This window comes from Caenorhabditis remanei, chromosome IV (assembly GCF_010183535.1).
Source record: "Caenorhabditis remanei strain PX506 chromosome IV, whole genome shotgun sequence".
Classification (NCBI taxonomy): domain Eukaryota; kingdom Metazoa; phylum Nematoda; class Chromadorea; order Rhabditida; family Rhabditidae; genus Caenorhabditis; species Caenorhabditis remanei.
The window spans coordinates 18,316,831-18,457,285 of record NC_071331.1 but is presented as its reverse complement, the minus strand read 5'-3'; the positions used below and the strand labels follow the sequence as shown (position 1 = coordinate 18,457,285).

General features: G+C 38.7%; 29 protein-coding genes across 29 annotated transcripts; 10 read left to right on the top strand and 19 right to left on the bottom strand.

Moving 5' to 3' along the window:
* Positions 1-8,082: 8,082 nt before the first annotated feature.
* GCK72_015102 (uncharacterized protein) lies at positions 8,083-11,231 on the bottom strand (the record flags this gene model as incomplete). The annotated part of the gene is made up of 12 exons (XM_053730631.1): positions 8,083-8,166; positions 8,221-8,347; positions 8,398-8,753; positions 8,800-8,901; positions 9,089-9,145; positions 9,521-9,721; positions 9,811-9,903; positions 10,158-10,338; positions 10,582-10,675; positions 10,729-10,898; positions 10,982-11,092; positions 11,200-11,231. The coding sequence occupies 12 exons, from the start codon at positions 11,229-11,231 to the stop codon at positions 8,083-8,085; spliced, it is 1,608 nt and encodes a 535-aa protein (XP_053585403.1).
* A 22,766-nt stretch (positions 11,232-33,997) lies between these two features.
* On the top strand, positions 33,998-34,799 carry GCK72_015101 (uncharacterized protein; the record flags this gene model as incomplete). Its single annotated transcript, XM_003088460.2, has 5 exons — positions 33,998-34,139; positions 34,192-34,301; positions 34,351-34,444; positions 34,496-34,596; positions 34,671-34,799. 5 exons carry the CDS (start codon positions 33,998-34,000, stop codon positions 34,797-34,799), a joined length of 576 nt encoding a protein of 191 aa, XP_003088508.2.
* Positions 34,800-35,361: 562 nt separating this feature from the next.
* On the top strand, positions 35,362-37,202 carry GCK72_015100 (uncharacterized protein; the record flags this gene model as incomplete). Its single annotated transcript, XM_053730630.1, has 6 exons — positions 35,362-35,529; positions 35,588-35,789; positions 35,833-36,062; positions 36,111-36,257; positions 36,303-36,432; positions 37,003-37,202. The coding sequence occupies 6 exons, from the start codon at positions 35,362-35,364 to the stop codon at positions 37,200-37,202; spliced, it is 1,077 nt and encodes a 358-aa protein (XP_053585402.1).
* A 125-nt stretch (positions 37,203-37,327) lies between these two features.
* Positions 37,328-38,207, bottom strand: GCK72_015099 (uncharacterized protein; the record flags this gene model as incomplete). Its single annotated transcript, XM_053730629.1, has 5 exons — positions 37,328-37,450; positions 37,528-37,644; positions 37,690-37,913; positions 38,010-38,077; positions 38,125-38,207. 5 exons carry the CDS (start codon positions 38,205-38,207, stop codon positions 37,328-37,330), a joined length of 615 nt encoding a protein of 204 aa, XP_053585401.1.
* A 1,148-nt stretch (positions 38,208-39,355) lies between these two features.
* GCK72_015098 (uncharacterized protein) lies at positions 39,356-40,814 on the bottom strand (the record flags this gene model as incomplete). Its single annotated transcript, XM_003108570.2, has 6 exons — positions 39,356-39,558; positions 39,762-39,891; positions 39,938-40,084; positions 40,127-40,353; positions 40,398-40,599; positions 40,647-40,814. The coding sequence occupies 6 exons, from the start codon at positions 40,812-40,814 to the stop codon at positions 39,356-39,358; spliced, it is 1,077 nt and encodes a 358-aa protein (XP_003108618.2).
* On the top strand, positions 40,058-42,127 carry GCK72_015097 (uncharacterized protein; the record flags this gene model as incomplete). Its single annotated transcript, XM_053730628.1, has 3 exons — positions 40,058-40,243; positions 41,268-41,439; positions 41,889-42,127. 3 exons carry the CDS (start codon positions 40,058-40,060, stop codon positions 42,125-42,127), a joined length of 597 nt encoding a protein of 198 aa, XP_053585400.1.
* On the bottom strand, positions 41,263-42,441 carry GCK72_015096 (uncharacterized protein; the record flags this gene model as incomplete). Its single annotated transcript, XM_003108475.2, has 2 exons — positions 41,263-42,216; positions 42,298-42,441. The coding sequence occupies 2 exons, from the start codon at positions 42,439-42,441 to the stop codon at positions 41,263-41,265; spliced, it is 1,098 nt and encodes a 365-aa protein (XP_003108523.2).
* A 742-nt stretch (positions 42,442-43,183) lies between these two features.
* On the bottom strand, positions 43,184-48,851 carry GCK72_015095 (uncharacterized protein; the record flags this gene model as incomplete). Its single annotated transcript, XM_053730627.1, has 8 exons — positions 43,184-43,290; positions 43,343-43,792; positions 43,854-43,976; positions 44,022-44,181; positions 44,231-44,457; positions 44,505-44,566; positions 44,616-44,697; positions 48,803-48,851. 8 exons carry the CDS (start codon positions 48,849-48,851, stop codon positions 43,184-43,186), a joined length of 1,260 nt encoding a protein of 419 aa, XP_053585399.1.
* On the top strand, positions 48,095-50,631 carry GCK72_015094 (uncharacterized protein; the record flags this gene model as incomplete). The annotated part of the gene is made up of 11 exons (XM_003108388.2): positions 48,095-48,225; positions 48,275-48,539; positions 48,583-48,721; positions 48,770-48,856; positions 48,912-49,322; positions 49,371-49,595; positions 49,638-49,747; positions 49,796-49,922; positions 49,971-50,082; positions 50,134-50,344; positions 50,389-50,631. The coding sequence occupies 11 exons, from the start codon at positions 48,095-48,097 to the stop codon at positions 50,629-50,631; spliced, it is 2,061 nt and encodes a 686-aa protein (XP_003108436.2).
* A 60-nt stretch (positions 50,632-50,691) lies between these two features.
* Positions 50,692-51,288, bottom strand: GCK72_015093 (uncharacterized protein; the record flags this gene model as incomplete). Its single annotated transcript, XM_053730626.1, has 3 exons — positions 50,692-50,937; positions 50,990-51,200; positions 51,248-51,288. The coding sequence occupies 3 exons, from the start codon at positions 51,286-51,288 to the stop codon at positions 50,692-50,694; spliced, it is 498 nt and encodes a 165-aa protein (XP_053585398.1).
* A 110-nt stretch (positions 51,289-51,398) lies between these two features.
* GCK72_015092 (uncharacterized protein) lies at positions 51,399-53,271 on the bottom strand (the record flags this gene model as incomplete). The annotated part of the gene is made up of 8 exons (XM_053730625.1): positions 51,399-51,530; positions 51,576-51,688; positions 51,734-51,958; positions 52,008-52,174; positions 52,224-52,461; positions 52,639-52,777; positions 52,826-53,090; positions 53,141-53,271. The coding sequence occupies 8 exons, from the start codon at positions 53,269-53,271 to the stop codon at positions 51,399-51,401; spliced, it is 1,410 nt and encodes a 469-aa protein (XP_053585397.1).
* A 3,126-nt stretch (positions 53,272-56,397) lies between these two features.
* On the bottom strand, positions 56,398-56,835 carry GCK72_015091 (uncharacterized protein; the record flags this gene model as incomplete). Its single annotated transcript, XM_053730624.1, has 2 exons — positions 56,398-56,649; positions 56,695-56,835. The coding sequence occupies 2 exons, from the start codon at positions 56,833-56,835 to the stop codon at positions 56,398-56,400; spliced, it is 393 nt and encodes a 130-aa protein (XP_053585396.1).
* A 107-nt stretch (positions 56,836-56,942) lies between these two features.
* Positions 56,943-58,952, bottom strand: GCK72_015090 (uncharacterized protein; the record flags this gene model as incomplete). Its single annotated transcript, XM_053730623.1, has 8 exons — positions 56,943-57,058; positions 57,105-57,231; positions 57,277-57,389; positions 57,437-57,661; positions 57,707-57,873; positions 57,922-58,091; positions 58,511-58,775; positions 58,822-58,952. The coding sequence occupies 8 exons, from the start codon at positions 58,950-58,952 to the stop codon at positions 56,943-56,945; spliced, it is 1,314 nt and encodes a 437-aa protein (XP_053585395.1).
* A 393-nt stretch (positions 58,953-59,345) lies between these two features.
* Positions 59,346-62,935, bottom strand: GCK72_015089 (uncharacterized protein; the record flags this gene model as incomplete). Its single annotated transcript, XM_053730622.1, has 9 exons — positions 59,346-59,488; positions 59,532-59,699; positions 59,748-60,015; positions 60,066-60,169; positions 60,219-61,026; positions 61,070-61,261; positions 61,310-61,501; positions 61,634-61,780; positions 62,864-62,935. 9 exons carry the CDS (start codon positions 62,933-62,935, stop codon positions 59,346-59,348), a joined length of 2,094 nt encoding a protein of 697 aa, XP_053585394.1.
* A 619-nt stretch (positions 62,936-63,554) lies between these two features.
* On the bottom strand, positions 63,555-64,419 carry GCK72_015088 (uncharacterized protein; the record flags this gene model as incomplete). The annotated part of the gene is made up of 4 exons (XM_053730621.1): positions 63,555-63,864; positions 63,913-64,061; positions 64,110-64,241; positions 64,294-64,419. 4 exons carry the CDS (start codon positions 64,417-64,419, stop codon positions 63,555-63,557), a joined length of 717 nt encoding a protein of 238 aa, XP_053585393.1.
* A 231-nt stretch (positions 64,420-64,650) lies between these two features.
* GCK72_015087 (uncharacterized protein) lies at positions 64,651-65,738 on the top strand (the record flags this gene model as incomplete). Its single annotated transcript, XM_003108599.2, has 6 exons — positions 64,651-64,708; positions 64,761-64,868; positions 64,913-65,315; positions 65,362-65,467; positions 65,521-65,603; positions 65,654-65,738. 6 exons carry the CDS (start codon positions 64,651-64,653, stop codon positions 65,736-65,738), a joined length of 843 nt encoding a protein of 280 aa, XP_003108647.2.
* A 693-nt stretch (positions 65,739-66,431) lies between these two features.
* On the bottom strand, positions 66,432-68,002 carry GCK72_015086 (uncharacterized protein; the record flags this gene model as incomplete). Its single annotated transcript, XM_003089196.2, has 5 exons — positions 66,432-66,542; positions 66,588-66,766; positions 66,813-67,084; positions 67,135-67,226; positions 67,943-68,002. The coding sequence occupies 5 exons, from the start codon at positions 68,000-68,002 to the stop codon at positions 66,432-66,434; spliced, it is 714 nt and encodes a 237-aa protein (XP_003089244.2).
* Positions 68,003-71,208: 3,206 nt separating this feature from the next.
* Positions 71,209-73,647, top strand: GCK72_015085 (uncharacterized protein; the record flags this gene model as incomplete). The annotated part of the gene is made up of 10 exons (XM_053730620.1): positions 71,209-71,304; positions 71,357-71,440; positions 71,946-72,192; positions 72,457-72,574; positions 72,618-72,741; positions 72,785-72,891; positions 73,001-73,097; positions 73,152-73,422; positions 73,465-73,524; positions 73,571-73,647. The coding sequence occupies 10 exons, from the start codon at positions 71,209-71,211 to the stop codon at positions 73,645-73,647; spliced, it is 1,281 nt and encodes a 426-aa protein (XP_053585392.1).
* On the bottom strand, positions 72,687-74,427 carry GCK72_015084 (uncharacterized protein; the record flags this gene model as incomplete). Its single annotated transcript, XM_053730619.1, has 4 exons — positions 72,687-72,772; positions 73,040-73,208; positions 74,065-74,226; positions 74,272-74,427. The coding sequence occupies 4 exons, from the start codon at positions 74,425-74,427 to the stop codon at positions 72,687-72,689; spliced, it is 573 nt and encodes a 190-aa protein (XP_053585391.1).
* Positions 74,428-76,618: 2,191 nt separating this feature from the next.
* Positions 76,619-76,982, bottom strand: GCK72_015083 (uncharacterized protein; the record flags this gene model as incomplete). The annotated part of the gene is made up of 2 exons (XM_053730618.1): positions 76,619-76,853; positions 76,900-76,982. The coding sequence occupies 2 exons, from the start codon at positions 76,980-76,982 to the stop codon at positions 76,619-76,621; spliced, it is 318 nt and encodes a 105-aa protein (XP_053585390.1).
* A 4,413-nt stretch (positions 76,983-81,395) lies between these two features.
* Positions 81,396-86,908, bottom strand: GCK72_015082 (uncharacterized protein; the record flags this gene model as incomplete). Its single annotated transcript, XM_003108446.2, has 7 exons — positions 81,396-81,682; positions 82,163-82,334; positions 82,388-82,756; positions 84,429-84,611; positions 84,895-84,996; positions 85,095-85,649; positions 86,744-86,908. The coding sequence occupies 7 exons, from the start codon at positions 86,906-86,908 to the stop codon at positions 81,396-81,398; spliced, it is 1,833 nt and encodes a 610-aa protein (XP_003108494.2).
* Positions 86,909-98,507: 11,599 nt separating this feature from the next.
* Positions 98,508-99,316, bottom strand: GCK72_015081 (uncharacterized protein; the record flags this gene model as incomplete). The annotated part of the gene is made up of 4 exons (XM_003088762.2): positions 98,508-98,616; positions 98,674-98,808; positions 99,116-99,207; positions 99,254-99,316. 4 exons carry the CDS (start codon positions 99,314-99,316, stop codon positions 98,508-98,510), a joined length of 399 nt encoding a protein of 132 aa, XP_003088810.1.
* Positions 99,317-100,931: 1,615 nt separating this feature from the next.
* On the bottom strand, positions 100,932-107,464 carry GCK72_015080 (uncharacterized protein; the record flags this gene model as incomplete). The annotated part of the gene is made up of 10 exons (XM_053730617.1): positions 100,932-100,995; positions 101,041-101,220; positions 101,492-101,699; positions 101,744-101,911; positions 101,956-102,361; positions 102,406-102,536; positions 103,750-103,935; positions 103,989-104,219; positions 104,263-104,636; positions 107,373-107,464. 10 exons carry the CDS (start codon positions 107,462-107,464, stop codon positions 100,932-100,934), a joined length of 2,040 nt encoding a protein of 679 aa, XP_053585389.1.
* On the top strand, positions 105,630-109,072 carry GCK72_015079 (uncharacterized protein; the record flags this gene model as incomplete). The annotated part of the gene is made up of 8 exons (XM_053730616.1): positions 105,630-105,886; positions 105,939-106,317; positions 106,362-106,869; positions 106,923-107,483; positions 107,530-107,827; positions 107,876-108,412; positions 108,459-108,765; positions 108,812-109,072. 8 exons carry the CDS (start codon positions 105,630-105,632, stop codon positions 109,070-109,072), a joined length of 3,108 nt encoding a protein of 1,035 aa, XP_053585388.1.
* A 4,907-nt stretch (positions 109,073-113,979) lies between these two features.
* On the top strand, positions 113,980-118,750 carry GCK72_015078 (uncharacterized protein; the record flags this gene model as incomplete). The annotated part of the gene is made up of 9 exons (XM_053730615.1): positions 113,980-114,146; positions 114,195-114,489; positions 114,536-114,775; positions 115,273-115,424; positions 116,039-116,093; positions 117,061-117,662; positions 117,713-118,213; positions 118,260-118,521; positions 118,568-118,750. 9 exons carry the CDS (start codon positions 113,980-113,982, stop codon positions 118,748-118,750), a joined length of 2,457 nt encoding a protein of 818 aa, XP_053585387.1.
* Positions 118,751-119,881: 1,131 nt separating this feature from the next.
* GCK72_015077 (uncharacterized protein) lies at positions 119,882-121,855 on the top strand (the record flags this gene model as incomplete). The annotated part of the gene is made up of 3 exons (XM_053730614.1): positions 119,882-120,031; positions 120,301-121,611; positions 121,661-121,855. 3 exons carry the CDS (start codon positions 119,882-119,884, stop codon positions 121,853-121,855), a joined length of 1,656 nt encoding a protein of 551 aa, XP_053585386.1.
* Positions 121,856-123,040: 1,185 nt separating this feature from the next.
* On the top strand, positions 123,041-124,977 carry GCK72_015076 (uncharacterized protein; the record flags this gene model as incomplete). Its single annotated transcript, XM_053730613.1, has 3 exons — positions 123,041-123,190; positions 123,424-124,728; positions 124,783-124,977. 3 exons carry the CDS (start codon positions 123,041-123,043, stop codon positions 124,975-124,977), a joined length of 1,650 nt encoding a protein of 549 aa, XP_053585385.1.
* Positions 124,978-125,082: 105 nt separating this feature from the next.
* On the bottom strand, positions 125,083-125,626 carry GCK72_015075 (uncharacterized protein; the record flags this gene model as incomplete). The annotated part of the gene is made up of 2 exons (XM_053730612.1): positions 125,083-125,244; positions 125,450-125,626. The coding sequence occupies 2 exons, from the start codon at positions 125,624-125,626 to the stop codon at positions 125,083-125,085; spliced, it is 339 nt and encodes a 112-aa protein (XP_053585384.1).
* A 705-nt stretch (positions 125,627-126,331) lies between these two features.
* GCK72_015074 (uncharacterized protein) lies at positions 126,332-132,596 on the bottom strand (the record flags this gene model as incomplete). Its single annotated transcript, XM_003108579.2, has 8 exons — positions 126,332-126,460; positions 126,508-126,975; positions 127,029-127,638; positions 127,684-127,794; positions 128,003-128,180; positions 129,927-130,054; positions 131,307-131,375; positions 132,373-132,596. The coding sequence occupies 8 exons, from the start codon at positions 132,594-132,596 to the stop codon at positions 126,332-126,334; spliced, it is 1,917 nt and encodes a 638-aa protein (XP_003108627.2).
* Between the last annotated feature and the right edge of the window lie 7,859 nt (positions 132,597-140,455).

Genomic DNA, 140,455 nt, shown 5'->3' with positions numbered 1-140,455 from the left:
AGAATATTGGAGGGAAACAGAAAAGAGAAGTTATGTAAGCTGGAAAAAACACTAGACCGAAATTTCAATAACGGAAAATTTAAATATTTTGTTTTAAGATAGTTTTGAGGAGGTAAAAAAACGTAAAAAACTTCCAAAACGTTTTGACTAAAGTACTCATACAACTTGGAGTAATGCTGAGTTTCTCAAATCTTTTTTGATAAGCGTAATATTGGACTACTGGAGTAAATATCTAACTTGAATGTAGTCATGATCATCAGCACTGAAGCGTGTTTCTTTTTTTCCGTCATACTTGTCAACCGGGCCGAAACAGGCTGTCACGGGCCGGCGCACAACTCGTTGCAACCTGAGTTTTATGAGCTGACAAATATATCAAAATGTAGATCTCAGCGAGTCCTGTGTCCGTGGCCTACTACGGATCGGGGAAAAGTGCCAAAAAACGCAAAAATTACTTTTTAAAAAAGCCGTTCTTGCTCGGCCGCGGCATATTAACGAATAGTCATCCAGCCCGTAGTAGGATATTTTTCAGCTCATAAAATGGATCATACAGTTAAACATGCTAGAAATTAGGTAATTCCTGTCCTATGCTCACTGAACATTTTTCTATAGTAAAAATTTCGAAACTAATAACAAATAAGAACTGAAACAAGGCAACAAAAAGTTTGGAGTCCAGTTAGAAATTTGATATTTAGTAAAGTTTGTTGCAAAGTTTTATAAAAATGTACGAAAATGTAGAAAAAAGCTACGGAATTAAAATTAGAAATTACGAACGAACGTTTTTGGATTCAAAATTGATGTTTTTTTCAGCAGTTTCGCTTGCAAATTTTACTGAATTTAATTATTTAACTCTGACTCAACATAAACAAAGTTGATGCATCTAAAAATCTAAAAATAGAAAATAACCTTTCCAGCAAATGCCAAAACCGTATCATTCCACAGAATCTAAATAAAATTTCGAAAGAACTCCTAAATCATGATTCAATCTCAAAGCACAATTCCAAAATGGAATAGAAAACCTCTTGACTCCAAGAAAAGGTCAACGCTCCCATATAGCTTACAAGCTCTGTGAATAGGATATAGGCTCTTTGTGCACCATGTGGAGAGAGAGTCCGGATTAAAATGCATAGAGGTGGTGCTCATTCTCTCCACCCTCTCACACCAATAACTCCCTCCAAAATGAGAGAGAGAGAGTATGTTGATTGGAGAGGCCTTTGGTGGTGTTGAAAATGTGTGTATGTACAAATAAGGGGGCAAAAGACGAAGAGGGAGGTGGAATTGTTTGACTTCATACGTTTGACTTTGAATTGCATGGAATTCATTCATTTTCAGGTTCTGCATATTTGAATATGACTCATTTCCGATTGAGACGAAAGGGAAGGGGGACCCAGAGGATGAATCCTAAAAAATGAAAAGACAAAGACACTTGGAAATATGTTGGGGAAGAGGAAGGAAAGCGGAAATTGATAGACTGTTATCGGATCGAAAAAGAGCAAATCAAATAAATTGTAGAGAGGAAAAGAAGAGCACTTCATGTGGACACCCTCTTCACACTTTATCAAGAGGACAGAAGGAAAAATGTTTAGAAGAGAAAGGAAACTATTCGTGAAGGGGCTGGAAATCAAACGAGAGAATGTCAGGCACGCTGAAAAGGGGAGTTTGTGAAATTCAAACTTGTCACAAGCCGGGGTTTGAAATTCAAAAAAAATTGAACTAAATTTTGAAATTTTTTGAATTTTTTTCCGAAAATGTCGAATTTTTTAATGTACTTCAGAATTCAATCAAAAGCTAGTCAAGAAATTTGGTTTTTAATGTAAACGCGCGCGCGTTTTTAACAAATTCAAAAAAAAATTGTTAAAAACAGGTACTTTTTTTGAAGCCAAGCCGACCGGACCGAGCCGAAATATGACAAGTTTGGTGAAACCGGATAATATTTCGGAATATAATCAAAATTATTGGTTCTATAACTCTCAGCAAGAGGTAATCGTATGATGTTAAGAAGAAAAAATTAGGTTTCAAAGACAAAAGCTCTGATATAGAATCTTAACAGCAACAAAATTTTTACTGTTTCTGGAATTTCACATCTGGTTACAGTTATTTTTCATCTTAATAGGTAAGAATTAATACAATTATTAGCAAACTACAAATTCTAAAAATTCAAATAACAGGAATACCAAAAAAGAGGTGTGGCTAGCAAACATTGTTGATGAGTTGAGTTAACAGAATCACTTTGTAAAAAAAAAGAAAAACTACAAAATCATGTTACTGAAAAATAGTCTGAAAACGGTATATTATTTATTTGCTAGTTGAGTTAATGTTTAGAAAAATGGACAAGAGAACTTTCTGTTACAAAAACAGTCAACCACACTTTTCCTATTTTGAAAATAAAATTCACTGTTTCAGGAGTTTCACTTTAAAATTCAATTATCTTTCACCTGAGTTACAAGTTTTGAATAAGATTTTCATAAAAACAAATAGAAATTGTTGTTTTTAATAACTATGAACGATTCCTAATCCTCAAAAATATACTCACTAATCTCAATGAAAATGTATCTTCTATTTACTCCAAAATGTCAATTTCTAGATCTCTTCAATTGCAAAAAAAAGTATAGTGGGACAAGTAGTTGTCACTCATCACACCTCCAAGTCCTTAACACTTCTTTTTCTCATTTTCTCTCTCGAGACGATAAAGTACTCGTAAATCAACAACAACAAGTGGTGGGAGAGGATCAAGAAGTCTAGTTCTTTCTCTTTCACTCACCCAGAAATCTGTTTGGAGTAGAAGTAGGTGAAGAAATAAGAAAGAAGAAGCAAAAAAGTTGTCAAGAGAAGAACACGGGGGAAAAAGTTAGTTTTAGTTGTTACTTGACCTTCTTGTCATCTTTCTCAAAAAGTTCTTGAGAATGTTCCGCGCGGAAAGAGAGAGAAAAAAGTGTATGTGGCAAGAGGGAGGGAAAGCGTGAAGTGGCACCTCGGGTACACAAGAAAAAATGACATAAGAAATGATTCTGCAGGATTAGTATAAACTATATACAAATGATGATGGGATGGAATGGAGCAGGATAGAGACTAGATGGATTAGAGAAAAGAATATTTCTGGAATTTGGGAACATAATCAAGCTCCGGAGCTCCTGGACGAAACTGTGACGGCCTTAAAGCAGATACCGTTTTTATTCTACTAAACCGGAAACCTCATTCTACCAACTGTGACAGAAACTCTTTTTTCTAAATTCCTGGAACTCAGACTTGCAAAATACCGGCCCGGACTCAAAAATGTGCACAATTTTTTCCAAAATTGTCGAAAATTCTATGTACTCTTGAGTTTTTATCGATATTTAAAAACAGAATCGAAAATTCGATTTTTGCTGAAAATCAAAAAAAAATTCAAAATTTCAAATTTTTGTACTGTGACTCGGCCCGGCCCATCCCAAGTCTGTTGAAACTTTTTGCCAAACCTGACCGCGTCGCATTTTGACATTGAGATGGGGTGCCGGTCAATAAGTACGGTATTTCAAAACCAAAATTTAAAAAAAATAAAATGTTCCGACACATAAAAATTTGCCAAAAAATCAATCTATTCGATAAACAACAAATTCGCTCCACTGGCATTATCAGATTCGATGAATATTATACTTTTTCCCATGCAAAGTCTAGAAAAAACAGTGAAAGTAAAAAAACAAATATGTGCAAAATTTCTGCCCTCTTCATGCAAAGAATGTAGTGTCCAATAGCAGCTAATTGTGGCTAGTGAAAATCATCAGAAGGAGGGGAAAGAGGATTAGTTAATATTAAGGTAATTAGGGAAGAGAAATATGAGACAAGCGTCTATCAGATGGTTTTGGCAAATTTTTATTTGCAAAATATAAAATTCACTGTTTCAAGAGAATTATTTGTAATAATTGGAAAATTTCGGTTTAGTGAAGATGGAAAGATTACTGAAGGTATATAAACTGCTAGAAGTCGAATGTCTCAAACAGAAATTTTGATTTCAAAGGCAGGCAAAGAAGCTGTGAAAAATTTGAAATCAAAAATGAAAATCTATTTTATCTGACTCCAATTCGTATAGTGAACTTTTGTGTTCCGTCCTCAAAGGACCCTTATGAATAGATGTGAGAAAAGTTCGGAATACTCAGAAGAAAAAGCGAAAAACCTTTCATTGAGTAGTCCAGTGCTCACAAGCACCAACGGGAAATGACCACCCTTTACCTCATTTTCTCTTTGTATCTGAACACTCACGCAATCTGAAGGAAACCGGGCAGTGCCCTCCCTGAAACAGTTGGTTTTTCGGCTTAATACTCAAAGGAAAAGTGATTGCGTGAGAGCATGTTTCAGTGGAAGGGGGGGGGAAGTGAGCATTTGGATCGCCACGCGCGGAAATTACGAGAGAGTGTGTGGGAAAGAGAGACGCAGAGAATGGCGTAACCGGCGGGGAGGGTAAACGCATGGTAGCGGGTTGTATAGAAGGGGGGAGAAATACTTGGCAAGTATATGATTTTGGCACTTAATACTCACTTATCACTGTATCAGATGGATATGGGGGAGGTGCGCATGCATTATCCAATTTTCAGAATCAGAAATTTCAGAGTTTCATTATGACCCAGAAAGACAAAATCACACAACAGAAATTATCTTTGAATAATTAAGAACACTGATGAAAATATCAAGTCATAGTGGAACAAATTGGGCAATTTTTATGATTAAAAATGATTTAGATATTATCGAAAAATAATAACTGAAAGTCTTAAAAAACTTCTGAAACAGTCAAAAATTTTAAAATATTCAACATTAATTTTTGGTAGTTTTTGGATCTCATTCGCAACCCAGACTTTTCCTTAACGCGGGAAACCATAAAAATTGAGAAGATGATATCTCTGGACCGTCCAAAGCATGGAAATGTTATTATGACGACTACCTTGCTTCCCACTTCCCAAAAATAGTGAAATCCTTGAAACAGTAAAAAAGCCGGCTCTTTTTGTTCCTCACATCATCCAACCTACATAGTAAAAGTACAACAAGTATGTCGCGGAAGGAACGAAAGTATCATCGTAATTTATGTATTCTAATAATATTATATGAGGGAAAAGAATAAAGAAGAAGGCGTCATGAGTAGATGAAGACATGAGAAATTATATGAACTAATAGGTTCGGAAGGTTTATGAGGGAAGTAAGAAGGGAGGAAAAGAATACAATGGGATACATGTGTTCCAGTCTAGAAGAGGAAATTAGGAGGAAATGAAAAAAGAATTAGTGAAGACAAGAAGATATATTGGTGGGATAAGGGGAAAAGCGGCTGGGGCTCCTTGGACGCATTTTTATTTCTAGATTGTCCTGAGTTTTTCTGATGACTGTGTTTGAACTAAAAAGCAACTCCTCTAGAAGAAAGACAATTCCACACTGTGCTTCTTTGATCTACCAATGGAATTAACCGACAAAAAATAGAAAAGACACTAAACAAATATAATGTAAAAACAATGAAGAATTTGGGTATGGTGTCAAAACTCCCGGAAAACAATGGAGAGGGGTTAATCGTACCTCACGAGAGGAAAAAATGGTTCAATTCAATTCGTGAGATGGATGAGATGGTTATTTGATCAGAATGGGTTTTTGTTTTGAGTTTCGAAAATTCGGGAAAAATCATATGATAGTTGCAGTAATGAATAAGAAGTCCATGAAATTAAAATTTTTTCAAAAGAGTATTTTCCCAAATTAGAAAACTTGCAAAGCAGTAATTATTTTATAGAATTCACTGATTCAGTTGTAATGGATGTGTTTGTCTAATGAAATAATTTGAGAAAAATTCGCTACTTCTGTATTGAACAAGTTTTTCGGAGCACATTTGCAATAACATATTCTCCTGAAACTGAGAAATATATTTGTAAGTTTTTTGATACAATTCAATTGCAATTCTGAGCAATAATTTTTAGTTTTCCTAAATTTACTCGTCCATGAGAACTCCAGGGTCTCCACCAAATCTGATTCGCAACAATCTGAGTAAAAAGAAAATTTTTTGCAATAACCATAAGTCAAAACCTCTACAGAAGCAGTCGAAACCCTGAACAATGCGGATGAAACAGCGTGAAAACCAAGAACCCAAATTCAATAGAAAAGTACGCGGAAAGAAGAAGAAGAATATAATAAGCGAGATGAAGATCTATTAAAAACGACAGTTCTTCTTCTTCTTCTTTTCTCGACTGTACTCTCTTAATTGCGTTTTCTTCCTCTCGAGACTTTGACTCCTTTTCTAGGTCATTCCTCCTCTAGTCATTCTTTCTGGCTTCTTCTTCTTCGCCTATCTAGTTCTTATTATCCGTTCGTCATGGCAGTTTTCGGACGAAAGGACAAGAATGGAATAAAAGTTTGGAGTAAAAGCAACGAGACTATGCCGAAATTGAGTTTGAAGTGGACGGTGCCAAAACAATTGACATGGAATAGTCGCAATTCCAAACTCTTGATTACTGGTGTGAGCTCGTCTTGTACTTGTATATCCAATTAGAAGAGTCGCGACTCCGTGAATTGAGAAGCATGGATGATGAACAAATCGGATTAGTACTTACTCGCTTGATGAAGTGATGTAATGAAGGGAAGAAAGGGGACCAAGTGGAAGGGGCTAGACAAAGAAAGTGGAAGAAGAATTCAGGGAAACATCGAGAACGCCTCTTACAGGGTCATAAAAAGTCCATATGTGGCTCTCAATCGAATTATTCAAACTTGCAATACTTTTTGAACTGAGTAAAGAAAACAAGTTTCAGAATGTTTGTATGAAAAGTTTAGATAAGTGAATTTGCATTTCCCACGGATGAAAATTTCGAAAATTGGAACATAGAAGCATTCAGAATCAAGAGAATCCCGCAAATTCTCGTATTCGAAGTTTAAGTAATAGGATTTTCTGAAACTCTTTGATCAGTCGTACGGCAGTTTCAAGTAAGTTCACCGGCAGGAACGTATCTAACAATGATTCGCAGGTTTCAGAATGAAAATAGTTGGAAAGCTTTAACCTCTTACTACTGTATTTTTAATAAAAGTAGTTTGTTCGTCTAAAAATTGTAACTGAAAAAATGAATGAACTGAAATTTAAATTTTTCTCAGAAAATCATTGTTTCCTAAAATTTTGAAAAGTTATTCTTCAAAAGATTATACCGTACATATCGTATTATAACGGTTCTCATCAGAACAAAAAAAAAGACCGGGATAATCATTTTCATGAATTCTGAATAAAGAAAGTGTCGTTATAATACAGGTGCCGTTTTAATACAGTATTTACAGTAGTTGAATATCACAGTTCTTCCAATAATAGTTCAAAACATTTCTTTAAAGTGTTCTATTGAACTTGAAACAGTGAAAAAATTGCGGTCAAACTGGACGCGGTCCAAGAAATATGCGCAGAAATAAGATTTAAAAAATACTTGTTAGGTACATCCTAGCTTGGTGGAATGATGAATTTGATAATTTTTTCGAAAGTACTTATTAACACAAACTTCTAAAACTGTGTGCTGAAACAGAACAGCATCTTTCATCAAATGGAAACTTCCCTAGAAACACTTATCCTCTTGAATAATTTACAAAAAACAGAAAAACGGGGAAATCATTAATCTTCTGTCACGACATCTCAACTTTTCAATGAAAAAAGCCACCCAAAACGACAAAAAAGAACACATTTCTTCTCGGCAGCCTTGAGATTTCTCTCGTTTTTTTCCCCATTTTGTGATTGACAAATAGCTTTTATTAGGTATCAGATTCTTATCATTTTATATAAATGAAGGACACAAAAAAATCATGAAAAGGAAGGGAAGACGAAGAAGGAAAAAGGGGAATTGAAATTAATTGCAAATCTTGATTGTAGGGGAAAATAAGAAAGTAGTTGTTCGGTTTGAGATGACTTCACAATGACTAGAAAATTCAGCGGAGAAAAAATAGAGTTCTAAGAGATTTTTTTGTAATAGTGTGCTTAGAAATTATATGAATAACCGGGCGGCAAGCATAGGGAAAAAGCGAAAAAATCGGGACTAAAGGGGAAAATGGGCTAAAGGCAAGCAGGGATAAAAAAGAGTGGACATGGTCCATAAAAGTGAAAGAGAAAACAATGAATTAGACTTGGTCTCCATGTTGTTGTGCGTACTTTTTGACGATTTGCTCTTCGCGGAGTTTGACGACTTGCATGAAATTGTTGACCTGAAACAAGGAATTGTCATTTTTTATTTATTCAAAATTTCAATTTGTCCCTACCATAATAGTAATTGGAAGTGCCAACACCATGACACCACAAACGATGGCTCCACTTCCAACCAACTTTCCAGCGACTGTAACTGGCACGAGATCTCCGTATCCGACAGTGGCCATAGTGACAACACACCTGAATTTTGGAACAAAATTATAGAAGACTCCAGAGTAGTGATAACAAACCACCAGAATGTTGCTGGAATACTTGTGAACTTGGTTCCAGGTTCATCTCTTTCCAAGAAGTAGATCAAAGTGGAGAAGAAGATGACTACGGTCATCATCACAATACCAACCATTTGCATTTGTTTCTTGGATTTTCGGATGGTGAGGGCGAAGTTGGCAAGACCTGGTGAGAATCTTCCCAATTTGGCAATTCTGATGACACGAAGCACACGAAGTAGACGGACTGTCAAGAACGCCCATCTGACTTTCCTCACATTCTCTCCACTGATTCCACAAATCCATAGAAGAAGTTCAAAGTAGAATGGAGCGATGGACAAGAGATCGATGACGTTCAGGATTTGACGAGCGAAGGCGAGCTAGAAACGTTTTCAATTTGATAAGACTCTCATAAAACCTACTAACCTTTCTGGGTGCCACAATGAATCGCATCGCGTATTCAATCGAGAAATAAATGACACAAACATTTTCGACCCATGTAAACACCGGATGTTCCGTCATTTCAACCTGAAAATCAAATAGTTTTCATAGAATTCGATGCCGTCCTTTCTTTCAACAGAAACAGTAGAAGATGGAAAATGTTAGTCGAGTTGTGAATGACAATGAATAGATTTCTCTCTTATTCTATTGAAAAAGGAAAACTCCGTGAGAGAGAGAAAGACACATAGAGATATATAGAGTGTGATATGTCTACCTTTCCATTTACTCGGGTTGTCGGGTCAGTTACTTCGATGATACTATCATCATCCGTCTGTAAAGTTGTTTAGTCAGTTTCCGGGGTAACATACCTTTAGGTTTGAGTCGGTTCAAGGTGGCCTGGATAATTTTTAGATAGCATGTAAGTGAATCTATTACATTGAAACTGGTGAGGTGAACTTGCTAGTAAAATTTAATTTTAAGATGGTGTCTCTCATTCAAAACTTGTTCACAGTTTCAATGACTCACAATGTATTCAAAACCCGAATCATAACAGAAATCTAATTCTGAGTTTCTATTGAATCAAGAAAATCATCATTTATCTATTCTCAGACCCTTCATACCCAACTTGAACCGACATTTCCAATTGCCTCTTCCACATTCCACATTCCCCGGAAACCCCAATAAATTACCATCTCTCCCAACTAACCGAATTATCAGATCCTTCTCGAACAACAGTCCGACTCTCGATCGTCATTCCACCTCCATTTGGATATGTTGGATACGTCGCCGTAGCATACACCAGTTGTCCGTCTTCACTTTTTTGAGGCACTTGGAATTCTGGAATCGATCCGAGAATTAGTGCAGAGATCGAGAGAACAACGAATGCGGTGGATATTACTTCGAACGCCTGGAATTACATAAGAGATTTTACTTAGAATTTTAAAATTTCTACTGTTTCAGGTTTTTCACTCTCAACTGGATAAACCAATTCCTTACCTTCCACCATTTACTCTGTGAGTGTCCTTCCAAAATCAACCATAATCTCCGACGGATATTAGCACATCTGACACCAATGAAGTGGTCCTTCTCCTGAAAACAATCCGTTTTACAGTTAGCTGCCCAGTTTTCCAGGTTGATGGGGTTGGTTGGTTATGAATGATAAATTGAAAAAAGGTAAGAGAAAAGTTAGCAAAAAGATGCAAAAATGTATTTTTAGTTTGCGAGCCAATATCATTTTATACCTTTTGGAGTTCCTTGTCTTCATCCTAAAATTAGATTACTGTAATGACAGAGTCCTACTGTACTAATAAGGTTCTTAAAAAGAGAGGATACCGTATACCTACCGTATACTTTGGATCTCCTCCCATAGTGACACAATACTGTGCGAATGGAGAGCAGCACTCATCCATCCGCGACTTCGAAACAGCCCAGAAACGGAGCTCGGCCATAAATTTATCGAAGCATAAATCCTTTGGAACGTGAAGTTTTCCAGTTGCATAGAAATCATAGATCGGGTCAAAGTATCTGAAAAATAAAAGAAATAATAAATAATTTAACAAGAAGATTTTTTCCGAAAAAAAAACGACGAGATTTGTTATGTTTTTTTCCTTGCTCTCTGTGCATTCCTTCCTCTTTTCTCTACTTAATTAATGAGTCTTCTGTTGGTCCATGGCCAAACAGCTGACACAGAGGAGAGACAACACAAACTACAACACCTCTTGTCAGACATAACACCTCTTTGTCTGAAAGTAATGAAAACATAAATACCTGGGAACTCGTTCGAAAAAATACTCGTCTTGGTCCTCAAAGTACCAGTCGGCCCACTGGCGACGGTGTTCATGGTTCATACGACAGAAGCGGCCTGAAATGGATCTCACTTAAACTCAGAGGCCTTTTCTCAACAACTCAACATACCCAAAAGTGTTTTTGGCCCGAACTTGATGATAGATCTGGTCCGAATCCGATAACTACTTCCACCAATATTCAACCTGAGAATCGAGTCTGGCGTGTTATCCCGAATACTTCCTTTATGACTCGGACGCTCCAGTGGAATCATTCGACTCTCCACATCCTCGTCGTACATTCTACAAAATTTATGATGATGATAGTTGGGAGCACTTAGGAAGAAAACATGTGTTTGTTTAAGTGGGGGATTTTTCGAACTCACTTGTTACTTGATCGATCATCAATACTTGCTCTATCCGGTTGATTATCCACGGAATTTTCCCGTTCACATCCCGACACTGCCGCCATCGATGTACTTCCCGAGGCGATTTGTCTGAAAATTTTGAAAATTTCCAAAGTTTTCTGGTATAAATGAGAAACCCTAAGAGTCCTACAACTCGTCATCATAATTTTTTTGATCCCCTCAACCCCAAAACTTACGCCGCAACAGTTGGTGCTATGAGCAATGCCATACAGGATCAGATGGGTCCTATATAGATGTTCAGTTTCAGAATACGATTTTCAGAGATTCAGAAATCAAGAATATGTAAAGAGACAGAATGAGACAAAAGACAAGTTTAAGACAGACAAAAAGAGTTTGGTTAGTTATTGTGAGAGTTTTTTTGTTTGTTCGACGGACCAACGGGACATACACAAGAGTGGTGGTGGTTGGGGTGTCTGCTTCAAGGGGATGATGATAGACAGTAAGAGTAAGAAGTGGGCGGAGTCCAAGCAGTCGGTGGTGGCAGTGCTCTCACTCAAGCGGGGAAAGGGATAGAAGGATATAAACGTTACGACTCATTCTGAAGGACCCTTTCGACATGATTACAAGCGAGTAATCGGAAAAATTTTGGGAACACGAAATGGTGGTTTGAAATGGAATGGTGATTCAGTTAGTCTACGGTAATCGGTTAGAGAATGGATTCGTAAAGAACTTTATTATACAAGTCGTAAAAGGAGTCGAAAAGAGCCTAATTGCTCTGTGAGGAGCTATTAACAAAGGGGGTGTCATAAAACATGTTATAGGAGGTTGAAATGGACTAGTGGACTCAGAGGAGACAAGATGTTGAACATCAAAGAGCTATCCGATTACTTGAAGAAGGGGGAATTTGAAAAAAAGTGTCCTGGTAGAGCGCAGAGTTCTAGGTTTTTGCAGGAAAATGTTACAGAGAGGAACTTTCAAATTTTGACCAAAATTACTTTGGCTAGAAGTCTTAAAGCCAGTAAGTCACTCAGCTTCTTTTCCGTTAGAACACATGAAAAATTCTTGGCGTATGCTGAATCAAGTTGGCCAAACTTTTTATACAGAAACTCCAACGTCATTTTTTTCATAGCGCTTCAAATTCCTCCAGATGTAATTCCAGTCATGTAGGTCGCTCCCCTAATGTTTCTCCACTTGTCAAAACCACCGAGTCCATCTAACCCAATCTGACAGAACACAGGTGTCATTTCACTTCATTCTTTCAACAATTGGTCTTCGTCGTTGTCCCATGAATCTCACGTTCCGACTGGTCTTCCCGTGTTGTGATCTGTGCTCGGAGCCTTCCTTTTCACTATTTTTAACTCTTTCCTCTATTAACAAGAAGACAACTGTGTAGTGTTTCTTTGGCTCCGTCGTCAACGGTCGAAAATCTACTCGTTTCGCCAGACCAAAGCACAATCGTCTATGTGAGAGCGGCGACGATGTACTTTTTTGTTGTAAAAATGTGAGGAACCAGGAAGAGAGAATTGATTCAGTCGCTTTTTGAAGATCACACATGACAACGAGTGGAGAGAGCGAAAGATAAGGTTTATGGGATTCGGAGTATCACTTGAACCCATGAAAAAAGACGGATAGAAGACGGGGACGGATGGGATGATATTAGATGAAAACGGGATGAATGGAGATAAGAGATTGTGATCAAAAATCATTAATTGTCGGAGGAAAATCTGAAACAGAATTTTTGTTTCAGAGAAAGTTATGTTACCAGTTTAGACTGTAAAAACTTTCGTTTCGATTAGGAAGAGTTCGAACAAAAAGCATATCTGCATTCGAAACAAACTAACGATTATTATGAGATGAAGCAATTACCTAAATTATCACAAACCATCATTCTGGTGGGGCATGATTCCAGCAAAAGTTGATCAAAAAGCTGATCAAGGGCTCAAATTTTTTGTAGTAGATGCATGGCTCCAGATTTTCATAAATAACTTTCAAAATTTCTCCGTTTCACAATGAAATCATCAATATCCAACTCCAGAACACAATAATTATTCAGCATAAAACAAATCTAACCGAAACAAAAAACTTCCGAGCAAATGTTTATATAGGAAAAGTTTAAGATGAGCAGAAATTATTATGGAATAAACAAATGTGAACTTTCCGTCTCCTCTTCTATTCATTTGAATAAATGCTAATTTTTTATGACTTTTGATATACTTTAGTTCCAGGAATATGTACGCTAGAAGTAAAAATGAGAAAACGTTCTAGGTCAAGATCTAGTCATTAGTACTATTTACATTATGTCATTTCTCCAAAAATACACATTTCGTTTATAAATTATTCACAATGTTATTTCGAAAGTCAGCCGTTCCGTTTTATATAAAAGTGATGCGCTCCGACTATTATTTAAACAAAAAATATTATTCTGGAATAGTTTTTTTATAGTAAGAGTTAGATTTGATCGAGTATCTTGTTTATTTCAAAAAAAAACATGACTTAGTCATTTTTAGTTAGTAGGAGTTTTAGTGGTGAGGGAGACAAAATCTTAAAATTTTGCGGTTTTTAAAAAAGAAAAAAAAGAAAATAGCCGTTGAAAAAAATAGAAACAAGTGTAGAAACATGAGAAGGTGACAAGCAATGACAGGATATAATACGCCGAAAGTTTCCGGTTTGAGTAGAAAAAAGAAAAAAAGGAGTAAGGAGTAAAAGGCTCACGTGGACTAAGACGGCCAGTTTTGAGAATTCGAGGTTAGTAATGTATTACTAAATTAGGTTATGATCTTTTGGTATTGTTTAGAATTGAGTTTTGTCTCATGACGAGACGAAAAACTTGGCTAATTGGGTTACAAGTCATCTGTGAAAGAGCTGAAGGGGCCACCCAAGTTGGTCAATTGTGTTTTGGAGAAGATGGACTTGAAAATCTAACAAAAGATTAGATTATTCATCGTAGTAATTAGTATTAGATATGATTCAGAAATTCCAAAGTAGACTAAAGTGTAAGCTTTACTAGAAAAATTCCGAGAAAGAACAAAACTAGTTTGAAAAAAAACCGATGAAAAATTCTGAAAACTCCACAGCAAAAACCAGAAAAGAAAACAATAATAGAGGTGTTGGGTGTGCAAAAAGAGGTTCTCTCTTTTCATTTTGACACACATAATTGCTGGTTTTCAGTCGAAAGGATTTTGATGGACAAGAAGATGACATGATCCGTTTCCACACGAAATAAGAAAAATGGGAGAAGGTCCATTTGGAGAGACCCTACTGAATGTGTACTCTACCTCCCAGGAGGGATATAACTGGAGTCGGTCGTAAAGGATAGTAAGGGCGAAGATAGAGAAGGACTAATCAAGCTGAAAGGGAGGGATCAGGCTAAATATTTCTGGAGTGAAAAAGTTAAATTAGTTGTATTACAACTGAGTGGTTCTATATAAAATGTGTTAGAAATTATTCAAACGAAACAGTAGAAATAAAGTAAATACTCTATTATAACGGCACCTGTAATAGAACGGCACCTGTATTATAACGGTCCCCAATCTATACTCAGAATTCATGAATATGATTATTGCTGTATTTTTTTTCTGTTTCTGATTAGAAGCAGCGTGATTAGTAATTTCTAGATCAGCAAATAGAACGTCCAAAAAAGTTTTAAAGTTTAATTTTAATGAGTTTTTGAAAACAACAAAATTTCTCTCGGAGGAAGTTGAAAAATATAACTGAATGCCATTATAATACAGTATTTACGGTATGTAACTAATATTTCAAAACATGTTTCCATTTCATGACAGGTTTTTTTGTTTGAGAATCCAAATGCACATTTGTTTTACATTAAAAATTGAGCAGCATTTCCATGTCCTCAAAATTCGATTATTGTACTGTTTCACGCGATTTACAAATTTTGTGACAAGAAATCGGGTATCTGCTCGTGTTTAGCGACTTACTACAATATCGGGATATTGAAATCATCTTACTGTCTCTACTTATGTTCGAATATTTTTAACTACAATTTTTTTCTTTTATTTCCGATTTTCAGAAACCAAAGAAACATAATTTTCTATATTTTTGTTGAAAAAGTGGATATTGTTAGTGATTACAAGGTTACAGGTTCCCTCACTTTGGATCATGAATTAGAAACATTTCACCACTGTTTCAAAGGTTGCACCTATTGTCTAATAAGTCTTTCATATATTAATTTAATTTAGATTTTTTCAATTCATTTTTTACCCGTTTCAAATCATAAATTAATTATTTATCAACAATCGAATCTATTATTCAAGCAACAGAAACCGTTATAAGTTGCAGTTTGATTAAAATGTTGGTATTCATATTTACTCTTCGAGCGCCAATCTTCATTTAATCAGTGAAACATTTTATGCATCAATTTTGAAATAACTGTGAAACGGTAAAAATTTACAGGCGCATTGAAGTTGAAATAAAGAAAAAATATCTGCCGTTTCAACAAACTACGAGATGAAATTCCCATATTAGTTGGTCAGCTCCTTGTTTGATCATCAAAACTAGTATAGAAAAATGTGGGTTTCAGTTTCAGTACACATACAATTCAGAATTCAATATAATGATTTTAAGAGAAAACAATCCGGCATGGGAAAACATAGTAGACTACGAAAACCTTCCCTCCAAAATCATAATCCCAAAAAATACTCCATCCCCTCAAAACTTACTGTATCATCGCCCTGTTGTAATTGGATGACGAAGTAGAAGAGGCTCTCGAAACAAGCGAAGCACTCGACCTAGCCGATTCGAGTCTTTGATGTTGTGTCGTCTGTTGGACTGAAGATGAATTCGATGAAGAGGAGGGTCCGGGGGCAGTGCCCCGCCTGTATGGCAAAGCCCCGCCCAATTCGATCACTCGACTAACCGTTTTGCTGGAAGCAGCATGAAGAAAAAGAGAAGATGAAGAAGATGAAGAAGAGCACAGAGAATGTGGAGAGAATATCACAAGAAGAATTGAGAGAGGGGAACGAGAAGATATCGAAACGAAAGGGAGAATTAAGATGAATCGGTCGACCAGTGGATTGTGACGAACGGGCGATGAAATGGGGGGAGGACAGATATATTGGATGATAGGTATAGTGATAGTGATGAGATTTGAGGTATAGTGTGATTGGGGGGAGTAATGAGTAAGAGCCGAGAGGGAGAGGAGGTATTCAAATGAACGTGGTTGAGTTTGGTCGGTGCTAGGTTGTTGGAAGCAGTTCTTTTAAATTTTGTTTCCTGTTTCAGATTTTCTGTACAAAAACTTTGCTGAATCCCATCTCATTGGGTATCTACTTAGTTCTAGTTGTATAGGTTTCAAAAATTTTAAAGCGAGGTCTTTCAAAACTGAAAATGTTTGAGATCAAGCCGTCACGATTTCAAAATGTTCTGAACCCGAATGAAAAAACCCAAAAGTTCAGTAATTTCTGTGCGGATAAGTTCCATCGAACCGTAATTTGACACTTCTGAAACCTATTTTTCTTCTCCCCCAAAAATTCCAAAAACACATATTCCCATACCCCTTCATCCTACCTGACACCCTAAGCACGAGAGTGTCTCCTTATTTTTCCAATTCGTTTTCTCATAAAGTCAGGAAAGAAAAAAAACAAACGACCTGTCCCCCTAGGAGATGTCATAAAACAAAATGGGGTCTTTGAGCAGGGAATATGTGACATTTTGTACTAAAATAAACTACAAAAAGTGTTCAAGGGTTTCTTCTCGAATTTTTTGGAAATTCCTTTTTTTCAGTCAGAATGCAAACGTGTAAAGTGATGTGGATGGAGAGGTGGGGCTTCTCAGTGATATTAAAAGTTCCGTGATTGGGAGTTAGTCCATAGGAAAAGCTAAGGCATCTGTACAGTATCCATCAGGGACTACACGTTCTTATGGGGTTATTCAGGTCATGAAAAAATGTATTTTGATACATATTTTACCTTATTCACGAACGGTGATTTTTTTGACAGTTTTTCTACATACGCATGTCGAGAAATGCAAAAAAGAGGAAAAATGCTCTTAGACCAACGCTAAAATGGGATTAAAAAAAATAGTTTCTCGACACTCGTGAATAAGGAAAAACTGTGTTAAAATACATTTTTACATGACCTGAATAATCCCATTATGAAACTTTTCAAAAAATATTTGAAACTGTAAAAATATTTTTTGGATCCGAGTTTATCAGTTTTTGCTAAATGACTTTAATTTTGACTCAATGCCATTTTGCAACTATTTTTGTTTTTCTCCCAACATTTAACCACCCATCGAAGATCTTTTCTCTCCAATAATTACTTTCAAATTATATGTTTTTTCCTGACAGATCATTCCCACTATCTCATTTCTTCTTCAATTGCTTTGCTCTCCCCTCAGCTCTTCCGCGGATTCACTCTCATAATTCATTGACAATAAATTAGATGAAAAAAATGCCGAGAGATATCTAATATCTCAATAGACTCAGAGACACAAAACATGTCTGTGTCTATTCATTTCATCTAGTCACTCGGATTTCGGAAGAGCTCCTGGATAAGAGAATGTAACGGCAGTTGGTAAAAAGAACGAGAAGAAGAGGGGGGTACAAAGGAGGTATAGAACAAAAAAAAATTCGGGATGGGGTAGGTTGAAAGGTTAGGTTGGGGTGATGGTGATGATGATGAAAAGATATTTCCAAAACAATCAGGTTGCCAACAAGAAAAAAATAATTGGGGGATGAAGGGCGATACTTTTGAATATTTTCTATGGCTTTCCACTGTTTCAAGGAGTTCTCAAATCAACTTCTGACTAAATGATTGCAAAACTTTCTATAATTCTCTGAAAATGTCACAAAAAAAATTCTGTTTCAAGTATGGGTCAAAAAAATATGAAATTTCCAACAGTCAGTAGTCTGATTAACTGATCATTACAATCATGAAAGCAATTTGGACATGTTTAAATTTTTGGTTTTATTAGCACGGCATGCTTATTACAATCGCGCTCTGCCGAAACCGAAGAAAATTGTGAGCGAAATTGAGAGACTCAAGGAAAAAAAGACATTTCTCAAGGACATTTCGCTGTAGCGCATTTGTAAGAACAGTGCCGAGCTAATTCCAACCCTTCGAAATTTAAGAATTTGAGAATTTGTTTTATTTCGGTTTCATGAAAAAAAATTATATATCTCTTTTGCCAATACAAGTTAAGGAGAGTTTAATTCAAAAAAATTTCAAAAAAATTTCACCGTTTCATAGGAGATTTTAAAAAAGTATTTTACCTCACTTAACTCAATTACTTACCAATACAAGAATACACGTCTTTTTCAAAAAAAAAAAGACGAAAGGTGAAACAATTTCTTAGAAAAAACTGTTCTAGACATTTCAAAATTCCAAAAATAGCTGCAAAACTCCACAACCTTCCGCACCAAAATCATGAATAGATAGCGAATTCCAGAAAAAGATACCTATCAGGCGGAAATCGTCGACGTATGAATCGAATGAAAAGAGAATGGATATCCGGTTGATAAGCAATGGACTTTACTAATCCTATCGAAGGCTTATTTCGAATAAAAAGGATTGGCGAAAAGGTGGGTGAGCAGCATTTATATCAACATGGATCAGGAGAGAGAAAAACGAAAAAAAAAACTTTGAGGGAGAGAGAGGGAATTATTAAATTAGTAGAAATAATTTGGTTTGATATTTGATGTTGTTGAAAGGGCAAGCAACAAAATATAGGAAAATACACTTTGAACGTTTATGGGCATCTGAATGGAATGCAGAACGCTTGAATAATTTCTCAAGTTTATAAAAACGAGAACAGTTAGAATTTTTTTGCTTTTTTCAAGACAATTTTCAGAGATACGTTCTTGAGTCAGTGATAATCTATGAAATCGTTAAAAATGAAATCGTTAAAAATGTCAAAATTTTCAGCGGCTTGGCCCGGCCCGGTCCGGTTGACCCTGGTGAAGCGACTTTTTCCCGAAAAACATTTTTTTCAGCAATAATTTTAGAAAAAAAGTAGTTTTTTGGGCATTTTGCGCAAAAATTCTATTGAATTGTCGAGTCGAACTAGTTCTACAGTGAATTCAGTGAATTTAACAAAAAGAATTCAGCAAAATCTTTCCCCAGGCCCGTGAAATGACAAGTCTGGTCGAACTAAATTTTTTTGAAAATTTTGAAAATTTCAGCTTACTGTGAAACAGTGATTTTTTGTTGGCTGTTTCCTGGAATCAAAATTAGTTTGAAATATATTTTGAATGGATTTTTTGTTTTTGAAACAGTAACCTCAATTGGGGATCATTGCCTTGATGATAAATCTAAATAAAGAAATTGACTCTCTCCTAATCCTGAATATCAATCAAAACCAACAAAAATAAGCTTAAAGAATAAATAATAAAGTGAAAATTGAAAAAGAAAACAAAAAGAGAGCCAATGTGGTTGACAGGCAACAACGGAAATGAGAGGAGAAGAAGAAGGAGTTGGAAGAATACGAAGAAAAAGAAGAAGAGGAGGTGAGGAACAATTTCAGGACAGAATGATACGATAGGCCTAGCTTTGTAGCTTCTTGTAGCTGAAAATTTCGGAATTTTAAGCACGGATTCATGATGCTCTTTGGGTTTTGAATTATGGAAGGGGTGCTGAGTATCGAAAAATCTGTACCCGAGAAAACCATGAGTAAATCGATTAATGAAGAACACTCATTTTCTTCTGGATAATTTGAAACAGAACAAATTTTAGGGAAAGTAACTCTGGTAGCGTAGGTTAAAAATGTTTCTTCCAGAGAAGTTGCTCTTACATTCGCAGATTTCAAAGACATCTTGTTCATCAAAGTGATCTTACGGGAAGTTAATCCGAAGTGTATGATCACTAGGATCTAAAATATTCCGAGCAAGGTGAATAACTACTTTTAAGGTTCCTAAAAGTTTTGAAATCGTTTAATAGGACTTGTCCTCAATATTCAGTGATAATTGATTTTTTGCCTTTAAAAGTTAAATATTTTTATAGTGCAATTTTCATATTCTCTTCCAGATCTTTGTGTACTCAATTGGTTTGGCTATAAAACTTCAGTACAATTATTTTGTATTAGGTTGGTTCATAATTTTCTGCAATTTTTCGATAAAACTTTGCTTCTATTTTTTCAAATCCAGAAGAAGTTCTAGAATTCAAAATATTGTTTATCAGCATCGGTGGTCTTCTGACAAGATTTTGGTAGCTTACTGATTCTCTCTGCGTAGACCATCTAATCGAGATCAATGAAAAAGGAAACTTGCTTCTTTTTGATATCCCCTTTCTATTCGGATTCTTTCCCATTTAAATGTCGTTGGAGTCAAGTTAAATGTTTGTAATTAAAGAGAAGAAGGTTGGATTAATACGATGAATAAAAAAGTATTGTCCAGCCAGATGGCAACAGTTTGTTGTGGGTTACTTTCCCAACACATGAAAAAGCTTTGTCATACTGAAATCGCCGTTTTGTTATATCTGCCCGTCCTGAAGTCACATGATTTTAAATTTATCAAAATAAGAAACGTAAACATCTAATGTTTCTTTCCTGTCGTCGTTCATGAGTTCCCACTACTCCACCCAGAGTACTGAGTACCAGATTCAAAAAACCACTTTTTCAGGTTTGAGAACATCCAGAGGACGCTAATCTTAGCCCACACATTGTACTTTCCTCACATCGTTAGAGTAACAACTCCACTATTAATTTCTAATAAATAAATAGCCCGACCATACGTGTGTTGGGTGTAAAAGTACTAAGAACCAACTTAGGTCCATGTGATGTATCATCTTATGTTGTTTCAAAACGAGTGGTATGTAACGACGAATTTTCTCATTCCGATAATTTGTTTCCATCCATGATCTACAGTTACATGAGTGACCCTAAAAGAACTTGACAACCTACGGGTGGTTTGATACAGATCCGCTTCAACGATTCCCTGCTATAACTCCAAATCTATCTCTGACTGCTGAAAGAGAAGAATTTTTTCAATCAGATCTAAATTTCTTGTGTCAAATCTTTTAAATCAAAAAGTATTTGCGTTGAAACAAAGAGACCTTTGTTAACATACACCAGCAACTTCTTTTTTAATGGCATAATTTTTAGACCAGAAACGAATGAAAACAAAATAAGGTTTCAAAAACGCAAAAAGTTGCGTGTAAATCTAAGCTCCGTTCTCGGCGAGAAAAAAACGTGAGGAGTAAAACTTTAAAACTGTAGCAAGTACTTGAGTGGATCTACCAAACACAAAAACAACCACGTCGAAAAACTACTCCTGTGCCGAGAAAACAAAACGACAACCAGCAAGCTCGAAAATTGCAGAAAATTATGAACCAACCTAATATGATAGATTTTGCCAAAAACAATCAAAAATGAAATAGCTATTTCAAAGTTTCGTAAATAAAAATATACTTCATAAATATTTCAGTTAGACTCATCAGAACTTTTAAAGTAGTTGAAATAGGTTCCACAATCTTAACTTATATAGTTAGAAGAAGTAATAAAACCAAGGAAATTCAGATATATTGTCGTTTGAAGTAAGTACCCGATATTATATTTTTATGGAGTCCAAGTATTGGTTATAATCAAGTCGAATAAATATGCTTTACGAATCTCATAATCTGGAGTTTAAAGAACAAATAAACGCAACCTGGGACGTAATTAGTGCAATTATGTCTACTATATGTCTGGATTATCTGCAGACATTCATTTCCCACGAGGAGATAACGAGGTGATGTTTGAAATTCAATGAACTCAAAAAACCAATTCAAAAAGAATTCAAGTCTCACTAATCAACATAAAAGGATACATATTCAATGGCCTTCGGTTTGACTTCTCTCTTTGATATGAGAAAAGAGTAAGGGATACAACATATATACATCATGTCTTCTCGCTCTAAAAAACTAAAAATGTGCCCTTCGGCGACTCCTTTTAATTTCGATGATGACGAGTTGTGCCCCCCTTCTCTACGTGTCGGGGCGAAAAACGAGAAGAAAAAAAAGAAAAAAGGAAAAGAGCACTCGGATTAATCTGCTTACCCCGGTATGATTGCCACCGATGAAGAGGGTGGTGAGCGCTCCATGTAGTTGACTAGCTTCTCGCCACGAACACGGGATGAAATTGGTGGAGTGTTTAGAGATGGGCGGTCCGGTAGAGTGCAAGAATCTGAAAGAGAGAGTGGAAGGAATGGGTTGAGAAGGGAGCTCGAGAAGAGGGATCGCCTAGGTTACGACTTCGATTTAATTGATATTCTAGAGAAGAATGTAGGCAAAGAAAAGTTATTTACAGTTTTTCGAAGAGTTAACTGAAGTTTAATAAGGGATTTTCAGAAGATTTTAAAATCGGAAATCGAAAAATTGTAAAAACTGAAGCTGAAGAAGTCTAGGACAAACTTTCTTTTTTCACCCTTCCCTTAATGTATACTAGACTGGAAAGTTCTGAGAGGTTTCATCAGACCGTACAAAAAATATTTCGAAAATATTACTGAAGTTTGGTAAAATAATGATCAGATGCTCAATCGATAGGATGATTAAACGTAATCTGAATTGAAAACTAAACATCACATACTGAAACAGTACATTTTAGAACAAAATATATGGAAAACATTTGGCTCTGTTCCAAAATCGGAGGCCCATAAAAAAATCGGAGGCCCATAGCAGAATCGGAGGCCCATGGCAGAATCGGAGGCCCGTAAAAAAATCGGAGGCCCATGGCAGAATCGGAGGCCCATGGTAGATAGAGAATGTCATCGCTTATAAATGATGAAAAACTCCCTTATAAGCATCTGAAGTAGTGCAGAAGTCTGAAAACCAGAAAAATAACTACATGATGCGCAAAGCTGATTTTTTTTTTCATTCATTGCTAATTATACCAGATCTTTTTTAACACATTTATCTACCCGAAGAAAGTGACATATTTATGTGAATAATTGTTAAAGGAAAAAAATGGGAAGCAACTACAGTGCGTCCAATTATTTTAAGACACCCCCCTACATCGAACATACCGAGAAAATGGGATGTGTTCTGGAAAAACTGTGAATGTAGTTCGATCCAGAATGGTTGAAAACCCCTACAAACAAATTTCTAGAAAAAATACCTAATTCTGAGCACGTGACCTCAAAAAACACTTTTTTGGCCGTCCAAAAATGATAAGACTCAGGGAATTTTAGGCGAGGGTTTGGCGCCTTGCCGGCATTTTGCCTCTATTTTCGGCGAATTGCCCTCACTTTGGGCAGGTTGCCCACTGGGCAAGGGTTGGGCAAGAGTTGGGCGAGGGTGTGGTGGAAGAAGTGGGGGTGTGCGTGAGGATGGAGTAGGGCAAGTTGCCCATTTGTGGGGCAATTCGCCCACTTTATAAACATGCGCTCTACTGCACTCTGAAAATCATCAAATTGTTTGCTGCGTCATTTATTATTTTAATTTATTCGTTTTAAATACACTACTCTATCAAATGCATGTTTTTAAAATACCAGAAAAGATGCTATTCGAAAGTAAAGGAGATCTTCTTCGTAAGTGAAAAAACTTATTAATCCAGAAGAAAATAATTTGGGACTTCAGAACACTTGTTCGATGGAAATAAAAACCGTCTCTCTACGGAACTTCTAACCGCCAGCTATTGATCTGACTGTCAGCACTCCGACTTTCTGATGCTAGCCACATGGAGTTGACTCATTCAAGTAAGTTATCTTATAGTGGACACGACAGCTCATGATTCGACGTCTCCCTTCGCTAAACCGTCTCTTAATACACGTGTTATGATGAAAAGCGAAATCTTTTCGAAGACGAGGATCACTGCTGCTACTAACGAATTCTGCTATTATAAATATCATTTCAGGTCCCTCGCCGAAGACTTCTCGTTATTATGAAACGTCGAAACACCTCCTGCCAACCGTTCTCTCCACTTCTCCGATAGAATTTGTTTCCTTCTAACCCTTTCTTCGTTCACCAACTCTTCTCACATTCATATTTTTGATTTTGATTTTGTATTTTTGAACAAATTAATAAATGCTGATTAAATCCATAAATTTTCTTCTGTTTCTCACTAAAATGAATATATTGCGACGAGGGGAGCAAGCGAAGCGCACGCTAGAAACAACATAAAATGGGCAATTCGCCCTCGATTTGGGCGTCCTTGCCGCCATCGTGGCGGCAAGCCTGCCCAATTGGTGGGCAAATCGCCCAAAACGGTGGGCGAATTGCCCAAAATTCCCTGAGGACACCCTCGATTTTTTCGATTTTTCACGCATATCACTAGTAAGAAAGAGCTTTAAAACATTATTGATTATTCAAAAACACAAAAAAAACAATGCACAGTTCAATAACTGGTCTCTCCTCCATTGTTCTGAATATTTTCAGTCAACCTATATGCACATCCTAAGAAGATATCAATCGTCAAAGTGATTGCTCGCAGTTGTTGTGCTTTTTCAGTGCTAAAAGGAAAACTTTTGGAGCTGTTTACATAGATTGCCTGTAACATCTTAGGATGTGTCCGTATAAAAAAGTTGTCAACTACAAAAATAAAGCTCTATTTGTGATCTATACAATCCATAACGAATCAATATTGTGAGACTATCAGAAAGGCTGTCTCACAGTCACAAAGTTGACCATTTTCAACTAAAAACTGCAATTGTCGTTGGAAGCATGAAATATAGGATGACTGAAATTATTCAGAACAATGGAGTATTATTCCGAACAATGGAGAGTTAAAATTATTGGACGCACTGTAGTTGCTTCCCATTTTTTTTCCTTTAACAATTATTCACATAAATATGTCACTTTCTTCGGGTAGATAAATGTGTTAAAAAAGATCTGTTATAATTAGCAATGAATGAAAAATAAAAATAAAAATCAGCTTTGCGCATCATGTAGTTACAACATGGTTTTCAGACTTCTGCACTACTTCAGATGCTTATAAGGGAGTTTTTCAGCATTTATAAACGATGACATTCTCTATCTACCATTGGCCTCCGATTCTGCTACAGGCCTCTTATTTTTTTATGGGCCTCCGATTCTGCCATGGGCCTCCGATTTTTTTACGGGCCTCCGATTCTGCCATGGGCCTCCGATTCTGCTATGGGCCTCCGATTTTTTTATGGGCCTCCGATTTTGGAACAGAGCCAAACATTTCACTCGGTGGTGCTGAAATTTTCAGCGACCTCAAGTATAAACCAGACTTGCAACAAAATTTTAAACGTTCCAGATAAATTTGTTTCAAAAACGGAATGCTTTAATTGTTTCAGAACCAACATTTGAATCGAAACAAGACCCCAGAACGTGATTTTTCTGAAATTTTTTCTTTTTTAAATATCGTAAAACACATTTTACGGTTCCTATTGTATATGGTTTTTGAAATCAATGTATTGAGCTGAATCTCGTAAACGTTGGGTACATATCCGAAATATTCAATTACTGCTGAACATAATCCAGTCAACTCTATGGAAATTCGTTGAAACGGTAACATTTTTCTTAAATTCTGACCGATTATTAGAATTTTTGAATGTTCAGGCGTAATGCGATCAAAATATTAAGAATAGAGACGTATCAAAACATTTAGATTTTAAAAAATTTTGTAAGTAATTGTTAATCTCGATTTGAAGTTTTTTTAGGCTACTTGGATTTTGCAGAGGTCTTATCAAAAAATGTATGTTTCAATCAAAATCCTAATAAAACACTCACCAGTAGAAGTGACCTGTACGAAGGGATTTCTTCTCGAACTCGTTCCATTCGATCCATCGAGCGGAGTGAAGTTCCTTCCAGTTGAGGACAACATGTCCCCTTTAAAAATGATGAATGAGTTGGGTCGGAGAAGTGACAAGTGTTAACGTAATAATGAGATGAAAGGAGAGATCACTTTGGAAGAATATGTCGATGTGTCTGAGTCTAGAACGAAGAGAGACTGGGATCCCGGGGGATTCGAGGGGGGAAAAGTTGAAAAACGTGTGTGAATGATTGACTGATATGATGACAAGATGATATGAGAAGGGGAGGGCATGTTTGAGGTTTTGAATTTCCGCATGTCCAGTTGGATCCCACTTTTTGTGATTATTGACTATTGAAATCTAGAGGAAGAGAAGTCAGTCTGTCGAGGCGTCTGCACATATTCTTCAAAGATTCCTATTAGCACGGAACGCTTCTTACAACCGCGCTCTACCGAAACCGAAGAAAATTGTGTGTGAAATTGAGAGAATCCGAGAAAAAGAGACATTTTTCAGGGCATTTCGGTGGACCGCAGTTGTAAGAACTGTGTTGAGCTAAAATAATAGCATTCTGAATGGTAATTTTATATGAAGTAAATTTGCTCTACTGGACATTTATTTTCTACGAATCTTTGCCCGAAACCCCCGAGAAAATATTAGGTTGATGCATAAGTTTCTTTCTTTTTTTGGGTAATTTTTGGTATGAAATTTCTAGAAGACTAATAGTTCACATAATAAGAAACATTGTTGGTTAGTACCTATAACTCATTGTGATTATACCTGTGACTTGACGTCCACCATCCGCCTAATCTCAGCCGGAGGCACGTCAAAACGCTTGAGGAACCCTTTTTTGGTACCATTTTTCGTCTCCATTTTTTTCCTAGAAAATGCTGATAAGAATGGGTGAGCTATTCAGAATTAAAAAAAGCAAGAAAAGTTATTTATAAAAAGCAAATAAAGGCATTCCAACTAAGCAACGATAGTTCAGTGCGGGTCCCTGATGAAAGGTTAGGATCAGCAATTTAGGAGTGTGCGAGTATTTTCGATATTTCTTTAACTGTAGATAGGGAAATTGATGGAAATGTTGGTTACTGAGTAAAGTAGGCATTGATGTTTTTAAATTTACGTTGTTTCCAATATTCACATCATTTGTCCTTTTTCGCAGGAAGCCCGAAGTCAACATCATCAAAATCACTTGATTTTTGAGTTTGATGAGGCCTACTGCTCCTACCTCTAAAGCAATTCACTAGATATTTTGCACATTTTTAGATCAATGTGTGTACTATTGATTACTTACAATAAAATAATTCAGACTTATTTGTGAGCGTTCAGAAGAGACCTAGACTCCACTCAGGTCTAGTACACAAAATTTCTCGAAAGCGCAAAAATCATAAGAAATTTATCAGCCATGTTTTATCACTTAATTTGATGGCTTTGTCATAAACTTTTTCAAGAAATAATTAACTCATGTTATCCTCTAACTTTTACAAATAGTTTGGTACAAATGTTCTCTCAAATATTTCTGTAATCTGTTTGAACCCAGCTGAACCATGGTTTCTCGTTGCTGTCGATCGTCTAATCACAACTTTTTTGTTTTCAACATTCCGACTGAAAACTAAAATGAGATAACAAGATCAAATCTTATTCTATAAATTGCGTTCAATTTTTTATGAAGATCTTATCATTTCGATACCAATGCGACAAAAATCAAAAAACTTTCCAAAATAGGCATTTGGTTGGCGATCAAAAAAGCCATCGTTTTCACGAGCGGACTATCTAGGAACCAACTTGAAATATTATATGTTAGCCACTAAAGAGGTCATAAAAATGCAAAAAAGTTTGGGTGGAAAAACAACCTTATCGCTTAGAGACCGGGGGCCAAAGTCACACCTTCAAAAAAGAAAGAAACTTATGCATCAACCTAATACTAACACACATCCAATAAAAAGAGTTCATTTGTGGGACAACAAGTAAAGAAAAAAGCAAAGCACAATCTAGAAAAAGAAACGAAAATTAGATTGGGAGAACTCGTTTGAACAAAACTCTTTTAGTGAGACATATCAAACACTTTTCGTTATGATTTTCGATTTTTTTGGGGAATGAAGAAAAAATGGAAAAATGAAAGATTATCCGTATCAGGAGAGAAAAAAGCCGGATGTTCTGATTGTGACGAAGCGGATGTTCAGATGAAAATATTAGAAATGAACTCGAAATTATTTGGATTTAGAGAGGAGAAGAAGAAGAAGAAGAGGAAGTGAACGGGGATGATGGATGATTAATTGATGATGAATAATCAAAAGGGGAGGAGTCTAGTGAGGAGGATGAGAGGATAAACAGAAGGACAGACAGACAGACTCATGGAGCTTTATTCTGGTTGAAGGGGGAAGAAGCTTTGAAAAATCTAGCAAAGTGACCCTTGACAACTGTGAAATTCCTAATTTCCTACAATTAGTTTTGAACGAAGAGGAACTTCTATTCTCTCATTTTATCAGCCTTTTTATCTCTAGATTTCTAAACTCGTTCCCGTAGTTTTGAAACGGCACAGTTACCAAATGACTAGTTTCAAAATGTAGAGTGAGGAAGAGTCTTAAAAAATTTTTTACCGTTTCAAAACTTCTCAAAAAAATACTCAAAGTTTTAGCATGATTAGTTTTCCAAGTCAATTCTATGAATGATGTTCCATACTTATTTGTTTTTTTAGTTCGAAATATTGTTATAGATTTGAGACTCGAAAATTTCACCTCATTCAATATTAGCTACTAAAAATAGCTGTGGAAAGAAAAAAAGAGACAGTAGAAAGAAAAAAAACTTACTTTGCAAGTTCATTTTTTGGGGGAAGAGAGAAATGAAGAAATGCGGAAGAAGTTGATTGAAACTCTCTCACACGATGGATTTAAAGGGAATTATGAGAGAAAAAAGAGAAACAAAAAGGTCAACTTTGGTCCGAAAACTTTTCTCTCTAGAAGCCAGTTGGCGAATAGATAGACGCCATGTGACATTCTCCATTTCAGAATATTATGTGGGAAAAAGTTTCCGTTTTTAGGAGAAAAGGGGAGAATATAAATATTTCTAAGAGAAATTTCTAGAGAAGAAGGAAAAAACGCAGTAAATCACAGTTCATTAAGTCGGAATTCAGTGGACTTTTCTCATCTTTTTGCTAGAGTTTTCTAGGAATTCAAAAAAAGTGAGGGTGGCTACACTGAGTGGCTATTGAAAAGTAGGCACAACTGTTGGAAGATATATAACAAAAATCGCTTAGGTCCAAAGTGATTAACATCAAAAATATGGGGTTTTGAAAGATGAATGGGATGGAGGTGTAAACTAGAGAACATTTTATCGAATTTTGAAAATACTGGATCAGGATATCACTCAGGTTTGCTCAAACCAGTTCAGGTCTGAAAATTGATTCTCATTCGAGCATATTCGCACAGAAGATGACAAGGTACGGTACTGGTTTTCTGTAATAAGTTCTGCGCAAACTCTATTACTGTCTAAAGAATAAGAACGAATATTTCTGGAACATCACTTTCAGTCAATTCTCTATTTTTCCAGTCTCAAAAGTTCATCATCCACTAGAATCAGACAGATTTTTCCATAATTCTTATCGGTCATAACCGGATTACGTCTCAAAGATTTTATGTGCAATATGTATGCTGACGATGTGATGCACTAAACGGAAATTGATTAGTTGCAGCACGGGAAATGGATGGTGACGTTGAAATCAGATTGAGTTATTTTTAGTGATTTGGTTGATGGGAGGATTAAGGTTTTTATTTTAAAAAGATAAAAAGAGGGGAAATTGAAAAAAAACCACGGAAATTATAACTTGCAACTTCCAAAAAGTAACTTTAGAATTTAAAATTCTGCAAACGGAGGAGAGAAGGAAGGGGGATTGTCAGCGGATATAAGTTAAATTAATGAGATTATTCTTTATAAATCCTGTTACACAAAGGAAGAATTTTCTTATAATGCAACCCGAATTTAAAATGAAGATTTTTGATGAAAACTAAAAAAATTGTTCTGTATACATTGTTGTTCAATATCTATTTTATCCAGCTTCGAGCAGAAATAGAAAAAAAAATAATTTCTGCTCGGAAATGTCAGATAAAACACCCATAATCGAGAGGACAACTTAGATGAAAAGGTTATGTATATCGGGCACGGAGGTAATGTATATTAGTATTCTAAGTATGTAGGTGCATGAAGAAGACAACAAGAATCCAAAAGGGTTACTTATAGAGAAACAACAATCCAAAAACTGGAACTAGGCCAGATCTTTCAGAGAGTCTGTCGCCGCGGTCTATTAGCACAAGCCATGTGAACATCCGGGCCCAAGATCTCAGACCCTGAATCTGTAATCCTTTTGTAAAATGTTCTGGCTCTACTCCAGTTTAGATGTCCTTTGAAAACTTTAATGCCCCAAAAAACATTTAGAAGTCCCAAAAAACGTTTGAACGCTCCATAAAATGTTTAGGCCTCCCTTTAAACCCCAAACGTTAGGTTTGAATATTTAGACATCCCAAAAAAACATTTAGACGTTTCTTCAACACAAAATTCAACAAAAGTTACTGAAAGTGTTCAAGGGACGTCTAAATCTTTTTGAGACGTTTTTATGTTTTGGGACGTCTAATTATTGAAAACTGTATTCAAAACATTTCTGATTACTTTTGAGACCACAAAGGGCATTTAAATGTTTTTTTGACGTCTAAGTGTTTTTTGGCACGTTCGAGTTCAAAAAATTCATCCCAAAAAAGCAAAGAGGAACAAAAAACTCGGCTCCCAAAATAAAATAACACACTCACACCCAATGACTAAAGGGGCGTGAAACAATGCAATTTTTGGTGAGAGAGAGAGATGGATACCAAATTGTTTCCTGTTTTCTCTGAAGAAGACATCTATCTTGAAAAAGAGAAGAAGAATCTTAGAAAAAACACAAAAATAAAATAAAAATGGATAGAAAAAAGAAGGTACAATAGAGTGAGCAAAACTAGATTTGCGATTATGAAAAGGCGGCGGATGGGAGTGAAAAAAAGGAGAAAGAGACGCGTCTTAAATTGTGTTTTTTCTTCATGTCTACTAAACGTTTTTTCTTCGTCTTTCTCATCTGAAATTGGCTGGATGCCACGTGGAAAATATCTAGATCTGTTCTGAAAAAAAACTGAAAAAGAGAAGAGAGAGAGGGAGGAGAGAAGATGAATTTACACTCGGCTGAATTCGTTTCTTGTTTGAATTTGATATATTCTATTCGCCTCTTTTTCACATTATATTCAATGATGAACACTGGAATTTTAGAAGAAGAACAAGAACGAGGAAGCTCTTCTTGCTCCTTTTTGAGTTTTTTGATGTTCTGATGGAAAATTCTATCATAAAGTACAGAAACTAGGTACAATTTACAACGAATTCATCATAAAATAAATCTAAAAACGGATAGAAGATCAAAATCAGAAGAAACCATATTCGTCAATAGAAACTGAATCTAAAACGGACGACGAGGAATGAATGTGTGAATTTAAATTTCGAAATCCAGCAATATCCAGAAGACGTGAGATTCAGAAGACACTCTGACGATGACATGTTTTGAGTAATTGCTTGTCTCTTGCCGCGAGATTTCAGACAAAGATTTCAGAGAACAGACACTAGATTTCGCTTCCTGGAAATTAGGAGACAACGACAAATTAAAACTGCAAAAATGGAAGTGGCGTGAGAGTGGAATTCTGATTTTGTGTGTCTGGCGCCCCTTTTGCGTTTTAAATTTGAGGTTTAACATTGAGGTTTCAGAAAAATTATTTTGTTTCAAAATTAGACAATAAAGTACATCAAATCATAGAATTAACAGCCTAGAATACTATTTCGTGACTTTAAAACTTTGTTCAAGCGTCATTTCGATATTTGAATCCGGTCTATTCATCTTCCACGAAATAGAACACTCATGTTGTATCTGAAAACAATAAACACTCGTGCTATCCGAATCACTTTTCATCTAAAATCTGAAACTTACAATAAAAAACAGTTTCATTTTATGGTTCTTGTTCTTCAAGTACAATTTCTGCCATAACCTCAACCACGCTTAAAAATTTCATCTTCAACTCTTCCGCACGCGACACAAATTCTTTCAGAAACTCGTTCAAATCATTATTTCTCAACGAGCTCATACAAATTGTCTGGCTAATCAGAGCCATCAAATTCTCCAAATAGATCCAGTGAGCTCCTTCAACCCACAACGGGTCGAGGTCGAAATTTGAAACATATACCACAAATTTGGCTGTAGGTAATTTGGACTTTCAGGATTCAAAACCAGCAATAAAAATCTGCTAAATGCTCACGTGAACCGAGTTGACGGGTCACAATCCGGTTCACGTAAGCATTTAGCGAAATTTATTGCAATTTTCGAATTCTCAGATCCAAATTACCTGCGGTCCAATTTATAGAAAAAGTTGGCTCTATAGGCAAAGAATGGTCCCAACCGCAAAGAACGGTCCCAAAAAATAAAAGAATGGTCCCAAGGAATTACATGGTCCCTACCGCAAAGAATGGTCCCAAAATTTTGGGTGACACGAGTTTCAGAATTGAATGGTCCCTACCGCAAAGAATGGTCCCTACCGCAAAGAATGGTCCCTCGAAATTGATACGAAAAACTATTCACCATTCTCTTAGGTTTCTTAGAAATTGGGAAAAAAATTGACAAATACGATTAATAACCGATTTTGTCAATTCTTTCACCAATTTCTAAGAAACCTAAGCCTAAGAGAATGGTGAAAAGTTTTTCGTATCAATTTCGAGGGACCATTCTTTGCGGTAGGGACCATTCAATTCTGAAACTCGTGTCACCCAAAATTTTGGGACCATTCTTTGCGGTTGGGACCATTCTTAGCGGTTGGGACCATGTAATTCGGAAATTTGGGTCACCCAAAATTTTGGGACCATTCTTTGCGGTTGGGACCATTCTTTGCGGTTGGGACCGTTCTTTGCGGTTGGGACCATTCTTTGCCTATAGAGCCAAAAAGTTCAACTCGGCCCGTCATATACTTCCCTTGTCAGATTTGGGCCTTACGATGCGCCAGTACTTAATGTATCGGCAACTCATTTCTCCACTGTAAATTTACAAATCTATGAATACGAATTTTCAATTATACAATGACTTACATTTTACTTTCTGAATCATCTATTCTGTTATTGAAACGAGTATTTCTGTAGACTCTATGTGAGACTGAAAACGAGAAATTTGTCTGAAATTTCCACTCGGAGGACTCACATTCATATCTTCGCATTTTTGTTGATCGTCTCGTAGAGATCAAAATATGAAATAAAGTTGCCACAACCTGAATTTTGATTTTTAGAAATATCCTGTTCCAACACAGTTTCTAATAAAAACAAGTTGTCATATAAACCAGTGACGATGTTCAATAAAAACCAAGCATGACAGGAAAGTGTAAGAGTGTTCTTGAGAGAAATAGAGAGTCAGAGAAACAAAAAGAACACATGTGACGTCATCGCAGAGGAGGTCTTTAGGAAAACGACAAATCCCAAGTGATGGAGAAGTCAATTACTGGTCAGATAGTCCAAACTTGTTTTAATTTATTTATTTATTTTTTCACGACAAAATGGCTATAATAATTCACAGAAGACTTGAACATGTCCCTCACGAGACAGTTTCAAGTAAAAAAAAAAACTTATAAAGATAAAAGAAAGTTCTTGAATCTGCATTTTATGGCCGCACTACATTATATCCACTACTTTTGCGCTTCAAGGGTTTCCATTAGAGATTATTTTTAAGCTGTCTTTTTGTTTTTTTTTCGTTTTCAAGGCAACGAGTCAAATTGTAAATGAATAGATGCACTGGTACATGATATAAGTTATATCACATGCGTCACTTTTGCACACATCCGAAAAATGTTGCTACCGCCGAACGTGGATCGGATAATTCACGCCTTTATGGAACTCTCTGATAGAATATTCCGAGATGAGATACAAAGCTAAATGACCTTTTTTGAATTCGACCTTGCCTTGAATATCTTATTCCCTAGTAAGATCGATGTCTTCTCCTCCCGGGCGTCTTTGTCTCCTTTTTCTCTGCGGTGAATATGTTCTTTGTCCACCTTCAAATCTTTGTCTACCATTGCATTTGCTGTCTATTACGCATCAAAAGATCTTTATCTCTCTTCTTTTCTTTTCGATTTTTTCCCTAGTCGCGTATTTTTTGCTTTTAACTTACTGAACTTTTCGGATCAAATCGTTCGAAAGTTCTTTCTCTGTTGAAATTTTTGAAATCAATTTTTCAGAATGAAAGCCAAACCAAAACCAGTTTTTTTCAACAAAAATTTGAGTGCAATAGAATGGAAAAACCTTATCAAAGGAGAAAAGTATGTCGAAATTATTATTAATCAATCAATTCAATGTTCAGATTTGAGAATTGCGTTTCGGTGTACCCAGACTTATTAAAAAGATTAGATGAAGAAAAATCCATTCTTTTGAAGTTCGATCTGTCATCCAAAGACACAGATGTAGATGATGGCCACCAGTGGAGTTTTTATGACGGTAAGAAAGCAAAATATTTGAATTATAATACTAATGTAATGCTTTGTTTCAGCTACGACACACTTCCGCCATAAACCTAAATACAAAAGAGTAACAATCGATGGAGTCTGGTATCGGAACACGCAATCCACAGATTATAAAAATACTTCATTTAGGAAAGAAGTGAGAATAAAGCTTTTTCAAAAATGTTTTAAAAACGAACAATTTTCAGACAATAGTCATGGATCAGATATGCTTCGTGCATTATTTTCTCGCCGATGGATCGTATATTGAGCCGATGAGACGACGAAAAGCTAAAATTGCAGGTACTTTTGTTTTTATTTATCAAGAAACACTCTCAAAATTTTAAATTTTAGACCGTGAAGCTGATAAAATCCGAGGTTTCCTCGAAAATCGAACTATCACTGAAGCCTGGGATTTAGCGAAGGCTGAAGGAATGAATGTTACTCGTCTACAGGTTTGTTTTTCTTCAAATTTTTGAAATAATAGAAAATTTTTTTTTGGTATTGAATAACTTTAATAATATTTTAGGTCCGAAATCTGGCAAGGCGCGTAGACACTGTGATAAAGGAGCCTGCCGGGTGTCCGAAGAAAAATCTGCCTGTAGTAGAAGAATTTAATTTAACACGTTTGCTAGCAACTCTTCTCGCTAGGAAGTGATTCTAATATTGTTTAATTTTATGTTTTTTATATAAACTAATTAAAGATGTCAGAATGAATTTGTTCGACGGAATTCTTTAAAAACAAAGAAAAACAGATTGTATTTGATTCATTGAAACGATACCCAAGAAATGAAATTATGAAAATGATTTCATAGAGCTTTACAAAACATCTCGAAAAGTTCGTCTGAGTTTTGAAGTTTTGAACTTTCTGATCTAATTCAAACCCTCGTTGAACCGGTTGATCTTATTTTAATCTAACAATTTTTAATTTACTTTTCGAAATTCCTAGAATTCAAGTTCGATTTCAAACTGTTCTATGCTCGAAGCATAAAAAATTCAAACATCCACTTGATCGTTCGTTTTTTCTCCGAAAGTCAAATGATCAGGACTACTATAATCCGAGACGTCATTCCCGGTATTTCAGAATTCTTTTGTTTTTGGGATTTCTGGATTTGATCAGAAATCCAAAAACTGCACGGCCCTATTGTTTATACCGGATTATAGTAGATGGTTTAAAAGGGGTCTCGTAGTATTCCATGCTCATTTATTCCTCAACTCCAATGGAGTTTATCACGAGTGACATCGACCAAAGCTACAATTATGTCATTCGAAATGGGTTCCATTTGAATGAAAACTTTTATAACTGTACTGGAGTGGATGGATTTCAGTTGGGAGTACCCAGACCATTGATTGGCTCGTATTTTCTGATTGTTGGTGTGTTTTTGATGGTAGGTCCTAGGTCCGACTTGCAGACTCCGTAATTTATAATTTTTGAATTAATTCTAGATCATTTACCTCCCATGTCTTTTGGTTATCTGTCGAAGTGATCTCATGAAATCATCTTGTTATAAAATAATGGTTTGGCTTGGAGTCCTTGACATTTGTTGCATTTTCGTCAACTCCATCGCCACCGGATTTCTAGGAATTCAGGGGGCAACTCTATGCTCTTACCCTATATTCATATTCTCCATGGGAGCTCTTGGATGTGGTAGGTTGCTTCGAATCACGGAAGAAAGCTTTTTTAAATTCAGGATGCTGGATGGGATCATGTGCTACTTGCATTCTTCTTGGACTCAACCGATGTTGTGATGTTAATCATAACATAAAAATTCGCGCAATTTTTATTGGGAAAAAGATTTATGTCACTATTTTGGTTCCCATGATTTATACGTTTTACGCTATATTCTTCACAAAGACTGCATCGTTTAATTCCAATTACATGAGCTGGTTTTTCAATCCTCTACTACCAAATGGGAGAGAGGTGAGGACATTTATTGAACTTGTACACAGACAGACACACTTTTTCCAGGCTACCGATTACGTAAATATCCAACACGCGATCAACAACTGTGTTGTTTCGGGAGCAACTACTTTGATCTACACCTATCTTTGTGTAATTTTATTTGCAAAGAGTCGATATATTAAATCGGAATCTATGACCAAGACTCAAAGACAAGTAACCTTTTCTCAATTAAAGTTCAAAGGAGTTCAACGGATTCAGGTATTCTTCCAATCCGTCATGATTTGCTTTTTCAACGCTATCGCTGCTTATATCTATGTCTACATGCAATACTTCACTTTCCCTCCCTTCATGATTCTTATCGGACAAATCGCATGGCAGTGGTCTCATGGTATGAATCGGGAACTAACGTTCTACTAACTACAACTATGAATCACATAGTTGTCTAGTCCCGAAGGCCCGGGTAAATTGGCGCCAAAGTTCAAATTTCAAATTTTTTGAAATTTTTGACTATTACCGTAAATATGGTATTATAACGGCATGCCGTTATATTTTTCAACTGCGTTCGAGAGAAATTTTGTGGTTTCAAAAACGGATCAAATATAAACGGGAAGACTTTTTTGGGCGTTCTATTTGTGGTTCTAGAGGTTACTAAGCACGCTTCTAATCAGAACCAAGAAAAAAGATCGGGATAATCATATTCATAAATTCTGAGTATAGACAGGGTGCCGTTATAATACAGGTGCCGATCTATTACAGGTGCCGTTATAATACAATATTTACGGTATTCAGAATTAGAAGAAATTCAGAAAAATCATCAGAAATGGTCACATTTTCGATGAAAAATTGAAAATTTTCAAAAAAAAATTGGAAAAAGGTCATTTTTTGAAGCCGGGCTCTCCCGGGCCAGGTCTTGACAACTATGAGGAATCGCATTTTCATTTCAACCATCTATTTCCAGGCTCCGTTTGTCTCATCTACATTACTATGAACCGTACCGTCCGTCGTGGAGTTATTGACCTATTTGTTCCTGTTTCCTTCAGAAACAAACATAAAATCGGCACCTATCGTAAAGAAGTTCATCGTCTCTCCATTGGTGGAACAGAAGGAAAATCCACCATTCCTACCCAAGGGACCAGCTCTGGAACAGCGATTTTCTAACTTTTCTCATTTCCCAAATATATACTTTATTTGACACAAAATATTAGAAAGAATCGTCATTGTATTTTTTGTTTTGAATTTTAAATCACAATCAATTGATCAATTAACTCCATTGAAATCATCGTTTACTCCTTGTATTTGGTGGCTGGCCAGTTGGCATCAATGTACTCCTTGAGTTCTGGGAGATGGCGCATTCTGAGATAGAAGGCACGGAGCTCTGGGAGATCGTCGAGAACTCCATCGTCGTACTGAGTAATAAAACATTTTATTTAATAACAAAGATGTTTACCTCATCCAACGCCTGAAGGATTCCAAGAATGTAGACGTCACACCAGTGGATGGACTTTCCGACGAAGTAATCCCCTTTGCTCTTCTTGAGAATATCCTCCATGATTTTGAGTTTTGGGCCGATCATTTCTTTGTACATGTGTTGCAGACTATCCTGAAACAAGAAACAATGTGTTTCAGCCAGGTGAGCTGATTTTACCCGAATGTCCTCCGGTCCATACTTGCCGAACATAGCCAACTGATAGATATCAGCGAACCCATCAGCCATCATATCGACTTTTGCAGAGTCAGTCTTTGTGGCTCCACCGAACCATTTGTCTGGTTGAACAGACTTGGCCAAGTAGCGGCAGATTGAGACTGTCTGGCAGAGAGTTGTCTTGCCACCGTCGATTTCAATGAATGGTACTTGTCTCATTGGAGCTTCTAGAAATGGGATATTCGTTAAAAGTACACTGAACCCATTCAAAGACCAATAGTAAATGCGGAAAATGTTTTCCTAAACTTTGCAAATTCACTTACTAGCTTTCATGGCATCGTTGAAGTCTCCCATCTCCATGCGATAATCCTCAAAGTCCACACCGAGAAAGCTAAAATTAGTTTGTTTTGAAATGTTAATACTCTGCAGATAACTTACTGAAAAACGAGTCTAATCGGTTCGGCACGTCCTCTCGAATTCGCATAATATAATTTGTAGCGATGCTTCTGGTCTGGCGACATGAGCCTGAAAAATAAGAACTGAAAAAAGTTAAAGAAATGTATATCGGAGGAAGGAAATGTGGTGTTGAAGAGGAGGAAAAAAGAGCGGGAAGGGAGGAGAAGAAGGAGATGGGGCGGCGACAAGCCAATAATCAAAAACACGTTTTTTGGTGTGGGTGCTCGCGGAGCAAAAGGAAAAATAGACGAAGTGTATGAAGAGAAGAAGAAGAAGGGAGGAGGAGGAGAGGAAGAAAACGAAGGAGATTTATTGTGGATACAAATGGAGAGAATTTGGAATAAGAAGGAGAAGGAGAAGAGGGAATTAAAGGAGAACAATAGGTTGGGAAGAAGACGAAAAAAGAGAGTCAAACACCATAAAAACGGGGGGAAATTCTGGGAATTGAGTAGAGAGATGAAGAGGGAGAAGGGGTAAGAGAGGTAGGTGAGCAAACTTCATGGAGCATGCACAAATTTTGAACATTTTTGGAACAGGAAGGTACTATGACGTGGTTTAAAGCATCAGCGGAGGAATTTTTGTGCATTCTTGGAGTTTTTACTTTGAATTTGACAACGGCACGTTCGAACAGGAAAAACAATATCAGGGTCGGGCTGAAGCTAGTCGACCGGCAAAGTTTTGTTTTCGCTAACTGGATAGACTCGCCAGATACTTGGATGAAAGTTTAATTTCTCGACACCCCAGAACATTTTGAAATCTAGCCAATATCTGCTTTTAAAAGCAAAATGTTTATTCGAAAACTAGGTCACCACTGAAAGAACACGACGTCGCCCTCTTCCACGCCGTCGCAGCTCAATGTCCTGCAACCTATATAATGTACACGACTCCCCTTTCACGTCGTCGTGGCAATGGAGCTGGGGGCGGAGTCTGAGGTGAGCTCTCTTCTTGAGAGTACCCACACGATGACAATTGACGAGAAGGGGACAACGAAGGAGTGGGAAAGGCGAAGTGGACTTTGCTCGGCTCTCTTCGAAAGGAGCTCAGTGGGTAGAAGGAGAAGAAGAAGGAATACGTTTATTATTCATCAAGTAATAATGAGAGAAAAAGAAAAAAGTTACTGAAAAAGAAAGAGAGAAATTGGAAATGAGAGATGGAATGGAATGCTATGTAGGCGATGAGAAAATGAAAAAGAGAGATGCGGAAGCTCAAAAGTCTAGAACACAGTGCCGGAACTCGTTGCAGTCCTTGTTGTGCCTAACTTAGCATCCACTCCAACCACACTCAGAATCGGACGACTAATTGTGGTTCGGTTGGTTCCAATCCTTGCCTGATCACGAATGACACGTGGTACAACTAGATCAATAACTCCACGACGGACTGTCTTATTCATTGTGATGTAGATGAGGCACACCGAACCTGAAACTCTATTTTGTTACTGACTTTGTCATTTTGGATATGCTGACAAATTTCTTTTCAGTTTCACACGATGACAACGTTTTGCACTTTTATGTATGCATGCACAAACCACGTTTTTGAAATGACTAAAAAGAGACAAAAATGCTGACAAAACTTCTCGTTTCTTAGCAACTCTTCTCCTGCTTGTTTTTGTGCTCTCTCACCATGTGCACACTGCCAAGCAAGTTGACCGATGAGAACGACTTCTGGGGGTGAGTAGAAGAATTGCATGTAGACGTAGATATAGGCGGCAATTGCGTTGAAAGAACAGATTAGAACGGATTGGAAGAAGATCTGAAAAGATAGTGAACGCGTCGAAGGTGCGCCAGATTTTCTCAACCTGAGTCTGAGTTTTTGATATGGATTCCGATCGGAAATGCTTGCTCTTTGCAAATAACAAAATGCATAAATAAGCATAGATAGAGGTTGTAGCCATAGAAACGACACAGTTGTTGATGGTATGTGCGATATTGATGTAGTCGGATGCCTGGAATCGTATAGTTTTGTTTATCTATTATTCTGCGAAAACCTCGTTTCCCGGGAGCATTGGGTTGAAGAACCAGCTCATGTAGTTGGAATTGAAAAGTATGGGTTTGGTGAAAAACGTAGAGTATATGGTGTACAGAATAGGGATGGAGATTGTCAGGTACATTTTCCGCCCAATAAAAATAGTGCGAATCCGGAGATGTTGGTTAACATCACAACATCTGTTGATGCCAAGGAGGATACAAGAAGCGCAGGATCCCATCCAACACCCTGGAAACATAATACAAGATGTTTACTCTATAAGTAGAGCTTACCACATCCCAAAGAGCCCATAAAGAATATGAAGAATGGATAAGAGCAGAAAGTTGCTCCCACGAATCCTAGGAATCCAGTCGCAACGGAGTTTGTCAAAATGCAGCAGATATCAAGGATTCCAAGACAAACCATAATTTTATAACATGAAGATTTCATGAGGTCGCTACGGGCGACGACGATGAGACAGGGAATGTATATTATCTAGAAATGACATGAAGTACTATGTGCCTTTAGCCAAGTTTACTTACCAACAAAATAAATCCGACAGTCATGAAGTATGTACCAAGGTACTGTCTAGGTTGTCCCGAAGCAAATCCATCAACTCCTTCACAACTGTAGAAGTGTTGGTTTAGTTGAAATCCGTTTCGGAATACATAGTTTAGACTTTGATCCAGGTCGCTTGTGAGAAGCTCCATCCCGAAGAGAATCACCGGATTCCAGAAAAATAAACCGTAGCCCTTCTAACCCATCCCTTATAAACCACTCTACACTAATCCGTTTGTAGTGCACCATTCTACCGTAATCCATTTTTTTTGGATTTTTTCTAGTAAATCTCCCTGGAGGGCACTCACTTCCATTCATAGTAAAATCCATCCGTAGTAATTTAATGGATTAGACCCTTTTTCGATCTGTCGTGTGACTAAAGTGTGAATGAAAACTTGAAGATTACTGGAGTAAGCTCAACGAATGCTTGGAAATTAGTCTGCTGAGTGATCAGAAGGATCAAAAACTGAATGAAAATGAGTCAGATTATTGGACTCGGTGTAGTCTGAAAACAAGAGATGTGTCTCGGTTTGTTTTGGGGAAATTCAAAACAGAAAAGAATAAATGCAAACTGTTTATTTGAATATTTCAATAAATGGCTTAAGCCTGACGGTTGGCAGCAATACGACGATGAACAGCAACACGCTTCTTGGCAAGAACCTTGCGGGCGACCTTTCTTCTGGAGTAACCTTGGACGTGTCCTCCTCCGACAGCTCCTCCAGCAGCACCTGCTCCGTATCCTCCGTGTCCGCCTCCTCCACGTCCTGGGCATGGACAGTAGGCAGCGTCGGTTCCTGGAGTTCCATCGTTTCCTGGTGCTCCTGGTTGTCCGTCTGGTCCTGGTTGTCCTGGGCCTCCTGGGCGTCCAGATGGTCCTGGTGGTCCTGGTGGTCCGACTCCGTATCCACCTCCTGGTGCTCCATTGTTTCCTGGTGGTCCTGGTGGTCCAGCTGGTCCTGGTGGTCCTGGGCGGGAAGCTCCTCCTTGAGCGTTCTTTCCTGGACGTCCTGGCTGTCCTGGTCCTCCTGGCTGTCCTGGAGATCCAGCGTCTCCTGGGGCTCCTGGTGCTCCTGGTGCTCCGGCACCTCCTCCGAATGATGGGGCTCCTGGCTCTCCGTCGTTTCCTGGAAGTCCAGCTTGTCCAGCTGGTCCTGGTGGTCCTGGTGGTCCAGCTGGGCAGGTCTTGCATCCTCCGTGACCTCCCTCGGATTGTCCGTTGGATCCAGCTCCTCCGTTGGCTCCTGGTTGTCCTGGGGCTCCTGGAAGACCGTCAAGTCCGGCTTGTCCTGGTGGTCCACGTGGTCCTGGTGGGCAAGTGTTGGAGCTTGGGGAGCATTGGCATCCACCGCCTCCGCCGCCACCACCTCCGTATCCACCACCACCACCTCCTCCGTGTCCTCCTCCGTATCCTCCGCCACCTCCGCCTCCTCCGTATCCACCTCCACCGTGTCCACCTCCGTATTGAGCGTATCCTCTCTTCTCACGCATGAATGGGTTTCCTCCCTTTGGTGCAACTACGTCATTGATAGCTTCCCAGGCGATATTGGATTTGACCTGAAAATCAGAAATTTGAAATTTGTTCGGCTTGTTCGGTGAGGGAGCTACGTTACAAAAGATAAAGACGACGCTACTCACCTTGAAGGCATCCATATCAACCATGATGTCATCGTACAAAGAGTTGACCTCATTGAAGACTTTAGCGGCGAAGAAAAGGCATCCGACAATGGTTATCCCCGAAAGGATTGCTGCCGAAGCGGCAAATGTTGTTGAAGCGGTCATTGCTGTACCGACTGACTTCCTCGGCCCAACTGATTCCTTTTATACCCGAATTTTGGTTGTTGGGAATGTTTAGAGTATTTGAAAACTGTTTTCAAGGACAGTTCCTCCTCCTCCTCTGCTTCCTATCTTCTTCTCCTTTTCCCCCACTTTTTTCAATTTTCCTGACCGAAAAACACATTGGAAAACACAAACTGAAATCTCCGTCTGCGTCTCATCAAAATAATACGAATTTCAATCTTTTCCGTTACTCCTCTTCTCCCGAACGTCCTTGTCCCTCTTGCGTCTTCTAATCAAAACATCTTCTAGTTTGTCTGCGTCTCTTCACTTCTTACCCTATTTCTCTCGAGAGTCAGTTGACGATCGGCGAATCGGTTTTTGTCGATGCCGTGAAAACGGTTCTACCGGGTTGACTTGATGATGGTTAGCAGGCAGGAAGAGGATGAGAGAAGGAAGTTTTTGGGGCACAGGACATAACTGGTAAGACGAGAGAAGTTAGCTAATTTGGTTTTTGAAATTTTCGTCATTTGGAAAAATGTCGTGATCTACGTTTTTCCTTTCAGGGTTTTGGCTTGACATTATTCTAATGTTTTTGCCTCTCTGTGTGTCTGTTAACGTTTTAAAGAAAACTATTTATTAAATAATTTCAGACACAATTATACAAAAAAAGAACACAAACACTTATTCAGTACCTCGTAACGATTGGGTTGGGAAATGAAAGACAGTGAGAACCCCGTTCATCTTTTTATCCAAACTTCAAACCTCCTGCACCATTTCCACCTCCAAGAAATTGACCGAACAGCTTGAATAGTTCATCTCCTGGATTAATATTGACTCCAGGGATTATCGCTGCTGAAATTACAAAAAATGGGCTAATTGGCAACATAGAGAAACAAAAACTCACGAGCTGGCGCAGATGTAGTCGTAGATGGCGCAGGAATCTCTACACACTTTCCATTTTTTGGTGCAAATCCACAACGACACATGCATCTTCCACGATAGCAACCCGAGTTCTGAGGGCATTGTTTTTGAATGAAGCAGAGGGAATTCAAAGGAACAGCTTTCATACAACTGGTGTCTTTCGATAAACTCTCATTCTCACAATCCCTTGAACATGACTGAGATGGATTCTTCAATGGATTAGTGAGCACATCGACAGCTGGATGGAAGTTCTGTTGACACTGACATTGTCCTTTCATACATTCCATTCCTTCTCCTCCGCCACATTGAGCGTTTGATGTGCAGGCAGAGTTCAGTTGTCCACGTGGAATACATTGGTTGTTCGCGTAGAGAGCATTTGGAGCCATTGAGTTACAAGGACGACGGCAACAGACTGCTTGGGAGAAACTTCCGTCTGGAATCTCGATGTTTTGGAGAGCCCAAGAAAAGGTGGCAGTGTAGAAAAAGTAACTTACCTGACAAGAAATGACAGAAATGAGAATCCGAAGGGCATTTCAATGCTGGAACTGCGTCTGGATCACATGAATATTTCACATCTACGTGGCTAGCAAGTGGGCAGACAACAGGACAACAGTGACCTGAAAAAATTCATTTTCAAAATGCTTTTGAGAAGTTAGACTTACCAACTTGACTATCAGCAGCAGTAACACAAATTTGACCAGATGGGCAGTTGTCTTGATTTGGAGGGATATTGAATGCGAGGGATGGATCTGATCGTCGAACACAACTCTGTCCTGGTAGACCTCCAAGTGGACAGTTTGCAGCCGCGACGCAGCGGGAGCCCTTGAAAATCAAGAAAATTTTTAGAAATTAATCAAGAATAGATGGATACCTGCTGAATAGTTCCAGAAATACAGACGCATTGAGAGTTCAGACATGCAGAGAACGGGGAAGTGCAATCATAATGTCTTGAGCATCTGTCCCCAACTCTTGACGTAGTAATACATTCTCCATTTGATATTCTCGTGGTTCCTCTTTGAACACATTGACATTCTCCATTACGGCAGAATAGGGGTTCACGACATTTGTTAGAGCATTTTGCGCCAACTTTTGAAGGGACTGGAAGCTCCTTGATAGGTTTTTTGAAAAGAGCAACAAAAACTTACGTGGCGCGCACTTCGGCAGTCTTCCTTTTTCGTCTCTTGCTTCTGTGTAGTGAGGGTGGCATCTTGAAATAGAAATATATTAATGATGCAGATTTTGAAATGTGATAATACCTGCATTGCCCTCTCAAACAGATTGAACCTTTATTGTCACAATCTCCGTTTACGTCGCAAACACCTCCGAGAGCGGATTTTCCTGAAAAATATAATTTTTTTTTGAAATATCAGAACATAATTTTAGTTTTCGTTATATGAATTTTACCTTAAATTCAATAATTTTACAACTATGGTTGTTTCGTAACCATGTGATTCTCTCAATCAATTCTGAATAATTTGATTTTGAGGGGTTGGTGAAAGTTGAACGCCTCAATAATTAAGCATGCTTTCCAGTCTAAAAATTATTTACTGTTTTTACTGAAACTGGGAATTTTTTGTTTTAAATGTTGCATTGAACACGTCAATTTCCTAATTGGAACGGAATAAATTTTCGCTAGCAATAGTTTTTAAAACACAAAAAACTCGAATTTGTTGTTTTCTTCTTAAGAAATAAAACAATTTTTAGCATTCAGATCCCTTTTTCTCGAAATATTCAAACGAATTTTTCTATAAATATTTAAAAACCGAAGACATATCATTCTTATATATAAAACGCATGTGGGGTTTGTCCATCTGTCCCAATGTCCGCAAATTTTGAGAAATGTGAAAGAAAGACTGCCGGGCCCAAAATCGAACTTGCGCTCTTTGCGCAGAGACCGCCGCCTTGGACCACTCACAGGTAGTTGGCGTGCGGACCGCATGCGGATTCAGTTCTATTTTCCGCCCGTATAGAGTCCGCGGCGGAATTATGGCCCGCTACGGACTGTAGATGGACGCAGTGTGGACTTCGGGAAAAGAGGAGGAAGTGGGCGGCAGGCGTCCGCGCGCGGACTCAGCGCGGACCGTATATGGATTGGCGAAATAGTCCGTATGGACTGGCCGCGGCGGCCGCTTGCAGCAGCTCTTCCGAAGCTCTCGGACTCCTCTCGGATAATGATAATTTTATTTTCATTTACGGAGTTTTAACGTTTCTTTCCCTATTTTTCGAAAGTTTCGCCTTTCTTTATGTTTTTTATATTGAAATTTCTTTTAATTAATTTTTTTCGTGAAAAATTCTCTCATTTAACTGTGAATGATCGAAAATTTAGTATGTTTTCAGTCAGTCCGTTGGCCCCAAAAAGAGAAGAAGCGGCGATAGCTGAAATGGAACCAATTCTTCGATTTCCTCAAAGGTTTGTGATAGTATTCAACATTCTCTATTCAAAATAAATTTTTTCAGTGAGGAAATTCGATAAAATTGGCCGGAACTCCTTCTCAAACATGACATCTGTATTTGTTCGGAGGAGGAACCCTTTTTCGAAAGTAAGTTAACTGAATAAATATTTTTTATTCCGCAATTAATTGATTTTTTTCAGAAATACAAAGGGAAAAACGGAAATCAACGACTGAATATTGCTTCTACGACAATTGGATTTCGATTGATTTCAAGGACACGACTGGCGGACAAACTTGTGATTTCTATGTCTAATTTGCTATGTTTTCATCTTATTTTCATTATTTTCAATGTTCCTTTTTATCTTTCTTTAAATAAAATAGTAATTTTATCACTAATCTTCCTTGTTAAATGACGATCTCAACCGGGAAACAAAAGTAGGGAAGGGGCTGGCGGTGGGAGGGAGAGGAGCAACTTTTTCGGCGCGCGGACTCGAAACGGACCGTATATGACGCACACATATCGTCCTTAGCTACTTCTTTTTGAGTCCGGCGCGGACGCGTATATGGTCCGTATTTCGTCGCTGGCCAACTACCTGTGACTCGGCCACGCGGACACATTTTTGAGAAGGTGAACACGTAAATAAGGAGAGGCCAGCCGGATGAAGCGCCGAAGGCGCGGCAGCCAGGCTGGTTACAAACAAAATTTAAAACAAACCCTTACCATTACAAGGTGAAAAAAGTTGTGCCTCAACGAGAGAAGCAATTGTTAATAAAAGTAATAACTGAATAATATTGGGTAACATCATTCAATATATTTTCTTCTCGCCAGCTTTCCCTCTCTATCCACAACTTTAGAGAAAGGGAGGAGAGAAACACGGTTGAACGATGAATTGGCCTACATTAGGAGAGAAAAGAGAAAAGGGAAAAGAAGAAGCGCAGGTTCCGGGAAAAAGATTCAGATGAAGAAATATCGAGGGAAATATTGATTGGATTGGAGAGACTGAGATGACGAGTGGAGAAAGAAGAAGCTGAATAGAAGGAGATATATTGTAACACACTCTCCCTTTTTGAACAAGAATTGACTGCTGGCGTAACGATGAATCATTTGAACGAATGACGTAAGATTGCAACTGTTTGGTTGGTTCTTGAACTATTATGTTGTAATTATCACTTTTGTGTATGTGTGGTTTCACAGTTGCTGTCTCAATTGTTCCTGTTCAAAATAAAATTGTTTGGGCACAGAACTTGCGAACGTCTTTATTTTAAAGGGGGAGAAACAGATACAACGTGAAAAATTATCACAGTGAGGGACAGCGATCAACTAATTAACATGAATTCAAAAATGCACGAGACAACCTTACAATTAAGAAATCTTATTTTTTAGATTTAAAACTCTGGTTTTAATGAATTAGGTAATTGTATTTCAACTTTTTTATAACGCTTCCCCTATTCAATGTGTCAGGTTCCATACCTCTGGAGCAGAAAATCTATTTTCATCAGGCTCTCAAACGTATCTAAGGGTACTGTATTCTCCGTGCACCATTCTCTCTTTGCAAATCCATCTCCACCCACCTTCTCTTCCATTTACCAAAGTATTTCCAAAAGTTCAATTCAAAAATCTCCTCTCGATCCATCTACATTCTTTCGCTTTCATAGTAGACTTGCAAAAAAAGATCGTGTTTTGTGCAAGCGCCAGCTCCCTCCGACATCAGGGATCACAAACAGTACGTGAGAAAAAGGTGGGAATGCCTTGTTTAGACAGTAGGTCAATAGTTCAATGGGATAAAGTAGAAAACATAGACTAGATAAATGCTGTAAAGTTTAATGGGAGTTATGGGGAAAGGAAAAAAAAAGGAAAATGGGGTTGAAATGGAGAACAGAAAAAAGCATTCGCTTATAATCATTGGAGTAACTAGGTCCTGTTGATAAGGTGTCTTGAAGTTATAGTGAACAATCTGGTCAGAAGACTAAAGTCTTGATTGTGAGCTGAAGAAGATGAGATTCTTGCCAATTCCAGCTTTGCAAAAAAGTCTGAACTCCTTGAGACTTCTGAAGAGTATAGCTTAAGCCTTGGTCCCTGGCTTCGCGACTGCTAAAAAGTTTTTCAACGCCTTCTCATAAGTGCTTTGCTTTCTTTTCGAAAAAACAACAAACCACACTATCATATACTTCCCACCTTTGTCACAGTAACTAGATTGGTATCTCTCTCATCCAGTCGTATTTGCTCAGCATGCTGTGTACTAATAGACGGGATGTTCGAATTCATTGTTTAGTAGGAATCATCTCACACGCACTTTTATTTAACCAAACTCCGATTAAAAAATACAGTATCCCTCTCAAAAATGGACCAAATTAAACAGAAACCTTCGAAACGGTTGGATTTGCAAGGTATTCGAGCTCTCGCTATCATTGTGGTACTTGGATTTCATTTTTACCCGGAATACTGTCCGAATGGGTATCTTGGAGTTGATCAGTGAGTTTATTACACCGATTATTCAAATTCTTCACTAATTTCAATACAGATTCTTTGTATTATCTGGATTCTTGATGTGTATGCTACTGAAACGAGCTGAAAATCAATCTCCCTGCTCATTGGTCAGCTTGTTTTACTCAAAACGATTCAAGAGGATCCTTCCATTATATCTACTTGTAATATTCATATCCATGATTTGTCTCTACTACTTTTTCCCAAACACTGCAATCGAAACGAATCAAGAATCTGCAATTCATGCACTAATGTTTGTGTCCAACAGACCGAAAAACGATCAGGAAGATTATTTTGAGCAGGTATTATTTGTCAGCGTACTGTAATTTTCGTTTTTGTTTTCAGCTATCCCTTGCAGTTGACATTTTCACTCACACTTGGTCTTTATCGGTTGAAATCCAGTTCTACTTCTTGGTCCCTTTCATTTTCATAACTGCATCAGCTCTACCTGGCAAATTTCAATATTTTTGTTATCTCCTCATGGGTTTGTTTTCTCTCTTAATAAACTAAATATGTAAATGAAAGATTTCAGGTCTTCTGTCCATCGTCTTCTTCTATATCTCACCTTCAACCGAAGCCTTCAATAGTGTGTTCGGAAGGATTTGGCAGTTCATGATAGGTTCATTTTTCCAGTTTTTCAACTGATCAGCATTTTATCTTTTTTTAAATTTCAGGAATGGTCGTATACCTCCTATCAACTTCAAAAACAGAAGTTCAATATCAAGCTCTGAACAACGAGGAAGAAGACATAGAATGTAAAAAGTTACTCGGAGATGAAGAGAGTCAAGAGATGGAATGCTGTCCGAATGAGCAGTTTTCTAAATTATTTAAAATGTCCAAGAAATTTTCATACCTCTTGTTAATGATTTTGATGTTTGTAACCGCATTCCCGAAAGTGTCACCGCCGGAGTTGATGAGACCTCTTGTCACTTTTGGCACTGGGCTCCTTATGCTCATTTCTGATGGAAACCTAATTCTATCTAATCAACTTCTCACCTACATCGGAGACATTTCCTACTCCTTATACCTTATTCACTGGCCAATCTACGCTTATTGGAAACTCACGTGCGATGGAGACAGATACCGTAATCCTTATATGTTTTTAATTAGAAAAAAAATCTTTGTGTGTTCAGTGCTGCTTTGTGCATTGCTCTCATCCGTCATTCTTGCTATTATCACTTTCGAAACGTTTGAGAAATGGTATCTGAAACTATCATCGACAAGTATTGGATTGATAGTTGTGATGTTGTTCTTTATGAATGTAGTTGTCATCAACAAGGATGAAATCACGGATCATATTGATTCAATCGGACAAAACACTTCTAATCTGGATAATGTCACAGAGGATATGACATTAGGTTAGTCCGTGACTACTGAATTCTCATAGTTTTGAGTTCCAGACGACGCCGCCCGTCTCAACCATCGTTGGAGTATCTATGACAGAAAATTCTTACGGGTTCCATCATGTATTTATGAAACAAAGTCTCACCTTGGGTGGTGTAGACATACGGTAGGTCAAATAAAACCAATATGATTCTACACATGTAAAAGATTTCAGGGTCTCTCTCCATCTGGAAAATACAAAATTGCGATAATTGGTAACAGTTGGGCTGCTAATCACGCTAGAATGTTTTATCAAGAATGTGGTTACAAGGCGAAGAGTATCATGCAAGGAGCTGCGTATGGTAAGACTTCGTGAGCCATCAGATGCCAGGAGCAACAGGTCGTTTCAGGTTGTGAGCCATTATACCCAAGTGGAAATACTGAGTTGTGTAGAGGAAATTTCACACATTTTGAGGAGAGAATAAGAAAGGAGAAGCCGGATATTGCGTTTATTTTCACGAGGTAGCTTTGAAAATTTCAAATGATTTGACTTCTACATATTGAGTGGTTCAGATTCATGTCTATCGGTGCCCCGTTCCCAAAAAATGTCAACAGTTTTGATAAAGACCCCACCTACCAAATTATGAAGGAACAAATGTTGAAATTCATCTCAAACATCAAGTACAAACTTTACATTCTGGATGCTATTCCGAGAATAAATCGAAAAATTATAGACGAGATTGTTCCATTTTTTCGGAATCATACGGATTTGGAGAAGATTGATGTGAGTTCTAATAGGAAAAAAGGCCCAAAAATATACTTTTTCAGAACCTTCTCATCAAACCGGACAACTTTGAAATGGCACGAAAAAGACATGCGCAGTTGATAAAAGATTGCAATGGAAAATGTGTTCTCGTGGATTATCTTCCGGAATTTTTCAACATTGCAACTGGAACATTCCGCTATTTTGATGACCGGGGATTCTCCTATTGGACGGATCCATTGCATTTATCTCCACATGGTATCGAACACATTCGGCATGTTTGGACAGAGATTTGCACAAACTTGTGATGTTGTATATAATGAACAATTGAAAACTTTTTTATTTGCAGATAAGATTAGAAAAAAGAACTATAACTTCCTACAGATATCTGTCCAGATATGTCTGATTTTCTCAATTCCATGAGGTGTCAAATGAGATGGTGTCGTGAAGTATGAGAATCCTTTCTTGTCAAACACCCGGAAGGTTTTTGTGTCTTCTTGGTAGAATTCTGGCACGTAATCTATGAGAACACACTTTTTTCCACAATCTTTGATGAGTTGGGCATATCGTTTACGGGCCATGAAGTAGGTATTTTGTGGAGGGACCAGAACATTCTGGAATTCAGAATTCAGAAAATGAATTGGGAGTCCTGGATGGAAGACTTACATCAATAGCTACTGGATCTGTCCCATTCTTGATCATCGGTCCGATTTGTGGAACCTTCCATCGATCAATCGAAGGGAATGCATCCAGAATGTACATTTTGTATTTGATGGTGGATACAAATCTTAACATTTGCTCCTTCATTGTTTGATAAATTGGATCTTTGTCGAAAGTTGTTACATTTTTTGGAAATGGTGCACCGATTGAAACATATCTGAGTGGAAAATCATGGTTTTCGACTGTGTGTTAGCACGAATTCACCTAGAAATCACAAATGCATAATCCGGCTTCTCGTTCTCCATACGTTCCGCGAAATGGGTATAGTTCTGCCGACAGCTTTCACGATTCAAGGACCGATAGAAGGCTTCGCATCCTGAAAACCATTATTGAAAATCTAGAAAACCTTGGTTGTCTAGCCTCTTGCAGATCCTTGCATGATGCTCTTTGCTTTGTAGCCACATTCATCATAGAAAAGTTTTGCATGATTGGCTGTCCAGCTGTTCCCAATTATTGCCAACTTGTATTTACCCGATTCTGAGAGACCCTGAAAGTTTCAACTCGATTTCTGAAATTCAACTGACCTACTAACCGTATGCCTACACCATCCTAGTGGACTTTTTGCAACTTCATAGGCACATGACGGAGCGTAGAGATTTTTCATATCGTTCACGCTCCATCTAGTGTTGAGTCTGATTGCGTCGTCTGAAAACGTTTTTAAAAACTTCTCGTGTTTCACACTTAGCTTACCAACTGTCATGTCATTAGTAACATCATCCAAACTTGTCACATTTTTCCCCATCAAGTAAATACGGTCCATAATATCATCTTTCTTGATAGCAGTAATGTTCAAAAAGAATAAAATTACAACAACTACTCCAATATTTGTAGAAGACAATTTTAAATACCATTTCTCAAATGTTTCAAATGTTATAATGGCGAGAATGACAGATGAGATCAGAGCGGCAAACAAGTCTGAAATCATTAAATTGAACTGATTCAAGATAGTCGATCCAAAACTTACAAAGCTTATCACCTTCACATGTAAGCTTCCAGTAAGCGTAGATTGGCCAATGAATAAGATATAGAGAATATGAAATATCTCCGATGTAGGTCAAAATACTATTGGAAAGAATCAAATTCTCATCAGAAATCAACATTAGACAACCGGTGCCAACTGTGACTAGCGGTCTGAAATTAGGTATCGAAGGACTGAAACTTCGTAGACTATTAGTCATACCTCACAATAGCAGCTGATAAAACAGTTGGGAACATTGTAACAAAAATAAGAGCCGTCAACAATAAATACGCAGCCGGTTGAATGAAATCTTCAAGTTTTCTCTCAGGAGAGCAATCGATTTCTTGACTCTCCTCATCAACAAGAAGTTTTTTCTCATCCTCAAAATTTTGCAATACTTGATAGGAATTACTTGTAGATTTTGAGAGAGTAAGGAGATATACCACCATTCCTGAAATTCCTGGAGTTATAACAAAATAGTTTGTGATTAAAAGGGTAACCAATCAAAAACTGCCATATTCTAGCGAACACGCTGTTGAAGGCTACTGTAGCTGGAGATGTAAAGAAGTAGGCAAAAGAAATAAGTCCTGAAAAACTTCTTCAAAATCAACTTAAAAACTAAATAACAAAAACAAACCGATTCCTCCATAGTAACCGTACTGAAACCTTTCTGGGATTCTGGTCGACAACAGGAATAAGAAAGGAACCAAAAAGTAGAACTGAATTTCAACAGATAAGGACCAGGTATGGGTGAAGATGTCGACGGCGATGGATAACTGAAACTTCTCTTAAAATAAAGTTAGCTGAAAGTAATTGTAACTCACCATTTGAAAGTAGTCTTCCTGGTCAGTCTTTGGTCTGTTTGAAACAAATAACAGCGCATATTTTGCTGACTCTTGGTTAGTTTCAATTGCAGTATCTGGGAAATATTTATAAAGGCAAATCATGGAAACGAAGATAATAAGTAGATACAACGGTAGAATTCTCTTGAATCGTTTTGAATAGAATAAAGTAACCAGGGAGCATGATGAGTCTTTTTCAGCTCGTTTTAGCAGCATACACATTAGAAATCCGGAAAGGACGAAAAACCTGAAACATTATAAATTATTTTACTGTCTAATTAGTCAATAGCTACTTACTGATCAACTCCAAGATATCCATTCGGACAGTATTCCGGGTAAAAATGAAATCCAAGTACAACTATTATAGCGAGAGCTCGAATACCTTGCAAGTCCAGCCTTTTGGACTGTTTTTTCTTGTGTTGGTCCATTCCGAGACGGCAAAAACTGCGATAATGCCATTGGATGAGAAAAAGTGCCTCCTTCCAGAATCAAGAGTCCGGATCTTGACGATCCTGTTTTTGAATAAAGACTCCAGAAATTGGTTGCATTGGAAAGAATTTTCGAAAATCTAGCACGGATCACTACGAACAAAGACGAAAAGATTCGAACAAGGATAAGAAAAGGTAGCCAAACGACAATCGGCTGGCATGGATCAGATTGTAGTTGCAGATGAGAGGTCGGTGATTCAGGCAATGCAGGTAAGACATGTCTGTACTGTGCTAATTTTTAAAATTAATTATTTGTTGCTGGCGTCTTTTTACCAATTATTTTCAAAATAAACAGTTGTCTGAGCGCAAGTTCTTATCGCTTTTCTATAGCTCAGAATAATAATTCTTTTGAACCGATTCCTAAGAATTTTCAATGAATTACTCATCCGTAATGTTTTTATCAGAGCTGGACGGAATTAAAACTTCCGACTTCCGATTTTCACCTTCCGGGATTTTACACTTCCGACTTCCGACTTCTGTTTTAAAAATTTTACGCAACTCTTGTTACCATTGTAGTTTTTCATGATTCAAGGACAGTTTATAATTTGTTTAATTATAACAGTAGTTTCTTACATGTTGCATTTGGGGTCAATTTCTTTAAGGTCCTGACGCCGAAATTCAAAATTCAAATTTTTTAGAATTTTTTGAAAAAAGTGGAGAGTTTTCTGAAGCAGGGCCTTCGGGCCTTGCCGGACATTGCCCAGCCTTGACAAGTATGGAATGAAACATTTCTTCAGTAAAAAACTTTAATCACACAACGTGATAAATTTCATCTTGCATCTGGAAAAATGATTTCTGCCATCTTCTCATCTTGTTTTTTGAAACCGGTTTCCATGAAGCTTCAGAAATGTGATCACTTACGCCGACGATTTGATCTTTCAATATCTAGCACGGATCGGAACGAACAGACCCCCATAGGATCAGATATAAAAATAATTCCGGAGACACAAGGCACACATAGTTTGGAAGGAATCAGGTGTGATGAATAGGTATGGAATTTCAGACACAATTGTTTTTTTTGCATTTAACCACACCTGAGAAGTGAACTTCAAAGAACTTATGCTTGTACCTTATCCTATATCAATGTGCTTCAGGCCTCCGCACTCCAAACGTTTTTTTGAAATGCGATATGACAAACGTGTAACAATTCTGGAATATGGGTCAAGTATATTTTCTCCAATTTTAAAAGTTCAAATTCGCAGATTGGAATTTATTCAAAAGTCCTTTATATATCGATGTTTTAAGAAATTTATTATGGAACACTCATCGTATTATGAATCTTTAGAATACCGAAGACTAATATTAGGTTGGTACATGAGTTTCCGAAATTTTTCGATAGTTTTTTTGATTCTATTTTTTGTATCCAGAGAGACTTCAAGAATTCGAAAAATTGTTTATCAGCATCTATGGTCATCGGACAACATTTTGGTAGCTTATTTACTGATTCTCTCCACCCATTCGAGATCATTTGAAAATGAAACTTGCTTTTTTTTTAAACCGGTTTCCATGAAGCTTCAGAAATGTGATCAGTTATGCCGAGAATTGGTCTTTCAAAATCTAGAACGGATGGGAACGAAGAAACCCGCAAAGATTTAGGATCAGATCTAAAAAGAACCCGGGAGACAATAGACAGACATATCTTGGAACAAACCAGGTTTGATTAATAAGTAAGGAATTATAGACAAAATTGTTTTTTTCGCATTTAACCACACCTGAGAAGTGAATTTCAAAGTACTCGTGTTGTTTTATGTTTGTATTGTATCCGTAGTTGTTTCAGAGTTTGGAATACAAACACTTACCTGAAAGTGCGAAAAAATATTAAATAGAAGCAGAGCGTGTTTCAAATGATACATCCCTCCAATTTAATATGAGTAATTTCGTAGTTTATGTCACAAATCGTCTTTAAAAGTATCTATATGTCTAAATCGAGTTGATAATTCTTGGTTAATTACTGAAAAAAATTCAGTAAAAGTATTACGGCAATATTCGGTTCCGGATTCTCATTCCTGAATTTTCACTGATTTAATTTTTGAACATTATCCACGGAAGATGTCTCTCTAGTGCTTTTCTTATCTCACTGAAGATCTATACGATTTCATTTTTCATGATCCGTATGTTTCAATCAAAAGATCTCTTTAAAATTCATTTCTAAAGTCTCGCGGAAGAATACTGGATTTTCATGATCCGAGTGGAGGTGATCCGAGAAGAAGATGTGTTGAGTCAATTGAAGAGTCCATAGTTCTATTTATACATGCATTCCACTAGCGTGTTTTGAAGATGACTGTGAGATTGTTTCAGATTCTGTGTATGGAAAAGGTACGATGGTCTACATTGAAAATGAGCATTGATTCTATTAAAAAGTGTACAATATTTCTTGAAAGAACCTGGATTACTTTCCTTCTAACGTTTCCGTATGAGACTGAATGCTCCCTCCTATAAAAATATGTCGTTTTCCCTTCAACTCTTTAAACGGCACAACTCCAATTCTCACGCCTACGTATAAGAATATTGACAGGAGAGGAAACGGAAATTACGACAGAAAAACAGTATAGTAGGTAGGCTGAAACTATACGATTTGTATCAGGAAAAAAAAATGTATCGGAAATTTATAGTTTCTGAGAATTAGGTAGATGTTATTCTGTCTGGGAAAACAAGAAGTTGTGACGTGCAATAACAGTGGGCGGACATCTGGATAAACAGACATACAGTAAGACAAGAGGTACAGTACCAAGTATGAACGTCAGTTGAAAACTAAGAAGTTTGGAAGTGTGTCATAAAGTCGCAGCGATTCGGACATCCGGACAAACAGATTTTCAAGACGGTGACGTTTTCTCTAATCAGTATCAAATTATGAGTTGAAAAACGACTCCAAAAAGTGCAATGGGAAAATCTTCTAGTAGTGTGTGTTACAGATCAAAGACCTGATTCGGATCAAAGCAAAACAGGCTGTAAAGATCTGAGAATGAATAAGCAGAAAAGTGAATGGAAGATAATGTATTTTAAAGGAAACTTTACTTATTTCACTGGGCTGTATCTAGTAAAATAACATAAGATACACTTTAATTATTAGTTTTGCAGTTTTCCACAAATATCTTTCCAAATGTGTCTAATTTTCTCAATCCCATGAGGCGTTAAATGCATTTCAGTGGTGAAATATGAGAATCCCTTCTTGTCGAACGTTCGGAATGTATTGGTGCTTCTTTTGTAGAACTCTGGTACATAATCTATCATGATACACTTCTCTCCGCAGTCTTTCAAAAGTTGAGCATACCGTTTGCGGGACATGAAGTAGTCAGATGTTCGGCGGACCAACATATTCTGAAATATTGTTTTTATCTTGAATACTTTTTATTTTAATCTCACATCAATAGCCACCGGATCTGTTCCATTTCTCATCATGAATCCGATTCTTGGAATCTTCCATCGATCGATTGCAGGGAATGCATCCAGAATATACATTTTGTATTTTATATTCGAAATGAATTTCAGCATTTGAGCTTTCATTGTTTGATAGGTTGGATCTTCGTCAAAACTTGTCACATTTTCGGGTAACGGACCACCGATTGATAAGTATCTTAAAGAAAAGTGAAAACGAGTGTATCCGTGAATGCTCACCTTGATATCACAAATGCGAAATCCGGTTTTTCTTTCTCAATATGTTCTGCATAGTCTGTGAAATTTCGTCTACATCTTTCTTTGTCCATAGATGGAAAAAATGGCTCACATCCTAAAATTAGTAAGATTTCTTCGTGGAGTTGTCCCTCAGAACTCACCCGATGCCGACCCTTGCATTATACTTTTAGCTTTATAGCCACATTCCTGATAGAAAAGTTTTGCATGGTTAGCCGTCCAACTGTTCCCAATTATTGCCAACTTGTATTTACCCGATTTTAAGAGGCCCTGTGATCTCAATTTTAGATTAATCAGGTTCTGACTACCTCTTACTTTATGCCTACACCATCCAAATGGACTTTCTTCTTTCTCGTAAACACATGAAGGAGCATACAGATTTTTCATATCGTTCACGCTCCATCTGGTATTCAGACGGATGACATCTTCTGTGAACACGTTTCATAATACCAGGAAACCAATCTCTTCCGCCTACCTATCGTCATATTATATGTGACTTCATCCAAGCTCGTCACATTATTTCTCATCAGATAAATACGATCCATAATGTCTTGTTTTTTGATAGCAGTGATATTTAGGAAGAATAAAATGACAACCATTAATCCGATGCTTGTAGAAGATAACTTCAGGTACCATTTCTCAAATGTTTCGTAAGTAATTATGGCTAGGAAAACGGATGAGATCAAAGCGATAAACAAATCTAAAAGAAGCAATTGAAAAGAAATCAGTTTTTCTGTTTCCTCACAGATCTGATCTCCATTACAAGACAGCTTCCAGTAAGCATAGATTGGCCAATGAATCAAATACAAAGAATAAGAAATATCTCCAATATATGTCAAAACTCTATTAGAGAGAATCAAGTTCTCATCAGAGATCAGCATAAGACATCCAGTACCTATGGTCACAAGTGGTCTGAAAATATATCGAAGCTACACATGTTCCAACTTAAATTTTGTGTACCTTACAATCAACGCTGGCAGAGCTACAGGGTAGGTGTTCACAAAAGTTAGGACTATCAGAAAGAAATAAGCAGCGGATTGAGTGAATCTTGCTGAACGACTCTCTGATGGACTGTCATCTACTTCCTGATTTTCATTAACCATTAATAGTTCTCTGACCTCTTCTTGCTTCTGAAGTGCTTCGTAGGAGTCAGCTGATTTTGGGATAGTCAGGAGGTAGACAACCATACCTTAACAAACTATTTCATCTAGAACCAAATTCTTACGGTAGAAATCACCTATCAAAAACTGCCATATTCTAGCGAACACACTGTTGAAAGCTATCGTAGCCGGGGAAATGAAAAAGTAGAAAAACGAAATCAAGCCTTAAGTTTTTTTAAAGATTCAAAGGTTCTCCATTATTAGTTTACCTATAATTCCGTAGTATCCATATTGATACTGTCCTGGGAGGTCGCTTGCAAATAGAAAAATGAAAGGAACCAGGAAGTAGAAATGAATTTCAACAGATAATGACCAGGTATGAGTGAAGATGTCCACAGCGATAGATAGCTGTGACTCGTTATTTCGTAAATATTGGATGAATAACTCACCATCTGAAAATAGTCTTCTTGGTCAGTAGTTGGGCGATTGGAAACAAAAAGGAGCGCGTGAACAGCAGATTCTTGATTCAGCTCAATAGCAGTATCTGGGAAATAGTTATAGAGACAAATCATGGCAATGAAGATAATAATTAGATACAACGGTAGAATTCTCTTGAATCGTTTTGAGTAGAATAAAGTAACCAGGGAGCAGGTCGACTCATTTTCAGCTCTTTTTAGTAGCATACACATCAAGAATCCGGATAGAACAAAGAATCTGGAAAAGCTCATTGGTCCGATTCATCCGAAATGATAAGACTCACTGATCAACACCGAGATAACCATTTGGACAGTATTCCGGGTAAAAATGAAATCCGAGTACCACAATAATAGCAAGAGCACGTATACCTTGTAAGTCTAATCGTTTAGATGGTTTTGGTTTCGGAAGATCCATTTTTCGAGACGTTACGCCGATAATATGAAATAGAATATGTTGAGTGCTTCCATAAAACGAAATGAATTTTTCAAATCTATTGCACTTCTGAACAGACTTTCGATCTTTTCCGGTTTGGGCGTGTAGTGAAATTTGCTTGAAAAATAGGCATGCCCGTTCTCAAAAACTACTGCATTGGATTTTCCCGAATGAATTATTTTCCTACGATGACGATAGTGGATTGACAAAAAATGGTCCGATTTTCTAGATAATCGTGTGTCCATTATTCCATTATCTGATTTTGGATGTTACGGAGTGCTGCTGGATTGTGTATGAGAAAATATCACAAATTCATTTGCCACAGAAAAAATAACCCGAAAAAAATCATACGAAAAAAGTTTAAAATTAAAGATATCATTTCGGATTCAAAGAAGCCAATCGTGCCGGCCTCTTTGCAGATTGAGCTCTTTCGAAAAGAGCATCCGTGTAAATGACTCCACTGGCAAGACCATCAAATGTGGGTGTCTTCGTGGGGAATAACGATTTTGCAGTTGATACTGAAGCACGATTGGATTTAAAGACATACTGATGGACACTTACGCTTCTGATCACTCTTGTATTTATTGATTACATTGATCTGTTTCACTGGTTTGAAATAGCTATTCGCCAAGTTCTCCGAGTCACTTTTTGCCAATCGTTCTCTCAATTTGTCATCGAAATTCGATCGGAGTAGAGTGTGCTCCTGCTTGACCGGCTCGGACATGTATCCTGAAAAAAGTTTGACTGGTGGAAGTGCGCTCTACGGATAACATTTACCATTATTAGCCAGCGGAAGGATCATTCTATTCATTGACATCTCTGGTAGAATCCATCGACTCTCGTCTTCATTCCATATCGCTTCTTTCTTTATCCGATCGATATTACTGTAGTTTGTATCTTTTTTAATGATGGGCTGAATCTTATCCATAATTTGCATCAAAAGCTTCAACTGTTGATCTTGTTTTCGGATAGTGTCCAAGTAGTCAAGACGGTCCAGTTCGAATTCTCCATGAAGGTCTTCAATTTCCCTTTCGTAGCCTTTAGACTGAAAAAAAGAAACTAGAGAGTGCGGAGATACATACGCGACTAGCTTACCTTCTTGACCTCTTTCTCAAGCTGCGACGTGACTGCATCCAACTTCTCTTGGGTTGTACTGTAGACTTGTAACAATGGATCATCCTTATGAACATTCAAAGCAGCTGAAATAAATCATTCGATCATTATTTTCTCTCCAAAACCTCAGCGAACCTGCCAACTTTTGAGTCTTAGTCTCCGCTTCCTTCAACTGTTTCATCCTTTTTTGTTTCAATTGAGTATTCCCTGCCTCCTCTCCACCAATGAACTGATCCTGTAGCTGTTGTATCTTCTTTGCCGCTTCTTCCGGATTCAAGTTATCCAAATTAGCATTAGCCCTCTCATATTCCGCTTTCAACTCCTCTAAATCTTTCTGCAATTCTGCTTTACTAGTCTGTTCTCTCTCGTATTCTCCTCTCAAATCAGTCATTGCTTGTTCGAATTCTTCTCTTAATTTCTTTCGTTCTTCTTCAATTAAAGAGGCGTCAGGAACAGCTGGACCAGCGGCTCCAGGTTGGACCATTGCTTTGAGTCGGGCGATTTCTTCTTGATATTCTCGAAGCAATGCATCCTTCGGATCTTCGTTGATCGTTGGTTTATTCTTGATATTCTTCGCACGATTCGCATATCGAAGAGTAGAAAGAGTTTCATCATAATTATCACTGGATGGGGACACACAAGCTATCATGATAGTTTTTGTGTTACCTCCCAGAGAGTCTTGCAGCAACCTGGTCAGCTTACTGTCTCTGTACGGAATATGCTTTGACTTTCCATCTACCAAAGCTGATATCACATTTCCCAGTGCCGACAGTGACAAATTAATTTTCGTCGCTTCCTTCAACCGATCTCCAGTGGCTCCTGTCTTACTCTGCCTCTCACTTCCAGCCAAGTCCACTAGATTTAGTTTTCCCATTCGTATTGATCCAGATTCCGTCATGCCTTCTACATAGACAGTGAATATGGAATGACTCCGAGAGGAGTCCTAAAATCATTGATTTAAAAGATTCCAGCATTAAAATAAGTACCTTATTCATCAGAGTCGCCCCAACATGTCTGTTATTGAATCCTCTTGTCATCAACTCCTTACAAGCTGGTACATCATGACAGACATGCATTGAGAGCCCTGCCACATAGACACCTCGATCGGGTTGCTCTTTGATTTCCAGTTTTTGTTTGTTGTCTGCGCCTAACAAGTCTCGAACTTCTTCATTGTAAATCTAAAATTTCACGACTTATAAGTTTTGTATCCTTTGAAAGTGAGGAACCTCTAGATAACTGCAATGCACTAGAAATTTCACATTTTCCGTTGTCGCTGTTGCTGTGAATATGTGGTCAAAAGCCCTGGGAATGACACCTCGTTGAGCTGGAATACTTTCCACACCCTGCATTGAAAACGTCTTTCCAGAACCAGTTTGTCCATAAGCGAACACAGTTCCATTGTAGCCTTCTATCACGTTCTGGAAATAAAATATGAGTATTTAGTCATCAAGGTAGAATCTAAAAAGTGTTCTATGCTCGAGTTTTCAAAATTTTAATTTCCGGGGTCATCCTCTGGACTAAACTCATCCCAAACTTTGAATCATCCTCACCTCAACCAACGGAAAAACGATATCATTATAAATCTGCTCTCCAGTTGAATCCATGAAATAGGATCCATCAAATGTGAAGTCTTTTGGTGTTCCATCGTCTGCTATCAGATTCACTTGTCCGATGTTTGGAGTAATCCCGACGCAGAGCTGAAATAATGAGAGGGTGATTTGAATTTTCAGAATCTACAAATTCAGATGATTCTTGCTATCGTAAACTATTAGGTGGGCGGAATTTCGGAATATCGTTGTCAAGGAGTTTCCTTTTTGTTTTCAATAATTCATAACCTTTCCGTTGTTTTGTTTTCCCCTTTTTAGTTCATCATCTCCATTTTTGGTTCCCGACTTTTTCAAATTTGAAGCCTTTCAAGCCTAATCTATTCTGTCTACTAACTACTTCAGAAACCAAATATTTCTCCGTATAAACCTAAACACTTTTTCTCATCAAAAATACGTCACTTTCCCTTCCATGGAGCTCCGAGAGTTCTCACGCCTACGTATGGGAATATTGACAGGAGAGGAAACGGAAATTACGACAGAAAAACAGTATAGTCGGTGGGCTGAAACTATACGATTTGTATCAGGAAATTGGAGAACAAAACATGTATCGGAAATTGATAAATCTATATAGTTTCTGAGAATTAGGTAGGTGTTATTCTGTCTGGGAAAACAGAACGGTTGTGACGTAAAATAACAGTTGGCGGACATCCGGACAAACAGACATACAGTGAAACAGAGGGTACAGTAACAAGTATGAACATCAGTTGAAAACTACGGAATGTGTCTTTAAATCACAGATAGTCTGAAAATTTCTAGCTTTGATCTCACCAACTCTCAAACGAAATGTGTTTCAATTTTTTCATTTTTTCAAACTTCAATGATATAAAATTTTCAATTTCAGAAATCTCCCCCTCATTGCTAGACATTCATGATTCATCCCCTCGAAGACTAAAAAATTGCGAAAGTTCCTTTTTCTTCCGGTCACATAATTTTCTGACCACTACAGAGAAACTCAATGAAGCAAACTAAAAAGCAGGTGAGAGAAACATATGTCTCCCTCTCTTTTGAATACCTTTCTTACTTTTTACTATATAATTAAACGGATTCCTTCTACTATACTAAACGTATGGCTTCTTTTGGTTCTCGTCATTCCTGGCTAACTATATTTTCCGAAATGAAAAATACTAGGATCCCAGAATCCAGAATTTTGATTCTTGGAACCCTAAAACTCACTTTTGTATTCAGATCTTTTTCTCTTTGATTGAACGGCCGACATCTTACGGCAACTCTGACACTTTCTGCCATTCGAATACTTTTCCGTAATCAGAAGACGTAGTATAACAAGAAAAAAAAATGTCGCGAAGCAACCAGAATATACACTAAAAAGAAGAAGACGTGAGCCGGGAGAAACAAAATGCAAAGGAATTGAAGAAAAACGAGAAAAGAGGGAGAAATGAGCACGAGAAAGAGGAGGAGAAGAGAAGGCGCGGCTTCCTAGCAACCACTTCTATATACCAGATATTGTTATGCTTCTTTCCTTCTTTTTTCACTCCGTTATACCCGTGATTCTGGTGTCGACGAAGGCGGAGAGAGAAATTGAGTTATACGATTGTTTCATATCACCAAATTTCCGGCTTTTCGCTGATTGGTTTTTTGTCTGTTTTTGGGGAAGGGTAGGGGTAAGGGATAAACAGAAAGTAGTGAAGGTACAGAGATCTGATGGTGATATTCATACGGAAATTAAATGTTGACCAGAGCACGGGGAGACAAGAAAAAGCGAGAAGGGTTAGTAGAAAGTTTTCACTTTTTAAATGCTAACCCATCTCTTTTTACAACGAAATGCTAGTAACGATAAAGCATGTAAATGTACAAATAAAGCAAGTAAGATAAAGGCGAAAATAAGATTTACAATCACAATATACAATTAAATCGACTTTTTGTCGTCTGAAGTGATAGGGGAATTTGATTCCGAAGCAGACGTAGGTTTAAATTCCAAATCATGAATATATGTAGCACGTGGATATAGTTTTTTGAGTCCTGGCCATTGAACTATAAGGCAATCGACCATTCCGAGATAATAGAGAATCGCACCGGATAGAGACAACTTTCTGACCCGGCAAATGGATTCTTCGTAAATGATAACAGTGTCATGGAGGCGAATTATATCGAAGAAAGCAGCAGCCAAGGCGACAGGAATACATGTTCCGGGACCGTTGAGAAGAACGAGATCGGGTCTGAAAACACATTGATTTCAATGAAAATTTTAAATAAATCTGGCGAACCGAATTCTGTATATAAGTTTAACGGCAAACACTGTTGCGTGGAACGTCGAAGCGATAGAAGTGATGTATGATTGTCCAACTTCTCGAGATCTCGGAATCCTTTCAATGCAAAACTTCTCATTATTTCGTGATTTTTCGTGTGCGACGGCCTTGAATAACAAAACAATTGAACACAGAACACTCATTATATCTCTCACCTTATCTTCACTAATGGTATCAGTATCTGCAATGATATATGTTCTTTCATCGAATTCGTCGCCAAAGTGCTTGATCAGATCTAGCATTTCCGTCGTGTGACCACCGGAACCAAGAACTGCGCATAGTGACGCCTAAGAAGTTATTACATTTACATTTTACTCATTAAATGTACTAAAAACAAACCTTCTCTCTTTTCGGCTTAATTTTCGCTGAATGGTTCGAATGTCTGACTTGAAATGCCATAAATGCAGTCAAACATAATACTCCGAACAAAAGTACAGCTACGACAACGAAAAAGAAGAAGAACATTTTATGAAATCAGTCAGAAATGGAGAAAAACAACATAAAACGTGGTGTTGCCGCCTTCCTCCCGTAAATCGACACAGAGCCATAAAAGAGGAAGCGCTAGGCCACAAGGCCGTGTAGTCCTCGTGGGAAAGTGTGTTTTTGAGATGTTCTCTTGCTATTTACCAATTTTTTGTAATATTACATGTAATATTTCACAATTTAAATTGCAGACTAAATACACGACGCGTCTCCATGTTAGTTAGTCGTCAAATTCTTCTTAACCCTTCGAGGTTACTGGTAAACGAAGTAGGTAATTCTTAATTTTCAAATATTGAAAACTCAGATGTAAATTAGTTTTTCAGCCTTCCAATCAACAAAGTCCACTCCATTTGTTGAAAATTCCAAATTAGTGAAAAGCAGAGAGGTCAAAACACCGCCCAAGTATCCGAGTTTCGCAAAAAGAAGGACAGGTAACTCAATCGTCTCGGTTCCTTGTCTAATTTTAATTCGTCAGGACAGAAAATGAGCCAACAATTCGAATATCTTCTAATTCTTGACTTCGAAGCCACATGTCAGGAAAACTCAAAAGGACCCATTCTCCCAGTTCAAGAAATCATCGAATTCCCTGTTGTCCAACTGTCAACATCAGATTGGAAAGAAATTCGTCGTTTTCACCAATATGTTCGGCCTACGGAATCTCCAAAACTCACTTCTTTTTGCACATCGTTGACTGGAATTATTCAAGAAATGGTTGATGAGAAACCGACACTTTCGGGTGTGCTGGAAGAGTTTGATAAGTGGTTGAAAGAAGATTCTCGGTTGGAAAATAATAATTTTGCATTTATTACATGCGGAGATTGGGATTTGAAAGTTGCACTGCCGAATGAGGCAAAGTTCAAGAATATTCCGATTCCAGAGTAACGCTGAGTCTTCTAGTTTCTCTTAATTTTCCTTTGGTTTCAGCTATTTTCATCAATGGATCAACGTAAAGAAAGCTTATGCCGAGCATACGAACGATTTTGCAAGAGGGATGATGCAACTACTGAAAACCTACAAACTACAGCATCAGGTTTGTTTACTTCATATATTTTTCTCTTCAAAAAATTATCTTGATTTTTTCAGGGTCGCCATCACAGTGGAATTGATGACGTCGCGAACATTTGTGAAGTTGTTCGATGTCTGGGGAAAGACGGACACAACTACAGGTGACTCGTGTTGACTGAATTCCTAAATGACCTCTTTTCTTTTGTTTCAGAATCACAAGTAACGATCAACCGTCAACAACATCATCAAATCGGCGACGGTTCAGAGAAGCGGTGGCGCCGAAAATGAATAAATAGCTGATTTTTGATGTTTTCGTTAGGTTTTTGATTGTTTTTTGTTAAAAGTTGTTGTAATTTTTCGGAAATTTCTTCTTTTTAACTTTTTCAGAAGTGAGTTTTGCAGAGAAGTATTATGAATTCATTTTTATCTGTGCAACTCACGCGGCGGCCACGCCCACCCCGATTTTAACGCTGCGTTCAATTTTTGAACACTGCCGCAAGAAATGGGCGTGGCCGCCGCGTGAGTGCGGCGCGGACTTCTCATGCACAGATAAAAATGAATTCATAATATTTAGAAGGTGCGCTTTGATTGCGTAAATTTCGTTGCAAGGCCAATCACGACAAAATAATCGATTACTCGAAGAAAGTGCATTGTTTTTATGCGAATGTAGACAAAGTTACTGTTAAAACCCGGAATGTTTCATCATTCTTGATAGTTTTATTCCACGAGTTTGTCAACTGCAAATTCCGTGTTAAATATCGACGAATGAACCGAATATACTCAGTTTCGCAAGGAATCCGTCGTTTGATAGCTAAAAACATCTGTCAAAAGTTATTTCCCGCTGTAAACGCTCCAGTAAGAAACCAAAATCGTAAAGTATCAGATGATTTATTGCAAAATGTCGAAAATTAAAACAAGAGAAAACTGAAATGATGGCGTCGACCCGTGTTGGATAACAACAAAGAAATGAAAAAAGAAAACAAAGAGAATCAAACAATATGATATCCCTTATCTTCTGGATTACTCGTCGGCGGCCGCGCTTCTTTCTTATCACAACTCTTCGCTCGGGATAAACGACGACGCAGTGACCGGGCTCGTTTCTGAAACACGAAATTGATAGTTTGAAACCAAACGAAATCACTCACAGCAATCTTTTGCACCGGTTGATAACCAGTAGTATTGGAATTCCAATAATGACAAATCATGACAGCAGTCAGGATGAAGCATACTCCAAGAGCAACTGATGCGAGGAGCATGAAACCGGATAATCCATTACCAAGACCCGTTCGGACCTTCATTTTTGAGTAGTGGTCGAGCCAGATTCCTAGAAAATAATTCAAATGTAAACTGAAGTTTTGTAGGATTTGTACCTGTCGTAATAACAGCAAGAAGACTTCCAACAGCTGACATGATACAGAAGACAAGCCACAAAATGAGCATCGTCCTCCATCGGTATCTATGAACAGCTCCTAATCCCATTGCTCCTGTCAAAAGACTCACAATGGCGGATACTGTATTCATGTGACACGTGGATTGGTATTCTGCTTCATTGGGATATCCAGGACAGGTGGTTCCATGAGCCAGGAATATGAGGGAGATGAGAATTTCCGCTCGGCACAAATGTACCATTATTTGGGCATATCTGAAATAACTTTGGTTTTTTTGGAGACTCTACATTTCAGAAAAACTCACTCAGTATGCTGGAATCCTGCCTTCTGCATGACGGTATAATTTTTGTAACGTCTTCTTTCAGACGACGAGAACTCCTCCTCTTCCTCAGAAGTCTGAAAGAAAATTTAATAAAGAAGACAAAGAAATATTTTGGGAATAGAAATGATTGGATAACAAATTCCCAACACACTCCCAACTGTTTTGGGGACTCATGTGACTGTGTCGGTTTATATGTTAAGTTTGGCCTTGTTTTGTGATTCGGATCGAAGGAATTGATTGAGATTCTGAGGGATTGTAAGAGAGATTTTGAGAATTCTTGTAGTTTTGTAGTTAGGGGTTGAAGTACAAAGTATGGGGGAAGATTAATTGAAAAGTTGCAATGACTTGGAGCTAGAAGAAGATTTTTGAAGTTGTTTCCAGATTTTTCTTTTCAAAAAGTCAAGGATTTTTAAAACAGCCGAACAAAACAAGCGGGATGGTTTCAAAAAGTTTGTTTTTATTGGAAAATAGAAAACATGTTGTGGAAACTTCTGGATTTGCAGTCACCCGCAGACTACTGTAGCTCAGGAATTTCAGATCAGTTCTAAATGAAAACGTGATATTTGAATTCAGCGAACGTAAATGTAAATATTTAGATAAACAAAAGAACATTTCTAATCTGCTGAAAAATGACATCCCAAACATTTTTAAACCCTCTAAATTACTCACATTTTGCAACTACTATAACATGCACAATTTCAGCTCAATTCTCTTAAAAATTATATGTTCTGATTCAGCTAATCAAGGCGAATTCGACGAAACCAAATTTAAATTTAGAGAAAATGCTCACCACAGGTCCTGGCATCAATCTCGCCGTCGGTTCCTCGAAAGATGGTCGTAACAATCCCATGCTTAGATTTCGCTGAAATGACAAGACACTTTCCAGAATCAAACATTACTCTTTAAGAATTCTGAATAATATTTACACCAAAATCAAATGATCTTCTTCTTCTTTTCTATTTCCAAATATGAGTGTTTATATGACGTAAGAAGAGGAATCAGAGAGGAGAGGAGTCTCACTTACAATGGCATCGAACTCGTGAAAGTACAATAATTCATCAGAAAACTCGACCGTTCGGTCATCTTTCTCCATTATTGATTTGAGAACAGAAGGAGAAGAAGGTTACGGAGAAGAAGGAAGATGGAATGAAAACAATCATGGAGGAAATAGAGAGAGAAAAAAGAAAAAAGGGAACCGGACCTCTCGGAAGGGCACGAGATTTCAAATAGTCGTATGGTAGCAAAGTTTTCTTTTATCGTGTCTTTGGCATTTCGAAACGTTTTTTTGTAAACAAGAAGATTAGGATCTTGATTTTAGGTCAGGGAACCTTCCAGAGTATGAATAGAATTTCAGAGATCGAGATGTCGTAAATATCAGAAATGTTAGATAATTACAGGCTCCATTCAATAAGATGAAGACTTACAAAGTTTATAAAAATGAAACAACGAAAATCAAATTACTCTTCACCAATGTTCCCTCTGTGTCTTCTCACAACGATTCACTTATTTTCCAGATCTAATCTTTCTAATTTTGAGGGTCAACTCCACTACGGGACAACCAAATAATGAAAACTGAATGACCTAGAAAACCAAAAAGCTAGTTCATCTCATTGTCATCGAAGTTCTTTTTGTTCTTTGCAGGATTCAACCTTGAAGATGAAACGGCAAAAAAAAAAGAAATTCCTAGATTTTTGAGAGAGATTGTAAATTAAAATTAAATTAAGAAAGAAACTGTTTCTAGAATGGAACAGAACTTCATGAAGGGCAGCATTTGGGGGATTTCTAGGTTGCCAAAAATGACGATTATTGTTTCGGAGCATTTTGATGGAATCTTGAATGAAATTTCAGACAAAGATGATTTTAAAAAACTGAAAAATTCAGGAATTTCAAAAAAGTGAAAAATTTAAGATTCTATAGATTTTCGGATAGCTTGAAATATCACAATGTGCCAGGCCAGCTTGAAACCGTACCGATAAAAATCGAAAATTATTTTTTCCAAATACCGTAAATACTGTATTATAACGGCATGCCGTTATATTTTTCAACTGCGTTCGTGAGAAATTTTGTGGTTTCAGAAACGGATCAAATATAAACGGGAAGACTTTTTTGGACGTTCTATTTGTGGTTCTAGAGGTTACTAAGCACGCTTCTAATCAGAACCAAGAAAAAAGACCGGGATAATCATATTCATAAATTCTAAGTATAGACAGGGTGCCGTTATAATACAGGTGCCGTTCTATTACAGGTGCCGTTATAATACAGTATTTACGGTATTTTCCAAAATGTTTACAAAAATATTTCTAGACAATGTCTATAAATATTAGTTTTTCTAATTTCTAACTGCTCCTTCTTCTTTTTTATTTCTTCCGAAAATCACCGAACTTCTCTACCGAAAAACGAATCAATACATAATTTTCAAAAATCAAAAATTCTCTCCGAGACCCGATAACCCTAAAACCAAACTAACAAAAGAGAAGAAAAGAGAAAAAGAAGAAAACCATCTCATATATACTACACGAGAACACACACACCCAAGAAGAACATGAGAATATGAAGAAAACGATCTAAAGAGAAAGAGAAGACCTTTCTAGGCGAAACACAGTTTAAGCTTTTTTGTGGTGGAGAGAACCGCCAGAGAGGAAAACTTGTTTAGTTTCCACGGACAGATGACAGATAGTGGTGGTGTGGACACACGGAGGGCGGACGGATAGACGGAAAGGAAATGGAGATTCAGATGAAGAAGGAGAAGAAGAAGGTGTTTTGTGTAAAACCATTACACCGTTTCAGATTCAAGGAATCATCTCTTCGTTTTCCTTTTTCGATTCGGTTGGCTACTCTCCAAAAGAAGGCGTGGGAGGTCGTTGTGGAAATGAAAGTGAAAAGTAGGTCAGGCGTTGTTGTAAAAGAAAGGGGGGATGGTCTTGCCCCCCTACTAGCCGGTTAACTTACCAGGGCGCAAATCGAGAACGGCATTTTTTGAGAAGAGTACTTCTCCTTCGATGTTCAGGAGAGAGAAGACAATACACCTCGTGGGAAGAGATGGAAAAGTGTGGACGCGGAGGGAATGAATGATTCCCGTTGAAGATAAAAGAGGGAGAGATGGGATGAGGGCATTGCGGATCGTCGGAAAAGAATTCATGGATAGTTTTGAGGAAAGAACAGAGAGATAGGTGGAGGACTTAGAGAAGAAATATTTCCTATGGATTTCGATTAAGAAGAGACAAAAGCGCTCAGTACATGTGTAGGCTAGAGAAAAGGAATGGCGCCATCATCCCTTAGAAAAGTGAAGATGATGGGAGACAGAGAATTCGAGAAACCTTTTGACGTCATCATTGAGAATACAGCGACGCAGAGAGATGTAGACAGTTTAGAGAATATTAAGGGAATACGACAAAAAACAAATTGGGATGTTTGGATCATTTAGAGTATGAACTGATCGTTGTGCGATTAGAATAGAAGGGAAGGAGGGAGAGAAAAGAGGAATAGAGAAAAGAGGAATTGGTGATAAGGAGCATTCTTAAAGGAGTCGGGGCTACTATTTGGTCAGTTGGAGCAGCACACTTTACTTTTGTTTGTGGTTGCAATTTTACCTGTTTTTTTTTCGTTGATTTTTTTGAATTCGCGCCAATTCTTAATGACAAGACAATTTTAAAGAAAATTTTATTGTAAAGATGTAGAAGAGCCTTCAGAAAGCGTGCTCAACTAAAATTTTCAGATTTTGTTCTAGTTTCGATGGAGCGCAATTGTGAATGGAGCTTCTACTACTATTTGAAAATTGAAACAGAAAACCAAATGAAAAAAAAAACTTAACTGAAACCCTTTTTCTCCCCAAAAACTCCTATCCCCAACCACTCCCTGCCAATCATAGATCGCCTAATTACGACCTAATTTCCTCTCTTCTTAGTTATTTTTTACTGTTCCCCACCTCCGTCAAACCGTACACAAAACATGACGTTTTTGTTTTCTTTTTGAACCGAATCCAATCGAATTTGACAAGGAAAATGGTTCTGAACCTTGTTGACTCTAGTGTTCACGTGACAGAAAAATGAATTTCAGATGGTCAAAAAGGAGGATAACAAGATCGGGTTGATCGGTGCAACGTCGTATATTGTGGGCTCGATTATTGGAAGTGGAATTTTCATTGCACCCAAGGTATGGCTTAGAAGGATTCCGGATTCCTAGGCCATATTCAGTCTATTTTCAGGGTATTGTGGAACATGCTGGCTCGGTCGGTTTGTCACTTATCATATGGGTCTTCTGTGCGTTACTAAACATGATAACAGCAATAGTGAGTGTGAACTTTTCTTCCGATTTTTTAACGTTTTCGTAATTTTTTGTGGATCAAACAACGATCAAAAGTAGAGCTTCATTTTTGTAGTTGACTACTTTTTTGTACGGACACTCCCTAGAGAGTTATGGTAGTTTTAAGCGAGCAGCTTGAAAATCGCACTATTTTGTACTGAAATGGGTCGATTTGAGGGGGAAATGACTTTGTCGAGATGTAACTTGCTGGGGAGTGTACAAAAAATGTCGAAAAAAATTTGTCGAGATGTAACTTGCTGGGGAGTGTACAAAAAAGTTCCCAACTACAAAAATGGAGTTCTGTTTTTGGTCTGTTTGACCCATAAAAAAGTTATTTTGTGGGACAGTTAGTTTTACTATGACACATTCTCAAAGTTGGGCATTTTCAACTGAAAAGGGCAAAATATGACATCATTTTGGCCGGTACCGTATCTCAATTTATGATCAACTCACCAGCCTTTCAATCAGAAAAAGCTAGAAAAACCTTCCAGAACTACATCGAACTTGGCACCAGCATCCCCGAATCTGGCGCCGATCTCGCTTACATTGGCTACATGGGATGGACACCTATCGCATTCTCTCTTCTCTGGCTCTCCTTGCTCATTCAGAGCTCTTCATCTGCTGCAGTTTTATACCTAACATTTGGAAAATATATCGTCCAAGCCCTCGATCCAATTATCTGTTTCTCTCCTGCTGATGCTGACAATGCGTCGAAACTTTTCGGTTTCGGATTACTATGTGAGTTCCAAAGATTGCATAAGCTTCCTCTCCGGAAACTATGTCATTTCGTGTCTATTCGTTTTTAATAATCATTATTTTCTTTCTTATCAGTATTTCTCACGCTGACCAACATGTTTTCACTGAACACATTCGCATCAAGAGTTCAAATTATATCAATGTGCTCCAAGATTTTTGCAACTTTGATTATCATCGGAATCGGTTTCTTCTTTATCATCTTCCGCGGGGCGACGTCACATTACAGTAGTTCGCAGATAATGAAAGGGTCTGATTGGAAGCCAGGAGCAATTGTTTTGGCAATTTATCAAGGGAACTGGGCGTTCGGAGGGTTTACGACGTTGAATTATGGATCAGAGGAGATTCAGATTGAGAATTTCAGAAAGTGAGTGAAGGAGGATATTCAGGAAGACTGACAGATTTTTCAGAACCTTGCCACGAGCCTGTCTTGGAGGTCTTGTTATCTCTGCAGTCATTTATGTTCTGGTCAATGTTTCCTATTTTGCCATTTTGACACCACAGGAGATTATCGACTCTTCTGCAGTGGCTACAGTAGGTTTCATATTCCATAGAAACTGATAGTCTGAAATTTCAGACATTCATCCAAAGAACCGTTGGGAATGGAGCTGCGTTTGCTGTTCCCGCCGTGGTTGGATTTCTGCTGATTGGAACACTAAACGGAGATGTTTTCAGTTGGAGCAGGTTAGTTTCAAATTTGTTTAGTGCTAGTCCCTAAACCTGGTTTGTTTCTCTTGTAAAATCCTATTTTTCCAATAATCTACCACCCCCAAATTTTTGACCCAATTCTCAGGTACATGGTTGCCGGTTCACGACGGAAAATGATGCCCACCTGCTTCAGTTTGATACATGTTGACAATGACAGTCCAAGGGTTTCTGTCTTTTTTCATGTATGTGGGTTTGAAATGAATCAAGAGTGACCTCGGACTCTGAAAAGATTTCAGACATTCACCTCCATCATATTTGCATTCCTGGGAGATACGGACCAACTCGTTGACTACCTGAATGTAGTCGGTATGCTAACTACAATCTTCGCCCTGGCAGTACTTGTAATAATCAAATGGAGAAAGATGCCAGTTGCAGCAGATCCAGTGAAATACAGTATATTCTGGCCAATTTTGAATATAATCATAATGATTGCCCTGTTGGTTATTCCAATTCAACAAGATCCTATTTCATCCATCATTGGGTTTTCCATGTTTTTGGGAGGTGTTGGTGAGTCTGGCCCGTGTGAAAAGAAATCAAGGATGATTTCAGTGGTCTACTTTGTGGTCAAATTTATAGTTAATCATACAGAATTTCTTGGAGTCATTGATAGTAAGTATGCCTATTAAAAGTGAATAATATTAATCAAATCATTCAGGAAAACTCACTCATCTCTGTCAAATACTAACATGGACTGTTGTAGACTTAGGACCAGAAGAAAAAACTCATTTGTGATTGCTTTTATATTCAAAACTTTCAATAAACGGGTTTCGATTTAAAATTTCATTCATTAAAAATCATTGTTATATATGAAAGACAAATGGGCAAATGGGAGGATGTCGGCATTGTATTTTCAATTCCAAAAATATAAATTATCATCGAAAGTTCAATCGTCGAAAGTTTGGCTGCTCAAGTCTGCTCACACGTTTGGGAGGTAATTCATTGTTCCCCAGAATAGAAGATGGTTGTAATTGTTCCATTTCGAGAAGTACGTAGTCGAAAAAACTGGCTAAAAAATTATAAATAATTGAGATTCGTGAGGGATGTCCTGTGACTTCCTGAAAAGAAAGTGATTTTGAGACAATGATTTGAAAAATGCGCTCCATCGAAGTTGAAGAATCTAGAAGAGTACAATTAATATCGAAAACCCACCATGTAGTTTGGAAGATAATAATGAAACACTGCCAGACAAGGTAACAGTACCGAGTACGCCCAACTGTACTGCAATTCGCACGCGTCCACAACATTCCATGTGAAATATCCGAGAAATATGACGAATACGTAGATGATATACTTATAAAGCTGATAATGGGACTAAAATTCGTTCATTATGCAAATATTTTTCATTTAACAACCTACCGGTACACTCAAATCAAGATAATAAGTCATTGGCATTAGAACAAGAGAAAACGTCATTGATCCGAGAAGGACAATTTTCAAATATCCTGCGTAATATGGAATGTCTCTTCGTTTTTTCTTGCTCATCATCCCAATGTTGAGAAACCGATATATCATAACACCAACTAAAATCATGGGAAAATAAGCCATATTCTTTTTAGGAGATCCGTCACTACCGATAAACATTAACATACACATTATTATTTCTATTGAGAAGAGGTGGAGTATTGTCATTGCTCAATTGTTTTTTCTTGGCTCTTTTATGAATAAGATAGAAAAATCCAAAATCAATATATGACCAGAATGGAGAGAGAGAGGTTTCGGTTTATGTACAGTACTTTTACAGTAGTCTAGCTACGAAGCTCCGAAATTCCGCGCGCGTACTGTTTAGTGGCGCGCTGGTCTTTTTCTCGCGAGAGGAGTGCAGGAGTGCTTCACAATTTGTCGTTTCACACAGTGTATTTCAAGTGTATACGTTTGTTTCCCGATGAAAAATGTTTTATGGACGGTTAGTTGTAATTGTAACTAAAGGTACTCTCCGCCGATAATTTCAGAAGACTTCCTACTCGTCAAATAATCAATTAACTGCAGTTTGGGAGAGCATTGGAAACATCAGAGACAGTTCATCGAGCAGCCGATAGTAGTCTACTGTTTTAGATTTGATCAGATAGAGCTTGAAAAGGAGATTCCGGTATTTCGAAAATTCTAATTTTTTCATGAATCAACCCAGCGTCTCGGAAAAAAGCAAATTCTCTTGGAGGTGGCTCCAGAAATCAGGCTGGAGAGAGTGATGAAGGCTGAAAGTTAAGAAAATCGCTGCTTGTGGTGAATTTTTGAGTTCATTTCTATGAAAAAATCTTCTCGCCGTGCACATGAATGTCTATTTTTACACATTTCTCCTAAAATATAAAAAAAAAATTTTCTCTCCTGCACTACGAGAAGATAGTTGGATTTAAACAACGACTATGCGCGATTTTCGGCATTTCGACCTTTCATCACTCGTTTTAGCATGATCTTCGAGCATAACTCAATTAAGAATTTCTCTTTTCCTTGTCTTTCTGAACAGTTCCGTGTAAAAAATGAGACATTTGTTAATAGCGATGTCCCTTTTGAATGAAAATTGTGCATTCATTTATTTCTCATTCTACCCACGTGCCGCTTTAATTCCTCCTTTCCTGTACTGATTTCTACTTTAAATTCGAATTGGATTTCTATGAACGATTGTGCTTATGAGGTTTTAGGTTTAGAAACGGACAAATTACGATTTATTTTCACGTTCATGTTTCAGTGTAGACAGAAGGAAAGCTGAAAGAGACTTCTGCTCAGAATTTCCGATGCTTTTGATTGAAAACTCTGTAAGATAGATTTAAACAAATAGGTTTTTGAGAAAAGTTATCAGTTAGACGCTGTATCGTGGACTGGAAGAGACATTTCATAACTTTGCGAGAATAAGTAACAAATTATCTCGCAATCTAATTGAGCAATCAGTAAAATTCACCAATTTATCAGTTATGACATCCCGATCTTTTGTTTGTATAACCCCTATCTGTAAAATTTCAATTTCTCATCAAATATTTATTTAACAATGTTAGGGAAAAAGAAAATAATAATAATAATTCAAGATAGATAATAGAACTTTATCGAAAGTGATCAACGATGGGATTCCCAATCATGTTTCTTTCAGCGCCAGCAGCCTCGTCGTTCTTTCTCTTCATCCTGATTCTCATCATTGTCGTCTACAACTTCGAGTTGTTGGATTGGTTAAAAACGTGCAGCAGGTGGTGCGTTAAGCCTTCTGAAATTTTTAAAGTTTGTTTATTTCGTTTTAAAAGGTTGAATCCACAGGCCAGGAAATGACTATTAAACCGCAGCGACACTTCGAAACCACGTTTGATCCTCTTTTTTGTCAACATGGGCGGGGAAAAAAAGAAAATGAGAAGAGACTGAACTGGGTTGGAAATGTCCGTAGAAAAGAGGATCAGACAAATTGGCGTTCCCACCCATGTTTGCAAGAATTCCAGAAGTAGTCAAAAAAAGTTGAGTTTGGCGGAGCTTCAGGCTTGTGTATAATCTGAAAATCGGCGTAAAAATCGTGTTTCACGCGCTTGAAGTCCAAGTTTGACTTCTTGTTAACAACGAGAAAAATGAGAATTCAGTGCACACCAACGTACGCGACTACAGTAACCCAAAAAATGCCTTGAACTCTTGAAAATCACTATTTTAAAAATGATATTCCTAGTTCTTTCGTGATTTTTTATTTTTTTTTCAATCAACACATTTGAAGTAGTCGAAAGTTCAAATCTAATTATCAAGGCAAATTAAACTCACAATACATCAATGTCAAAGCCTCGGTTATGCCATCGTCATACGAACCCATTAGAGAAAACACCCCAACGGCAATTCCAACACCTCCAAGCACCTTCAGTCCCAACCCGACCACCTTCATCAGATCTTCATTGAATCCGTACAGTTTGTGTGCCAGGTAGATCAGACACATGAGAAGTGAGCAGCCGCGGGAAGTGAAATTTCTGGAGCTTGTGAGACTGAAATATTGACTATATTAATTACTTTCAATCAGTCTTTAATGACTTGGCAAGGTTCCGGATCGATTCGACATCAAACTGGGTGACGTTTCTGTGGAGATCCTGTGCCATCTGATTCTGGCTTGCCATTGCGGAGAAAACGATGATGGAAGGGAGTAGAGCCTGGGAAAATAGATGTTTTCAAAAGCTGCTTTCATCAGTTATTCCACAAGATATGTTTTAAATAATTTCTGAAAGTTTTTGCCAGCAGTAATATAGGATTTTCCAGTCGTATCAGACGTCTTTTCACTGAACACCCTTGTTATGTGTATACTTTTAACATCCTGAAAGGTTAATCAGAATCAAAGTTGAGGTGTTGATAAGGGTTTTGGAGATGTTTACACTTACTCCCATGAAAACCCCCAAAAACGTTTCGATCGCTTGTACTTTTGTCCAATGTTTGTTTTGATGTTGTTGCACCATTCGGCAAGTCTTTGGAATCTCGTCTGATGAATGCGGACTAGTACCGGTTGAGGGTTTTGTTGTCTTCTACCTCTATGCATCTGAAAAACAGAATATATCTAATGTTGAGAATATTTCTTTAAGAAAAGCTAAAAAAGGAAATTTTTCAATCGATAATTTCCAGATCTACTGTTCAATTCAGTAGATCAAAAACAATGATAAAACTTTGTTGAAATTGTCGGATTTGTAAAAATTTCAACAAAGTTTTCAGTGGAATGCGTGCCACGAAAATCATTCTTACTTCATATCTTACTGTAGAACTGATGACAAGATGAGAATCATAACTTCGAATAAAAGTTCAAACGAGCAGCAAACTAGTAAAGCATTCTGAAACTCTTATTCTCACTCATAATTTTGGTTTGTTACTATTGGTGAATGTTCATCTTATTCAACTCTCTTGAAATCCTTCTTAACGTTAAGCATCCACGTTTTCATTACTTGTTACATAAGAAGTCTCAAATTTGATATTTTTATGCAACGAAACCGAATTCCAAGTTTTCGTCGAATTCTGTAAATGTACTGCTTTTCCACTTTTTTTGTTTTTTTAGGAACTCTTTGTAACTCTGGGTTAGGAAAAAATTGTTTTATGCGGATTCGATCACATTTATTTAGCCGAGGGAACGAACCCTCATCACACAATATTTCAGATTTTTTTCAGATTCTATGTTTCAGATTTTTTCAGATTCAATATTTCAGATTTTTTCAGATTCAATATTTCAGATTTTTTCAGATTCTATATTTCAGATTTTGACCGAGTACGGTCCTGCAAGATTTGAAGACAACAGTATACTTGACGTAACCTTTACCATTCTTAATTTCTGGTTCTTCAGAAATTTTGAAATTGATTTGAAAAAATGATTAGAATTGATGAGAATTCGTCAGAAAATATTGTTTTTTGGAAAGTATATCAGACTTTCAACTACATTAGAGGCTTGTCGCTGGAATAACCTATTTTCTGGGAAAATGATTATGCTCAGCAAGATAGGACAAAAAATATGTAAAATTTTTTATATTCTTTGTTCTCTTTTCATATATCTCATAGGTAAGGTTTCAAACGGGACTCCATTCATTGCTTTTGTTCCGAAGCAATATAACTTTGATAAAGTTTATTGAGAATTAGAAAGATGTACAGTTTTTCTGAAATGGTTTGAACGGATGTGATGGCACTTTGTGTGATGAGACTTCGCAGTAAAGTTCAAATTGGTGTGAGAACGTATTAATCAGAAATTGAAACTTCTCAAACTGTATCATATGGCTAAGCTCCTCCAAGTATGTAATTTCGTTATCGGGATTATTTCTGAACGGAACCAGTCTAAGTTTAATATGATTATGTAGTCATGTTTATTCTAGATTCAATCTCGGCTATTTTCCGCTACAGTAATGCAACACTAACTCATCAGTTATTCCTTTCGACTTTACAGTAGATTTTAATCTTTTGATGAGCGCAACTGTTCCATAAAAGCGAGATGTGCTGCATGCGCTTATTGCTTCTCGTTCCTAATCAGCGATTTGTAAACAGAATAAAAGAAATAACTGATAGTATTTATTTTGAGAAAGTAAAATTTAAAAAAAGTGAAATCAACAACAAAAAAATCTTAGAAACGCCATATGGTGCCCAACAATTGGCAAAACTCTCCAAGTTCCAATTATCTGTAGAAGTCCGGTGACGTCTGAAACACATCCAACGGTCGATGACTCAGACTTATATCAATCACTTCGCAGGTACAAACAGTAGTATCCATAATTCTAACAGCTTTGGCCGTTATCAGTTGAAAATGTACAGCTTTGAGAATATGTAAAACTAACTGTCCCACAAAATAACTTTTTATAGGTCCGAACAGATCAAAAATAAAGCTCTATTTTTGTAGTTGACAACTTATTGTACGGACACTCCCTAGCAAGTTATATATCGACAAAGTATTTTCTCCGCCAAATCGTCCCATTTCAGTGCAAAATAGTGCGGTTTTTGAGCTGTCCCCTTAAAATGATCATAACTCTCTAGGAAGTGTCCGTACAAAAAAGTTGTCAACTACAAAAATGAAACTCTACTTTTGATATGCATAATCCCAACTTAATTTTGTAAAGCAATCAGTGATACCATGGCACTCTCTCAAAGATGGACTTTTTCAACTGAAAACGGCCAAAGTTGTTAGAATTATGGTGATTACTGTACGTTATTTCATCTGCGAAATGCAAAAATCAGTTGAGAGCTGAAACGAATTTGAAAACTTTTGAAATGTTTTGTACATGGACAATACATTGCACACTGAAAATTCCAAACGAAAAGTCAACCAAAATTTGTTGCATGATACTTGTAATAATCAAATGGAGAAAGATGCCAGTTGCAGCAGATCCAGTGAAATACACTATATTCTGGTCAGTTTTGAATATAATCATAATGATTGCCCTGTTGGTTATTCAAATTCAATAACGTCCATTTGGTTATCTGTTTCTGGAAAGTAAAGCGCTTACTTGTGATTGCTTTGATATTCAACAATTTCAATCAACATGTTTCAATTTATAATTCAATGTATTGAAAAAAAGTTAATTGTAATTTATTTTACTGCAAACATTCAATCGTCGAATGTTTGGCTGCAGATGTCTTCTCACACCTTCGAGTTTCGAAGAAAATTTCTGTAACTGTTCCATTTCAAAAGCATGAATTCGAAAATACTATCCGAAAAGTCCAACTGAAAGAGATTCGCGTCTCCTTGAGCTCCTGAAGTAAAAGGATTTTTTAGACACTGATTTGTTGGAAAAGTTGTCCAATCCCACCTCAACTTGCAACCGTGATCTTTTGATGCATTGAAACAAAGTTCCCTTCTTCTTGAAAATCGGATTTTTCAAATCTGCCACCCCATTTTCTGACCCAATTCTCAGGTACATGGGCGCCGATTCACGACGGAAAATGATGCCCACCTGCTTCAATTTGATACATGTTGACAATGACAGTTCATCCATTTTTTCATATAGGTTTGAAATTTGGACAAGAAATTGCAGGTCTAGGAAGAGTGTAGGTTTCTGAGTCATGCATAGTTTTCAGTAGTCCCGCTTAATCATCTCACTTCTTTGGAAGTTTGTTAAATATTTGAGTCTGCTCAGAATTTTGAGCATATTTTTTGTTCATTTTTAATAATCTAATAGAGCAAAAATGGCTAATGCAGAGGATGGTCAAAATCTGTAGAGTTTTTTTTAAAACCCAAAAAAGCTTCCGATCCCCCATATCCTCCCTTAAACGACAAACTAAATCTTCTTTCTTCTTGTCTCCGTCCATATCCATATCGTAGGTCCATTGACAAAACGTGGTCTTCAATGAACCGTGAAATGCATATATATGTACGTCTTCTTTCGTTTTCTTTGGCTCATTTGACCATATCTGGTCTCTCTTCCTCAACGACAAAATGCCGACTATCAATCACTATGCCATATGCCCATTGGTCAGAGAGACACCTTCTGCCAGGAGGATTTTCACACCAGGAATTTGTTAATCCAATAAAATTTGAATAATTTCTGAATTCTGTTTCTGCAAAATGTGCTCCAAAACTGCAACTGATATATTAGAAGAACAATTTATTATTAGCCGATAAAAAATCTAGAAAACGATAAAAAACAAGGAAAATGTTTCTGGTGTTGTCAGTGTTACACGAAAAAACGGATTAGTTGGTCCCAAAGGTGAGAAACACTAGAAATTAATTGCACCATTAATTGTTTTGTTGACTAGGTAAAGAGGAAGTTGATGGGTCAGGGAGGTCACTTCACAGAAATGATTAGGAAAAAGAATACAGGATGAGTGAGAGAAAGCGAATGAAAGCAAGGCACCGGCCAAATGAAACGAGGAAGTTAAGAGAAGTAGTACAAGCGAAGCGAATTGAATTGAAGAAGATATCACGGACAATATGACTATAAAAAGGGGAACAAACTGTACATATCAGGGGGGGAAGCACCAAATGGAAGCTGCAAAGGCAAGAGACTGGCACAGCCAGAGGTTAAGAAAAAGAAGAGAAAACTAATCTATAACCGAAGTGAAATGGATGAAAGAGATCAATTTGGAGGTGGTGTATTCGACGAGGACGGGCTCACTGTCAGACTTCCGTTCAGGGCATCCGAAGGGTCTGATGGTGAGGTGGCTCCAGGCTGCTCCCTGTATGGTTTGCAGTACGAGTAGCGGTGGTTCATGTGTTGACTGTAACTTCCGGAATGCGAGAATCGCTTCAGACATTTGTCGCATTGGAATGGTTTCTCTCCGGAGTGGAGGCGTTTGTGTTCGGTGAGATGGTGCTTGTGTTTGAACGCTTTTTCACAGATGTCGCATTTGTAAGGACGTTGACCTGGAAATATATGAATTTGAAAGTTTGGTTTTGGTACGGGATTCTGTTTTTCCACTAGCCGAAAGTTACAAAGATCCCACAAACTGATTTAACGGTTCTAGTAGGATCCAAACAACAAACACTAGGCTCTGGATTTGATGTAAATATCCTATGATATCTAAATCTACGAGTCTAACCGTAAAACCAGGACACCAGCTGTTAAAATTCCAGGAAAAACAAAATGTATTTATCTATTGGTATACCATATTCTCTCTCAAGGTAATAATCCCGGATAATTTCTATTCTCTTTCAAAAAGCAATGATCTCAAAGATACATACAGCTGTCCCTTCCCGTGTCCTCTCAATTAGATTAACCCCTTCTCTTCTCTCCTAACCCCCCAAACACCCGCCTGTTCTCATCCTTCAATTAATACGATTGCATCACCATGTATCCAAACATGGTGCCCCCCTATTTAATACCCTCTAATTTTAGATACTCACCCGAATGCTCATATTTGTGTCGAGCCAACGAACTTTGCTTCCCGAACACCTTGTCGCATTGATCGCATGAGAAGAGTCCTTCCTCTTCTTTGATTGGTGTCGTTGGGAATTTCAGAAGTTTCGATTCGTTGGAGCAGAGGGATGAGGCGTCGTCTTCAGAGGATTTTTGGTTCTAGAAACAAATATTTGGGTTAGAAACTAAAAAATAGATTTCATGAAACTTACATCTAGGGCCTTTTCCAACGCCGAGAGACTCGCTGAATCCAGTATCGATGGATACGATTGAATGAATGATGGCCAAATCGAAGACGAAGTGCTTGATACAGGGCTCTCCTCGGCTTTCACCGGCTTCTCCTCCTCTTCCTCTTGATTCGTAACAAATCCATTTCCAGCTTGTCTCAATAACTCTTGAATCACTCCACCGGTTTGATCCAAGAACCCGATAAGCTTCTCCGGTGACCATTCTGGTTCGGTATCTTCCGTGGAGAGGGTCAAATCCAGAGGTGTCTCTTTTCCTTCTTTCGTCGTAACACCATCATGATCCATCACTTCGTCAGTTACCGTATTCTCGTTACGTACGGTTGAGGACTCATCCTGTAAAAAAGGAGATTGATGGATTGTATTCTGACTCAGAAGATTTCGTTTTTTTTCTTCTAATTCTTCCTCTCTCCCTCTCTGACTATTTTTTTTCAAGAAGTGGAAAAAAGAAGACGACGGGGGAAAAGACGAGGACAAAGAAGCTCATTAGCAGGTGCCTGCTTCTTCTGCCTTCTCCACCAAAAACACTCGAATTCATTTCATTTCCATTGATGGGTCCCCCCTCTCTCACCTCTCTCTTTTCCTCTACTCATTCCTTTTCTTGTGAAGGCGCCCTCCCCTTTTGAGAGTGTGAGAGCCTCTGGTCAGGAAAGGAGAAGGTAAATTGAATGACACAAATTATGCAAGACAAAAGGGGGAAATTGAACGAAGGGGAGCCCCCTCTGTCTTCTTTCTTTCCGTCTTTTCGTCCCATCTTTTGGCCAGAAGCGACCCCAATATTGGTGTATAGATATATATGTATGCGTGTCACAGGAGAGACGAAAGAATTGGTGATGGAAAAGTGGGAGGAGAAACAAAAAAAAACAAAATGCAATTTCAGAAATTTGTGTTGATGCACTCATGATGGGTGGCGTGTACTTTGACACGCGATGGTTTTCCAGGGAGGGCCCTAATTAAAACAGCCTAGTTACAGTTCTGCTATCAAAAATATGAGCCTGGGACTGAAACAGTCTCACGATATGCTCATGCTAAATATGAGGTTTTTTGAGAAAACCTAGATTTTAAACTAGATACACATCCAAACTAAGATGCTTTCAACTTTATTTTCACAGTACAGTGTCAAAACGTCCGGCCCCTTAACTCCAATTTCTTCAGCTTCATCCCCCTTTATCTTAGACCATATCGGAGCAACATCTTGAGGGGGTGCTCAGGTGGCAACAAGCCATTCTCATTTAGTATCATCCTATTATAGTCATAGAACCTCTTCCTCCTCCTTTCCTCCCATCTTTCTATCTTTTATGAGCGTCGACAGATGCTCTCCTATTCTCCTATTCATATTCGACAATATCTTGCTTTTCCTCCTACTCTCCTTTCCCTCCACTTCTCCCCATCTCCTCACGTATTTAGGTGCCGTCCTAATTGGATCATCCCAAAAGTATCGATAGGGGGACGGGAGGAGGCTCACGTTTCCAAATTGAAGGTGTCTGGATGTTCCAGAGAGCATTCTAGAATTGTATTAATGCTCCCTTTCCGGATGCCCCCTATAATAACCCCTAGGTACGGTACTGTACACACCCATAAATATTCATAAAATTAAAAGAGAGCAGGTGTCGAATTAGGCAAATTTGATGAAGGTCCGAGTGGGGGGAGGCTCCTCATTTACAACCCTCCGCTTCAGTCATCCCAGCAAGACGTGAAATTGATGAATTGATATTTCGAAACGAGGGAGGGCCTCCTGGCTTCCTATCCCCCCAAAATGATTTATGGATCACCTGGGTTTGGCAGGAAGACTACCAAAACAAGATAGGATAATTAGCTGGGCATATCCCTAAGTTACTCTAACTACCTGAACAAGAGGGGTCCCACTATTTGACACCCGTCTGGTCCTCACAATTGATGACCCATAATAACCGGTTACACCTCCCCATCATTCCCCTCCTTAATCCATAATCCAATTTAATGCGCGAAAACATGTGTCGTCTCATTTTTGTGGAGGATAATTACCAACCTGAGAATTGCTCGTCAAACTATTGTTCCCATTCTGAAGACATTGCTGAGCCCAGACGGCCATCAGTTGTGCAGGTGTCTGCCATACTGTAGGCGACGTCGGTGCCACGGCGGACGATCCACGTGGCATACTCGGTAGCCGATTGCTCCGTCGCTCCTTGGCTCGTGTGTTTTGGAACCAGACCTGAAAGTATTTGCGGTAAAACCGGGTGGGATGGGAGAGATGGTGATGTGGAGGAATAACGATGTATTTGAATGGGGCACCTGCGTCCTTCTGGACTTGGTCTGATGGGGAAGAAGTAGAAGAAGAAGAAATGTGATGTATGTACACAGAAAATTTGATGAGCTACTTGATGCACATGTGTTCTTTTTCTGAGCTTCTCTTCCTGAGACACCTTGTGGGAAACTGAGGTTTTCGGCGACGATAAATCTTCTCAGAAACATCATAAAATGAAGATTTCTCTTACCTGAACAACTCGCTTATTCACTCCGATCTGCTCAGCCACGGCGGATAACTCATATTTCGATGGGAACGGGTTTCTTTTGAAATGGTTTTGAAGGATAGCTACCTGAAAAAGTGCAAGGATTAGGACTTTCTAATTAAGAGAATTTTAGTACTTTTCTAATTAAGAGAATTTTAGTACTATAGTTTTTGAAAAAACCTTACCTGTGAATCGTTCAAAAAACTTCTGGACCTCAACGGCCTCCAATCAGGCGACGCCTTTCCATCGGATCCACTTCCTCCGTTATTCATCATTAAATCATTTCCATTCTGCTCAGGCGTTGGTGACAGTGACATCGATACAGCTGGCGTCACTGATTCCTCAGGTACAGAATTCTGAGTGTCTTCTGATTTCACCGATTCCTCTTCTATCTTCACAGACACTTCTGGCTCATCCACCACTTCGATTTTAGGCTCAGGACTCGATGGCTCTTGTACAGAAGACGGTGGTGACGTGGCAGTAGGGGAGGATCCGTTGTCGAGGGTTTGGAGGAGGTTGGCTTGAAGAAGACTCATATAAGCATTCTCCATATTATTGGTGTTGGGCAGAAATGAGACTTGAGGCGTTTGCAATTGTAGCATAATATTTCGATACATCATTAATTGATATGGATTGAAGGGAGTGACCATCGACGGGGACGCTGATTGAACACACTTCTTACTGCTCATATGAGATGAATACGATCCGGAGTGGGAGAATCGTTTATGACACTGTTGGCACTGAAAAAGAAGAAATATTGAGAATGGAACAATTTATCAAAGAGGCGGTGTGTGTGTGGGAAGCCGAAGTCGGGTGGGCTCTTTTTGAAGGTGGCCCCATTGGGAGCGATAAATCTAAGAAGGCAGTGGATCACGTACTAACTATTCGCCAAGGTTTGTTTATTGCACCCAAAGGTGCTTTTGGTAGGAAGTCCTAATAGAGCGAGGAGCAAGAAGAAGAGCCAATGGCTGCAAAGGGGTGGGGGCCAGGAGAGGGGAGCAGGTGAGCCGGAAACTAGAGATAGGGGGCGGAGCTCAGGTGAGCACGCACGCGACCAATGGGGGAGGAGGGAGGTGAGAAGACTTTATATGGTAGCTTTGAAATTGAGAGTTACAGATAAGGGATCAGAGTGATTGGGTTCGAATTTTGGAGGTGTAGGGGTAAGTTTAACGAGTAAAAGACTCATTGACCTGAAATCAGAGCTTAAAAAATAAAGGGAAACTATTTTCTTGAGAAACTGGTTAATTCCAAGTTTAAAAATGTCTTAGGTCCTAAAATTTTGATGGCAACTTTTCTAATACTCTAGACTACCAAAATTTAAAAATAATAGCCAAAGATTCAACAAAAAAATCAAAAACCTAGTACCTCAGAATTCGGGTCCCTTATTCTCGGTTCCTCTAACCCCACCACACCTCCGTTGAGCCTTTGAGCACCTTGAAAGTGGATGGCTCTTCTCGAAGAAAACTTTACTCTTCTTTTCGCTTTTTCTTTCTCGCCGCTAGCACACGGACGCAAAAGGAGAGGGGGAGGGGACGAGGAATTAATGAATGCCTTACGGGCATCTATACTTTTTTCCTTTCTTTTTCACACCTAGGCTCCATGGAATACTCCCTCATGAAACCACTACTTTTTCTCTTTGTTTCAATTTCTATCATCATTAAGAAAAGAGAGAAAGAGAGGAAACGGGTTGCCGCGAAAACATTACGAGAGGTGCACAGGTATATGTCAGGTCTTTTGACATCATGTCCAGAGGGACATTGATAAATTGGTTAGCTGGGAGAGCAACAGGTGACTACGTGGCTAGTGGGAATGGGGGCTCCCGGGGTGAACTTACCTCGAATGGTTTCTCTCCTGAATGAATTCGAATGTGTTCCTTCAGATGATGCTTGAATTTGAACGCCTTCGTGCACTCGGGACACTTGAATTTTCGGAGTGCCTCGTCGGATGGAATGGATAGACTTGTTGGTGTTGATGGTAGAGCTTCGGCTATATCCACCATCCTTACCTGAAATGATTATAGAGGTTATCCGATGAGCGAAAAACGAGAAAATTAAGGGAAAATGTTCCAAGGGAGCTACAAAACTCTTGAGAGAAGAAAGAAGAGAATAATTTAATGAGTGGATAAGAAGCACTCAGGAAAAATGAACAAAAGGAGGGGAGAAAAAAGGGAAAAAAGAGAAGAGGAGCTGTGAGGAAGAGCACCTTGATGAGTTGGCAAGATATGGAAGTTTTTACTTTTTTGCACAATGAGGCCGGGGGAGGAGTGAAGATGAGCATCCCAATAATGGGCGAGTCTTGAAAGGGAAAAGATGGAAAAAAAGAAGAAGAAGGCGTACGGAAAAAGGAGAAAAGGGACGAAAGGTGCCAAATGAAGGGAAGATGCACACCTAGCGGGGGAGCGGTGCCTCTTGCCGCAGGGGTCCTTCTCCGCCACCAGACGACGTGAGAGAGAGTCTCTTCTCTTGAAGAATGTGTGCAGTCTCGCACATAACAAGAGAAGAGAAGAAGCGCACATGAACCTCTGGAGAAGAGGGAAGGGGAGGATGGCTCATCTGTGAGTGTCTTTCTCTCCTCTGTTTCCCCCGGCTGGCTTCACTACACCTGCCACAGGGATGGTGCAAAGAATGCCCCGCCCACTTTTTGATGGGTTCGGGAGGGTGGGCTTACCTTACTGTAGTTGGGGCCGTAGAATGAAGAAGAAGAAGAGGGGCGACTACGACAGATGATGCGCCTTCTGGCATTCTCAGGTCTCCGCCCACTTCCACCCTTTTGGGACGTGATCAGATACCACCGAGCAAGGAAATGGGCGGAGTCAGGGGGAAAGGAGGAGTTTCGAAATTTGAAGGAGGAGTGGTTTTGCGGGAAATCGAAGAGTATGGATTTCGAAGAGTTAGAGAATTTCAGAGAATCAGAATTTCAGAATATGGGTGTCCAGGTACGCTTGGAATGTTTGAGGCCAGCTGGTATAAGTTGTGGGAAAAGAGATTTTAGGAAGTTAACGTTGGAATAGGGGTTGGGTGACCCAGTTCGGGCAGAATTAGGTCTGGAGAACTTCCACGAAACTGTGAATTGAAATTTGAAAAAGTAGACTTTCTTGTATTTTTTTTACTAAATTGAGAACTGGCTTACTACGAGATGTCTCGTTTTTGAACAACCCTGAACACCGTTTGTCGCTATGGGTCTAGAATGAATCAGTCCTTAAAAAAAGATTTTATGCCCTAAAATATTCTGAACCCAAAAGTCTATCCTAGCCGTGTGAAGTTTAGGTACCTATGTCCTAGGTTTGCTCCTTCCTCTCCACTCCATCCAGATTTCTAAACCATCACCATGTGCTTCTGCTCAAGGATCCACCACACATCACATCTGTTCTCAATTTCAGAACACACAAGCTCACACACTCTACTCCACTCCACACCAACACTTATTAAATTTAATGTCGTCGTCGTCGGCTCTTTTAATTATTTAGGTGTTTTCGGCAAGTTTTCCTACCCACCCCGGGACGGATCCGCCTGAATGAGGTGTACGAGGGAAAAAATTGAGGAGAGGGAAGGGAGCACACATTTTGAATTCTTTTCTGCTTCTCACGGATGATGATGATGATGATGAAGAGTAGAAGTAGATATACATGGAAGAAGAAATGAAAAACAAGTGGATGGAGAAATAGATTCCAACAAATTCTATGGATAGGAGGATATATGTGTGTTTTAGGGGGGTTGTATGGGGTGGTATCAAAGTGATAACGAGTAATTAGACCAGTGAAAGTAATATGTATGGACGGTAGAAGGAGAACAGAATCTTCTCATTTATTTTCTCTCTCTCTCTCGAGAAAAAGAGAAGATTGACTAAGGCCTTTTTCCAAAAGACATACACGTTTATCTCCTCTACCGTATAGTAATCTCCATAGCGAGTAAACCTGAAAGACAGGATTTGGAAATGAACTGTTTTCGATACAAGCGAGAGACTCTTTCGACGATAGACTATGTTAATTGACGAGACTTGCAGACAACGGACGAAATGAACGCTGGGCGGCGAGATATAAAGATACGGTTGCGCATTTCCGTGAAAACGACACAAAAACTATTCGTCTTCGAGAGTTTTTGGAAGGAAACTTGTTAGTTTGTGTCTGCGTCTCTCCGTCTCGCACACTATTTCGTCGGGATGGGGGAGAATCTCGACACAACTGGGTTGCCTGTCTATGGATGTTAGAAAGTCAACGGTTTTCCCTTTTGGCTAACCAAACGGCTACCTAATCAGATATTTCTCCATGTGTCTCCTTGTTTCGAAGTTAGCCGGATTCTCTCTTTTGTTTGAATTGTTTGGGAGGGGGAGAACATATTTAGCTAGATTTTGATCTACAGTGAGTACGGTAGTTGCCAAAGGGTCAAAAGCATGAAAATTAAGAGTTTCTGGAGAAATTTCGTAGGAAGCCACTTTCAAAAATTCACTATTTTTTCAACGGAAGAGTTGAAAATGGCAGGGAAATTGAGTAGCTATAACTTCCTAAGGTGAGTTCGTACATAAAAGCAATCAACTACAAAAATGAAAATCTAGGTTTGGTCTACAATTACAGCCGAAATCGTAATGGTACAACTTTGGACACCATGGCACACTGGACATTTTCAAAAGATAATGAACAATTTAGAAGCGTGATCCCTGGCCCTCTCTAACACTTTCATAAATTAGAGATAATTTTTCAATACTTAAAAAAAATTGCCCAATGATCCCCGCAAACCCATTTCCCTCCCCAACTACAGTACCCCCTATGATGCACACCTTCCACTCCGTACCAGGAGAGTCATGACTCCTACCCTCTGCTCCCCCCTACTAACACATCATTTTCCATGAGTCAGGTCAATTAGAAACAATGATTGATATACACAAAAGTGTGTGTAATGTTGAAAAAAGGTTGTGTCAAAAAATTTTTTGGTAGAGGGAGACACGACACGCTCCGTACTTCTCAAGCAAATAATGACAAAAGGGCGAAGAAGACATCTGTCACCTTTTGGGGCCACCACCTGGAAATGGATAGGAGAAAACGGATAAGGAAGAAGGAGAAAGTGTTGATATGATTGATTGGAACTTTTTCGTTTTCCACCTAGTTCCCATACCAATTACCTATTAATGGACATGAAGATACGAGACAAGGGAAAGTTGGAGATGGAGAGGAGGGGGGGAAGGAAGATAGGAGAGGAGGAAATTAAAGGAAAGGGTCAGAATTGAAATTCAACTCGTACTTTTTGTATTAGAAGGTGTCCTAGGTCTAGCAAATGTAAAAACTGGAAAGTTAGGCCATTGAATGCATCGTGTTGAAGGGGGTGGAGCTCTTCTTCTCCTGCTCCTTTTCTCTCCTGTCTGACTACCATTCGGAAATAGAGATAGGGGAGTCTCTCTCTTCCAGAAACAACATCATCACCGGTGTCTTTTCTTTTGCTTGTCGTCAGTATTGGCATGAATTCCAAATGTGATACTTTGAGCGGGAGAGAAAGAAAACGAGATGTGCTCATCTGGAGCCACGAAAAAAGAAGGGGAGAGGAGAGGACCTGGAAGGGCACGATAATTGGATGATGCTCTGGTTCTGGAAATGGGGAAGAGGACAGGTAGATCAAATTATTGGTGCATCACGCTAACGAACTGGGAGCACGTACTTTCGAAGAGCTTCTAGATTTTGGGGGGCTTAGGTTCAAAAAGAAATGAGCCCTCCATCGCACCATCCCATTTCGGGAGCATTACAAGGAGAAATGAGAAGAAGTCAGGAGTCGGAAAGGAGAGAAAAGAAGGGGCACCGCCAAAAATTTACGACGTTTTGAATGGAAATGTGGAAGGTTTGTGTATGCACCGTCCTCTATGTCTACATACGTAATGGAACTCATTTCCTCTTATGAGCTCTCTCTCTCCCGAGCCCTGGACTCACATTTTTAGAAGCGCGGGGGTCACCACTCCCCTATCTCTTACAGAAAAAAATGGAAAGGATGAAGAAAGAAAGCAGGTCTCTCACCGGGAGGAGAGGTGCGGAAAATCTTTGATGGAAAAGCTTGGAGGTGCTCGATCTACATTTTCCGGGTTACGGTAGCTCGGGGGGGGGGGGGGGGCACACGTTACAGGGGACATTGTGTTAAAGAGCTCAAAATGACTACTCGTTGCAATTTTCAACAAAATAAGTCGAAGCTGAAGACATGAGAGTTTCAAATGTGTTTTCAAAACTTCTCCAGTACAGAAATGAACAGATATACACACCATCCAATTCGGGTACCTGGAAATCATTAGAGTCCAGTACTGAAGCTCTTTTTTGAGAAAAAGAACATTTGAAAACAGCATATGAATTTTCTGACTTCACCAAATTCAGATTTCTCCAGTAATTTTGACTGTAGTCCGAGAGGAACGTATGTTTGAAACTGTTGTAACTCGGCTCATTGTAGCACTTACAAAATCTTAGAATCAGATTCAGAACCCTCACATCTTCAGCTTCCATTCATGTAACTTTTCTTTCCTAACTCTCATTTCACCGATACTGTCTAATTTTCCCCCTAAATGTGGCTCATTCCAACACCTCGAAAACCAACTCCTCTCCTTCCTCTATTGTTTTTTGTCTTCAATCATTTTCTCCTTCTTGTCCACCTGACTCTCCTCCTTTTTTCATATCTCATTTATTTGAACTGCGGTTTTGAAAGAGAGGAGCGGCGACGACGACAGCTTTGGCACCTGTTCGGCAGTTTTGTCATTTCGAATCAAAACGTGAGAAGATAAAGAAAATGACGATGATGATGCAGCTGTTCCAGTGGGGGATCCTTTCCAATATATGTGGTATAGAATACACATAAAAATTGACTACGTTTTTTATTCGGGGGGATTCTGAATAGAAGGGTGTCATCTTTTTCCGGAAGGAGAGGGGGGGAGGACAATTGGATTAATTAGGGAAAAACTGTCACCTGGGGTTCAGGGGGAGTGAGACCTAATTGAGATAGCCCCATGACTCACCCAAACACTCTTGTCATACAATTATGATCAATTAGAAAAGTGAAGGAGGGGAAGGAGCTCATCGAGTAGAATGAGTGAGAGACCTGCTGCTGACAGCCACCTCCCTCTGGTCATAATACCAACCGTCTGTTACAATGTATCGTCTTACCTACTTAGGAGAGAGCATCTTTCCTGGATGATGGTGGAAAAGAGGAAAGGATGGACCAACGGAAATTAGGTGAAATTTTCTCCTACTCTGGAGAAGATGCGCCGTTTTCCTTCTTTCTCCTTCTTCTACTACTCTATTTGAAAACTGAAATTCGATAGTCACCGAAAACGAGGACGGACTGCCCACCTCTTCTTTTCTTTTCTCCCCTTCTTAGAGGGATTTCCAATCATCATCTTATTTTTCAGAATAGGGGAACCTTTTGATGGGAAAGAAGATGAAGACGTGAGCAAAATCTGGGAGGAATGTGTATATGAAGGTTTCAGGGAAATGGACTGGAGGTAGTGCGAAGTGGGTTACGGTAGCCTGGGCGAGGTTACGGTAGGTGCGAAAAACTTGGCGTGTGAACCCTGACATTTTCAGAATTAGGGAACCGCCAGCAAAATGAATTCGTAGTTCATATTTCTGGATTTCTTTCCAGCCCGGTTACTGTAGGACGTTTACAATTTCGGAACATAAAATCTCAAACATTTTGGCCTAGAAATCCCAGGCCACGATGGTCTAGGTCACGTAGAGAGTGTAGAGAAACTAGATAGTCTCGCTTCTTTGGAATCTCTCATTTTCGCATTATCTCTCTGCCTTCTGACCAAATTTCAGTTGCAAACTTCCAGATTCACCGGCAGATGTTTCCCTCACCGTAACCAATTGAACAGAAGCCATCCCATCTTCTTGTCCCAATTAGAGAAACAAGAACAAGTGTACAAGTGAAGGGGTTCAGTAAGTGGTGCTAAGGCAGGTGGTGCCCTAGTTTGTAACAGTAGTGGATAAGTACTGTAGGTACAGAGATTAGGAGGGGTCCCTTTGGAAAAGACATTGTTGTATTGCATAACAAGTTATTCCTCTTTTCGGGTTTCCCGTTGACACCATCTTGAAAATTGCTCATCTTCTTTCGTCTTATTCTCAAGATTGTTTATTAAAGAGAATGGAAGATGCCGGTGAAGGAGAGAGAGAGTGAGGAAGAGGGAAGAAGGAGCTCTCTTCTCATCGTTTATACAATCGCTAATACCTTGACAGAATACGAATAAACAATAGGGGAGAGAAGACAGAAGGCAGGGTGGGCGAAATGTCTTAAAGTAGTCTGGGAGCTCCACATACGGGGAGAAAACGAAAGGAAAGGGAGCATCCATAATGCGATAAAGGGCAGTGTCTTCTGTCTTGGCATGGAGCAAAATGCGATTTGATAGGAGTAGGAGAGAGGGGGGTCCGTAGAGGTGTAACGTGTCATGAAATGCAATCAGAAAAGAATGTGCACACACATTCTTTCTCATTTTGTTTCTTGTCTTCTTCGCTACGCTTCTGTCAACACAGTGGAGACCTTCTGAATTGCCAATTCAGATGAGAGGAGCACCTACGACGAAGAACAAATTTCGTCCGGTCACACCATCCTGGTGAAGGAGGCAAAACGGAGAGGGAAAAACGAAATAGAAGACAAAGAAGAGATGCAATTTTGAGCAGCCCACACGGGCACCCTGGAATTTGTCAAGAATCATTCCAAAAGACACAGAGATTAGTATCGGAGAGGGAGGAGGGACGGCGGACGTGTCTTTGATTGGCGCCCATTCCTCTCTTTCGCGGTAAGCCTAGGTGAGAGGAGCCGAGAAAAGGAAGGGGGGGACATCATCTGAAGACACACACACACACACACGTCTTCTTTTCGAATTCATAATACTATGAATCATAGAATGACTATAGAATGAAATGGAGACAACCGAGTGGAGGAATAACAGAAGATAGACAGGAGAGTTTGGTGCGTTTCGCAAGGATTACGAAACTGTCAGTTTTCTGAAGCAAGAGAAGTTTCAAGAAGTTCGAAAGTGGTCCCCAGAGGGTACGAATGTCCTTTTAATCCGGTTAGGAGAATCAAGAAATTGGGACAAGAGGTGAGTTTAAATAACTGAGCGGTCAGCTGACTTATAGCTGTTTTCCCAACAAATTCAGTCATTGATTTTCTGTTTAAGCCACCAAAAACCGGATCGGAAAACAAAAAAAAAAGAACTGTAGCTCGATGATCACGGGACACCGGTCGCTTATCGAAAAAAGAGATGAATCAGAGGAAAGGTTCCGTTAGAGGATTGCATGAAAAAGAGGCGGAGCTAGGATGGACAGGCTGAAGCCGTTGAATTAGGGAAAGCAGGATTGATGATCTTAATACATTTTCAATTTTTGCATATGTTTAATAAAATCATTATGGGGACTTTCAAAACTATACTATTTGAAATGGTTTGAAGACTGGAACTAGACATTTCGAAAGCAGAAAATTGGGAAACATGTGTTTTCTTAATACTTTTTTTATACTTACGTTAGCCGGGCTTTCAAATTTTTAGCTGTTTTCACAGACTACTAAAAAAGTCTGCATCGAAAAAATCAAGTTCTGAATTATATACCCTGGATAATATACAGTACTGCAGACTATCTAAAAACAAGCGTATTTTCCCAGTGAACTAGTCATGAAAAACAAGAAAAGGTCCACTAATTCAATTTGCGCCGCCCGTCACTCAGAAATCTATTTCTTGTTCTCGCCTCGTGTTACTGTAATCCAAAAGGCACCTATGGAGACACCAACGAGAAAACAAGAGACAGACGGTGTGCCATCCCTCAATCGCTTATCTCCACGAAATCTTCAATGAGGCTTCCCGTCTCGAAAACTACAAATCAATCAAACAATGATCCAGCCAGCTGGACATAAAGTCATCTGGCAAAACGGAGAGAGGGACCCCTGAAGAGGTGCCTTGAGTTGTTGTGGTGGAAGGAAAGCCTCTTTGATCCTACTGGCAACATTCTGTTTGATTGTGATGCTAATTTTTATTTCGTCGGCGGCCCGCAGATCTTGTGCCGTGGAGCAAGGAGCAAAAAGGACTTCTCGCTCCAAAAGGACCTTTTTGGGAGGGCTCATTGAAAAGGCTTGATGAGCCGAGAAACGGGGGGAGAAGAGAACAATTAACGAGAGAGCGGAACGAAATCTTTCGCTATCTTTATCCTATCTGGAGCAGAATAAGGAGACAGACGTACATAATGTGGCGTGATGAACAAATTGCCTCATCTTTCGTCCTCGGTGGTCCTGATTCCTCGTCATGACCAAAATTAAGCGTCACATGGGTTGTGGCTCCTTAATGATGATGCTTCTCCTCTCCATCCATATCAGATTTTGGTACGACCTTTGCCGTCTCGTTAGAGGCTCCCGTGGGACTTTCTTGGTTTGGATGTGGAAGGTGCAAATTGGTGAAGATCAAATTTATATACGACACACGCACACAACTCTTGGTGGATGATGATGGCGTATACGCAATTGTATTACGTTTTTCGTTTATATGGTGGTGTGCGTCGTAGAAGTCATGGGTTTCAGAAGAAAAATATGAAGTGTTTGGGTGAAGGGATTGAGAATGGGAACTCAAGTCTGGTGGTTTCAAAACTTCATTGCCCATCTAAATCTCGTACAGTACCGCTCAAAGTATATTAAGTTTGGATTTTTTAAGTTGAAAAGGTCCAACTTTGAGAGTGTGTCACAGTAATACTGATTGTCCCATCAAGTAGGTTTTTAATATATCGTACAGATCAAAAGTAGAGCTCCATTTTTGTAGTTGACAACTTTTTTGCACGGACACTCTCTAGAGAGTTATTATCATTTTTCGACAACTGCTAAACTTCCTGAACATGTTTTCCCCGTTAAAATTTCTTCCCGGTGTTTTAAATCTAATATTGCCAAACTAAATCTTACTAAATATCTTACCCTCAATACCCATACCATCTAATTCTGTGACCCGGTCTAATTTAAATCTCACTCAACTCCTCTTCTGAATGTAACGTGTCAGTGACTTGTTCCTTCGTTTCAATAAAATAAATAAAATAAAACTGCTTGAGGACAAAAATCGCACTATCTTGCACTGAAATTGGTCAATTTAATGGAGAAATTACTTTGTCGATATGTAACTTGCTAGAGAGTGTCCGTACAAAAAAGTTGTCAACTACAAAAAAGGAGTTCTATTCTTGGTCTGTTCGATCGCATAAAAAGTTATTTTGTGGGACAGTTAGTTTTACTATGACACACTCTCAAATTTGGGCGTTTTCAACTGAAAGCGGTACTGTACATTTTCTAAAACGGGCGATACTTTGGAAACTAGAACTACCGTAACCTGCCTCTATGGCCCCCGCTAAGTGCTTTTACGCCTTCCATTTACTCCAGATCTTTCAAAACATAAACAGTTTACAATAACACTCTCTCACCACCTTCCCCACATCTGATCCATCTCCTTCTGTTCAATTACACAACCAGCCATATTCCTTATAACCATTCCTTATAACCTGAGAAAACAAATCCAATCACTAATATGACGTGTATATGATCGGAAAGGTGTCGATCACACCTAGTTACGCAACACGTGCAATCTGATGCTCCGGGAGTATCGGTAGACTAGGATTAGGGAGAGGTAAAGGTCACCAGGTGGGAATGATACTTTTTTGGAAGGGCGTCATTGCCAGGTGCACGGTAGGAATGAATCTAGACTGTGCTCTCAGGAGAATCAGGGACTTGGCGCCCAACTCTCTACAGTACCCTTTGTTCTAGTAACCCCAGGTGCCCGGTGGTTCCATCCATCTCATTTTTTGATGAAGATAAATAAACCATCGGAATCGGGGGGACCGGTGTGCGAAATGTGTTTTGAGGTACGCCGGTGTGTATGACCTTCTGGCACACACACATTTTCGCAACATCTTATTCTCCGCAACATCTGGTTTGACACGACAAAAGACGGTGTGCTCATCTCTCTCTCTCGGCGCCAGATGCCAGAGTGGCGAAGAAGAACCACACAGGAGGACACACCACTAGTTTATCGCCTCTAAACACCTTTATTGCGCGCATCTTTTCTCTTATTTTCCACCGTCTGGTGATGGGGAGGGGACGAGATGGGACAGAAGGATGTTCAATTAAGAGAATAGGCACTAAATTGGTTTGGCGGGACGGGGGGAAAATTTCGGAGGGATTTCGAAAAATTAAGGGATGGAGTGAAATGAAAGTGGCGACATTTTGGAAAATGAGCAAGGAGGTGGGAGAGAAGTGGTACGGTAGCACTTGCAAGATTTCCGTTTTTCCGGATGTCCAAATACCGTAATATTTTAAACTTAAAGCCAACCTTTTGGTAACCGAGCCGACATAGGTAAAACAAAAAAGCAAGACTATAAAATTCTACTACTTTTCAATTTTCATGTTCAGTCGTGAAACGTCCCGGTTCTGAAATATCCGAGACGTTTTAGATCTAATATAATGATGATCATTATATTCAAATAGTTTTTGAGTCGAAATTCGTTGGAAAACTTATAAATAATATTTTCAGATTTCTCGAGGAATTAGACAAATCTATCTAGTTTTCCGCGTTTTGAAAAATTGTGACTTAAAATTTTCAAACTAAAAACTCAGGAGGTGCCTTTAAACAGGTTCTCCTTCAGTAATTTACAGTTCCCATAGAAAAATCTGTCCCAGAAATGTACTTTAACCGCTCTAAAACCAACAAAAAAGTCTAATGAACAGGTGTCCAACATTTTCATTTCACTTTTTTCCCCTCATCACAATTCGATACTTTCTCTCTTTAAACAGGTGTGAATCATCTGTCATTCGGAAGGGGTCAACTCTTTCCAGAAGAACCTTGAACCTTTTTGTTTTATTTCACAACACAAGTACTTCTCCCAAAACATCTGTCACTTCGGAAACCACCTTGAAAGGATACCGACATGGTAATCCCGAAAAGAAGCTCTTGACTTTCGCGCTATTGTATACGACCTTGGAGGGAACCTAATCTCACAGGTGTCTTGTTGCGTAAATGAGAAGAAGGGGGAATACAGTGATTCCGATGAGAGAGGGGGCATCTGTCTTGTACTGTCAAAGAAGAAGGTTCAAAGGTGCGTCGGGGATGGTCAAAAGAAGAAGACAATTCCATGAATATTTAAGGAAGATCTCTCGTCTGCATATTTTACTCTTTTAGGAAGAGACAAAGGGAAGATCAGGAAGATTGATGGAACGGTGAAAGGTACTCAAGACACCTCTTGACAGGACGGGGTCAGATTTCTTGGCTTCCTTTTTTGCGGTACACTTAGGATGCTTCTTTTCACCCTTTAATCATGTGCTAATCTCATCACCAGAGTGCTCCTGCTCCACCACTTCTGACACACATCTGCCGCCTTCTCCTTAAGAAATGTAATATTGTGCCTATCCTTTACCGCACATGTGCCGCCCGGGGAGAGAGGGGGCAGGTGCAAAACGGATTACTGTCTCCTCTAAAGTATCTGTCGGCAAACAAGAAGGCAAGAATCAACATTTTTATGCGTGACCGAATACACGGAAAGGCATGGAGAAGAAAAAACTGGGGACTGACAAGGAAGAGGAAAATGAAAAAAGAAGAGGGAGATAGAGCTTCGTCAAATTCGCTTCTCAACGTCTCTTTCTTGGAATTGTTGCCATTTTGGGTACTTGGTCCTCGTAGAGTTTTCCGAAGACTGGGTCCTCGACTGTGTAGTCGTTCTCGATTGGGAGAAGTAGTCTGAAAGTCGGGTTGGGTTAGACCTGAACTACCGTAATCCCCTCTATCCTAACTTACTCCAGTTTTCCATCCAACGGTTTCTCCTTATTGATTGGCTTTCCAGTCTCGTCATCCTCGAAGAACAAATGAACCAAATAGGCCAAGCCGAAGATGATGAGCCACAAAATGAGAAACGGTAGAGACTGCTTCAGCCTGCAATTGGCTACCATTAAGGACAATCTGGTTGCATGTTTAGACAAGGGGTTACCTAATGATAAACAATTGTACAGATGTGTCTTCTTAGAGAAAACGGAAATACGATAGGAAGAAAAGGTTAGAGGGAGAATCTAATTGCAATCTGAGACCTATAAGTGGATTAGCAGCAATATGCTCAAAAGGAGTGATGCACTATTACACAATTCGTTCTCACGTTTTTGAATAGAAATTCTCGAAGAGCTGAGGGGAATCTAGGTTTGAAGCTTTACATTTACTGAATTTGGGTGATCCTTCTGAAACCTACACCTGACTGAAAGAGACATCGTTCTGGCAGCACGCAATGATACCACGTCGAGTACAGCACGAGGATCCTGGGTTGCACAGAAAGACGTTTGGCTGAAAAGAGCGCTCTACTGATAACCGCTACCTAAATTTGACCTACCTGATACTTTGGCAAGGTGCTGTTAATAATGCAGACGGCGGATTCCTCTTGGTCGGTTGACATCTTCAAAATGAAAGTTTGAAGTGAAAAAGGGAGAGCCGTGAGGGCATGGAGGAGCCGTGCGGGATTCAACATCCATGGAGATTCGGAATGTTGCTAGGTGATTGCAATGAATGTCTTCTTCTTTTTTGTTCTTTTTAGTCTTTTACAACAAGCCCCTGTTTCAAGGAATGGAGCCTACGGTAGATTTAAAACCTGCTCTACGGACCATTCCCATTTTCACCAACCAATCGATCTTCAATAATTTATTAATGAGTTTACCGATATGCATCAATCTATCACAGACAAAAGGGGTCCTCCTTGTCTTCTTCTCAGCTCCTTCTTCCCACTACACGCAACAACAATATCAGGAGGACAGATGTATCTAACATGTTCAAATTTGCATATTTAGAATGCATACGAATGTGTTATTGCACTTCTTCACGGGGCTTCAGGAATCGGAAAGTCAGCGCAGGAGGGATCACGGCTCTAGAGTTGCCTGTAGGGTATAACTTCATTAGGGCAATAGTCTGACCTGTCAATTGTTTATGTCTTATAGCAGATGACCCGAACACGTTCTGTTACCTGTACATGTAACCCGACACCTTCTTAACCTCCCCTCTCAGGCAAATTCTCAGTTGCTACCGGATCTTTTGCTATGGCTCAAAATGCTATTTTAGCTCAGTTGCTATTGTCTGCTCAGTTGCTATTTTAAAGGAGGACTGAAGTCATATTTTTTTATTTCAGATTCTGATACTTCAAAAAATTCTGAGCAACTTTCATCATTGGAGCATATGCTAAAAATCGTTCTAAACACCCTAAATTCACGTTTTCCCGGCTCAAAAGGAGCCTAGGTGGAAGAGTTTTCCCACGCGAATTTTCGCCCCGGTGTAGTCCTCTCGGACAAAACTATTTCTTTTTATCTCTCGATTTCTCATTTTCTTGCTTTTTTAAACAAATTTTCGTGTTTTTTCTTATTTTTTTACGATATAAATTGAATAAAACACGAAATTTTGTTGAAAAAATCAAGAAAACAAAAAATCGAGAAATAAAAAGAAATAATTTTGTCCGAGAGGACTACACAGGGGCAAAAATTCGCATGGGAAAACTCTTCCATCTAGGCTCCTTTTGAGCCGGGAAAACGTGAATTTAGGGTGTTTAGAGCGATTTTTAGCATATGCTCCAATGGTGAAAGTTGTTCAGAATTTTTTGAAGTATCAGAATCTGAAATAAAAAAATATGACTTCAGTCCTCCTTTAAGTGTCTCAGTTGCTATTTTAGAATTTCGCTGTGAGATCAGTTGCTATAGCGAGTCTCAGTTGCTATATTGTGGCTCAATTGCTATGGCCGGGCTCAATTGCTTTATTTCTATCAGTTGCTTGCAAAAACAAAGAAGAGAGAAAGATGTATTTATTTTTATGAAATTTTAAAGTTTTAGAATACATTAACCACTTTAATATAACTTGAAAATATCAATATTTCACCGTTTCTTCAGGTTTTGTACAAGTAACACACAGAAAGAGGGTGACTTAAGATGTTTATTATCTGAAAGTCCACAGAAGGCGGGAAACAATGAACAACAACTGAGGTAACAACAACAACAAAAATGTGCAACAGCTAGAAAGAAAACAAATAAAAGTTAATAAACAGTCGAATTGAGAGATGTGATTGACAAATCCGGGCTGTATAGACGACGAGGGTTTCTATAAAAAAAGTTGGTTTTAATGAATAAGGTTTTATGAAATAACCTTCTGCGAGAAGATCGACGTGCTGTCATGTCCGATGATGAAACGGATGAAAATGTCAATTCCGAAGTGATTGGCGAGGTGGCGGCTAATGACGAATGGTTAGCTGCAGGAGAAGACACGTTACCCGCAGACGATGACTGGTTGGCAGTGGTAGTGTCCGTATCCGCATATACTGTCAAGCTGAAAGGCTTTAAATTTGTAGGAAGTTGTTTTTAATAATGTCCTACGTGGAAATGTCATTTGTCGTTCGTACGAAATTGCTAGCAGAATGCTTGGTGCCGATACGATCTGAAGCTTTCCATCCGGAGTACCGAGAAAAAGTGTTCTTGAGGACGGCTGTCTCAGTTTTGAGACATTTATCCCAGAAGTGTCGTCGTCGGGAGTCGGACTGGCGGATAAGGCAAAACAGTCTGAAAGACAAAGTTGATTTGAAAATGAAAGGAAAACGTACACATGGCAGCACACATATGATGGCAGCGTGTGCTGACAACTCCAACAATCGATGGAGTCTTCGTTAACAGATACGGAAATCCATCGACCTTGTCGGTTGGTTTTCGGAATTAAGACATCCTCCAAACGGTAGACATCAGTACCTTGGAATTCGAGAACCAATGAGCCAACTCGTTTTTCTTCTTCGGCTGACCGTTCTTGATCGATGTCTGAGAAACAGATTGGAGTACATTTAGAAAACTAAATTGCTCACGCATTGCCAAAAAAGCTGGCACTCCTAATGCTAAAATCATTGGCGTCGACAATCCGATGTCGTAAAAGTGACTCCATTTTTCAGAATAGGAGAATTTTCTGACATCCACAGTCATAACAACATCGTCCGAAGAGTTCAGTGCAGCTAGTCGGCATTCCTTCATTTTATCTGGAAACGACATTGTATGTTGAAGAAACTTATATACTTGATACCTTCGAAAAACGTTTGAAGAAGATCAATTAGTTTAGGAGTTGGGTATCGTTTTGTGAGCTTAACTTTGACCAGTTTGTTGAAAGTTTCGTTTTGGTTGTTGGTCGAATATTGTAATAAGTGACCAGCTTTAAGTTTGGCGGCAGCCGACGAATTATCCATCAACATTCTTTTATTCAGTACAATCCAGTCGAAGATTTTTGGATGGATTTTTCCCTTTACTTTCTCGAGTCGTTTCTCAAAATCTTGAAGATGGAATACTCCGAATACTCCAGTTTTCCATACTCCTTGCACTTTTCTTCCAAATAAAAACGGCTTCGCTAAGTTAGCAGCAGCTTTTCCTCCGTAGTCGAAGCTGAGAAGTGACAAAATGTGAAGATCACACCTGATAACTGGAGCATCGAGCGCCTGAAAGAGGATGAAAGTTTGAATAATTTGGGTGTATTGCTAACCTCTCCGTAAGTTTCCAACGCTTCTTCACCGTCCAGTAAAACACATGGGATTTGCTTCGGATGAAGGGGATTGTTATGTTTGAAAAGAGCAGTTCGGAGAGCTGTTGAAAAACGCTCGTGTGACTCGCGAGCTTTGGAAGAATGGATTAAAGGGGGACTGAAGTATTCCAAAAATCGAGATTTTTTTATATGGATCGACTCAGAATTTTATAGAAAAGAGAGAAGTATCTTGGAGCCAGGTCCGAAAATCAGTCTAAAGCGAGTTATGAGGCCTCAAAGTGTCAAAAAAGGGTCTCTCGCATGGAATTTTTTCATCATATTTCAACGTAAAATTCTCTCGCCGTGCAGAGGAAAAATGTGAAAATTGAGAGAATAATGCCGTGAACTCTCTTATATCAACTTTTCCTCATGTTCAATTGAGGAAGTGCCTCCATGATTATGAAGTCATTGGTTGGAATTGACCTTGATAACTCAACAGAACAATATCATTACTGTGATTGATCACTGTGAATGATTACTGTGAATGAGGGGGATATTTCATTCAGTTGCATAACTTTTTTTGTTTATTTTGTTTCGCTTTCTGGTCTCCGTAAAGTGGAAGCAAAAGTTTCTTACTTTTGTAAGACCAAAAAGTCAATTGTTTGGAGATCACGAAAAACTGCGCCAAAGAATGAGTGGAGATTCACAATTCTTCAAATGGCAAAGGAGAAAGTCGCGTCGGAATACGTTCAGATGACGGACACTGAACAATCTGAACTACATGCAAGAGCTGAAGCAGAAAGAGAGATGTATGCATAGTCTAATCCCTGAACGTTATCTTTAGTTTTTTTTCTTTTTTTTTCGTAAAATTGTTGTTTTCCTACGTCACAGTCGTTCTGTTGTGTTATCAAGGTCAATTCCAACCAATGACTTCATAATCATGGAGGCACTTCCTCAATTGAACATGAGGAAAAGTTGATATAAGAGAGTTCACGTCATTATTCTCTCAATTTTCACATTTTTCCTCTGCACGGCGAGAGAATTTTACGTTGAAATATGATGAAAAAATGCCATGCGAGAGACCCTTTTTTGACACTTTGAGGCCTCACAACTCGCTTTAGACTGATTTTCGGACCTGGCTCCAAGATACTTTTCTCTTTTCTATAAAATTCTGAGTCGATCCATATAAAAAAATCTCGATTTTTGGAATACTTCAGTCCCCCTTTAAGAATCCGATAGGGATGACTCGTTCTTTAAGAGATGCTTTCGTTTTGAAGTTTTTTGTTTCGCCAAGGGCAATAGTCACATAACAATCGCCTAAATTGAAAGTCGTATCGATATGGATCCGAGAGGGCATCATCACACCCGTAGGATTTTTTTTCAAAATCTTCTTGATTTCAGCTTTTCTGGTTAGGGGGTCTGCTGCAATCAGGCTGTCGACAGTTGCAATCCAGTCGGTGTGCTCATCCTTGTCCGGACAGGCAGACATGAAAATAGAACATGCTTCATCTGAGATGTAGAAAAAGTTGAGATCGGTCAGGGTGTTTCCATCTGAAAAGTGTCAATTACAAATCAATTACATCGCAGTTAGTTTCAAGTGTTACCGTGTTTATAGAAGATCTGATCGGGGTGAACCTGTTCAATCTGCTTAACCATTGCAAGGGACGTGTGACAGCGTGGGCCTTCTTTTCCTACCCGTGTAGTTATCGAGCTTCGAGCCAAGTTTCGTAGCTGTTTCTTAGTAGGATGATATCCAGTAGATTTAGCAAATGCTGCAGCTTCAGTAATACTACGATAAGGGAGAACAATTTTCTTCAAATGTTCAGCCGAGCGTTCTGGAAATTCGGTTTTTTTTAATGTTCCAAACTATTCACTTACTATCGATTCTTTTCTTTTGAAGAGATCCTTCCGAAGGAATTTCGATGTCGTCATCATTCGTTGCAAAATAGTGGACATATCTGTATTCCTTGTGGGTGACAACTTGCTTACGCACATGCTTCTGCTCGAATTCAGTACAATTGATAGATTTCGTAGGTTCACAGAAAACTTCAAAGTTCTTATATGTCGGTTGATGCCGAAGAAGAACTTTAGCTTTTTCATTACCCTTGGCAGAGCTCTTCACGGTTTTTGACCAGCACCATCCATCATAAGGAATACCCTCACTGCAGTCTGTACGAAGCTTAAGAAGGAGAACACGGTTGATCTTGAAATTCTCCAAATGCGAGTTGTTGATTTCATCAACATATTGAAATCTAAAAATTAATTTTTATAAACTTTATGGCAAAACACACAAACCGATTTGAACTGATGAACAATTCGTAATCGTCCGCTCCGAGATATTTCCCATGATAAATCGAGGATAATTTAGCAAATTAATGGATCAATTAATTTTGGAAATTGCTTCTCGATGACGAGTGGTGTGTGGGCTACCTGAAAATGTATTGATGCATACTTTTGAGATTAACGGAAATAGGAACGGAGATTGATATAGCAACTGAGTGTGATATAGCAACTGAGTGTGATATAGCAACTGAGTGTGATATAGCAACTGAGTGTGATATAGCAACTGAGCAAAAAAAATCCTAAAACAGCGAATTGTCGGGAACAGGGTTATCGGTTCAATTTTCACTGAATTAATTATTACACAGAATTCCAAAATATTATTAGGGAATAAATCTTCAAAAAACGTGAAAAAAATAGTAGAAATAGGGCTTGAAAAGGTTGAATAAAATCTGTCGCTATAGCAACCGACGGGGGCAGCAACCGCGCCCCATTGCGTTGACTGAGTATTCAACGTTTATACATTGGCACTCTATATTTCGCAATTATGAACAGTGAAATTTATCGATTTTCGCTGTTTCCGAATAATTTTCTACGTTTAAATGAATAAATTTTAATAAAATAAAACAAATTTTCAGGTAAGAAGACACAACTCGTCACGAGAAACAATTTCCAAAACTCGAGTCTTAGAAGGTTTGTTCGAATTTGGGAATATTCGAATCGATAAAACAAATTTTCAGGTAAGAAGACACAACTCGTCACGAGAAACAATTTCCAAAACTCGAGTCTTAGAAGGTTTGTTCGAATTTGGGAATATTCGAATCGATTTGTAACAATCGTTTTTGTTTTTCATTACAGATTTCACTTGTGCGAATAAGTTGAACGTGAGAAACTAGTTTCCGAAAAAGCATGCTTTCATGAGATATAAAAGAACCAATAACTGTAATAACATAATTATTTGCAGAATGTCTCAACTGCGGGAACACTTGGACCCTCTCCGCCGCTTCAGCTCCTGTTATGGAAGCACGGACCGTTCTAACAACACTGCTATCGTTCCGACTATTGATTCAGTATTCAACTTCCGTGATAATTGGAAGAGCCCACAACAAACTACTCAAAAACTGAAAAGAGCTTCGGCAAAACGCAATGAATGGATGGAGGTTACTTCTCCTCGTTGGATTAAGGATGACGGATCTTCCTTGTACGTTATTGTCCACACAAGGTATGTTTTAGTGCAATTCCTTTTTCAATATACTTTCATTGATAATTTTCAGTACCAACTGTGCTATCGGATCGCCGCTATGTGTCGAGACAGGTCTTTACGATGGGTACGAGCATCTCCGAAACGTCTCGTTCAACTCTACAAGTATGGATGTAATGAACGGGAATGTGCGGGGCAAATCCGAAGGCCCACTCAGTTTCGCCTCACAATTGATGTTTGGTGATTTAATTGGTGTCTTGAAGACCGGATTTGTCGAACTGTTGGATTGGAAGACGAAACAACCGACTGGTCAGAGAGTTCACGTAGCCTTGGAATATTACGTCGTCCAGCGGGAAATCGAGTATGGAGTCGCTCTCGCCGTCAGAACATCACAAGGTTTCGACTTGTACAAATCTTTTGGTGATCAATCGTTACCTCCCTGCTCTATTCCGGTTAGTCGTTCGAAACCATCCAGTATAAAATATATTGTTTACAGGAAAACATCTTCCTGTCAAAACTCAATACACCTTCTCACTTACCCGAGGAATTTGGTGCAATGTTGAAAACGACTCAGTCGAAACAAGTTTCTAATTTACCGGACGTTTTTCTTGTTTATGCGGAACTGTTTATGCCACATCGGAAATGCCACAGGCTTGCCAATAGTTTCAAAGCAGCATCATCTACTTCTTCACAGCTTCTCACTGACATCGCCAAGCTCACATCAGAGGATGTTGCAAATTACCTTCCCTACAGCCCAACCCCTCACGTCGTTACGGCCAAACTGCTGGATCCCCTCCATGTTTGTCTTCAGTCGCCAACCCGTTCCATTGCAATGCATGCACTTAAAGCACTCCGTTCGGCAAAACGTCAAAGCGGTTCCTCGAACTTCCAAGATTGTCGCTTGATCGACACTTCTGTGTCAGGATGGCAACTCGCTGAAAACGGATCCCTCTATCTCGAAGTTTCGGTTACGGCTGCTATTTCGCCTGCAGTTTTCGGTGTAGGTGAGCTTCGTTTTTTTTTAATTTTCAATACATTTTTCAATCTATTTTTTCAGGCACAATTGTTAAATTGCTAGCGATATTAAACGAACCCGTTATCGGAAAGATTGTCAAATTGTTTGTGACAAACGACGTCAAAACTCTGACAATTTTGATTAACAAAACTTGTGGGATGAACGAAGAAGTTTCTGATGAATTCGAAGACAACATGGAGGAAAAAATGTCAATTGAGTGGAAAGCACTTGTGCGCATCGTAACTGAAACAGGAAAATGCATTCCAATGCTCAAACTGGACTTCAAGAACACCTTTGACACTTTGATGTCTGGAGAGAAACGATTGGTTCGAACGGAACTCGGTGATTATTTGATGAAGGGACTGGTCGATACGTCACATTCCATGTACTATGGATTCCCATCGCCAAATCTGAAACCTCGAGTACCTTCGGAACGTCTTTATGGATCTGACACCTCAACTTCAGAAACTCTTTCCACCTATCAGATTGTACCTTTTACTCGTTGTTTGAACCGAAATCCAAGCCACGAAGAACTCGTGTTCTACCAAGCTATTCTCGATCCAAACATCATGGTTCACCTTCATGAATCACCAGTAGGCTCTGGTGAGTCGACGTTTGCAACTTGACAATTTCAATATTTCTTTTACAGGTAAAACCACTGTCCTGGCGGCTGCTGTCAAAGCACGTTTGATGGTTCAGAAATCATGTAGGGTTGCTCTGACTGCTATGACCAACTCCGCAGTCGTTGCTCTACTCACTGTTTTCGAGTTTCCCACTCTCTTCACCTCTAAAGACGTGTCGAAAGAAGATGTTCGACCACTTGTCGTTCAAGCAAAGAATTGGAAAACTGCGAATGGAATTCCGACTCACCCGTTTGACTGGAAAGAGATTATTAAGAAATGTTTCTCTCACCAACTGCAGAATTTTGATATGACGACCGTCTCAGAGTAAGTGATATGGTTTAATTACAAAAATTTGAACCTTCACGTTTTCAGCGAAGCATATTCCACAAATATAAAGTCGATGTTTGTATACCTCCGAAACAACACCATCATTGCACTTGCTGCTTTGCTAGGAAAAGAGAAATACGACTATCTCTCTAAATTGAAGTGTCGAGAACTAAACAAGAAAGAGCTCGTCAAATATTTCTTCGACTCTTACAAGCCTAACCTCCTTTTCTCAACGATGGATTCACTTGTCAACTTCACTACGTACCTTCCAGCTGATTGCATGCCGAGCCTTATCGCAATAGACGAATCAACAATGATTCAGCCCAGTGATCTAACACTATTTGCATCTAAAATGCAATCAATGAGCTTCGAATCTATCGAGTTCGTTTTGGTTGGAGATCACAAGCAGTTGAATCCATATAATTCGGTTGCCAGTTTGTCACCATTGACTGTTTCACCGAACGTAATGTTGATGAACTACGATGCAATGGTTACTCGATTCACTGTTGTTCATCGTTGTCACCCTGATGCCACTGAACTCATTTCTAAGGTGTTTTATGGAGGGTTCCTAGTATCTGGAAAGTAAGTGGATTCTTTTCCTTTGCCTCCCGAACTGTAATTTTTTCAGAGATATTCAACAAACTTACATCCAGCACAACCTCACAGGAATTACATTCCGAAAGCCCAAAGTTAAAGCGTACAGCTACGTTCCGAATGCTACCAGTAGCGCTGCTGTTGCTCAAAGTAGGTGTAATTCATCCGAAGCCCACTTCGTCGTCGAATACGCAAAAAAGTTGATATACTTGAATGGAATCAAACCGTCCCAAATTTCTGTAATTACACCGTATACGGCTCAAGCAGAACTACTTGAGAAGCTTCTGCCGCAAGGAATCATATGCTCCACGTGTCGAAGATATCAGGGATTAGAGAACGACGTACGTCCAAATAATTGTCCTCACTAAACAAAAATCTCCTTTTCAGATCGTTCTTCTCAGCTGCTGCCACACCGGTGGAAAGCTTGAAACTCATCATAATGTTGGAATGGAAGGAGACCTCTTCCTCGAAGGCTTTCAAGTTCAAGCTAGTGAAAACGGAAAATCCAATTTCAAACTGATCGATGATGATTCACTGATTTTGGTGTCTCTGACCCGTTCCAAACACTTCACTACCATCTTTGGAAACGATCAATTCCTCCGCTCAATTCCACGTTGGAAATCCATTCTCGAACTTATTCTTGCATAATTTCTAGAGTGCTTGCCAAACCGGTGTTTTCCATGATTCCACCTTTTTTTTAAAGAAAAATCCGTTTTTCAGTAGAATAAAGACAATGTTTATATTCACAATAGCAACTGATAGAAATAAAGCAATTGAGCCCGGCCATAGCAATTGAGCCACAATATAGCAACTGAGACTCGCTATAGCAACTGATCTCACAGCGAAATTCTAAAATAGCAACTGAGACACTTAAAATAGCAAATGAGCAGACAATAGCAACTGAGCTAAAATAGCATTTTGAGCCATAGCAAAAGATCCGGTAGCAACTGAGAATTTGCCCCCCTCTCAACACATTCTGTCACTGTTTATATCGTCTGTTGTGTCTTAAGTGTCCTGTCCCCTCCTGACCTGTACATCTGTTACATTGATTGGTCGGATTACCCGATTATCAAGAGCTTCTTCTCGAGGAAACACGACTTGTTTCTTTTTCTCAGGGACCATGAGACGAAACGAAAAAGTAAGCGAAAAAGGAAAGAAAGCTGTCAAAATAGAGCCATAAATTGGAACAAATGTGGTGTGCCGGTGCGTTTTGGCTCGGGTTGGAATTGCTCCCCAAGGTGTCGGAAAAGAAACGTGTAGAGTTAGGGAAAGGGATGGCCTATAAAGGGAAGGGGGCTATAAATCGCGAATCATGGATGATCGTTTCTGTGAGAATATCAGGCTAAAAGAAGGTCTCCCCGGGGGCTCCTACCGCGGACAAGATCATCATACGCTTATGAATGAGTACGTCCTTTGATGACACCGCCGGAGGAGATGGGTTGGAGGGCGGAAGGAAGAAAACAGTAGGGGGTCCGGAGGGGGGACGGTGAGGGAATCTTTTTTCAGTATGAAAAGGTTACGGTACCGATGTTTTCGAAATATTGAGTGGCGAATGAAATACAGTGTTGGCCATAAAGAATGCGGCATTTGCAGGTTTTAGTTGAACACGGTCAACTTTGTGAGTGAGAGATGGCTTTCCTGATAGTATCACAGTATCGATTGTTTTTGGAGTGTATAAATCACAAGTAGAGCTTCACTTTCGTAGTTGACAACTTTTTTGTACGGAAACATCCTAAGAAGTTAGAAGCCGTCAATGTAAATAGCTCAAAAACCTCTCTTTTTAGCACTGAAAGAGGGCAACAATTGCAAGAAATTTCTTTGACGATTGATAACTTCTTAGGATGTGTCCGTACAAAAAAATTACCAATTACAAAAATGAAGCTCTATTTGTGATCTATACACTCCATCAACAATCGATATTGTGATATCATGAGGGAGACCGTCTCACACTCACAAAACTGACTATTTTCAATTAAATACAGCAGTTTCAGAAATTTCAGATTTCAGATTTCTTGAAACCAATCAGACGCTGTTTACCAAAAGTTTCAGATCTACAAGTCTCACATGGGAATGACCCAGGGTGTAACGCTGGGATTTCTTAGATATTTTGGAAAATGATAGCTCTTACCCCAACTAGAACAAAACAAAAATATTACGTGCCCCTTTTAAGTTTCCAGAGAATGGCAGACATAATTCCATTTTTTCGAATTTTTCGAGTTGAACCACTTCGAGACATCGTAACTCGGTCAATTCAGGAGCAATCTTCTCAAACTAAAGTGTAATCGCAAGATATAGACCAAGGCTTCATAAAAGGTAACAGACTCATATTTCCAGCTGTGACTCCCGAATTACTATAAATGAAAATGTGAAAATTTGCACTTCTCATGAAATCAGAAAGTGGTCATTTTCGAAAAAACGTATTTGGGAGACTATGTCTATCCGATTGCCAGTAACAAATAAGGTATATATACGTATTCAAATATATGGCTCACCTTTCATTCCAGAGACTTATTTTCATTTTTTCAGTTTTTCAGTTCAACTTCATGTATAGGGATACGTGTGATTTTTCAACTGTAGAGTTGATCAATTGTTCTGAGCAAAAGGTATACTGACATTTAAGCGTAATATAGTTTTTAAAACATTGCGATTGCCGTCTAACTAAAAAAAGGGAGAATTCACTGAAAAACGCGGAAGTTATTTTTAACGAATTGACGTACCGCTATACATGAAGTTGAACTGAAAAACTGAAAAAATGAAAATAAGTCTCTGGAATGAAAGGTGAGCCATATATTTGAATACGTATATATACCTTATTTGTTACTGGCAATCGGATAGACATAGTCTCCCAAATACGTTTTTTCGAAAATGACCACTTTCTGATTTCATGAGAAGTGCAAATTTTCACATTTTCATTTATAGTAATTCGGGAGTCACAGCTGGAAATATGAGTCTGTTACCTTTTATGAAGCCTTGGTCTATATCTTGCGATTACACTTTAGTTTGAGAAGATTGCTCCTGAATTGACCGAGTTACGATGTCTCGAAGTGGTTCAACTCGAAAAATTCGAAAAAATGGAATTATGTCTGCCATTCTCTGGAAACTTAAAAGGGGCACGTAATATTTTTGTTTTGTTCTAGTTGGGGTAAGAGCTATCATTTCCCAAAATATCTAAGAAATCCCAGCGTTACACCCTGGGTCATTCCCATGTCAGATTTATATACCTGAATCAAAGTCTTGTTCTATTCATTACCATGTCTGTGTCATTTCCAAATTTGACCTACCCAAGCTACCGTAACCCAACCCACTACGAACTTCCATTCCTCCCACTTCTCGAATAGTACATATATCACTTTTTGCAACATGTCCTAACTAAGTCATTCCAACAACTCTCTCACTTCCTCTCTCTATCTCTTCTAACTCAACTCGTTTCACACTTCTCTAGTCTCTTTGCCTCTAAAGTGATTGATAAATCCTCTCCTCTTCCTCCCACAGATTCCCCAGAGTCATCCTCTCACACCGGTTTCCAAAAGGCACCAAAACCCTCTCGGCGTGTGCTCCTCCTGCCAATCAAACACTTCTCCAGGCAAAACAATTCCCGAAGACGAGAAGGAAGAGCCGACACTTGTCAAAACCGGCCTTCACCGTTGTCTTCTTTCGGAAAGAAGCCTCACGGGGAAACCTTCCGAAATGGCAACACCGAGTGGGGGCTGTTTGAGCGACAACCTACACCATCAATCTTCACCATATTTCATCAAGGGACCGCTTTTTCTTTTCTGGTCGGAGAGAAGTTTTTCTAGGATGGTGCCCTGTGAGCAAACCTGACAGATACGCGAAACAAATAATAAAGAACGGGAAGAGAAAAAAACTTGGTAAAGGGGATCAGGGATCTAGAAAGTGTCACGTGGAATTGGGAGAGTAAGGTTACGGTATTTCGGCGCTGCTTAGTAACCAGAACCTGGTCAGGTATCAGCAATCTTGTCAAGGGTCTGAAAACTCAATAGCTCGCTACATATCTGTGCGATTTACCTAGAAGTTGAGGTATAAAAGGACGTTTCTTGGTTAAGCATAGCCAGAAGCTGCTTAGCAAGAACACGATCAAGAAGAACATTAGCACGACGATCTTATTGGGAGCTGTTGGACCTTAGATCGGCTTAGTCTGGAGCTGCTTAACTGAAACATGTCTTCTCCCGGTTCACCCAACTTTTCCAGGCCAACTGATCTCTAGATTTCCAACAACTCTTGTGAGATGATGACTACTTTTCTTCTTCTTCTGCTTTTCCAGATTCCGCATGCCGTGACTAATTCAGGACGTCTTCTCCTCCATTCTTCCTGTTCACCAAACACAGAGAATGATGATACCGGACAACGTTTTACCCATCTAAAACGGAACTTCAATCGCGTGTTTCTTCTTTTGATGATGGTGGTGGTGCGGGGAAAGAAGAAGAAGAAGAACTCGCGAACAATGCTAGACTGATTTGCAATTCACTCGACTACACCACTGACTACGGTATCTCCTCACTCAACTCCTTGATTCCACCGGAACCGCCTTCTAACCGGAAACCGCAGAGGGTGACTTAAAGGGATGGACGACTCGTTTGTGTGTCGTGTCTTCTTCTATCCTTGATGTCTCTTTTTGTGTGTGTATGGCATCTTGTTAACGAGCTATCACAAGGGAATACCGTAGAATGTTGGAGCATTGTGGAAATAGTATGGGGAATGGAGAGAGTGCAGAGATGAATCTCTTTGATTCGAACACTCTCTCGAGTCACAATTGTTACCGAAAGAAAGAAGAAGAAGCCGCTTCTTGGTGGAGCCCCGCCGCTTCTACTGCTCATACTAAATAACCTCTATACACGCACATCCGGATGCTTCCTGGAATTTCGACAACATACATCAGATGGGAGGAAAAGAAGTTTTTACGGGTTTTGGGGATGGGTAAATTTGTATCTTTTGTTGGATGGGGTGGGGGGGGGGGGGGGGGATGGATCTGTTTGGGAGCGGGGACCAGAGCTGAAAATTGGGTATGGAGGAAGGAAAGAAAAACTGAGTATACAGACAGATGTTCATTCAAATCGGATAGATGCTATTGGACATCTGGACTTTCGGGTACACATACGTTCAGTCAATCAGTTTTTAAAAAAAGCGGAATCAATGGAATCCGAAAATTGGATATTGCTGATATGGGATGAGAATATCTGGACATCCATATGCACAGACACTCCGATGGAGCTTTAATTCCTTTTCTGATCGTTGCTAACCAAAAAACGTGAATTCTAACTACTATTCAAACTAAAAACTTCAAAAACGTGTGACCTTGACCTGTGACCCTGTAACCCCAAAACCCTATGACCAACAAAAAAATTAATGAAAAGCTGTCAGTGGTTGTAATCAGTTCTTATTGTATCTCATGTCTCCTCAAAATAAAATTAGAAAAATCAAACAAGGAATGTATACATTTCTTCTCCTCATTCAACCGATTGTTTTTGGATTCCAATACAGTGAACGTCTCGGTAAGCATCATCAAAATTTCTTCCATAAACCAGAATTCAGATTACATGAAATTTCGAGAGTTCAATGTGGTGTCTGTTGGTCTAGAAAACAGTGTAGATTCCAGTTTTCCAAATGTGGAGATGTTCGTGAAGTGGAGTGACTGGAGCTGTTGTTCGGCGTGTTGTTGTCCGAGAGCTGTCTGTAAACAGTTTGAGACAAGCGGGGATAAGTGGTGAGAAGGGGTCCGGGACGTTCTGAAACTATCATTGTTCTCTTCTAGCAAATCCGTGAAATCCTACCAAAACCGCCGTGGAGAGTTCATGATTCGTCGGACAGATGCCACTGGAAACGATTACCTGGAAGCTCTATTCAACAAACATCACGTCGTCAAGCTATCCATGGCACTGAAAATCCCAGAATTCCAGCAGAATCTTGAAAATTCTCGTATCTCTTTGAACAGAAAATTGAAAGTTCCATCTGACACTTTGGCGGTTTTTCAAACAAAAGATTGCAAGGATCACATCCAGAAAACGGATTGTTGGGAGCTGGCAAAGTGTTTGTATAACTCGACAGATGTAAGATAAATTAATTGATGTATCCAAATTATTGTTTCTGTTCCAGATGCTTCCCGAAAAAGAAGTCGCAAAGATCGAAGAACGAGATGTCTGTGAGAACGCGTCGATATTTGTGCTTCGTGACGCCTACAATATCTTGAGTTTAATGCCAGAGAAGCTATACCGATTACAAATTGATAGAAAGATTGGCGCTGGAAATATTGTCAAAGTGAACTTCACTCTAGACGGGGAAGGAGTAGAGAAGCTGGGTCATATTAAAGATTGTGCACATCAGCCGAAACGAGTGGTAAGTCTAGAGACGGATACAGTGTCGTGCAAAAGTAAACGAACGGACCATTTTCAGTTGAAATTGTCCGACTTTGAGAGTGTGTCATGGTAATTTTGATTGTCACATCCAGTAGGTTTTTAATGAATTATACATTTCAAGAGTAGAGCTTCATTTTTGTAGTTGACAACTTTTTTGTACGGACACTCATTGGCAAGTTACATATCGTCAAAGTAATTTATTCCTCTAATCGACTAGTTTCAATGCACAATACGGCGATTTTTGAGCTGGCGTCTAAAAATGATCATAAATCTTTAGGGAGTGACCGTACAGAAAAGTTGTCAACTACAAAAATGAAATTCTACATTTCATCTGTATAATTCATTAACAACCTACTTGGTGTGACAATCAATATTACCATAACACACTCTCAAAGTTGGACAATTTCAACTGAAAATGGCCAAATTTGTATACTTTTGCACGGCACTGTACCACACACTATTGTTCACTAATTTCAGTTTCAACACCCAAATGGAGAAGACCTAATAGTGCGTCTGTCGGAGGAGCAGCTATCTAAAAACCCAAAGATCATTGCCGTTATCAGTTACCAGAGTCCGGCACGACTGGAAGTTATGGTCGATATGGTGTTGAAGACGAAGAGAAACAGACAGTGAGTGGAAACAGAGATTTGAATCTTTGGGACGGTATCTGCTTGTCCGGATGTCCTGTTTTCTTTTTAAACAGTATGACTGATTGATAAAAATGACAATAACAACTGATCTCTGTCTGATTCTTCTCACGTTTTTCTCTATTTCAGAAACGAAGAAAAGGGTGACGATTGGTTTTCGATTATTCTCATCTCTTCGTTAGGTATTTTCCATTTCGTTTTTTTGACCCAACTTCTATCTGTTTGCAGCTCTCTGCACACTGATTCTTCTCGGACTATCTCTCTTCTTTCTCCGCTGAACCTATCTTATCTCTTTGTGTTTTTCTCTTTATAAGATAAACCGTTTTTCTTCTTTTTTGACTGCATAACTAGAGATAACAAATGACAGAACACAGAGAATAGGGGGCGAAGGTTGCTCTCCATACTTTTCTCTGATAATTTTTCTGCAGCCTCTGCATCTTTTCTTCGATTTTTCTCTTTTATTTTCTTTTCGATGACCTCTGATCAATTTCTAACCTTGTTTTGTTGTTTGTTGCAGGTTGGCAGAAAGGTGGAGAGAAGAGAAAAAGAAGAAAAAGAGAAACGATGTCCTTCCGAATCGGACGACGATATTTTAGTAAACAATCTTATGATGCGATTATTATTGGTGGAGGACATAATGGTTTGACGGCGGTAAGTTGTTTGACTGAATTTTTGAAAATGATATTCTACTGTACCGCTCAAAAGTATATTAAGTTTTGGTTTTTTTCAGTTGAAAACGCCCAATTTTGAGAGTGTGCCATGGCAAAACTAACTATCCCATCGAGTAAATTTTTAATGGATCGTATAGATCAAAAATAGAGCTTCATTTTTGTATTTGACAATTTTTTTGTACGGACACTCCCTAGAGAGTTATGGTTATTTTCGGACAAAAGCTCAAAAATTTCACTATTTTGCATTAAAATGGGTCGATTTGAAGGAGAGATTACTTTGACGATATGTAATTTGCTAGGAAACGTCCGTACAAAAAAGTTGTCAACTACAAAAATGGAGTTCTATTCTTGATATGTTTAATCCATAAAAATGTGTTTTGTGGGACAGTTAGTTTTACTATGACACACTCTTAAAGTTGGAAATTTTCAACTGAAAGTGGCAAAACTTAATATACTTTTGAGCGGTACTGTATAACGGATTATTTTCCTGCACAAATGTATAAATTTTACACCAGAAATGAGCCAGTTGAAGTGAAGAATAGAGAAATTTTATTGAAATTCACAGTTTTTCGATAAGCTCCTTAAAGTTCCAGATTCTAACCTAAATCCAGAATCCTCATATCCATAGTTGTCAAGGCCCGGGCCGGTAGAAAATTTTCAAGGCCCGGCCCGGCCCGAAGGCCCGGCTTCAAAAAATGACCTTTTTTTCCTAATTTTTTTTCGAAATTTTTTCAATTTTTTATCGAAAATGTGACCATTTTTTTTACTATTTTTCAGATTTTCTTCTAATTCTGAATCATAGTCGAAAATTAGACTTTTTCGCGAAAAAATTCTAAAAATTCGAAAAAATTTGAAAAAATTTGAAAATTTGACTTTCGCGCCAATTTGCCCGGGCCTTGACAATTATGCTCATATCCTACAACTTATCTTCCATAACCTTATTTCAGGCCGCGTATCTCGCAAAAGCTGGCAAAAAAGTATGCGTTCTGGAACGTCGTCATGTACTCGGTGGAGCCGCTGTCACAGAGGAAATCGTCCCTGGATTCAGATTCTCCAGAGCCTCATATCTTCTCAGTCTTCTCCGACCTGTAGTCATGCAAGAACTGAATCTCAAGAAATTCGGACTTCGTTATCATATCAGAAATCCCAATTCCTTCACACCAATCCGTGATACTCATGGAAGTTTGACACTTGGAATGGATATGGCAGAGAATCAGAGAGAAATTTCCAAGTTTTCGAAGACAGACGCTGAAAACTACCCGAAATATGAGAATTTTATTTCGGAAATCACGCATTCCTTTGAGCAATTGATGGATTACGAACCACTGGACTTACAGAAACCAATTCATAAACTGCTTCCACATCTATACTTATTATTCAAGACAGTTCAGCCACTGGGTCTGAAAAATGCAGTCGACTTCTACGAGTTGATGACAGCTCCAATCTCAAAAATAATGAACAAGTGGTTCGAGAGCGATGTATTGAAAGCAACACTTGGAACAGATGGTGTCATCGGACTGGCAGCAAGTCCAATGGATCCAGGAACTGGGTCAGTCTGTTTATCCGGATGTCCTTAAACGTGATTCTTGATTTTTACAGATATGTACTTCTTCACCACGTCATTGGAGGGCTCGATGAACATAAAGGTGCGTGGGGATATGTTTTCGGAGGAATGGGTGCAGTATCCAATGCAATCGCTGAGTGTGCCAAGACTCATGGAGCAGAAATTTACACGGAACAAGAAGTTCAAGAAGTTCTACTTGATGGAAATGTAGCCAAAGGAGTTCGTCTTACGAATGGAAAAGAGATTCACTCGAAGATCGTAATGTCGAATGCAACTCCACATGTCACATTCAACAATTTAGTGAAGAAGGAGTCACTTCCAGCAGATTTCTATAGAAGTATTAGTCAAATTGATTACACTTCTCCAGTTACAAAAATCAATGTAGCAGTGAAGGAGTTGCCGAACTTCTTGGCTAAGCCTAATCATGGAACGGAACCAATGCCACATCATCAGACTACGATTCATATGAATTGTGAGAATATGCAAGTGGTGCATGACGCTGTGATGGATTATAAGAATGGAAGATATAGTAGAAGGTGAAATCAGAATCCCATGTCTGAATCCATCTAATTCCTTTTCCAGACCAGTCATCGAAATGACGATCCCCTCATCAGTCGACCGCACTATCGTTGATAGTTCCGACGGACACGTCGTCCTTCTCTTCACCCAATACACTCCATTCTCACCTAAAGATCACGAATGGACAGAAGAGAAGAAGACAGAATACGCGAAGCACGTCTTCTCGGAAATCGATGCGTACGCACCGAACTTCTCGTCAAGTGTCATTGGTTATGATATTTTGACGCCACCGGATATTCAGAACACTTTTGGAATTACTGGAGGAGTAAGCTATTCAGAGGGCAAAACTCAATTAAAACAATTAATTTCAGAACATTTTCCATGGATCCATGAGTCTTGACCAACTCTATCTGTCCCGTCCAGTAAGCAAATGGGCCAACTACTCGACCCCAATCGAGTCCTTGTACCTCTGTGGAAGTGGTGCTCATCCAGGAGGAGGTGTCACTGGAGCGCCCGGTCGTTTGAGTGCACTTCATGCTCTGAAACACATTTAGACATGGCATTTTCGGTTCTCTTATCTCTTCTCATTTTCATGTTTTCTCCCCCATCTCTCTTCTTTTTTATTGTTCTGTTTGTGTTTGTCTCTCCCCCTTTCCATCCTACTCTGACTCATTTTCTCTTTTTGAAATAGGACATTTTCTCTTCTATTCATCTCTTTTTCTTTCTATGAATCATTTCAATATGTTTCTTTCGAAATACTTCAGTGGACAATGACAACAAGGAAGTATGCACCGATCCTTGATCTTTTTTCTTGATTTTTATGGGTTAATGTCAAGCGGCGGCGAGAAGAAAGAGATTTGTAACTGATTCATTGAAATTGATGCGGGATTTAATGACGAAAACTTCCTATTCATTTTGTAGCATAGCAGATTTCTGAACTCTCGTCTGAAAATAAATTTGGAGCTCGGTGGTCCGCAAGATTGCGTGACGGTACTACAGTAATCCAGCGACACACTCACGTCGGAATGCACCGAAGGTGAAATTCTCGATTTTTCTCCTTCAATTTTGGTAAATTTCCGACTGTTTTTCTCCAGTTTTCTTATTGAAAACTCTCTAATAAATGCCAAATTTCTTCCGCGACAGAAGTAATGCGGAGAAAATCAGTTTTTAAAAAAATTTCTAAACAGTTTACGAATAAATTCGGTGCTCTCCTTCGTTTGGCTCTTTTTCTGTTTTTCGAAAAATCCCCATTTCAAAACACTTGGCCAAAGAATGATCTCATTTCACCAGTTTCGAAAAGTTTTTCTATCGCTTAGTTTCGGAACACTCCCTCTTCTCCTATCTTTTTCTTGCTTTTTCTCTCTATTTCTCTTTTTTTTTCTTGTCTCGTTGTCTGCTGTCACTTGCCAAAAAACGTATAAAAGAGAGGCCAAAAGGCCACAATTTATTGTGTATTTCGAGGGAGAGTGCGAGTTGTTTGCCTCAAGTTTCCATAGAGATTTTCATCTTTTTTTCAAGGTTTCCCATGAATTTATGACCTGACGTTTAAATAGTTTTCCTTTCCTTAGTTTTTTCTTGACTCTAGAATTCAAAATGTAATGTTTCCTGCCTTCAATACTCATTCTTTTGATCATTCTCTTCTCAGTTTCGAAAACATTTCACAAAATGTCATAATTTTCCAGAAAATGGCAACTATCGTCCAGACTCAAAAGCTCAATCTTCACGATGTCGCCATCGTCCAAGCGCTCGTCTACACTTCCGAATCAAATTGTGCCGAGTTGAGAAGAACTTTCCAGTTGGATTTGGCCACTGGATACAATGAGGTTAAGATTCAGGTGAGTAAATAATACATTTTCAGAAAATAAATGATAAATTTCGTCATCTTTTTACTTTTTTGACCTTCAAACTTTCGGATATTGCATTATCATGTTAGAGGTGATTCGTTCATTTTTCTCATCGTTTCGTTTTTTGACGATTTATAAACATGCCAAATATCATCAAATGTCGTTTTACTGCTCTGTAAACACTTCAAAAAATTGAAAATTGATAAACTATTTATGTTTGCATTAGTCATTTGACCTTACAACTATAATATTAATTTTAGAATCTTCCATTCGACTTGGTCCAAGACTCGATTCGTGTCTCTGGAGCAGGAGAAGCTGTGATTCATGACGTTTCCGTCAAGAATCAAGAAGGAGCTGACTTCGTTATTCCGGAGAGAGTATTGGCGATCAAGGAGATTTTCGAGGAGAAGGAGAGAGCAAAGGACAAAATCAATGATAGCAGAACAGCTGTACAGAAGAGAATCGAAGGATTGGATAATCTGATCACTGAAATCGCGAAGCATGGAAAAGACGGAAGTTTCCATTTCGATGGACGAACAATCGAAAGTTTGAATGCTCTTCATGATTATCATCAGGAGAAAACAGTCACTCTTCGTGCACAAATTAGAACTCTCGACCAAGAATTCAGAAGAGCCGAAGAGGAGTTCCAACGTGCTAGCCAAGATTATGACAATACCGGATACAGATGGAGAAACTCAGCACAATACGCGAGTATTGTTGTAGAATCAGAGGGAGGATCAGTTGAATTGACTATTACTTATCAAGTGAACAATGTCGCATGGTTCCCATTCTACGATATCCGTGTCACTTCTGGAGAGGCGGCTGAAATGCACATCACTTATTTCGGAAAGGTCCGTCAATTCAGTGGAGAGGACTGGAAGAATGTCCCAATTGTCTTGTCAACTGCCAAGCCTGCTCATGGTGTCAAGATCCTTCCAAAACTTGGAGCACTCGAGGCATCGATTGTTGTGCCGGAGCCAGAATGCAATCAAAGAGGAGGTTATGGTGGTGGCGGTTATGGAAGAAACATGGTGATGGCTTGTGCTGCACCACAAGTTGAACGTCGTGCAAAGTCAATGAGAATGACATCAGCTGCTGTCAAATCGAGTAACATTGCCTCTGAATTCAGCATCGGACGCCCAGCAACAATTGATGACCGTACCGAAGAATACAAAGTGAATATCGGTCAATTCACTCTTCCAACCAAGCTTTCCAATGTCACTGTTCCATCAAGAAATGCCGCCGCTTTCCTCGTTGCCAACTCTGTCAATTCTTCTGATTATCCACTTGTAGCTGGACAAGCGTCTATCTTCCTCGATGGAGCTTTCGTCAATAAAGGAGAATTTGAAGATGCAGTTGTATCTCAGAAGTTTGAAGTCTCGTTGGGAGTTGATCCAAACATTCGTGTTGAGTACAAACCAGTCAGAAACTATCAAGAACAAAGCGGAACTGTTGAGAAGATCAACTCTCAAGTCACCGAGAAGACAACTTCCGTTACTAATCTTCGTCCAAATACTGTTCTTCTCACTATTCGTGAACAACTTCCAAGATCTACTGATTCTAGAATTAAGGTAAGTAACCAAACAAACGCTTTCTAAAATTCCAATTTTCTATTTCCAGGTTCGTCTCGAGTCCCCAGAAGCCAAGGAAGTCGCTGAGTCAAGCACTGAACCATCTGTTGGAGCTGAAATTACTCCAGAAAAGATTCTCGATTACACTGTTGAATTGGCACCAGGACAGTCTGGAACATTCACTGTCAGATACGTCACCGAGCATCCACAAGCTGAACAAGTCAGCTACGAAGAGAAGTTCTAACTTGATCACTTTAATATCTTTTTACCGGCTGTAATTTTGTAATTTGATGATTCTCTCACTAATGTAAATTATCATGTAATAAACATTTTTATCTGTTTGAATTATTAGATTTGTTTTTAGAATTTCCTCGTTTATTTCGAGAAAAAATATAGTATTTTTAACATTGTAGAAAAATGAGTGAGGAGAGTTCCATAACGAGCAGTTCTAAATAGCATCGAGTAAAAAACAAACTGAGTTATTCGTGTCTCTAATAAACTAGTCTATCTATAATATTTCTTGAATTCCGTGAAAAATCCATACTTTACAACTCTTTCTCGTTGTTTGCTGCAATTTCTGCAAAAGTTTGATGTGTTTTTGTACGGTTCGCTTTGAATTAGGTCGCTAGAGTCCAAACACATTCGAATGATTGATGTACTAATTAAAAGAAGAACAGCTATTCTCGAAACAAGGAAGTGTTTCTCATCAGGAAGTGATTGAATTCAGGTGCTAAGTATCTTCTTGTCGTTGTGTTGTGAGACTCTAGTTAGCTAGAGATGAAGTTTTCCGGAGAGCGATCATGATTATTCGTACCCTTCTTGTTTTGAGAAGCGTAACCCTTTTCCAGCATTTTCTCTCATCAAAGATCAAAAACCAGTCCGACGTCTTCTGCCCCTGTGATTTGTGCTTCTTTCCTCTTCTCTCACTTTTCTTGCTCGACGACTCTTTTCTCAAAAATAAAAATTTCCGTCTCTTCTCACAACACTTGGTCAAAGAATGATCTCGTTTCAGTGGTTTCGAAACGTTTAGTTTTCGGAACACAATCTCTTCTTCCCCTTCGTGTCCCCTCCCCTTTTACCCATTTTCCCATCTCTTTTTTTCTCAACTTTTTCTCTCTATTTCTCTCTATTTTTCAATTTATCTCGTCGTCTGCTGTCACTTGCCAAAAAACGTATAAAAGAGAGGCCAAAAGGCCACAATTTATTGTGTATTTCGAGGAAGAGTGCGAGTTGTTTGCCTCAAGTTTCCATAGAGATTTTCATGCAATTTCCGAGGTTTCTTTTGGTTTTTTGGTCTTCGTCTATCTCGAATTCTCATTCAAATACACTTTTTGTCTTTTCGGCCGCCTTTCTCTTGTTCTATCTCAAATTTCGTGAAATCAACTATTACTAAGCGCGCTTCTCATTCTCAAAAATCTGTTTCCAGAAAATGGCAACTATCGTCCAGTCTCAAAAACTCAATCTTCACGATGTCGCCATCGTCCAAGCGCTCGTCTACACTTCCGAATCAAATTGTGCCGAGTTGAGAAGAACTTTCCAGTTAGATTTGGCCGCTGGATACAATGAGGTTAAGATTCAGGTGAGTAAAATCATATGTTTCAGAAAAAAATACTCCGGCTTTTAGTCTTTTGAACGATTCGTTTTCTTTTAGGTGGTTTTCGAACACTATACTGCTCGACAAACACTTCAAAGTAACACACCAAACGTATATTTACATTAGGCATCCTTTTGACCTCAAAATTTGATTTTCGTTTTTGCAAAACCGGTTTTCATTTCAATTTCTCTATCCGAATCATCTTCCGATTCTTTCAGAATCTTCCATTCGACTTGGTCCAAGACTCGATTCGTGTCTCTGGAGCAGGAGAAGCTGTGATTCATGACGTTTCCGTCAAGAATCAAGAAGGAGCTGACTTCGTTATTCCGGAGAGAGTTTTGGCGATCAAGGAGATTTTCGAGGAGAAGGAGAGAGCAAAGGACAAGATCAATGATAGCAGAACAGCTGTACAGAAGAGAATCGAAGGATTGGATAATCTGATCACTGAAATCGCGAAGCATGGAAAAGACGGAAGTTTCCATTTCGATGGACGAACAATCGAAAGTTTGAATGCTCTTCATGATTATCATCAGGAGAAAACAGTGACTCTTCGTGCACAAATTAGAACTCTCGATCAAGAATTCAGAAGAGCCGAAGAGGAGTTCCATCGGGCCAGCCAAGATTATGACAATACCGGATACAGATGGAGAAACTCAGCACAATACGCCAGTATTGTTGTAGAATCAGAAGGAGGATCAGTTGAATTGACTATTACTTATCAAGTGAACAATGTCGCATGGTTCCCATTCTACGATATCCGTGTCACTTCTGGAGAGGCCGCTGAAATGCACATAACTTATTTCGGAAAGGTCCGTCAATTCAGTGGAGAAGACTGGAAGAATGTCCCAATTGTTTTGTCAACTGCCAAGCCAGCTCATGGTGTCAAGACTCTTCCAAAACTTGGAGCACTCGAGGCATCGATTGTTGTGCCGGAGCCAGAACACCAAATGCGCGGTGGATACAGTGGAATGCAGATGATGGAGTGCGCATCATACGACGCTGCTCCCCAAATGTTAGGAAGAGCCATGTTCAAGACTGCTTCAGCCACAGTGAAATCGAGTAACATTGCCTCTGAATTCAGCATCGGACGCCCAGCAACAATTGATGACCGTACCGAAGAATACAAAGTGAATATCGGTCAATTCACTCTTCCAACCAAGCTTTCCAATGTCACTGTTCCATCAAGAAATGCCGCCGCTTTCCTCGTTGCCAACTCTGTCAATTCTTCTGATTATCCACTTGTAGCTGGACAAGCGTCTATCTTCCTCGATGGAGCTTTCGTCAATAAAGGAGAATTTGAAGATGCAGTTGTATCTCAGAAATTTGAAGTCTCGTTGGGAGTCGATCCAAACATTCGTGTTGATTACAAACCAGTGAGAAACTATCAAGAACAAAGCGGAACTGTTGAGAAGATCAACTCACAAGTCACCGAGAAAACAACTTCCGTTACTAATCTCCGTCCAAATACTGTTCTTCTCACTATTCGTGAACAACTTCCAAGATCTACTGATTCCAGAATTAAGGTAAGTATCATAACCAGACTACCGCATTTTAAAATTCCAATTTTCTACCTCCAGGTGCGCCTCGAGTCTCCAGAAGCAAAGGAAGTCGCTGAATCTAGCCCAGAGCCAGCTGTTGGAGCTGAAATTACTCCAGAAAAGATTCTCGATTACACTGTTGAATTGGCACCAGGACAGTCGGGATCTTTCACTGTCAGATACGTCACCGAGCATCCACAAGCTGAACAAATCAGCTACGAAGAGAAGTTCTAAACACTTCTTTCTCCGTTTTTCTTAAAGAATGCTTTTCTGATTTCCTATTGTAACTTGTATAATTTGCTTTCTTCGCTAATGTAAAATAAAATGTAATAAATAACTTTATTCGTCGTTTTTCTTGCGGCGTGGCATCGTCGACTCGATTGTTCTCCTGAGGAACTCCTTGTTTGTCCCGAGGCTCTTTGGCTTCAGATAGCCTTGTGGTCCTACTTGCTCGGCACGTTCCTTGGCTCGCTTTGCTTCGAATAGAAGCGCCTTTTTAGCCTGGAAGTAAAAGAACTTGACTGATAGTTTTGCGAAACCTTCTTGTTCGAGAGGACTACACGGTAATTGCATCGAGTTCACGCTCCAGCGAGGCTCGTCGTGTACTCCTCTCGGACTATTTTTCAGAATATTTTTTTGAGTTTCGGTATGAACCTGGCTAGGAAGCTGAGAAGCAGATAGGTTGAAAAATTAAAAATTTAATTACCTTATCGTACTTCTCCTCCTCTTTTTTCTTTTTCTCGATTTCCTCGACTTCTTTCTTCTCCGAAGACGTCGACGGCTTCTGATCGTCTTCTTTTTCCTCTTCAACTTTCAGATCCATTTTTCGTTTTCTGTTCAGAAAATTCTGCATCATTTGTTTCTTTTTTGCGTCGTCTGACATCTGGAATCAATTTCTTTTAGTTTCTTTTTGTTACGTTGAGATCTTCTGAAAACGTAACGCAGATGGGCGATTGACCACGATTTGTAACTTTTTAGTGTGTAAGAAATGCAAACAAATCGTTAAAAACTAATCTTTTTATGGAACAAATTCGAGGCAAGTTAACAACAAGAATCATAAAGAAGGAAAAATGACCAGTTTTTCTCTTTTTCAAGTGAATTTCAGCATATAAATACTTTAAAGAGAGACTCTAGCGATACAAGGCAATTAGGGGGAAAAGGGGACAAAGTGAATCATGAGCAATAATTCAGAAAAGTGGTTGTTTTCAAATTGAGAAAATGTACAAAACCTCTTTAAAATGATAATACCTCGTTGAAAAAGTGACGAAAGGGATAAAAAGGGGAAGAGGTACAAGAAAAAACACGCAATTCACGCCTATTTAACATGAAGGATGGGGGTGCAGGGGAGCGAGCTTGGCTGCGCAGAGGAAAAAGCAAACCCAATAGAAAAAGACACATAAAATTATAAAATCTACAAAATACACTATAGATATATTCACACGAACAGTAGAGGTGGCTGGAAATGAAGATATTATGCTTGATATCGATTGAAAATATGACTAGTCTTGAGGGAGTACGCGGGGTAAGGGGATTTGAGCCGGGGTGCGAAATAGAGATTAATCGGTGATGAAAGTGGAGTATTATTAGATTAGCAAGCATCGAGATGCTCCTCGACAACTCCAGAATCTAATGAATTGAAGGAGAGACGACGGAACGATGATCCATTCACACCGTTTGTCGAGGAATTGGAGGATCCGGCACTGCTGTTACTGCCGTTCTGAAAACATGAAAATTGGGATGAAATCATAAAAATAAGTTGCTTACCGAGAGTTTCATAGACTCATCCATATCAGGAAGACCACTATCTCTCTGATTATCCGATCTGATTGTCGTATGATGCTCCATTTCCATTTCCAGTCTAACTTGCTCCATTTCAGTCGCCTCTCGTATCGATTCTGTCACATCTGCCACAAAATGACACCGATCTTCGTAATTCCGAGCGTTGAAATGAATCTTATCCTTATTCGGGCAAGTGATGGTCAATCCGAATTCATATTGTCCTCGCTGGAATTCCGTGACATGAGCGCCGAGAAGGACTGTCCATTGTTTGAGTGTATACGTGCAGCCAGCCATTGAAGTGGATCCACGTCGAACTCCTTTCGCCACAACAATCATATCATTGAATAGAAATACATCTCGTTCCCGAGCTGTTGATGATTGTCGTTTTGTTGGGTCAGACACTTGCTGGAGGCGACAATAGCAGACGAGGCGGCGAGGTGTTTCAGTAAGACGCTGGAAATGCATAATTATTATTTGATTGCCCGTTAATTAAGATGAAAACTCACTGGTTTATCCTTCCCAACAATCGCTCGATCCACCCTCTGTACTTGTGCAACATGATCATCTCCTGCTTTCAACTCATCCTTCTTTATCCTATCATAAATTCCTTCCAACGTTTTCCTATCAATATCCTCCCCATTTTTCTCTCCGGATATCTTATCTTGACCTCTCAAATTCTTCACAAAATCCGCTTGAGTCATTCTCTGTTTTACATTCGGCGAGTGTAAATCTGTATTGAGCATTATAATTGCAAAGGATAACAGATGAATCGTATCCCATCCACCGCGGAAATTCGATGTTCTTTTCGGATTTGATTTGGAGTAATGAAGAGCGAACGCTTGAATAATCCGATCGATTTTCTCAGCTTCCTTAGGAAGAATAAAGAATTGCATTGCCTTACGAAGAGCAACGTCTACTTCCAGTCCACGAATATCAATCATTCCAGTGAAATATTTCAAAACAAGACTATGATACGGTGAATGAAGTGTGCCAATATATTCTCCAACCATTGATTTACTCAATCCTCGTCGTCCGAATAATAAACTGGCAAGGGAATCCGGTGAGCTTTTCACAAAACCCCACGCCGTCAGTAGTTGGACACCTCGCTCTGGCTTTCTGGAAAAATTGGAAATTGATTGATTCCAAACAAGAGAAACTCACTTATTGAAAAAGTTGAGAGCTATCCTATACTGCCGTTTTCTCTCCTGATCTGTCATTTGGCGAGGTGGCTTCACTTCTGATTTCTTTCGTCCGTTGCTGGATTCACTGCGTCTGAAATGACAAGAGATGCGGTGGTCGTGGCAAACAGAAAAACGACATAAGCAATGTGGGAAGCATACTAATGAGTACTTGCACAGTTGCATGTGATCTCATATCGAATGATTTTAAAGGCACATGACAGTGAGTTCAGAGAGCACTAGTAGGAAGATTTGTCGTTAATTTTTAGGCCAAAATCTCCAAAAAAGAGAAGAAAACTCACTCATGAACTCGATGCTTATCCAATCTGGGTAACGAGTTCGAGTGTGCCGGATTGTGATTGACCAGTGACGGTCTCGGAAGCCAAACTTCTGTACTCGCCAACTCGGCGGCGGCGGGTGCGCAACGAGCTGTCGACGAGGCGAATCGACGATTTCCCAATCGGGGTGACATTAGACTATCTGCAAATAGATGGTTTTAGATGATTTGGTGGCTGTGTGGAGGATAAATTTGCATATTGGTATGTGGAGAAAAAAGGAAGGAAGAAGACGTTCACACAACACTTCTCGCTTTTTCGTTACTTTTCAAAGTATAGTCAAAAACTGAATAAATAATTAGGATGGTGACGAGTGCGGAGACAAAAAAACTTGGAATTCCAAATTTTTGGGAGAAGAAGAAGTCCTGAGAATGGGAAAACAACCTAGAAGCTTTTCGAGAGGGGAAAAGACCAAAAAAAGATCGTCTCAGTCAGAAAAAGTGTGTGAATCACTAATGTTGACAAACAGGTTGACAGAAGGAGGGGAAAAGATTGAAATGAGCAAACAGGGGCTTCTTCGAAATGAATTTTTATTCGAAAAGAATAGGAATTGAAGAATTCTGGAAAATGTGATGTCTGAAACTATTTAATTAAATTGTTTCTTAAGAGATTAGATTAAGAAAAACAGACGAGGAATTGACCGGTGATCAGGGGGAATAATTGGGAAAACAGGAATTTTTATGGGAGTCTGAAAAAGTTTTTGACGAAAAAAGCTGAAAATACCCCAATTTTCAGCAAAACGTTTGAGAAAAATAGTTTTAAAAATCCAGAACCGATCAAAAATCTCACAAATCAATTTTCCGGGTAATTTCAGCCATGAAAAAAGAGAAAAAAAACACATCATCAGGAAATAAAAACCGGTGTTACCACAGTTCAGAATAAACAAAAATGTGTTATTGTAAAAAAAAACAATTGATTCTTGAACAACGAAGAATTGTTATAATATATGTATTCGAAATCTGATATGTTCTGGAATTTTCGACGAGTTGTGGAATTTTTTGAAAAAAAAACAGAGCGAAACAATTGATTAACAAATACAGAGTTCTGGAATTGATCTTCTATTTTTGTTCTCTTCGTTTCCGATAAAAAATGATAATAAAGATAAAAAAAGAAGGAAAAAAATGACTCGAGTGGAATGTGAACTGATTGCCATTTCTCTCTTTCACTTATCATCTGCTTTCTATAGGGCGAAGGAGAAGAAAGTGGTCGAATTGACAACAAACTGATCAGATCATCGAAGTCATTGAACTTTGAAGTGGGGGGGATGGATCTTATGACTGAAGGAGGAGAGAGTGGAAACTAGAATATTGTTTTTCTTCCGAACCATCTTCCAGAGGAAACTGTCAGGAAAAAGGTGTCAAAAACTGGTAATGAGAAAGTGCACTTTTTTCTTTTTCTCAGCCATTAAATTTCGAAAAAAGTGGAAAAAAGTAACTAAACAATCGAGGCGGCATTTGATGTTTGAGCCTGTCACCCCACTTCTATTTATCTATTTCGGTGATCAGTCGATGCAGCCGTTCCGTTCAAAACGACACAAAAAAAGAACCTTGTATCATTTATAAACAAATAATGAATCGAAAAGCAACATTTGTGATCTCTCGGAGCCAAGTGAGAAGATTGCAAGAAGAAATTTGTCGCGAGAAAATAATTTAGTGACCGGGAATTGGCGCCGGCAGTGAGAAGATGAAGAAGAAGAAAAAGAGGAAGAATTCACACATATTGCCACCAAGAAGAAATAAACGAAGGGAGGAGACTTTTATTTTAAACTCCACTCCTTGCGGTCACTCTTCAGATTTTTAAATTAGTAGCTCTAGCTTCTTCTCGTTTCTTTTTGTGTACGGGTAACGAGGAAACAAAAAAAGGCAATTTCAGTTTTTTTTTCACCACTCACCAATCATATTTGAATTCTGCAAATTGGCTAGAACTGGCGGCGCCGGTGACGGTGGACTCCGATCAACAGTGTTCGAACGGGCGGCACGATCTATTCGGAGTTGAGCGCTGAGACTTGTGGCGTACCGGCTGAAAATAAAAATATACGAATATGAGAGAATTTGGCGAAAAATCAATTATGTAATGAGTTTGTAACCGAGAATTGATGATTTTAACAGAGATACTTACATTATTTTCAAATAAATAGCTATTAGAAAGTCTATAATTGCCGTAATCGCGTTGTTTTTCATTTTTAGTCGGTGAAAAATATTTTTATCAGGGCGCTCATGATGAAAAAAAAAACAAATTTTGAATTTGCCTCGCTGAAACTTATCAATACAGCGCGCTTGCTTCGTTTCTTTTTACGGGGAATTTTCTATTTTTTGTTGATTTTTCAAACTTTTCAAACGGAAGTCATCTCAAAAACCACTAGTAACTATTTTTAAAATGTGTCCTTTCCAAAAATTGGCATCTTCTTCGTCACACAAGAAGGCACAATGATTAGGGTGTCGACAAGCAGACAGGGGGCTCCCCAAAATGTTTATTTTCGGTTCTTGACAGCTTTTTCCGCCCCGACTCCAAAATTATCTGGAGCAACAGCAGTGGTCAAGCCCAGTGCCGTCCCTATTTTGACACGTTCTTTCTCACCATTACGAATCGTAAAAAACCATAGTTTTAGAGATTTCAAGGGGCAAAAAAAGCAAAAAAAGAAGGAAAAATTATGGTGTGTGCCAAATAAATACTTCTGCAGAATGGGTCCTCTCAAGACCGGAAAGGATCGTTTCACCATTACCTATAGTGGAGGAGGAGAAAAAAAACGGGAAACTGGGAGGAAGAAAAATATTATAAAAATAATGTCTATCGAAACACAAAGGAGCAAAAGAGGAGAAGAAATTGGCTCAATTTCATGGCGTCATGCGCCGATTTTGAATACGAGGCAATAATATATGAACTGTTTTTTCGTTGAGGTTTGGTCGTGATTGAAAAATTAGCTTCTCAAAATAAAAATTTCCTAACAAGAGGAGAAATACGTTATCTTCGATACAGGTGACGGAGAAAGTTTATAAAGCGATGCGAAAAACGAAAACACACACCGAGGCGCGAGAATCAGAAACAAGTGAGTGAAACGAATTGCCATAAAAAGACCGTGTCTATGGATTCTCTCTTGAATCTCGCCTTACGAAAAACGACGACGGCTACATTTTTATGAGGAAAATGGCTATAAAAGGAGTGATGTCTCAACGCCGCCGGTTCTCCTCTTTGACTCATTTTGAGTCATTTAGACGTCGTGTGCCGGTACCAGTATGGAAAAGTAGGTCGAGTATGAGAAAAAGCAACTAACCTGGTTAGTGATAGCTCGTTCCGCTGACTGTTTGACACTCCGCATCTTGCATCGAGATGGTCTGGTATTCTGTAAAAAAGGGGTGGATAGGAATTGTTTGAAGAAGAAGAAAATTGATATAGACTATATCAAATTAAGAGGGTATCGGACACATAAAGCAGGTATTAAGTTGAAGGGAACGTTCGATTCAAAAGAAAACATCAGATTGCCATCGGTGTTTGGTTAGAAACACAAAGGAAAAAAAGATATTTACTGATGTGATAATGTTCCGGAAACATGTGTTTCAAAGAAAACGAAAAGTGTGTCTTAGAGTTTCTAGTTAGCAGATGGGTTACGGTAATGGTCATTCTTCGGACGGCATCTAGAGAAACAACGCCATCCATCACTCTCCCCTTCAATAAATGATCAATCAGTTGACTGTAGTCGAGAACTGGTTCTATACCATTTTCTCAAAAAACTGTAAAAATAATACTTTTCTGCAAAATTGAATCATGTCTCGGGTATGTTGTAGCAGTAAATTTAGTGAACAACAACATTAATTGTAGAAAGAATTTTTAAAAAAGTAGAACGTTCTTGGTGACCAAGTTCTTTGTGTCTATGGACTTTTGTTGTTGTGAGTAGGTCAAGTAAGACGTAAGTATAGTTGGCTGGAAACGTTTTGGACTGGAAATTGGAAAATATGAACTTCTTTACTAGGGAAGGTCATGGAGTTAGTGTGAAGATATGGGACGTGGTCAAAGTTAGGAAAAATGATAAATTATTACCTTTTAAACACGCGAAAATTGCAAAAAAAAAACATTTTTCGTGAATCAGAAAGGTAATAATTTGTCATTTTTCAGAATTTGGACCTTATTTTTCTCGAATACTGGGCCTCGAGGGGGTAACAACTAAATATATATTTGAAATCAGCGTTTTCTCAGCTTTCGAATGATATAGGTTACGTCCAATAGCTCCAAACTAACTTCATGACCTTCCCTAGTTAGACGAAAACTAAGATCCTAGCTCGCGTTTTATCAATAGAGCGCACTTTCAAACTTTTCAAAAAATAAATAAGTTGACAACTTACGTATCATGTTTATGCCTAATCACCATCCACTGTTTCATCAAGCAATAATCTCTCCATGCCCTCTGAATAATCGTCGCAGCTCTATGAGCCAGTTGTGTTCCACCGTATCTCCTCTCCAGAACTTGCACTTTTCGAAGTGCCAACTCATCTGATAGCTGATATCCTTTCTGTACAAATACACGACTCGTTGATGTTGTCCCTCGCCATTCTTTTGTATCTCGCATTGTCTCCTGAAAATTTGGAAGAGTTAAAGAATTAGAGTTCAGGAAGCAGATAGGAAAATAAGCATTATAGAAAAGACTGAAAACATATGAAATGATCAAAGATGAGACTGAAATTGGCTGAAACTGAAACCACATACAAACTGACACTAAAAATAGTAATTTTTCCGTTTCATCGAAATGAAAAGGTTATCATCAACTTTCGGAAATAAAAATCATTGGGTCGAAATGAGCCGATTATCGGGTGGGAATGATAACGAAAAGAAGTCAGAAAGACTGGAAATAGATCAATAATGGCAACTGGACACATTAGTCATCAGGGCGTTCCTGGTGATTGTTTGGTTGGCATGATAATATGATAAAAAACGGTTTTTGGAGAGAGAAATGTTAGGAGAGAAGGTTGGTTTTCATGGTTGAGAGAACTTTCAGAATCGATTAAAATATTTTGGAAATGAAATAGTGGGAATCGGTTTGGAATGTGGTCTTTGAGAGGATGGGACATAAAAGTTCAGATGATTTATTTAATCAGCAATAGCTTTCTATTGATTGATTTAAATGTGAAAATCGAAATCATTAAGTTTTTGGACTCAGTTTTGTGATTTAGATCTTTAGATCAAAATTGAAATCTGGTGTAACAAGTTTTGTTATAAAAAGCGAAAGCTCAAAGTTTGACAAAATCCACTCTGAATTCACCTCTATAGTCATGAACCTCTAACTCGAATTTTCAAAAAAAAAAGCTACCGTATGCCTCCTGCTACATTATCAACTCAATCACTCAATAGAAAACGAAAAAAACGACTGACACAAATCGGAAACTCGGGAGAAAAGAAGCAAAAAGTTGTGTAGCAAGAGGCACACTTGCAAAAAGAAGAAGGAAATTTGATATTTTCTAGGAGAAAATAGAAAAAAGAAGAGGTCAATTTGAAGAAAAAAGGAAATAAACTGCATTTTTTCGCATTTCCAGTTCAATTGGTCAATCCAGAAGACAAAAAGAAGAAGAAGAAGAAGAAGAAGAACTACATCATCGAATTGATTATTGATGGACGAGAGGATAAAAAGAAAGGGACATTTGTGATGTATTTCTGAGGACGAAAAGAGACCGGGTTGCATAACAATGAGGAGAAAAAACGAGAGAGAGAAGCTTGTTCTTTTTATAGAAGAAGAGACATTGGAGAGAGTGATCCATCCGAAAATCAAAAGAGGTTGCCGCTAATTAATGGGAAGAGATTCTGGATGTGAAAAAAAGGAATAATGAAAATAGGCGAGGAATAATAATAGGATCAGGTTCTCGGTATGCAGAGAAGAAAATTGGGAAAAAGGTTTGGGGAGGATATTTGGCATTTAGGAGCATAATTAAGGGGGAATTCTAGAGTTTATTGAGATTCAGGGGTTCAGAATTCGAAGTTCAAAATTTTAGGATTCCAGAATTTTGAGTTTTGGGAATTGGATTCAGAAACCTCGAACCTTGAATTAGAGATTATGGATCTTGGCTTACAAAAGTTCTCATCTCTGCTGAGATTCTGAAAAGTGCAACTCAGAATGCCAGATATCAAATGTTTCGAATTCAGAGAGAATATGTTCCAGATTTGGAAGACTAGATTCCAGATTTCCAATTCAGAATCTAGATTTTCTGATTACAAATCCTGAACTTCCGGCTCTAAATTCTAGGACCTTATACTCTAAATCTCAAACCTCAGATAACGAATTCAGAATTTCTTGATTCTGGATTCTGGATTCAAGGATCTGATTTTGAGTTCTAAATCTAACGATTTAAAGTTCAAGATTCTCAATCTGAGATCTCAATTTTCTAACATTCCAGACTTGAAAAAAAATCAAAAAACCGTTCCAAATGACATTTCGAAATTTCTCGAATTCTCTTCTCCGGTAATCTCTCCAATCCGCTTATTTCAAACACCCTTTTTTCTCCAAAATGTTCCAAAGAAACCTCTCAAATGAAAAAAGAAAAAGCAATAAGAAGGTTCTTGATGTCTCCAAAACCAAAAAAACTTCCATGGGAGACTAAAAAATATGTCGAAAAAGGGAAAGATCTCGAGGCTGATCCCCCCTAGGGGAGATTTGGCAGACCAGAAAGCGGTTCTGAAGGGCAACTTGTCCGTTCTTTTTTTCATTTTTCTATTTTTCTGTTTCCTTTTTGCATGACCTTTGACATGACAAGGGTGTCAAATGTGACAGAAATTCAAAAATAGATTTCAAGAAATGGAAACGAAAACGAAAAAAATACCAATTGATAAGAAAAAGAAATAAAAAGAGCTGTGGTGCAAAAACAGTATTTCATGTCTTTTTCAGAAAGAAGAAATATCAGAGAGAGACAGATAATATGATATGAATGAGAGTGAAAGAGAGACTTTGACGTGCTTCACCTCATAAATTGATGAGAGAAATAGTGTAAAGAATTGAGGAGAGTTGATAGAGAATGTCATAAAGACATCAGACACATCGGGAAGAAAATGAGGGAAGGAGAGGAGTAGTGTGAAGATGAGTTGGCAGGAGCAAAAGAGAGGGAGAGAGACAAATTGGAATAGTACTATTCAAGGAGTGGAAGTTTGGGATCTGGAGATGTTCAAATAAACTGGTGGGGAAAGGAAATTCCAATGGAACCCAAACGTTTGAACGATTTCTAGGACAGTGCCCAACCGAGGCTAGAGAAAAATGTGTATGTGTATTCGCACGACACACGTTTTACAGCCGCGCTCCACCGAAACCAATGACGAGTGCGTAGGAAATGGAGAGACTCAGAGAAAAAGAGAGAATGGAATCTCAATGGAGCGCGGTTGTAAGACGTGTGTCGTGCTAATAAGACAATCAGATTGTGGTGAGGCGTCGCTGATAAATCTTGCTGATTTTTGAACGAGCGACATTGAACTTCAAGATAAATATGGGTTTTAGTCGATAAAGCATGATAAATGAAATGGTACAGCAAAAAAACGTTGAAAACATCGATTAAAATACGAGTTTATCTCGAAATTCAATGTTGCTCGTTAAAAATCAGATGGAATTTCATCCGCGCCGCTTGCAGTTTAAGCTCCGCCCAGTGCGATTTTTTTTTGAAAATTCTTATCGAAACTTTATTTTTTCACAGTAAACACGGGGTCTGGGGTGAGTACTGAAAGTAAACGCGCTCCACTAGATTTGATTTTTTAAAAGTAAAGATTGAAGCAGCATGACTCTTTCTAACACTATGACATAATCTCAAAACTGTTCGATTTTCCCTAAAATCGGTTATCTCGTGAAAAATCGTTCAAAAACTTCTATTTTTATTTATTTACCTAACTCTAGACACCCCCTTTTCAAATCATGCTGAAATCTTCGTGCAAATCTAAAATCTAAAATCCCACATCCAAAAATCGCTCCCAAAAAACAAAAACACCAAAAAACGTCATCCACTGCCCATCAATTTGTGAAAAGCCTCCTCTTCTAACAGACCACAAAAATGCTTTTTTCTAAAAGATGTCCTTGTTGAGAACAAAAAACAAAAGAAAAAAATATAAAAGAGAGCAAGAAAAGAGCAAAAAGGGGAAATGTGGAAACAGTTGACGTTGTCGGAAACGGAAATCTTCAATCGTTTGAACGACGTCTTCGAGTAAATTACAGCTTCTGACTGCACATGTTCACGGCTAGAAATAGATGTTTCAAATGACGTTAAAGTATTGAAATTGTGACTCAATGTTTTTTGGTTAACTATTTAACGAAAGGAATGAAGGAAGAAGAAGGGTGAGAAAAGTGAGAATGTTGAAATACGAGAAGATTGAGATAGAGGAAGAAACGAGGAATTTTTATGACGTGGCTGTTTTGTTTTATCACATTCATTTCCTGTTGTAAGACTAAGAAACATTTACAACCAGATGGACATCTCCAAATAATCGTCAGAACAATGAAATGAGCACAAAATTGATGGGCCTCTTTCCTCCCAACTTTCCACTAGTACTACAAGCACTTTCCGTATAATTAGGAGCCCACTCAAGCGTTCGGGACATGTCCCTTTTCCGTTTCTCTCTTGAATCATCCACAACGATTGAGAGGAGGGAGTGAAAGAGGGAGAGAGTCCAAAATGGGCAATTAGGTGCCAAAAGATTTGAAGAGATAGGATTTTCGATGGATGAGGGGGGAGGAGAGTGGAGAATGGGATAATTGGGTAAGAGAGCAACAAAGGGTGGAATAGGATACAGAATCAGAGTAGAATGTGGAAAAAACAGAGATTGGCTGAAACCTGGAGCAGGAAAGAATTTGACAACGGGAATTTATTAGCTCGGCACAGTTCTTACAACTGCGATCCACCGAAATGCCTTTGAAGAATGTCTCTTATCCACTGAGTCTCTCAATTTTGCACATAATTCTCTTTAGTTTCGGTAGAGCGCGGTTGTAAGACGCGTACCGTGCTAATACAGAGTTCGAAAAATTGATAATCTTGGAGAGCTCACCACGTGGTCATAGAAAAATCTCACAGCTTAAAATTTTTTAGCATGTATTCAACATAGATTTTGGTTTTGTAGGCAACAAAATGTTTTGAAAGATAGCCCCGTTTTTTCAGCCTCCTGTGAGGATGACTCAGGTGGAATTCATTCATTCTAGGTGAGCACTTCTGTACGGATCATAACTCTCTAAAAATCCAAAAATATCTAAATGTGGACCACTACAAAAGTGATAACCAAGACCTATACAATAAACTGTAGGGTACTTTTCAGAGTTCTGACCAACTTTGAGAACTCAATCTGGTGTTAGAAACTTAGAAACAGGGACACTGCTCATCTGTTTTTGTAGTTGAAGACTTATTTGTGCAGGCTATCCTAAAAAATGAATAGCAACAGTCTAAGTTATTTCAACTTATTTTCAGTTTGACCGGCTTCATCTCCCTATAATCGATCAATTATGAAAATAAAGACCTACTCTGTTACACCTAATATTCCAAAAATTAAGTTGACGGTTTTCAGAAAATAACAAAAAATGACCGCAAACCAAAGTCCAAACAGACCATCCCAAGCCAAATCCTCAAAATTACTAACGAGTAGAGAAGACGAGAACAAACTTAACCAACAAAAGCGAGGGGTCATAATCATGGAAGAAAGTGAAACTGGTCTCCTCTCCCGAACATGCTTCACTCTCTCTTTCTCTGTGTCTCTTCAATTTATTACAGTCTCTTGCAGAGAAAAAGAGTCACTGAGCAAACAAATCCAACTGGATTCTTTTTTCTGTTTCTCAGTTTTCTACAGTTCCAGGTATGAGGACAGACAACGAACATAGAGAACTGTTTATGACGAAAAAAAAAGTGTTCAGCCTTTAATTGCTACTGTTCAGAAATTGAGGTGAAGGTGGTGGAACTGAATTGGAAAGGAGGGAAATGACATTCTAGAATATTTCCGACAGAGCAATCACGCTCTATTGATAACATTTCACTCCTAAAACTAACCGTACGTATGACTAATGATGACGTGGCAAATTGGATAAGCCTATTGACTAAAAAAGTGTTTATTTTGAAACTACAAAAACCACCGCTATCCACCGACCGACCGCCAAACCAAACAATCCTAAAACTAACCACCTGTCAGCTCGTTTTTGTTTCTTTCGGGACAGTATCGGAAATGGAAATAGTATTTTCCAGAAACATATTTTGCTGACCTTGAAACGAGAAAAAAACTGGAGAGAGAGGGGAAGAAATGAAGCGAGACGGCATTGAAAAGTGGAGGAAAATGTGAGGAGGAGGCTACTTAAAAATTGATAAAATGGCGATGGATTGATGGGTCGAAGAGGAGGAGAAAATGGACACCAGACAGGAGAAAAAGACGAATGAGTGGTTGGGATGAAGTAGAAGAAGATGGCGACCGAAAAAAAGTATTGCTCTGGGAGCCAACCGAGAGAGCGATCAAAGAGTGCCGACTGGAAGAGAAGAGAGAGGGGAAGGGGGAATGATAATAAAATAGTGGGATGATTGATTTGAGAGAAACCATCATGATTTCGGTTGTAACGGTGTTCATGCGGGGATTACGACGATACAAAGAAATTACACTGAAGTGTGAAAATCACATTTTTCTGATGGATTATCATGAGGTGATAATTTGTGAGGGACGTAATATCTAAAGTGAGGGTTCGAAAGTTTTTGAAGTTTAAAAATACGAAGGACTGTATTTCTACCCCACGTTGAAGATGGCTGAAACTGTGGGAGAGGTGGAAATGTGATAGTGAAGAAAAAAAACTTCGACCTAATAAAAATGTGCAAATTTTTCTGTGTGATAGATGGATAATCTATCAAATAATTTATTCTAAAACTGTTACTATTGTGCAGTAGAGTCCAAATGCACTCTGATGAAATTTGAAAATAGGTTGATTTATCACGAAAAACTTTTATTTCAAAAATTTGGATCTATCAGATCTACTGCTCATAATTATGAACCGACGACTGCAAAAACAAAGAACAATGCGAAATTTTGTGTCAAAAACTGGATAAAAATATGTTTAGCAGCTACTACAAGACCTAAAAATCAAAATTTTACATTCTAAAAATTTTAATTACAATGAAAACCTTTTCTTCAGCAGCTGTTTATCGAAATAACAATATTGTATGATGAATTCTGGTCGGGGAAACTACATAAAACATCTAAATCTAAAAATTTCAAAAACCAAAAAACAAGAAAATCCCAAAACCCACAATAATACAAAACAATAACATTCTAAAAAATTGAAACAACATGCAAATTTCTCTAGAAACCATTCGTGACCCGAATGACCATGCTTGATGATTTCTTGGCGTGAAACGATGGCGTTAGAGGGGTGCAAATGTGTGCATGTGCTAAGAAGAGCCTCCACCAAATGATGAGAGAATCGATAATTCAGAAGAGACGCAGACACAGATGGCCAAAAGGCTCTGTCTTCTCAGCTGCGCAGGAGGAAGAAGAGGACAAGAAAAGGAGCAGCAACATTCGGATAGAAGAGGAAGAACCAGTTGTTTTATTTGTTCGCGGTGCGCGGAGTGACGGACCCTTCAGGTCAATTGGATTTGTTTACCCCCGAATGCCTGGGGGACCATTGACGACAGGGTGAGGGATGGTTCACGAATTACTGATCATTATCGGATGTAATGACAGAAGACAGATGACGATTAGAATCAGAAGATTGGGGAGAGGGATGGGCAAAAGCTGTTCGTTTTTTGATTAGTAGAGATAGGAGAGAGAGAATGAGGAGGAGAGACGCAGAGGTGAAGACGGTAATTAACTTAACAAGTGGGTTGTTAAACGTCTTGTTAGATAGTCTAGTCTCGTTCATGGAATGGCGTCGTGGGGCAATGTCAAGAAAAGTTGGGAGTCAAGACACTGGAACACTTCAAATAGTTTCAGAATCGAAAAATTTTATAACTGAGTTATGAAATCTAGGATAAATTACTTCTTCCAAGTATTTCGGTTATTTAACATTAGCACTGCAAGTTTAAACTGATTTTGACCCTGTCCAATTTGAAACATCTCTAGTTTCTGGTTTCCAATTTTCTCAAATCTCAGACGTATCAGTTTCAGAATTTCAATATGATTTCAGCGTTTTCTGGAACATTCCAAAAGTAAATTGGTCAAGCACATCTGGACAGGGATGTTTAGGAACGGAACATTTTTAACAAAATAAGAAAAAAAAACGGACCATCTAAACATCAATATTTCAGTTGTTTGGTAGGAGTTTACGAGAAAACTTTCGGGTACTACGTTATGTTACGGTAGCTCTGTCGAAACTGGGCAACGAAATTGAGAAATGAGCAGATACAGTGAGAAAGACACACATGGCGCACTTGTGAAAACCGCCCATTTCAACATATTAGCAAATTCTAGTCCACAAAACACTACAAAAACTTTTGTATTCAAGTCAAG